At 39.6% G+C, this 118956-nt stretch overlaps 1 protein-coding gene across 1 annotated transcript; it reads left to right on the forward strand.

The window, feature by feature from the left end:
* The first annotated feature begins 1205 nt into the window (after positions 1-1205).
* RGS7BP (regulator of G protein signaling 7 binding protein) lies at positions 1206-118576 on the forward strand. The gene is made up of 6 exons (XM_055124753.1): positions 1206-2072; positions 3193-3359; positions 68796-68926; positions 89526-89673; positions 93577-93647; positions 114432-118576. Exons 1-6 carry the CDS (start codon positions 1908-1910, stop codon positions 114521-114523), a joined length of 774 nt encoding a protein of 257 aa, XP_054980728.1. The 5' UTR covers positions 1206-1907; the 3' UTR covers positions 114524-118576.
* Positions 118577-118956: the final 380 nt, after the last annotated feature.

Below are 118956 nucleotides of genomic sequence, written 5' to 3' on the forward strand. Positions count from 1 at the left end.
TTGTGTTTTCTGGCTTTTCTAAATCATATTGAATGAACTCTGAGATGCGGGTACTGGGTGAACATCTCCACCCCTTTATTTTAATTTTAAAATTGAAGTATTATAGTTTATTATAGTATTGAAATAATTATATTATATTTGCAGTATATTATATTTGCAGTCCCTCCACCAGTGTCTCAAGATCCCTCCACCAATTTCCCATGATCTTTTTCTTCTCCTCCCCACCACCCCAAACCCTCAGTTCTATTGGTATTTACCTGTCTTGTAAAAAGAAAAAAAAAAATCTAGGGACTTTTTTTTTAGATTGTTAGCCTTGCTGGCTAGGTCTGTTTCTCTCTCTCAGCACTCTCTATCCCCTTAAGTGAGTGACCAGGAACCTCTGTTTGTTAATTAGTTTTTTCAGCACCTCATAGGCTTCCCGCGGCAGACCTGGCCATCTGTCCCCTCCAAACAAACCACCCACAGGAACAGCCATTCTCAGAGCCTTGGTGCTGAGCGCCCAGCCTGCCTCTTGGGCTTCCCAGAATCTTCAGGTGTCAGGGGCAAGAGTGGACTTCAGTGGCTCAGGACCTCACTTCCATGCCCCTCCTCTGGGCTTCACCTGCACTTGTGGGTTGCCTCATTAGCTTCTGAGTCACTGATGTCTCTGAGTCATTCCATGGCTGGTAAAGGAGAAGAAGCCATTTTGCTGCTGAGGGAGGCCTGTCCGTTCCCCCATGTTCAATCCCCTACTGGGAAATTCATCGGGTGGGTCTCGGGACCATCCTGATGAGAGCCAGGTAGGATGAGGCTGTGCATTCACTCAGCCACTGGCTCCTCTCACACTCCGTGGACAAGGGCAAAGACACAACCACAACTCCCCAAGAAAGCTTCTCCTCCCTTACTCTTGTTATCCAAACATCTCTCTTTCCAAGCGAAGACCTCCCTCCCTCCCCCCTGGTTTGGCCTTTGATCAGTGGCCCCAGACAGTCACGATGGTGCGGGTCCAATGCCCACGATGGCTGGTTAGAAGTACGTGTTTCGGTCCCAGCATGTGGCAATGTGCTCCGCTCTGATGACACTTTTCATTTCTAATAATAGAGCAGATGAAGTAATATTGCAATTGATGTTCCCGGGAATTTGATTGGATAAGTGCATAAACTGTGGAGGGGGGGGGAAGGGGACTGTGTGGACGGATCACATTAGTATTCCCGTCCTATCAATGTTCTGGGCCGCGAACAACGTCAGCCAGACCTGCTCCCTGCGTCTGCCAGTCCCGCCACGGATTCATTTGGGATCCTCAAACAGACGAGCCCATAGAGACGTCGGATCAAGGCAGCCAATTAGATCCAATTGCCTGCTTCGGGGACCGCCAGCCTTCCAGGCCTGGTGACAGGGGAGGGTGGGGAAAGAGAACCGAGTGCCGCTGCGGGAAGATACTGAAGCTAGCGCGACACCCCTTCACCACCGCCCCCCCCCCCCGAGTCCCCCCCCCCCCGCTCTCACCTCCCCCCCACCCCCCTTGCAGAAACAGGCTTTGAAAACTGCTTCCCCATCTGAATGGAAACTCGGAACCGCCGGGCGCGTTCCATCCGGTCCAGGCTTGCGATCCATGCCGAGGGGACGGCGGTGCGAGCTCCCTCCAGCGCGCGGCTCCCGGGACAGCGCCGGCAATGCTGCTGAGCAGAACTTAATCGAGTCCCTTCCTCGCTGCTAGTGGAAGCGATGCTGTACAGCACAGCCAGCGCGTCCCCGACTCTCCTTCAAGCTGAAGGTTACCCACCCGCGCAGCCAGCCCCAAGCCTGTGAGCGCCGCCGCGCCTCCCGCCCCGGCTCCCGCTGCTCGGCGGCGGCGTGCAGGGCAACCACCGGGCCGCCCGCGCCGGGGCGCACTGCACCAGAGGCTTCGGCTTGGTGGATGTGTATGCATGAGTTCTGCACCGAATGGGCGCAAAAAGCGCCCCGGTCGGTCCACCCGCTCCTCGATCTTCCAGATCAGCAAGCCTCCGCTGCAGGGCGGAGATTGGGAGCGCAGGGGCAGCGGCTCCGAGAGCGCCCACAAAACCCAAAGAACCCTGGACGACTGCAAGATGGTAGGTTTGAAACTGCGCCTCTCTCTCTCTCTCTCTCTCTCTCTCTCTCTCTCTCTCTCTCTCTCTCTCTCTCTCTCTCTCTCTCTCTCTCTCTCTCTCTCTCTCTCTTTCTCCTCTCTCTCTCTCCCTCCCTCTCTCCCTCTCTCCCTCTCTCTCTCTCTCTCTCTCTCTCTCTCTCTCTCTCTCTCTCTCTCTCTCTCTCTCTCTCTCTCTCTCTCTCTCTTTCTCTCTCTCTAAGGGGGTGGGGGAATTGTGTATGTTAATCGTTTGCTTGAGTACCAGCCACTCCCCCGCCCTCAGCGCCTCCATGCCGATCACGTGCACATGCACTATTTTTAAATGTGCAGTTCTCGCCCCCCAGCCAAACAGGCTAACACCGGGTCGTACTGACCCCCACTTGCCCCCCTCCCCGCACTTCAAGAAGTGCCACGGCTTAGGGTCTCCAGGTTTGCAGCTCTAGGTCATGCCCCTAGCCCCTTAGAGGATGGTGGGTGCGAAAGAAGCGGTGGATTGGCTGAATCGCCCCGGGAAGGAGGGGTTGGAGAGGTGAGGGGGGTGCTGGCTTACGGGGAGACTGGAGCAAACAACCCCAAACAGAGCGCCCTGGGCTCTGCGGAGGGGACGCTGGTCCCCGTGCAAAGGTTCTGGCTGGTCTTCCGGTCAGGCTCTGGGACCTGGGACCCGAGCGGTTCTGTCCGGCGGCGGTGATTGGTTTGTCGTTTGCAATCCATCTCTGCTCACTGTCCCCGGGCAGTTTCAAATCCCTCTGGAGGTGTAGTAGAGAAGTGTCCGGTGCCGGAGTTCCCAGGACCGTTCTCTAGGGACCTGGGAGTGGCAATAACGTGTTTTGCTCTTGCACAACTGAGCCCGCAGGGCTGGGGGTGAGGGGGCAAAGAGGTCTGGAAACAGTTCGCAGGACCAAACTTACCCGTGGGAAAGTAAAACTTGCCCCGTACGAAGCACATTTAACATCTTCGTGCCCCGATCTTTGGGTCAGTGACGTCTCCCTCGTGGGAGATTAGAGGTGGCGGCCGAGATCAGTAAAAAAGTTCCCGCTTACCTGTAAGGACAATGCAAAAGACTGCTAAGGGTCTCATGAAAGAAACTCGTTCTTTTCCAGCTTGTTCAAGAGTTCAACACACAAGTGGCCCTGTACCGAGAGTTGGTCATTTCTATTGGGGATGTCTCAGTCAGCTGCCCCTCACTGCGGGCGGAAATGCACAAGACCAGGACCAAAGGCTGTGAAATGGCCCGGCAGGCGCACCAAAAACTTGCTGCAATCTCAGGGTAGGAGAAGCTTTACTTTCTTTGATCGTTTTATATGCGATGATGCACAGAAACTGACATATGTACGGTTGTCAAGACCTCAGAAGTGATCTCTGAAAAATAAGTGTTTCAACCGGTTACCTGAGATCAGGATTCTTTAGAGAGCTATAAACAAACTACAGCAAATCACGATTCAAAAAGTTGTGGGATACTTTTGTAGATGTTTAGACAGCGTAGATAGATTTATGGCTATTTTTGAAAAATTGGGTCGTTACTTTTATTTTCCAAAAAAAATCAACTTTAACTATATGGACCACATAGGGGAATTTGGAGTTAAGGTGTGTTTTTTGTTTTGCAGAATGCTTGGGCATCAAACTGAATAAAAATCACCATGTCTCAAGATTACTTTGTCATCTGCTGATAAACATATACTACAGAAAAGGCCTGTGCAGTAGAGAGAAATTTTTACTAATTCCTAGGTTTACTAAACTATGAGATAAATTTCTGTGATACCAGTTATTAAAGAATGCCATAAACAAGGGTCTAGTATAAATTACTTTTCTTCACTATATGAAAGGGAACGTTTCACACAAGAAAGGTTTTAAACATGATAGAAATTCACAGGTCTAAATAAATAGCATATGTTAATGCCCCTCAACTGTTTTTACTTCTTTCACATTGTGAATTTCCAAGATTATTTTGGATAATAATGCACAGAGTAAAAGTAAAATCTTCTTTTCTGAGACCTATCTACTTTTTCATGAATCATATAAATTATCAGCAGTTCCCATTTCAGATAAGTAAATTGAGATAGGAAACACAGGAATCTTTACATTCATCTAAGTGTTTGCTTCAGTTAGATAAGCCTTTGTTCATTTGTATAAGTATAGATTTATTGTTGTAACAGAGTTTGCCTAATTAATCACACTGAAACCATGTTTAGGTGAAAAAAACAACAACAAGAAGATCTTATTATTAATGCCTAGAAAAACCACAACTTGACAAACTAGTTTGGAGCTATGGCCCAAAATATGTTTTCAAAGTACTTTATAGTAGTTTTTTTTTAGAAACCATAGCAAATGACAAGACAAAGTTAAGAAGGGCATAAGAATGGAGTTTTTGGATTGATTATTTTGCCACAAATCACCTTTTTAAAGGGATTCAAAGAGATTTTCCTTATAGCTAGGAATCTTTGTATTTAGTATATTTTGTTTATTGACATCTATTTATTAATTGTTTCAGTGGCCCCATGTTCCCTCTGACCTAGGTAATAGGTTGGTCCTGATCCTTCTGTGCTTTTCTGAATCAAAACTTATGACTTATGGCCTATTCATCTTTGCTCAGTTCCCAGAATGTGTCACTTAGAGATCCTCTCTCTAAGATCCTGCCGAGAAACCTGTTTATGCCCCTGACTTTCCCACTTCCAGGATGGGGATTTAGATCAATAATGAAACAGGATAAAACATTCCCTGTGCAGAAAATAGCAATATTAAAAGAGCACATGAAGATCAGAAACTGTAATTTTGACTCTTCTCATATCATTATCACAATAGAAACTTAAGTTTTCTCAGATTTGTAGCCCTACTTCTGATAGGGCTACAAATTGATTATATGTAGAAATCACATATAATCATTTGAAAGAATCACTCATTGCTATCTTTAATGAACATCAGTAAATGGATTATGACTATTACTGATATATAACGATTACTAAGACAAATGCTGCCTCTTAATAAAGCGCACACCTGAAATAGAGCATTTTAAATCATTTAAAAAGAAATAGCATGTTAATATAAAAGTGATAAAATGTTACAATTCTATTTTATTTATTAGAAATATGGGATGCTTTATCCTTTTTCTGAGTAATCTGTCTTTTTTGTTTGTTTTGCTTTGGGGACAACCTGGTGGTGCTCAGGGCTTATTTCTGGTGGACTGGGGCAGGGGTTCTTATGAGGTTCCATGGGATAAACCCATGTTGGCTGCATGCAAGGCAAGTGTGCTACCTGCTTACAGTTCCTCCGGCCAGAAAGTTCTATTTTTCTTACAGGAAGTAGACTTGGGAATGATTCTAGGGTCCAGATGGAAATTAAGTACTGGGGAAAGAATTTGATCACAGCTGTGATCAATCCTAGACAGAAAGTGGGGAGAAAAACAGAAAGAAAGAAAAAAACCCAGAAATTTGGAAGGAAATAAATAGTAGTGGAATAAAAACTGTAGAGAGAGCTGGGAGGAGAGCTCAAGATATCAAAGTTATGTAGGAGTCCTATGTTGCGCCCCAGCTCCATATGGTCCCCAAGAGTTGCTGGGAATGGCCTCGAGCACCCTTGGGTGTGGCTCAAAAGAAAAACAAAATGTAGATAAACAATGATTTAGATGGAAAGTAGAAGGCTATAGAGGAATATCTTCGTGAATTTTGTTCCAGGAGTATACTCTGGGGTTATATCCAGGATTCCTTTAAGATGGAACGCAAATGAGTGAGTTCTAATTAGAGAAGGTAGATTGGAGAAATGAACAAGGAAACAAGGAATTGGAAGTATTTTGTTACCACAAAGAATTCAGCTTCTTCTAAAGGTTTAAAGAGAGCAAATCTATCTCTAAAAGCTTAGTGTCAACCTTTTGAGGTAGATTTTTTACATTCTTGGGTGAGGGTAGTTGTAGCCATTTACTACTTGTTCGTATATTGTTTGAGGGTTGACTTTTTTTTTCTTTTTTCTTTATGGGTCACACCCAGCAATGCACAGGGGTTACTCCTGGTTTTGCACTCAGGAATTACTCCTGGTGGTGCTCAGGGGACCATATGGGATGCTGGGAATCGAACTCAGGTCGGCCGAGTGCGAGGCAAACACCCTACCTGCTGTACTATTGCTTCAGCCCCAGAGGGTTGACTTTTAAGAGAGGGCAATTTAGTAAAAATTAATATGTTCTGCACCAGAAATAAAATTTTTATTGTTTTTTTTTAAAAAAGAAAATGCTGATAGGCTCACAGTCTTGAAGTATGGCTCCACAGAGTTTACTCACTGCCCTTCCGGGGAGCTCCTGTGTGACTTCCATAGCAATTAGTGACAGTGTCATACCAGAAGGTATCAGAGAGGGCACCAAACTTGTTTATCTAACAAGGAACAGGAACCAATTTCTGTAGCATAAGTGCTATATTGACTCTAGCTGCATCAGGCTGGTCACCAAGTGGATTCTGGGCTCAGAGGTCCTGAGCACACTTGAAGTACCCTGTAAGAGGATATATCACCTTTGAAACTCAACTCACTGGCTTTCGGCCTTCCCTCCCTGAAGTGCCTAGCACATTTATGGATCTCTCTGTGACCTATGCCCCACAACATCAAAACCAGACACTTAATTTTCTCTTTCCTATATTGTGAACTGCTTGAGAAAAACGAGGACTCTTTACCTCTGTTGGTACCTGTTGTGCAAGCTGATATTTGCGGAGATATATAGATTCATTAGATTTGTTTTAATTGCTGCCTATCATTCCATAATGTGAATATATTACATTTTATTTATCCAATCCCAGTTTATATGCTGTCAGTATTTCATTATTTCAAAAAGTGCTGCATTTTTGTATACTGTTATAATTTTCTAAGCCACTACTTTTCTTTTTCCTTAGAAAAACATATGGAAATTATGAATACTTGCTTCATTATTAAAAGCTTACATTTCTCAAAAAAAAAAAAAGAATTAATATGTTCTGACAGACCAGCAAAAGTATAGTGAACTCTACGGTAGAACTTGAACATTTTCCTCTTTATCTGAAAAAATTAAATACAATGTAATTTTGCTCAAAAGTGACAGCAAAATTATTGTAGGAAATTCCTTTAGCTCCTCAACATCTGGGCTCCATTAATGAAGGATGCAATTACCCTTAGAGGAACTCTGTTCCTGATATTGCTAGTTATGTTGGATTTCATTTCAAACTGGATGGAAGACTGGTTAGGAGACCGTAGGTGTCATCTTAAAATTTGAAGCAGATATAAAAAACACAAAGATTCTTGGGAATACAGAGAGAAAGTAGATTTTTAAGTGCTTGTACTTGATTGTGCAATCTGTTAATTTGTAGCATAAATTCTCTGAGAACGCTCATTTTCCTCATTTTACAAATGAGTCCCCACAAAATTAAAGAATATACCTAAAGTCACATGCCTAAGAAGTGACACAGCCTCAGTTCATTGCCATGTTGGCTTGTTTCTGAAGTTCAGAATCACCTCTGCAGAAAACTGCCATTCAAAAAAGTGTTTAGTAGAAAATAAAGAAGTTCTGAAACATGTTGACATATGGATGCATCTCATTAAGAGTATGATTAATTAAAACTCACAGAATACCACATTCTTATATGTTTCGATTTAATGAAATTATTAGAAAAAGCAAATCAATTAAAAAAACAGTAAGTCAATGAATGCCTAGAGTTGGGGTGACAAATTAGGGTATAAGTAATAGAAGTGTTTAAAAATTGGAAAGTGTGAATAGGCTTGTATATTCACTTAATATCATTGAATTGTACATTTAAAATGAGTAAATTTTATGATATGTAAGATAGATCTCAATAAGTGGTTTTTGAAAAGGCATGATAAGGGGCAAGGAATGTATGTAGCCTAGCAGGAGAACATTTTCTTGCATGTATTCATTCAGTCCTCAGTTTGGAAAATAAAAAGATATGCCTGCCATCACCATGATTAATACTTGGCTTTTTTCTTTCCTACATATGTAGCTTTTTAAAGGGGTCTGTGCTGTTGTGATTAGGGAAAATGTGGCATTCCATGCATTTATCAAGATGCCTGCTGGACTGCTAACATCTAAACAATATTTTGTAATATGTAGAATGCAGATTGGGGAAAGGTAGAACTTGACAGAGTAAACCAATTCACTCATTTATTGCAACACAGATCATTCCTTTCTGGTTCACCACTTGTTTGGAACACATGAATAGGTAAAAAGACGACGAGATGAAGTGAAGAGTGGAAGGTAAAAGTAAATGAGCTGCTAGAGCTACATCTCTTTTATCTGACCTATTGAAACTCTCCAGGCATGGTGACCACAAGAGAAAAATTTAAAAGACTGCACTGCTTTCTACCTGACCTGGGTTAAGATTGTCATCAAAGACAATGGAACACTTTTTCGAATTGAGTTTAGATCACTAGAACTTAGGCACCATCTTTTCTTTCAAAGGCATCACATGTTTTTTTTAGAACAGAAACAGTAAAGTGAATCTGAAGGCTACTCTGAATGACTGAGTTAGGAGAGTTCTTATAACTTTACGACCCTGAATTAAAGAGTGAAGTATTACTGGATAGTAAACTAAGAGGGGTCTTAAAGAGCCCTTAATCATGGTCCCCAAATGAGTTTTAGTAAAAGTAGAATCTTTACTTCAATCAAGCATAACAAGTCAAACTAAAAGGCATGTCAAAGTGGTGTTCTGAATGGCTTGGTGTGTGTTTGTGGCACACTCTCGGATGTGCACACGCACACACACACACACAGAGGCAAACTTACCATAGGTAGGGAGTTATCTGAACCCTTATTTCCTTGAGATTCCTTCTTAAAGTTACTTCTGAAGGAATGTCAGAGAATCCCTCTATTTCCATGTCATAAAAACACCGATTTTGCAAAACTCCTTTTTTCAATATTTGAAAAGTTTGAGATTTAGATTATAAACGTGACTTTAGAGGCAACACTGTCTTGTACATAAAGATCTTGCTGTCAGGAAGAGTTGAGCTGAGTACTGTCTTTGAGACCTCAATAGTATTAATCTCTTCATCTCAGTTCATTTAATATGAGTTGTCCTGCCTTGCAGACTCACAGGAAAACAGGAAGGGTTAATGGAGTTAAGTCTGTGAAACAGGGAACACATGTCCTGCCTGCTGTTGGCATTCTTGCAAGTCCCAGGCTGCTCTAAGAATGGCACTGGGCCTCTTTCTCCCTGACCTAGCGCCTTTTGTACTGTCGCAATATGTCCTTCCAATGAAGAGAGAAGTAGCAAAACATGTAAGCTCAGGGTGACCCAGAGGAGCCCATAGTCCCAACAAACTCACTGAGTTATGCTGTATATGTGGGTTGCTGGTTAGGATTCCCCTCCCTATACTGCTTCTATGTATCCATGTTAGACTGTATGTCTTTCACACACTGGCTTTTTTTATAGTGGCTGTGGAAGAGAAAATGAGGTTCAGAATGAGAGACAAAATAGCGCGAAGGGAAAGAACATTGGCTCTGAATTGGATTAGACCTGGATACAATGCTAACTTTCCCTTGTACTGGGGATATGCATATCTTCTGGTAGGCAAAATGGGTCAGAATGGTAAATGGCAATCTCAAACAGAGGTTGAGTATATGGGCCTGGGAGCCAGAATGCAACTGTTCCAATCTCAGTATTATTATTATTTTTTAAATTTTTTATTGAGTCACCATGTGGAAAGTTACAAAGTTTTCAGGTTTAAATCTCAGTTATACAATGCTCGAATACCCATCCCTTCACCAGTGCACATATTCCACCACCAAGAATCCCAGTGTAGCTCCACCCCGCACCCCCACACCCCTAACCCCCCACGCCCCTAACCCCCCCACCCTTAGCCCCCCCGCCTGTGTAACTAATAAATTTCACTTTACTTTCATTTTGATTGCATACAATATTTCAACAAAACTCACTATTATTGTTTGGAGAGTCTCTCCCCTAAAGTCAGACCTGCTGAAAAGGAAGCATTAGATAATTTGTTTTCCATTGCTGAGGATGAAGAGGTATGAGGTCGAGTGACCACACTTAGCGGCCTCTCGGTTTTGGGTTTCTGTATTTTAGTATTTTAGTAACTAAGTCCAGAGAGATATCTGCCAGAAGTTGCATCGTTGCCAACTTGGTTTTGGGCATAAATAGTACTTCTCTCTCCCTTACTATCCTCATCAGCAGATTGGGATTAATACTGATACCAGGGCAGAGAGATAGTATAGAGTGTAGTGTGCTTGCCTTTCATGCAGCTGACCTGGATTTCATCCCCAGTGCCACATATGTCCCCCAGTATGTGCCAGAGTGATGCCTGTGCATAGAGCCAAGAGTAAACCCTGAGTACTACCAAGTGTGGCTCAAAAACAAGAGATAGAGAGGGGAGAAAGAGAAAGATAGAAAGAGAGAGAAAAACAAATCACATGCTCTTTTGAGGACTGAGAAAATTAACATAAACCGAATATAGGGAAGTTTGTTTAGCATCCAGTAATTACTATTATTAAGTGGGTGTTGGTGATATTGTAATTATTGTTGTTTGTTTGGGAGTCATAGCCAGCTATGCACATGGCTTGCTCCTGGTTCTGCTTAGGGATCACACCTGGTAGTGTTTTCGGAATCTAATGTGGTGCAGGAAATGGAATCTGGATTGGTCACAGGCAAAGCAAATGCCTTATCCACTGACTTGTCTCTCTGACTTCAAGTCTGTTAATTCTTGGTATATCTTCATAAGAGGATAGAATCCAGTGACTTTTATGTCTCTAGCTTCATCTTTTTAGTTTTCTATGTTATTTCATGTAGTATTGCATAGACTTTGTTTATAAAACTGAGCTATGAAAAAGTTTCTGATGGCCAAAACTTAAATAAGTTGTGAGCATACTATGATCACAGGAAGAATCATAATTTCCCAGTGGCTTTCTGGAACAGTAAAATGGGTATGCTAGAAATCCTATACCCCAGAGATTCCAGGTTTTTACCTCCAGCAATTTTACCTCTTATCCGTCATACCTGTGTTACTCTTCTTTCATCTCTTTTCCGGTTTTCTTTTGGGGAGTTGGGGTGGGGAGGAGAAGAATCTGCTTCAGTTTTGTTTGATTTTTACACTTGATTTTATTCAGTCTCACTTCACCCTCGTTTTTTCCGTTCCCTGCTGTTGGAGGGTGGTGTGGAATAGGTGGGAACAAAAACCAACAGCTTATTCCCAGTGCTCTCTTTCAACACCTGGGCTGAGGCAGTAACAATCATGTGTGGTCCTAGAGTCTGCTTGACTTGTGCACGACCTTTTACCACATGGTGACGGCCTTAGGTGTTAAGAAAAGATGCCTGGCTGACAGGTTTGCAAAATCACCCACTCTAGTCTGTATTTTCTCTCCTCACAGGTGTTTTTACTTTAAAATTTTACTTTTAACTTTCACTTGTCAAATAATGAAAGGTGAGTTGAATCACATAAATAGCATATGCTCCCCGGGGCTGGAGTGATAGCACAGCGGGCAGGGTGTTTGCCTTGCACATGGCCAACCCGGATTCAATTCCCAGCATCCCATATGGTCCCCTGAGCACCAAGGAGTAATTCTTGAGTGTAGAGCCAAGAGTAAGCCCTGTGCATTGCCGGGTGTGACCCAAAAAGAAAAATAAAAAAAAAGCATATGCTCCCCATCAAAGAGAAAGGTGGAAGAGCAATTAGGTGTTCGTTTGCTAGGTTACAGTAACAATGAACTTTGCCTTTATTGACTTATATAAAACTGTCTTGTCTCACAGTTTTAAAGATAGAAGTCGAAGATCAAGGTATCAGCCTGGTTAATTTCTGAGGGTTGAAAAGAAGAATCTGTCTTTGTCTTCCTCCTTACTGTTCTCCTTGTGTATATGTTTCTGTGTCCAAATTTCTTTTGTTTTGGGGTTACACCTGGCAGTACTTGGAAGTTCCTCCTGGAAGTGCTCAAGGAACCGCCTGGTGCGTGATAGGCCATGCAGTGCTATGGGAACGGAACCGGGGCCTCAAGTATTGCAAAGCATGTTCTGCAATCCTTTGAGCTATCCCTTAAGAACCATTTTTTTCCCTCTTTTTTTTTTTATAAGACTACAAATCATTTAAGATTAGGGGTCCACACCACTGCACTGTGACCTCATGCCAATTTAACTGTTCCAGCTTCCTATTTCCAAATAAGGAAACATTCTGAGGTGCCATCTCTAACTTAGTAATTAGATATATAGAAATATGCATGGCAAATTTCCTTCATCAATCTTGCAGTAAAGTTCACTTTTGGGTGTTTTTGATAAGTAAAGATGAAGCTTTGCCCAGGGTTATCTACATCCTTCATTACCATTTTCACATAAAGAGGTCTCATAACAGACTTTCAGCATTTGCAAAAGTGTAGCTCCTATTGGGGTGGAGTTTGTAGCCATGGAATGGAATGCTTTCTATAAGAAATGGATATGTTCACTAAAGTGCCAAATCCCCATTATAACCTAATTGATTTAGCTATTGGTATTTGAAAAGGGAACAAAAGTCCAGCTGTAGGGGCTGGAGCGATAGCACAGCGGGTAGGGCTGTTGCCTTGCACGTGGCCAACCCGGGTTTGATTCCCAGCATCCCATATGGACCCCTGAACACTGCCAGGGGTAATTCCTGAGTACAGAGCCAGGAGTAACCCCTGTGCATCACCGGCTGGGACCCAAAAAGAAAAAAAAAGTTCAGCTGTAGAAGAGAGTCCTGGGAGGAGTGGATGAGCCTCTGACAGTGCTCACATGAGCATGTACTTCCTTGGCATGCAGGGGAGAACTGGGCTGGTGCTGTCCCTTGATGGTGCTGTTTAAGGACCATAAGCATACTCTGGAACAGGTGACAAAGTACAGCCTCACTCTAGGATAAAGGAGAATGCTAATACTGGCAACAGAATCAAATGCATTATGGAATTTAGACCAGTGCTCTCCCATTGCCTTTTTTATCTTGTGAACAGATCAAATGGCTTTCCCCTCGTTCTAGTCTTCTTCATAGACATTTTGATTAGAGAGAAAGTTAAATCTAAAGGTGAACTTCAGGGAAATTCCTCATCACTTTATTACTTATACTGTGAAGTACAAGAAAGAAAGGCCGTGTCCCATGCACGCTTTCACTGAACGGCAAAGTCAGTGAGGGTGTCTTGTTTGTTCATTCAGTTATACTTGGTATTTTAAATCCACTCTTAAAGGAATCCATCTTGACACAGATTTTAGTAAGAACTGAGAAACTAGATTAGCTTTCATCTTATGACATTTCAATTATAGCCTCCCCCCTCCCTACTGCCTCCTGGTTTGTAACTGTAAAACATTATGTTGGCTTTTAAATCATAGAGGACTGGAGCATACCTATGATCAATTTCTGGGGCATAGTTTCTTTGTTATTACAATGAAATCAGTTGGCAGTGTATATTTTAGAATTACTCATAAAGTAATTACATTTAATTGAGGTTATTTGATAAAGTATCACATAACATCTTGCATGGTGGCTTTATATTGAATAATTAAATAATCATTTACCTTTGAGATCACCTTTTAAAACCACATTTTAAACTTTTAGCCCTTGAAGGTTTAATTGTGTCTCCTCCAAAAGATAATCTGCAAAAAGTTCAGCTCCAGAGCAGTAACTAATTGCAGGCATTTGATTAGTTTTCTCAGCTCTACAAAACTTGGGTTTTGAAAAAATAAGTAAGTAAGCCCTCATGAAAATCAACTTTTATTTAAAGGACATAAGTATCCAAGTTTATATTCTTATCAATATTTATATATCAATGTAAGATATACTGATATGAAATTTCATATATCAACAAATAAGAAACCCGTGAAGTAGATTATTATGATAACATGTCCAAACCTTTAAATGAATTTGCTATTTTAGCAAATAAATGGCTCTGATCTCCTGAGAAGCCCGAGACAAAATCAGGTTAATGAAAATCTGCTGAAAATCTGCAAGTATAGATACATAGTGAATTAATAACCCACACCAATTACTTCACCAAATTCAAGCAAATTAGAGAAAGCAACCTCTTTTGAGAAAGTCAAGCTCCCTCATCCACCACATCCTGCAATGTATTATTTTTTTTCAGTGCCTCTTGTAGCTCTTTCTTCCCCCCAGTGTCTGTGCCCACCCCCTGACTTCAGAATTGCACCCCCACAGGCCATCAAGGATCCTCGCATTCCCAGTTGTGTTCTTCGCTTTCAGTTTTTCACCTCTTCTTTTTGATTGATACTAGATTCAGATTAATCCTTCTAAATTCTCCTCTGATCTTCTCACTTCTTTGCTTTAAAACTTCCAAAGATTCCCCATGGCCTCAAGCAGTGTTTCGTCAACTGTGATCACAAAGTGCCTGTTTCAGAATTACCCAGAATGCCTTCAGCCCTAAAGAACCAAAATCTCTGGGGAGAGCAGCGTGAAAATTGACATTTTTACAGGCATCACCCTGGTTCCCATGAGGTTTCTGGACATGCTAAGTATGAGATCTGTTGGTCTAAAGCAAAAATTCTCAACCTGAAATGCACACTGCAATCACCTGGGAAGCTTTGGAAAAAATTGCTGATGCTTGAGTTTCATCCCCAGAGTCTCTGGTTGAAACGATCTGGGATGCAGCCTGGGCTTTGGGATATTTTTTAAAGTTCCCTCAAGGACATCTCTATCAAAACAGTTTTATAGCTATTTAAGGACAACACAATTTGAAGCGTAGTGCTTAAAGATGCTAGGGTTTACGCTCATAGAAGAGAAGCCCTAAAATGAGCCCATTCAGAACTGGAATGGTCGCTCTATAAACATATATATGTGTATATATATATATATACATATATATATATAATTTGGCCATCCATTTATAATTCATGACTATTGACCTCAACTTCACTCACGGACACAATACTACTTCAGGAGCTATGGCCATCAGTTTACAGTCTAAACTAGAACCAGACTTTCCAACTGAACCAGTTGTCCTTATTTGCCATAGACAAAACTTGCAGAACCCTAACAACAATGAAGACGGGGAATATATTCTTTTATCATGCTGCCTCAAATTAAAGTAGGGCTTTATTTCAAAGGAAAAAGGGAGAGAATGGATATTGAGAAACGACTAGTGATCTCTGTTACCAACTTATCTTCCTTGACTTTTTTTTGGCCATTTAACTAGTCAAAAGTGGTATGTTTTATATTCCTTAAAAGTACATAACAGGATGGCTTTATCCTATTAGTCTGTATATATGGGTTCTATATCTAAGGGCATACCTGGCTCTTATAGGAAATGATTTACTGTCCCAATGTCAAAGTCATATTTGCACTCTTAGAGTGCTCTATACCTATTACAAGGTCCCATAAGGGATTAAGAAGATTTTTTAGCTTTTAAATAGATCTATGGGATAGATGAGGTTTAGGATCTGAGGAGGGTGGGTATTAGGCAAGGTGCCTTTGAAAAATCTCAGAATATAATTTTCACAAGATAGGACATGAAATGCAATAAGTCCTACAAGGAGTGTATTGCAAAGTCAATTCTAAAAAACAAAATCTAAGGACTGGGAGATAATACAGCAGTTAGGGGGCAGTGAGGCATATGTTCAACCAGGATTCCATTCCTGGTACCACATAGTCCCTGATTATTTCTGGGTGCATCCCTAGAAGCCCCAGCACTACGGAGTGGGGGAGAGGGCTGGGTATCCTTGATAATATGGGTTTCCAGCAACTGTGTATCCTTGGTCCCTTGCACAGGGCCACTTACTAGTGGGTAGAGAATTGCCAGTGGGCCTCCAGATCTTCTGAAGTCTACTTGGGAGCACCTCAAGCCCCCCACAAACTTCCTGAAATTATGTGGAAATTTTAAAAATACTGTTTGATTTGGAGTTACACTCAATGGTATTCAGGGCTTACTCTTGCCTCTGTGCTCAGGGATCATTCCTGGTAGAGTTTGGAGTCAAACCTCTGTCAGCTGCCTATATGTAACACAGGCACCTTACCACTGTACCATCTCTCCACACCACTCCACCAATTAAATTTTTTTAATAAATCAAAGAAATATCATCAAGGAGTTAAAAATCTCACATGCTACTTAGGAATAAAAAGGCACATCTATGGAGATGAACTGCAAGATGATTGAGTCTCAAGATTATAAGGAGTTTATTAAGAAAAATTGAACTTGAAACTCATCTTAAATAAACAGTTATATATAGTAGTTAGGTCATCAATGCAATTTAATATGTAATCCCATAAATTATAGATCCATATGACAGTAGTTCCTACTGTCATATGGATCTATATGACAGTAGGAGATTTGGAAAATTTCCAAATCTGAAAGTCATATTCTTTTCTGAAACTTATTCTTATAGTACCTGTATATGATTATGCCACATGCTTGTCCACATAAAAGGGATACAACAGTTGTGAAAAATATAGAGAAGTTCCTGTATTCATGTTGTGTGTGTGTGTATGTGATGGGTGGGATGAAGTGCTGTGTTCTGAATATTTGTGTGCATGTAAAATTCATGTTGGAAGCTATCTAATGACCTATGTGGTGTTATTGGCTGGGGGGACCTTTGGGAGGTGCTTTCAGCACAGAGGCTGACATACTCATTATAAAATAGAATCCAGAAAGACCCCACATCCCTCACACTACAGTCAGAATGTGACAGCTCTGGGCCAGGATAAGTTGTTCACCGAAGACAACTATGCTGCTACCTTGACCTTAAGCTTCCCAGTGTCCAGAATTGTGAAAGATAAATCTCTGTTGTTTATCACCCATTCAGTCTATAGTATTTTGTTATAGAAACCTGAATAAACTAAGACAAAATGAAACAAACAAAAGAGAACATTTTAGAAAGTGACAAAAGCAGTGAAGAAAATAGAATAGGGTATTATTAAGGTATGATGGATGTGGCATAGAAAAAGGGGTCCCGCCAAAAAGGTGACATTCTCACTTGATATCTGACTTTAAAAAGAGACTGACTCCCTGATGATCTAGACAAAAATTATTTTTTCTTTTTTTTAACTTTTTATTAAATCACCATGTGGAAAGTTACAAAGTTCTCAGGTTTATGTCTCAGTTACACAATATTCAAACACCCATCCCTTCACCAGTGCCCATATTCCACCACCAAAAACCCCAGTATACCCCCCGCCCCCACCCCCTAACCCCTACAGTATAACTAATGAATTTCACTTCATTTTCTCTTTACCTTGATTACATTCCATATTTCAACACACAACTCACTATAGTTGTTGGAGTTTCTACCCAAGACAGACAGACCTACTACCAAGAAAGCATTTGACAATTAGTTTTCCATTGCTGGGAATGAAGAGATATGGAGCCCCACTGCTACAGGTACATAACTCTTCTTTTTCCTTTTCCCTTTTTTTTTTTTTTTTTTTTTTTTACCCTCATCCCCCATCCCGCGCCTCATAGTATGGTGTACGCCATGCCGCAACGGCCGGTGTGGGGCTTTTGCTTAGTTCACAGTCCAGAGAGGTGGCTGCTACATTAATAACCTTCAATATTTCAACAAAAACTTACTGTTATTATTTGGAGTTTCCCCCCCAAGTCAGACCTGTTCAAAAGGAACCTTTTCACATAGCCGACAATTATAGATGTTAAGTCTATAGTTGGATTTCTGTATAAAGTCCAGGGAAAATTCTACCAGTAATTGCATAGACCAGTTTGCAGTCCCAGTGCATTGTTATTAGAAGCTGCACTGGATGCCCGAAAGTGTTAGGTCTCTGGAATCAAAGTCTTTAGGCACAGAGAATCCGCTTCTCACTCAGCAGCTCCGAATTTATCTGGGCTGAGGGCGAAGACAAAAATTTTTGCAGGTGGAGGGAACAGCAAGTGAAAAGCTTCCCTGATGAACTGACCTTGACATGTCTGAAAAAATGAAATATGACGAGATTACCCATTTGGAATTGTTTATGACTGCAAGTAATATAGGGCAGGTTTCAATGACTCAAACACATAAGATTTGTTTTTCTTATGTAACTTAACTCCCAGAACTAGGAGTTAGCAAAGATTTGTTCAAGATTCAAAGATATCAGCACTGAGATCTCTGTGAGATGCTCCAGACTTTGCTTTAAGGTGCTAAGATTGCAACTTCAGCCCCAGAATGTGTTTGTGTTCCAGGCAGAGAAGCTAAAGGCAAGGAAATAAGACCGTTAAATGTGTCCTATATCTATTTATCTGTTTTTAAATCTATTTATTGTTGTTTTGTTTGGAAGAATTAACAAGTAGTGGTCTGTAGATCCCAGGGCTCTTCCCTTATGCACACAGCAATGCTATAGGGATCAGGTGGTGTCAGGGAACCAACCAGACCTCAACTTTGTGCAAAGATTGTGTCTTAACCCCTGTATGGTCTCTCTGAACTCTAAATGTGTCCCTTTTGAAGGAACTTTCTCAAAGCCCCAAACAGCAGTGTTCATGAGTGTCTCCTTGGACAGACCTGGACAGAAGTTTTATGAGCTAATTTACATACCTCGCATCAAACCAGCAGTTGAATGAGGACAAACATTTCCCAAACTATAAATTTAAATGATGACGTCTAAGCCCAGGACAGTATCATTTAGCCTACCAGGGAAACTGTGGAAGGGCAGAGAACTGCGGTGTTGGAAGTGAGAAAGGGGGCACTGATCTGGGGGAGAAAGTGGCAGAAAAAGATCACACCTTATCTACCTGACTTTCTTATTTCTCTCCTGTGTGTTAATTCATTTAACATTAAACACTATGGGTGTTTACTTCTAGGCTCAGGACCCACTAATGTAAATAAAACAGGCCCTACCCTTTGAGGGGCTTATTTTCTAGCACTTATCTAGGACTCTACGCCAGAGACTGTTTCCACTCGGGGTGCCCCAAAGGGGGGGCAGGTGAGAGCTCTCCCCACCCCAAGAGACCCAGCCCCAGTAGCTAACCTGCACTATCCAGCCGCTGCCACGCTCCAGGCTGCTTTCCACATGCTTGGGCTGAGCTCACACATGATAAAACATATTCCTGGACTGTGCAGCCAACACTCCCTACCCATTTTCCATAAAATCATAGAGGGAAATATATATATGCCTCTTGGAGAGCCCAACAAGCTACTGAGAGTATCCCATACCAAGAGTATGCCTTGAAAGCTCCCCATGGCTTATTCAATATGCCAAAAACAGTAACAATAAAAGGTCTCACTCCTCCAACCCTGAAAGAGCCTCTAATCATTGGGAAAGACGAGTAAGGAGAGACTGCTAAAATCTCATGGCTGGGCTGAATGGAGACATTACTGGTGCCCGCTCAACTAATTCAATGAATAACAGGATGACAGTGATAAAGTGATATGGAGACAGACATGTCAGTTGTGATCAGTGCTTTATAGAAAAATGTAGATGAGGTAGTAAAGACATCAAGGAGGTAGCAGTCAGCCTTGCATGAATGAATATATCCAGGAAAGAAGACATCATAGTGGTCATGAGGTCACTGGGACTGAGCTTTGATGAGCAAGTCACAGTGTCCTTTCCCATTGATTTATGGCCCCAGATCTCCTGGGAGTAACCTAAGAAAATACTTTGCATGTGTCACTTCATGATTAAGCTTGTTCATTGAAAGAATACTTAGAGTCAGAGGGAGAGGGCAGACACACACTTATCTCACTTGTATGTAGAATAGAAAAAAACCAACTAGGGGAATAACTAATACCCAAAGGCAATAATAAAAAAGAAGGGTGGGAGAACTTATCCTTAAAAGACAGTTTGCCACTGTGAGGGGAGAGGCCACTATGACCATGGTAGAAGAAAGTGGTCACTCTGGATAAGGACTGGGTGCTGAAAGGTGGTAAAGTGATGTGCAGAAAGGAAGTGATGTGCATAGTACCCTATCTGGAATATTATTATAAATCATGGTGCCTAAAAAGAAAAAAGAGAAAAGTACCTGCTATAGAGGCAAGCTGGGGACATTGGTGGAGGCAAGTGGACACTGGTGAAGGGATTGGTGTTGGAACACTGTATGCCTGAAACTAAACCATGAATAAATTTGTTACTTTTTAAATCATGGTGATTCAATTAATTTTTTAAAAGAATATTAAAACCAATGAGACAATGTTTGCAAAGACCAACATTGGCAAATTACTCACTTTTTGCTGGTAACCAAGTCTAGTCTAGTAGACAAATCATTGAGACAACTTGAAGGCTGAGATTATTTCACCCATTTGAGCATATCAGGATGACAATCCATGTTCTTTGGCTTGTCCCTTAGTGTTCCAAGATGGTAGTTTTAAAGAGAACAAAGGAGTCTCTAGGCTTGTCTCTTGATTTTAGAGGAGGCACAACTGGATGTTTTCTAGAGCAGCATTCTTCAACCTTTTAACACCTGTGAGCCAGGAAAAATAGGAGAAATAATACATAGACTGGCTGACTATGCAGCATCCTGGCATCTTGCTACACATCATGCTTCCCCGCCCACACACACACACAGTGCAGCTCCCGAATCATGCACTACTACCTGACTGGGAGGAAATCTCCACAGACCAGTCACATGCCTGAACAGAGTTCGAGAGCTCACTTCCTAGGCATGCTTTAGATCTTTATTTTTGTAGTTAATTTTGGTTCAGAAAGTTCAGGTATTTGGTGGGACAAACATTTGAACACATGTTTCTGTAGCACTGGATTTTATTTTTGGCTCTACACTAGACCATTTTCCCGAGACAGTCCTCTTTCTTGGAGTGAGCCCAGAGTTGGCCCACCTGCTTTCCTTCCCTTTCACAGTCACACACTGATTTCCTCTCAGTGGCTCTCTCTGCCCTGGATACACTTCAGAACAAGGACCTCTTTAACCAGCACACAGGCCTTTGAGAGTTTTTCAGGTCTAGTTTTCTAGTGAGACTAGGAAAACAGGCAGGAAGGTGGGGGTGGGGGTGGGGTGGTGACTGCAGAGGGGGAGAGAAAGCCACAAAATGGCCTTCCTGAAGCTGCCAGTGGAATGTGAATGGGTTTGGCTCTGACTTCCTTGAGAGCTCAGCACTACTGTAGTCCTGACTTACCCCCACTGTCTCCCTCCTTCTTTAAATCCCCTGGAATTGTTCTGCCGTCTTTCTTGCTTCTTTGCTTAGACAAGTCTTTGGAATGACCATGAGGAATCAGACTTGGACTCAGGTCTGGAGGGGCTGCATCTTGGGTTTCAAGAAGTGATCTGTTTCTTCCTGGTTGAGGATATTAAGGGGGAAACAGGATACCCCATTGCTAGCATGACATTGGTCACTTGATTTCATGCCAAGACCTCAGTGAACATAAGGGTGAAAAGAGAAATGGAGTGAAGGATAAAAACCGGTGCCAAATACTGAATGAAGGATTCAAAGAAGAGAGAGTTTTCTACTAGGGTAATAGACACACTTAAGGAAGTATGCAAAAGAAAAGAAAAATGAATCTGAGTAAAAAGACTGGAGTGAGCTACCTCCATCAAAAATGTTTTTGGCATATTTGATATGCCAAAAACAGTAACAACAAGTTACAATGGAGATATTACCGGTGCCCGCTGGAGCAAATCGATGAACAATGGGACGACAGTGCGACAGTGACAGTTGGTAAAAAGATGAGAAGAAACTATCGGGAATGAGATTAGGAAGAGACTGCAGGAACCATCTCAAAACACCACTTCTTAAACACCCAGATCCTTTCTCAATGAATCCATAAAAATACCTTTTTTCCCAGCAAGTGGAGTTCAAAATCATAGTAGTAAGTATCTATATCGTTCCCCTCATGGGATTTCCAGTTTTTAGCCAGACTGGTGACTTGTTAGAGCTTCGGGCTTTAGCTTTAGATGCTTTTATTCCCCGAGCTGGTCTATTTTTGAGGCATTCCAATTTGACTTGGAATTCTTATTTCCATTTTTGTCATCTACTCACTAAGCTAAAGAAATTTTGTGAAGCTAATGTGTTTTTGGTTTCATCTTTCTTGTTCTTCCTAGCACTTTTATAAAACTTCATTTGTTTGGATTTCATAGTAATCCTCCTCTAGAATCTGTGAAAAACAGTGACTGATAAAGGCTTTACTTATGAGGATCGCAAGAGAGCCAGATGAAGTCAATATCAGGGGTCTTAATCTTTTCCTTTATCTTTTGGGAAAATGTACTTGAGATGAATATGGCAGTCCACTCCACAAGAAAGAAATACCAGATGGAGAAGAGAGTGAAAGGCCTCAATCGAACGAGGAGTCAAAAGTCAGAGCTCTGCAGAATAATATTCAGGCTCTCCAGAAAGACATGTCCAAATTGGCATAACATGCATATATATATTCATATGTGTATAATTATATGTACATAATCATGTGAATAATAACTGACATTATATGTGAATATCTAAATATAATATGTGAGTCTGTATTAAGTATGAATATTTAGAAATGCATAATGAATTAATTTTATTTGCATATATATGTCTATACAGTGAGGAATTTGCTCACAGTTATGGAGAATAAGAAGTCTTATAGATTTGCTCTCTACTAGCTGGAGACAGAAGGTATGGATTAAGTTCCCTTAGTTCAAGTCCCAAAGCTGGTGAACCAGATGTGCCTCTGGTGTAAATTCCCACCAGAGAGCAAAAGGAGAGTAATTTCTCAGGTTAGCAGTCAGGAGCATTTAACCTTCCCTCACTCTTTTATTCTACTCAGGACCTCTGTGGGTTAGATCATGTCTTCCTGCTATGGATTGAGGGGGGGCATGGGGGGCACTGCCCTACTCAGACCATCAACTTCAATATTATTGTTCTCCAGAAATATCCCTCAGACACACCCAGAAATAATGTCTAACTAGACATCTGGGCATCCTGTGGTCTGGAGCTAGCAGACACATAAAATTAACGATCACTGTAGGTCAGTTCCCTTGATCCTAGCAGATGACAATAAGCACCAGAATTTGTCGATATCAGAGAATAGCTTTGACAGATCCCCTTTGGATGTTGGAGACATTTCTATGTGCACAGCAAGTAGGACAAATTGACTCTTATCAGTCAACACACAGGCAGGGATCAGGACTCATTTACCCCATGGCTGAGAGTATCTATACGAGAACAACAGGTATCTGAAAATCACTGTAGCTCCCAAGCTGGGTGACTCTCAAGAACATTTTTCACTCTAAGTCGTGTTTTCTTACTATCTGAAGATTGAGCTCAAATGGCGGCATCTGTTTTGAGTACTGTACCGTCATTGAATAATGAGGAAACTGCTCAGATTATTTTAGGCCACAGCATGCGCCATCATGCAAAATCACTCAGCAAATGTTTCCTCCATGAAATAAGTCTTATCAACTGTTTTTATATTCATAGATTCAATCTTTTCTGTTTTCTGAGAATGAAATATGTTTTAAGCTATCAAGTCTGTTCAGACCCAGAGCAGCTTTAAATTAGTCTCTAACTTTTAGTATTAGGTCGTTGTACAGGCACCACAGTCGAGCTGATGTGAAAATGTGAAGCCAGTTCAGGTATCTATTTAAGTACAATCTCTCCCAAAGAAATGTCATCACAGTTCATTCTGGGATAGTCTTGCTTTGCACTGCAATTTCTTAAAGACATTCTCCAAGTTCTGAGAAGGAAATTCTGTGGGATGTGAGGCGGGGAAGAGGCAAGAAAGGAAAATGATTCAGCTGGAAAAGTGGTGTAGGGGAATGAGGAAGAAGAAAGTAATTACAGTTGACCCCTGAACCACAAGAGGGATGAAGCAAAAACACTGATCCCTGCATATGCAAAAAAAAGACAAAAAAAAAACCCCAAAAAACCAAGTATATCTTTTGACTCCACCCAAACCTTTCTACAGGTAACTCTGCAGGTCTCAGAATCCATGAATGCTCAATTACCTTTCAGTAGGGCCTTATAGTTCATAGCTGCAGATTCTGTTTTCACAGATTCAACCATTTAACATCTACAGTTGGTTAAATCCTTGAATTTTGATGCTGTAAATAAGTTTAAAAACCTGTGTGTAAGTGATCTTCTCAGTTCAAATCAATGTAAGAAAAGGGTCAGCTGTGGTTCTTTGGGAACTATGCTAATCAAGGAAATAGTACTGCAAGGGGGAAAAGGAAAGAAGTTGAAAAGAAAATAAGAGAAAAAATCAGGGGTCCAAAGGATCAATGTGGAAAAGTGAAATGGTTGAGGTAGTGGTGGCTGTGAATAGGAGAGCTGGTGTGAAGAAGCACTCCTCCCAGCCTTCAGTGATTGCTGACCCCATGTGGAAATATGGACCAAAAGTGCTGTATTGGTAGCTTTTTGAATCAGAAAACAATTCCTGGGGCCTGAGGCTGGATCAGTAGTACAGTGGGTGGGACACTTGCTTTGCATTTGCCTGACCTGGGTTTAGTTGAATCTCATAGGATCCCCTAAGCCTGCCAGGAGTGATCCCTGAGCACAGAGCCAGGAGCAAGCCCGGAGCACTGCCAGGTGTGGCCAAACAAATAAACAAACAAATCCACAAATCCGTGTTTCTGTGTAAAACAGCACAACTTGTTTTGGTTAATTTTGGGGACCACAGCTGGCAGTACTCAGGAGTTACTTCTGGCTCTGTGCTCAGAAATTACTCTTGGTAGGACTCGGGGGACCATATGAAGTGCCAGGAATCGAACCCAGGTTGGCCATGTGCAAGGCAAATGGCCTACCTGTTGTGCTATTGCTCTGACCCAATTCAATCTTAAAATGCTGACCCTCTCTCCCAAAAAGGTATACTAATTATTTGTGGTGGTGCTTAGCTGTCATTTTCTACCTCTGTTCATTATCACCTTCATGCTGTTCTTAATAGCTGTAGATCATTGGATGAAAATGCCAGAATGTCATCTTTTTTGTGCTTGTATTAATAACTCACTTGTGTTACCTCTTTAATTTTTTTGTTACTTTCAGATTAGCAATTATGGCTTGTCAAAACCTGTCAATCCTTGTTTCCCCATTTAAAAAAGATTATGGGGCTGGGATAGCACAGGGGCTGGGGACACATTCTGTGCATACACAAAATCCTAAGTAGACACCTAGACATCCAGCAATGCATGTGCATGAACCCACCCCCACCCAGCCCTGAAGTCCTTCCAGTACCTCCAGGTGGTCCCTGATGTTCTACCTGGTGCTGGAGGACTGAGTAGGCTGTATGTCTCCTTGGGTCACTCACTGAACTGTCCACCCCAAGTGGCTGGGACTATCTGGGGATGGCCTAGCTCCCAGCACTATTTTGGGGGGGGGCCTTCCAAATCTATCAAATACAGAAAAACATGTCTATTTGGCCTTGAATTTTTAATTAACATCAAACATTTAATTAGCCCTAGAAATGTGTTAAACATTCCTGAAATTGGGGCTGGGAGATATCTCCAAGGGCTGAAGTGCTTGCCTGGTTTGCAGAGGTCCCTGGTTAGATTGGATTCCTGGTCCTGTACAGCCTCCTGAGCACTGCCAGCTGTAAGCGTCAAAGACCCCAGCAAGTCTGGGGAGACCCTTCCTGCTTAAAAAAAAAACCCACAAGAAAACAAAAGCTTCTAGAATTGAGTTCAGAAAAGAAACTATACTCCATGTGCCTTTGTCATAAAGTCAAATGCTTGAAAGATCTTTTTGCTGTAATAGTGATTTATGTTATCGTATAGCTCACAAATTACTCACTTGTATCAAATAGGAACTATTGATCTTATTGTGGTTAGTATCAAAACATGTAAACTGCCAGATATATAGTAGAGCCTGAGAGTCATATAAATGCTGAATTTTGGACACTATCATTTACTTCATCTAAATGAGGTTCTAAGGTAGAAAATTTTCTCTTGATTTCTTATTCTTTATATGATCCAGTAGCTGGTAAGATCAAACTGAAAGTGAGTATCATATGTGAAAAACTCAATTTTCACTAAGGAACTACAGATTTTTTAAGATAACTATTTCTGAATTCCCAGCAAAGGTTTTAATCTGATTTTTTCTTCTGCTGCTTAGTGTGGAAGCTACATCCAACATTTTCTTTTGAATTCTCATTAAATCTTTATTCTAAGGCTAAAAAGTAAAAGTATATTGGAGTGTCATATGACCGAAACCCAATCATGAACAACTTTGCAACTGTGTATCTCACTGTGATTTAAAAAAAAAAAAGTATCCCAGTGGATCATATTTACCTTCCCCTTCCTGCTGTCTCTATAAAAGATTAAGGGGAAATGAAACTAAATAAAAGGGATTGGAGTTTTGGTCACAGGGCCTAGATAGAAGTGAGAGAGGTGGAATGTAAAGCCAGGTCTCTGGACTTCCAGCCTATGGTCCAGTCTACTGTCCCTCAGGTATCCTTCTTCAATCCATACCACATAATTTGTCTTCAAGGAATTTCTGGATAACCAGAGTCAGACAAAACAGATTCTTTTGTTTCTTATAATGGACAGAAGAATGTCAATTTTTGGGGGCTGGAGCAATAGCACAGCGGGTAGGGCGTTTGCCTTGCACGTGGCTGACCCGGGTTCGATTCCCAGCATCCCATATGGTCCCCTGAGCACCGCCAGGGGTAATTCCTGAGTGCAGAGCCAGGAGTAACCCCTGTGCATCACCGGGTGTGACCCAAAAAAGCAAAAAAAAAAAAAGAAGAATGTCAATTTTTGTAGTTATCCATTTGCTGTATTGTGAGGTCTCCTGTACATCTGAAGAATCCAGAACACAGAGGGGTAGCAGGAAATTCTCAAGAGCAATCCACTATAGGGAAGAAGGAATTTGGTGTATCATCCTAATTTCTAAGAGAATAGCATTCTGGTTATAGCACAGGTTCTGGGATGGAATCTGCGGGTCTGAACTGAAAGCTAAATCACTAACTTGTGAAGGAGCATGCCAGGATATTTAGCTTTGCTTTAGGTTGCTTTTCCAAATAAATGCAAAACACAAATCATCCTTTTCTCATTCTGGTCTCTGACTTGGAGAAATGGTAGGGAGCTTCACATTTACCAGGCTCAGGGTGCAATAGATTACCAACCCTGATACAGCCACAAAAAGGGCAGTGCCATTGGTGGCCAAGCTTTGTTCTAATTGGCACTTCTGCAGGACAGTTGGAGCCTGGAGCAGTAAAGGCTTAAGCCAATTTACTGTGACAGAGGAAGACCAATGGGACTATTTAACCGACTACAGTATTTGACAGAAATACAAATACAAACCTAGGGTTCCTAAAGATGCCTGAAAATATCTGGAGAGGTCGACTGTTCGAAAGCCAGAGGGGACTTTAAACCAAGGAGATCTGAAGAGTCTTGCTAAGTAGTTTTGTGGTTGTGAGCACTCTGATTTCCTGCAGGTTACAGCTCCAGATTTTCCCTCCAGCGCTTCCCCTGTATCAGCTCTGAAGCCAACATTCAAAATTCTCTAAAACCTAAAGCAGTTACAAGAATATACATTAATCTTTGACACACCCCCCCTCAATTAAATGCCACATGAAAACTCAGTCACTAGAGTAACAGTCTTAACTCAAAGAAAATCATTGTAGTTGGCTTAAGTGCTCCCCTTTAATTTGCAGAAGTTACTATAGAGAGAATCCCAGGATCACTCTTTCTCCCCAAGTGGTCTAGATTCTAACAGTCAGTTGGCTAGAGCAAAGCTACTAACCCTGAGGCACCCCCTGAAGAGTTTTTTAAAACACTGATACCTGGATGACACCTAAAATCAATTAAATCAGAATGTCTAAAAGTGAGAATGTGATATTTTTCTATGTGGAATTCTCAGCAGCTAATTTGAGAGACTGCACCAGGAGCTGAGAACCATATAGAATTGAAACCCAGCTTTTGACTAAGTAATTTTTATCAGTTCTCTTAGTCAGCCTGAACTGTTATGTTTCTGTCAGTTTTCACTAAGCTGGAAAAATGTGTATGTACTTTACAACATCGTTTATAACAGCAAGAAAGGAGGAATGATCTAAATAGACAACTGAGGGTTGATTAACTATATATCCAGGTACTTTAGTACTTAGCAAACATTTTATATGGCATTAAGTGGAGGGAAAAGGGAAGCTGCAAAAACAACTTAAGAGTCTGATATTATATTTTAATAAATCATACAAATATATAAAATGACTCTATGTGGTAGATAAAGCAATTATGAAACAATTTTACAGAATGATCTAATTTTTCAAAGAAAATGAAATGTCACATAGATATTGTAAGAGTATACACTAGAAATATTTACAATTCTTTCTTGCACCTTTATTTTTTATGTATCTGCTTTAAAAATATTTGTTATTTTACATATCAAGGGAAAAATATAACTCATGTCAAGAATTTACTTCAATCTTGATACAAATGTAGAAAGCCTCAAAAAAATTCCATTTGTGTACATGTAGAGTTCTACCCCTAATATTAAGCAATTACATGCAAATCTTCAGTGTTTTGCTTATCTTCCAGATTAATTACAAGATTTAGTTAGACTTGTTCATCCTCTGACTGAGAACTAAAGATAAAGAGGCTGAGGGAAAGAAAGAATTTCTCCTGCAGGACTTGTTCTGGTTCCTGGTGGAGCTGCTCCCATTTCATTGAAGAGAATAATTACAGAGGAAGCAGGAGGGGAAAATTTGGAAGGCCATGGATCCAGGAGAGATGGCTTTTGATCTCTTTTTCTTCCCTAGATGACTCTGTCATATTTTTGGCCTGATGTGGTGGTAGTGGTTTTGAAAATAAATGAGAGACATCAGTGAAAGACTTTCACACACAATCAGTCACTAAATTTATGAATGCCTCTGTCAAGAGAATAACCTAGCTGCTAACCAAATGTGTGTGACCTTGCAGTGTTCTCATCCTCTGTAAGTCTGTTTTCAAACCTAAAAATGTGAAGATAATAATAGCACCAACCTCACTGGGATGCTCTGAGAATTAAATGATATAATGTAGGTAAAGCACTAAGGAAATAGACTGAACACATATTAATGGCTCAATATGTGCCACCATTATTATACAACACCTCATTCCAGCACGCCTTAACAAAAACAACGAAAAGCCTTGCATTGAAAAGAGTTTCACTGTAATTCATAAAAATAAAATTGTGCAAGTATATAGCTTTAACCATTTGTAAATGAAAGATTAAAAATAGTTCGGTGTTATACTTTGATTCAAATAAGGGAATTTTTTGGCATTTCAATACTAAAGGAAAGTATTATTTCAAGTGTCAAGTGATACCTCTGTGGTCTGACACCAGGAATAGAATATTTCATTTCAGAAAAGGTTCCTGGGAGAAAGGATGAACCACTGATAAAGGCAGCTACACTGGAAACACTATGGGTTTAAGTATTTCTCTGTTATAAAAATGAGTAGGCTTTGGGAAATGTCTTTGAACAATACAGTGTATTTATGTAATATGATGAGCACATCTTGATTTTTATCGTCAGGCTCAAGGATCTAGGAAGCACCAGAACTTGGTAGAAGAATGGGGGAAAAGAAACTCTGTCCCTGGTGTTTCAATTCACAAGCCTGATTGAAATAATCAGTGAATAAGCCTTGTGGTTCCCAAACTTGAGATGTTCATTGGAATCATCTGGGGAACTTCAGAAGCTATTAATGCCTGGCCCCACCTTCACAGATCTGATTTCTGTAGTCTAGTTCGCATGCCAGAATGTATTCCATCTGTCTTGCTGATTCTGATGAGAATTACTGTCAGGAAAGATTCATGGGGAAGAGTTACGTCACCTGCCCAGAAACAATCTATGTTATATCATGAAGCCCATTAGCCAGATTTCTTCATTGACCTTTGCCAGGCCAGCATGGTCTAGCTATTTCCTTTTCTCTGAATCTCTGCCCCATTTTTTAAAATCACATCCTTTGAACTGTGTCCTTACCATGTGCCCATCAGTATCCATTTTGGTCAATGGATAGGACTTAAAGTCTATTATAAATGTCATAAGTATAGAAAATACTGGGAAATGGGAAAATATGGTTTAGCCACATTAAGTTTCAGGGTGAAGGCAAGTTTGGCTGGTAGCTTCAAAGGATTTGGTGATCAGTAGCCAAAGGACCTGTGGTTTAAACTCTGCCTAAGTACCATGTCTGCAGGAGAATAAGTTGCAAATGCAAACTTAGCTTTTGAATTGGGAATAAATATAAAGATAGATTTTTAAAGTTGTCTGAGTAGATGTCTTTTCAACTCATTTTAAGCTTTACTGCTTACATTAGAAGAAATAAAAATAATATATTAAAAAGTGAGCCATATATATACATATTGGTGGGGGGGGGGGACACACATGGCAGTACTCATGGCTTACTCCTGGTCTGTGCTCAGGGATCACTCCTGGCAGGCCTTGAAAAACCAAAAGGAGTTTTGGGGAACAAACCTGAGTCAGCCATGTACAAGGCAAGCACCAGACCTACTGCACTATATCTCTCCAGTCCCAGAAATAAAGTATATTTTAAAAATAATTTTATACCACAAATATTCACTTCTGAGGCTATGTTCCTACCCCTACATTCTCCAAAACTCATATGTATATGTCTGGTATGAATTATGTGGAAAATAAGGTCATAGAGCAGATTTTGTTGTCTAAGATGATAAAAATATTTTAAAGAATTAAAGTTTTTTTCATGTTAAAAATAATCTCAGATTATCCTTAGACTATACTTACAGGACATTCTTATTCTTGTGCTACAGGTGAAGACATGGTATACTTATAGAGATTAAGTATCTTGCTCAAGGTGACATTGTTAATAACTAGTGGGGTCAATACTTGGATCTCTTGATTCAAGGACTTTCCATTATGCCACAAAAGAAAAAATATATAAATGTCTGAACATGATATGAATTTATTAGATAATTTATAGCCTTCTACTTTTTTCTTTATTACTGTCAGGAATAGACTTAGCTGTTATTGATCCATAATTGAGGTGATTTATCAATTAGAGTTATTGTTGTTTTATTGTAAGCCTGAGACGATTGCTCTAGATATATCAAGATAGTAGGAAGATTTTTTTTTTTGAAGGTTGTATGGGGAGTGATAAAATCTAATGAGGGAATATATCCAGAGACTTTGGAAAATGGATAGAAACCAAGAGGAATGCACAGGCTATGTAGCAGAAATAAACAAGTCAGGACAATTCCCTCACCTATGCCTCTGATGGATGCTGTCACTCCAAATGAGTCCTAACCATCTTTTCTCTTGGGTCATACATTGTACTTTCAGAGCTCTGCTAAGGAGGGCCAGTTGGTCCTGAACAGGATCCTAGCTGCAGAGAGGCGAACTCTTTCTTTTAACGGCCATACTGAGAAAATAGGATTCAAATCCAGAGACTAGAGAATCTCTCATCGGAAAGGACTGAATGTTGGACAGCCAAGAAAAGTATCATTGTCTCTAGCACATCAACTCTGGATTTTAAAACATCTATCTGTGTATTTCTTCTACTTTCCAGCAGTATTAGAAAAATCTCATAATAGACGTTTCTAAGGAAATTACAAGTGTCTAAAAAAAGAATAATACATTCATCCTTTGAATTAAAAAAAATCTGTGGTTAATAACACAAAGTCTTCAGAGACATCAGCCAATTTGCACATTGAGGAGAAAACAAAGCTGTGCTCCTCGGGAGTTTATTTGTCATCTCCCACATTAGGAGGTCTGCGGGATCACACTCCTATTAGCGGTCCTTGTGCATGAAGTCACCCGCTGCAAGAGGGTCACAGCTGCTGGAAGCCCAGTCTGGAAATGCACTCCTCATTAGCACATTCATTCTGCCTACTATTATGCCAGGCACTGAGGTTTCAGTACGTGGCCCGGAGAACACAAACATAAACATTTGTAGATGCTGGAAAAAAGTCTTGTTTGTGTCTGGTGGGTGTGGGTGGGGATGGGGGTGAGAATCTTTGCATGTATGAATTCATGTATTTTGTGATGCAAAAGTACGGGTAATCTAATTTTTCAAACATCATAGGAGATTAAGATTATTTAAAGAGTCCCTTTATAAATAACATTGCAGTAGCAGAAAGAGTAATGATAACATCTGAGTGAGAAAATGTTAACATCATTCATCACTTTTGAAATTTAATCTCCTGCCCTATCCTTTACTATCCTACCTGCTGAGTTTCCCCTCTCCCCACCCTTTTTGCTACATGCACACAAGCACAACTGAAGAATAAAGAATTCCTTATCAGTAAGTGCTTTTTTTTAAGAGAGACTCTTAAGCCTTGAAAGATTTTGTTTTATAAGCCTTTTCCTAAAGTGCTACTGTCTTTCAGAAAACTGAAAAGGAAGGTGTTCACTGGGTTTATTCTTGAAGTCAGGCTAATTTAGGTAATAAGATTGAACTGGATCCTTATATGGGGTGAACTGAACTATGAGTTAATTTTATCATTATTTAAATATTTTTCTAAACAGGTCAAAAAAACCATGATTTGTTGTAGTATCCCTTTTTCCCTGAAGCTGTACCTGTCTTGTATTAGCCCCTTGTCTGTTTTTCAGAAAACCAAATCAGAAAGAGCTTTCTAAAACAATGAGACTTAATCTGCAAAGCTGAGTGAAGCAGACAGGCATTATAAAGTGCATTTACTCTTTGGAGAAATTGTGTAAATACCTTTTGAAGTGTCAAAATAATAACCTTTTGTTTCTGGAAGTTGAGTGTGGAAGCATCTATGTTTGCTTTTCTGGTATTTGGAAGGGCATTTCCATTAAAAAGAATGTTGATCAAATTTCCCAGTTCGAATAGAAAGTGAAAGCATCAGCTGCTCAAAAACCTCTATAAATAATGAAAGGAAATTTCTCTAAGTTCTTTCGTCCCTCAGGGAGCATTCTTACTGTTAGACCCCATCGCAGTCTTTGGTGAGTCCACTGCTCTTCATTGCTTCCCCTCCTTACATTTACTGCTGAGTCTGCCTCTGTAGCCTGAATCATTAATGTTGCCAGAATCTCTTCGCCCCCATTGGTACCGCTCTTGGCTCTTGTGTCTCTAGACCTCTTTTCCTTAGAGCCTCAACCCATACACACACTGATTGAAATTGGACTTGTGCCTTCATTTCCCAAAGCACCACTTCTGACATAAAACTGCAGTTACCTATTAAAGTTCCCCCCTTTAGTGTGAGAACCATCACAATTTGTTGTTGTGATATGCAGTTTGGGGGAGCTGGGAAGGTACTCCTGATTTGGGGCTTGGAGGTGTACCCAAGCCTCAGCTTGAAAATCTTGTGCTTCAGTTCCTTGAATTATCTACCCAGTTGTGTTGTAATGTCCTTTTTGCCCCTAAAGCATCCCTTAGATGCCATTCCTCAAAACTCTTCTATTTATATGGTTCTGGTGACAAATATCTATATGCCTTTCTTCACAGAACCACATATGTGGTCCCTTCATTTTTTTCTCGTTGGCAAGAATGTTGTTCTCCACCTGCATCTAATTTCCTAACTCATTCTGAAATATCATCAGCCTTTTGTTACTTTCCTACTTTAGAAATTAATGTGGTGGTGATACTGAAATTTCTTTTAGACCAACCTTGATTGTATTCATGAATAAGAAGTCATGGCAGCTTCTCATATTAGCATCTGAGGAAATGGCCATATTTTCCATATTTCATTGTATTTGGAAAGCATATTCTACTGAAACAGGAGTTACCAACCATGGCAGCATAGAAGAATCACCTGGAAAGCTTCAGCAACTCCTAACACTAGGCTATGTCTCTTACTGAGCATTTCTGGGGGAAGAACAAAGCTATTCTAGTGATTCCAATGGGCAATCAACATTGAGAACCACTGCCCTGGGAGACAAAAAGATGAGCAAGTAACCATAAAGATTATTGCATGACACTCTTTTCTTCCTTCCATAAATGAACTCGTGCACCTATAAGTCACCACAATGTGTGTGTGTGTGTGTGTGTGTGTGTGTGTGTGTGTGTGTGTGTGAGAGGTAGAAGGGGGCATTGGGCGGGATGTTTGGCCCCACCTAGCAATGCTTATACAAGGCAAATGCCCTAACCACCGTACTTTCTTTCCAGCCCACAAGACATTTCAATTTTAAAAAGCATTTGTATCCATTCAGAGCTCTATGCCTCTTTATATTTGGACAAGTAACACCATGTCATAAGGAAGGATTGACGGTTACTCAATCTTTTTTCCTCCTATTTCTGAGCTACAGTTATTTTTTCCACGAATATCTGAGTACCTACTAAGTACCAGATACTGGGGGTATTTGAGGATATAAAGGAGATGTGATACTTCCTCATAAGAGTTTTAGAAGAAATATAAGATAATACATAATTAAACAAAGCTAGAAGATAATTATAAAAGTGACATGTGTACAAAGATAATAATAAAATGAATAATATGATGGCAAGTATGTTACATCTAGGAGCATGGAAAGGGCAGCTGATATAGGTGGCCAGAGAAGTCCTCTCTGTGGGGCTGACATTTTAGATGGGACTGGAATGGTTAAAGAAACTAGCTGTGTAAAAATCTGGGGCAAAGTATTCTAAGCAGAAGGAGGAATAAGTGCCAAGACCCTGAGGCAGGAATAAGTTGGTAAATTCTGAAAACTGACAGGTTGGCGTGTGGTGAGCGGGTGGAAGTGCAGGATAAGGTCAAGGAGAGAGTTAGAAATTAGCCCTGCACAGCCTAAGAGATTATCTGTTGGTGTCATTGAAAATTCAGTGAAAAACCATTTGAGGTTGAATTTTATGTTTTAAAATGTATAGGGAAAGGAATCAGGAGACATGAGAGAAATAGTATGGTGATAGTGACTCATTTTAGTGGTATTATTCTGGTAGTCAAGGGAGAGGGACTTCCAAAAGTCTTGCCAGTTGGGGAGGGGAGAAGGGGGGCCAAGGAAAGGGAATACTGAAACGTGTCTCCTTCATTTTTGGCCCAAGTCTGAATGAATTTTAGTGCCATGCCATTAAACAGGGAGATTACGGTGAGGTACACACTGGGAAATGAGAGAGAAAACAGTCACGAATGCTGTATAGACATAGTAACTTCAAGATTCCTTTATGCATCCATTAATATCCATTAGAAGTTAATGCCCATTAGGACAAGTCTGGAACGCAGAGAAAAGGTCAGGGCTGTAAATTTAAATTTGGAAGTCATTGACAGAGAGGTGGTATTTAGAACTTTGGACTGGATGAGTTCACTTAGGGAGGTGAAGTAGATAGAGATGGAAGAGAAGAATGAAGGAGAACATTGAGGGACTCTGAAAGTTCAGAAAGAAAACTGAAATCAGTAAAAGAGACTCTGAAGAGGTTGGGAATTTAAGATAATAGGGCACAACAGAAGGGGCAAAAATTGAGACTGGACACTTGAAGAAATAGTGAGAGGTGAAAATCTATTGTTAATGGCTACCGTGTACCAATAAAGTTTGCTGTGCTGTTTTCCAAGCCTGATTTAAATCACTGACTAGGCATTCCAATGTGCACATCCTCTTGTTAAGTCACAAGTGGATATATAATGATCTACCTGATCCCAGTTTCAATGTCATCTATTCTACATGTGGCCTAATTGGCATAATGGCTACAGGAAATTTGAATGACTGGTTGGAGTTCTCACCCCAAACATGAATAACTTCTGGGAAAATGTTTCCTATAGGTCCATCTCTTCAGCTAACTGTCACGTATGGTCAAAGAGCAAAAGATGTGGTCATCTTACAGAGGCTGTGAATGAAAGTTGATGATTAAATGATAGAAGAGGCTGTCGTCTGACATCTTGCTTAATAACATAAAGTAAGACTTCCTCACAGTCCCATTCATTCTGACTTAAAATGAATGCAAAATTTTTATAGCTTTAGCTGAACTACATTGTCTGTCACCTTTTTTTCTGTAACTTATAGGGATATACATCTTTCATTATAAGGATTATAATGGTCTTGACAGCACTTTTAAGTTGTGACCTCAAGAGGTAGTGAATCGGGGCCGGAGCGATAGTACAGTGGGTAGGGAGTTTGCCTTGCAAACGGCTGACCCGGGTTCGACCCCCAGCATCCCATATGGCCGCCCCAACACCGCTAGGAGTAATTTTTGTTTACAGATAGAGTTGAAGGTAGAGTTGCTTAACATTCACCAGTTAAACAGTTTTTGCAGTGCTCTTTTAGTAAATAATTAATGCTCTTTTTACTTCCTTTTGTACTTCCTACCAGATTCTTCTTTCTTTCTTTTTTCTTTTTTTTTTTTTTTGCTTTTTGGGTCACACCCCGTGATGCACAGGGGTTACTCCTGGATCTGCACTCAGGAATTACCCCTGGCGGTGCTCAGGGGACCATATGGGATGCTGGGTATCGAACCTGGGTTGGCCGTGTGCAAGGCAAACGCCCTACCCGCTGTGCTATTGCTCCAGCCCCCAGATTCTTATTTCTTATGAACATAGTGTGTTAACTAAAGAGTTGAAGAATTTTTATAAATGTAATTTTCTTGTCCTTAAGCAGAACTACAAGATGTCAGCCTCTCAGAGGGTATAAATTGTTATTTAGTCCTAGTTTCTATAGAGGTCATCCAACAGACATGAGAATGATTAGCCATAGAATGAAGCTGAGTGTTGGTAGCAGAATGGAAAGATGGTACTAACCTGTACCCCTGAGGTATTTTTTTTTAAATTTTTTAAATTGTGAATCACCATGAGGTACCATTACATACTTAAAAACTTTCATGCTTGCGTTCCAGTCACACAGTGATCGAGTACCCCTCCCTCCACTAGTGCCCATTTTCCACCACCAATGATCCAGTATCCCTCCCATCACCCCCACCCCATCCACCCCAACCCCCCACCCCACCCCACCCCGCCTCTGTGGCAGGGCATTCCCTTTTGTTCTCTCTCTCCTTTTGGGTATTGTATTTTGCAATAGAGGTATTGAGTGGCCATTGTGTTTGGTCCATAGTCTACTTTCGGCACGCATCACCCGTCCCGAACGGGTCCTCCAAACACCCTTTACTTGGTGTTCCCTTTTTTATCTGAGCTGTCTTTTCCCCCAGCATGTGAGGCCAGATTCCAAGCCATGGGGCAAACTTCCTGGTCCTTATCTCTACTATTCTTGGGTGTTAGTCTCCTATTCTATTACTTTATATTCCACAGATGAATATAAACTTTCTATGTCTATCCCTTTCTTTCTGACTTATTTCACTTAACATGATACTTTCCATGCTGATCCACCAAAGTATCTGTACAGTAGGGGAGATTGGGTTGAAAGATTACTAATTTATCATAATAAACAGCTTCCTCTGTGGCATATGAGTTATGTATGGAAATAAATGACACCACCCCCCCAAAAAAGAAATAGTGACCTGAAAATTTACTAAAAAAGAAAGAAAAAAATATGACAAAATCTTGTCCCTGTTTTGCAACTCTTTAAACCAATTTCAACATTTCAACTAGTCAATTAAAATACTTTTCTGAATATCAAACACATGACATACTCAATATATTATTTTATAATAAAATTTCACCGGGCTGGAGCAATAATACAGTGAGTAGGACGTTTGCCTTGCATGCGGCCGACCCAGGTTTGATTCTTCTGTCCCTCTTGGAGAGCCCGGCAAGCTATTGATAATATCTCGCCCGCACGGCAGAGCCTGGCAAGCTACCCGTGGCGTATTCAATATGCCAAAAAACAGTAATAATGAGTCTCACAAGGAAACGTTACTGGTGCCCGCTCGAGCAAATTGATGAGCAACGGGATGACAGTGTTACAGTGAAAATTTCACCGACTTAAAAGCAAGCTCCCGGAGGAGAGCGACTGAGAGAGTCTCTTGCCTGCGCACCTGGCTGTCTTCCCTGGGACCTCCTCGGAGGGGATGGGGTCCAGCTTCCCTCCCCACCCCGAGCAGAGCTCCTGGTGGCCGAAGACCTCGGGAGCCTAGCTACAGCCATGCTCAAGGTCCCTCTTCACACGTTTGGGTGAGCCTCATGCATAAAGGAACTGGCAGAGGAACCCAGGTGTGTGGGACCCAGGGCTGAGACCTCTAAGGCTGCTTGGATCGGGACTGGGCCTGCTCTGTCCAGATTTCCCATTTCCCAGTAGCTGGGCGGTCACACCCAGGGACAGCCCCAAGTGCCCTGTAATTCGGTCAAAGGCCAGCATCCAGAAACTTAAAAGCAAGCTCCTGGAAGCGCTCAGCCACTTTGAGGCCTGGAGATATCTTATAGCCTACTTCTCCCTCTGGGAGAACCTGGCAAACTACTGGGAGTTTCCTGCCCACATGGGAGAGCCTCTCAAGGTCTCCGTGGTGTATTATTATGCCAAAACCAGTAACAGGCTGGGTCTCATTCCCCTGACCCTGTAAGAGCCTCCAGTACGGCATCGTTGGAAGGACAAGTAGAGAGAGGCTTCTAAAATCTCAGGGCTTGGATGAATGGAGATGTTACTGAGACCACTCGAGAAATTCGACAATTAATGGGATGATGATGATGATAATTGAATATCAAACCATTTGGGGGGTTAAAGTTTTACACCTCTATATAAGTTTCACCATATTTATCCTTCATTTATATTTTTCAGCATCATCCCACTATCAAAATGATTTCTCATATCTATTCCTCTTATGTTCCTTCCTCTTTTCCTTTAAAGACCACCTTATTTGTCATAGTCTGAGTTATTTTTAATATGTTTTCCAAATTGTTTGCTTTGGTTCTTTTATTGATGTAAAATAAAACCATACAGTAAATGTAAAAAAAAAAGAGAGAGTTGAATGGTCAAAATACTCTTGAGTATATATGTCCAACTATCCAATACCCAACCATACTAATGATAGTTAGTTAGTTAGATAGATAGATAGTTAGAGTCCAGCCTTCCCTCCAGGAGGAGCCTGAGCCCGACAGAAATTTTTTTCCAAAACGGTCTCTTTCTCCTGCATTAGAATGTGTTTGACTTCTGAACCATTTATGCGAACATACTGCTCCTAAAAAAAATTCCTCCTAAAAGTAATTTGGCTACTTTTATGCTGTTTTAGTTAGACAGGAAATGCTTACATGACTACTTTTCAATCTCCAGCCAGCCATGTCCCATAAATCCATAAACTGCAGGTTATTTACAATACACAGTCTAGACTGACCAGGTCTGTGCTGCCAAAAAGCATTATTTTAGATAGGAACTCTCTGAGATCTTTCCACTAATAAATACCATTAGCATGTTTATAAGGAGCTCTGGTTGAGGTCAGTCATATTCCCCCTGGTTGGGAGGAAGGTTGTGTCAGGCCTGCTGTTAACTCTTTGCTTCCCATATGGGCATCACTTGATTCACCATGCAGAAGAAGCATGCTTTCTTAGGTCACCACATTCACATTTATCCTCTAGGAGTATGAGTTCAGTCATCTTAAGCCTTGACTCTAGAATTCATTAGCATTTTGTAGAACCACATTTCTATCATCAAAAAGATGGAAAAATAAATGCAGTATTTTAAAGTACATGATGGCTTGTCTTTATACATCTTCCATCCCCTTTGACCTGTACAACTCTGTGAAGTCAATGAGAGGAAAGACCCTCTCTATCTCATTCTACAGAGCTTTATCTCCATGCACTGAGTTTACTAAATCTCAGGTCATTTGAATCTTAACAAGAGACTTATCTACATTTTATTGATGGGTACAAAATTAGTATTTTATTATAGAAAATGTTTAGAGGATGAAGGAGCAATGCAAAAAAAATCTATGACTCTTCCAATGGAATATGCCTTCAACATAGAAAACTGGCCTTATTGTGATAAAGGCTCAAAAATCCTTCTAAACACTAAGAAAAATATTCTCCACTCTATTAATTTAGCATAAGAAGCACTAATATACAAGCATTATAATACTTGGGAGAGACTGCGTTTTTCTAAATGCAAAAATGAAAATAAGTATTATTTTAAAGCCATAAATAATAATGACAAGTATTTAATGGAATCTATCTTAAATAGTGACAGAATAATATATATATATATATATATATATGTATGGTTTATACTAGAAAGACCTCTGCCGATAAAACATAACTGTTGTACTGATGATTCTATCTTGCTAACTTAACCAGCCTTGGACATTTGGGGGCCTTTTTTGGTAGTGCCAGCAAAAACCAAACCAGAAATAGAGAATGAGACAAGATTCTTTTAGTCAACTGACAAGATCTAATGCTGAAATAGTTTAGGACAAAAATGACACAGTTACTCTATGAAAGCATTGGAACCAAATGTGAGAAGGATAGGGATTTGGATGATTTTTAGGTAAATCTGAATGTGGAACCTAAATATCACGAGGAGTCTCTGTTTGCCATCCCTGTGAAAATTCATTCCCTCAGTCAAGATCAGACTTTTTCACTTGCAGAGGAAAAAATGGGGAAAAATAGAATTTCTGACTTGAGATTGTGACTCAGTGGCAGAGTGCATGCCTTCAAAGTGTTCAGTCACACACACACACACACACACACATTCCATAGAAGGAATAGATTTGCTTTCATCTCTTAACTAGTGAAGAGATGATGGCGAGGCTGGGTTCTGTGATTGATACAGCTTAAGTCTGGTATTCACTCTAATCACTATGTCAAGGGAATCAAAGTCAGGAAAGAAAATGTTAGATCCATAGAAACTGCATCACTGGAGCAGATAAAGGTGCTGATCCTGGTGGTATTTGTACTCAGTAAAATATAATGGGTGTACAAGGCAGAAGTTGAGGGTGTTCACTCTATCCTTCCTATCAAAAGGGAGAGAAAAAAGTAAAGAAAAATTCTCTTCATGGTTTTCAGTCTATAACGGAGTTATACTTTTTTTTTTGCTTTTTGGGTCACACCCGTTGATGCCCAGGGGTTACTCTTGACTCTGCACTCAGGAATTACTCCTGCCGGTGCTCAGGGGACCATATGGGATGCTGGGATTCGAACCTGAGTAGTGGAGTGCAAGGCAAATGCCCTACCCGCTGTGCTATCACTCCAGCCCCCGGAGTTATAATTTCTTTATAATGATTTTAAATCATTTATAAAATGATTTCTCTAGGATAAATAGACAAGACTTAGAGTTTGAGTATTTGTTTGAGGGCACTCCCTCGCAGTGCTCAGGGGCTACCTCATGCTGATCAGGGACAATATAGAAAAGGAATTTAGCATGGGGTCTTTCACAGACAAAACATGGACTCCAGTTCTTATCTATCTTTCTGGAAACCAGTGGAAAGTTTTAATCAAAGAAATAGCATGATCAGATTTTCATTTTAGAAAGTTAACTGAGTATACTGTACAGAAGGAATTGGAAGAAGTCAAAACTATATAACCAAAATTATACCAATAGAGACTGTTGGTATAATTTACATGGGCAGTGATATTACCTTCCCCAGTTGTCAGAATAGAAAGCAGCAGGGGGAATTAAGGTAATTCAGAAGGTAGAATCAAAGTAGTTAACTAAATCTCAGGATTGAATGAGGGGAATCTATTAAACATAACTCATAAAATTTTGACTTTGTCATCAGAATGAGTAGATACCACTCTTTGTGGTAGGGAATACAAGAACAGAAGATTAAGATGCAAGATTTGGACCCTGTGTTCAAGGTCCCTGCAGGAAATCAAAGTGGAACTGCCTAATGGGCTGTTGAATAAATGGATCTGGACTTCAGTAAAGTGATCTGGGCTAGAAGCAAGCATTATGAGTGTTAATGGAAGTAACGGGAATGGATAAAATGACTCAGGGTGAGTGTGCAATGTGAGATGAAGAGTACCTGGGGAACACCAAGCATAAGTACAGAGATAAAAGAACCAACACAGGAGACAGTAAAGCAACCCCTTGAGAGGAAGGAGCAAAATGAGGAAAGACAGCATCATAGAAAAAAAAGAGAGAAATCAAGAGTGTGAAATGCTTCAGAGAGAACAGAAAATCACTGAAAATTGTCCATTAGATTTGAGAGCAAGAATATTAGAGACTGTGGAAAGGGCTATTACAGGGGAGGGAAGAGGATAGCGAATAAAGAAAAATTAGAAATCTTAAAAGTGAACAAAAACATCTTTGACAGAACTTTGTCTACAAAGGGAAGAAGAGAGGTAGATCATAGCATTAGGGAATTTTTTTAATATGGGAGAAATTTACATATATTTATTCTAACTTCAATAGTTAAAACTATCAACAGTAACTTTTTTCCCATTTGAAGTAAAGCACACATAGTACAGTGAGTGAAACATTAATTTTTAGTGTGCATGCAATGCCTTAATTTCCTACATGTGTATGTGCCTGTGTAACCACTACCTAGATTAAGATGTAAAACAATTTCAGTGCCTCAAAAATTGCCTCAGTATCTTTTCCCATTCAACCCTATACACAACATGGAAATGCCAGTATTTTGATTTTTATCACCAGAAGTTAGTTTTTCTGGCTCTTCATCTTCCTTTAAATAAAATTTCACAGTGTATGTAAGATTTAATATGCTGCATGTAGAACACTTTGTTTGGATTGGTGCCCTTTGGTCTGGGGGTCACACTCAGCAGTGCTTGGGGACTACTCAAAGCTCTGTGCTTGAGAATGGCTTCTGGTGGTGCTCAGGGAAACATGTGGTCCTGGGGATTAAATATGGGCCTTCCACATGCAAAGATTGCACTCACCCCATTAAACTACATCTTCAGCCCTCAATCCAGGTTGTTGTTTTTTTAAAAAAAAATATATAGTACTAATTCTAATCACTGAGTTGATATATGGACATTCTTCTTACTGAAGCTTTGTACTACCTCTTTGATTTTAGCTTTCTGGTAAATAGACACTTTGAAAGTCAGATTCTCTGGGATTATAAACCACAAGTTATCAGTTGCTACTTATATGCATTTCAAGGTTTTCTACCTTAACATTTTCCATCATTGGTTACCATCCTTAGTAAACCAAATCTAATATTAAAAACATGTAAACATAATTCAGGATGTTTCACAAGAAAGAGGTAATTTGATTTTCCTTTAAAGCTAGCTAAATTATAACATAATAATCCGGAAAACCCTGTAAGAAAGAATCTCATTCCCAGTTTTGAATATAAAAATATTGCCATCAGTGTACTAGTAAGAATCTAATGGGTTATATGATGATGGAAATTCTTCATTGATCTATCTATTCCAATTTACATTCTGTGTAATATTGAACTTGGCAATAGTAGCTCTGTTTCCTCTTCTCATTTTCATTTTAATGAATCATATTTGAAATCATCATTCAGTATGATCAGAAATATAGACTCCATTTTTTGAAAAATGCTAGCAAGTCTTTGGAGAAAAATAATGAAACATACTAAATTATTGACATAAAACTGATTACTGATTTTTTGTAATTTGACTCACATCTTTCCTCTCTTTGATACGATTTCTGTTTGCTAATGTGTCTTAAGGCTGACAAAGAAAATGATTACATGACACTCAAATAGCATTGGCATGATTTATTATTTAATTAAATACACATTTATTCACTTTGGTATTATACAAAAAATTGGCTGTCAATAATCTCACCCAAAATATCATGGTAAACCTATTTATAAATCTATTCATGCATTTTACCAAAATGAGATGGCTACATACATTATATGTAAAACTTTAAAATATATAAAGTATTGAAAAAATAGATACTTGTTTAAATAATTGCATTGGAAAGCCTTCCTGAAGATGATACTAAAGTCAGTGACCATATAATGCACTAACTAAATTTTTAACATTTTCTGTATGCAAGTTGAATAATACCACATAGAAACAATAATAGGAAACATTTTATCAGGCAACTGATATGGTCTGTTAGAAATAGCCAATTGAAACTAAATCATGAGCAACTTTGTAATTTTGTATCTCATAATGATTCAATAAATTAAAACAAACAACTAAATCCATGGATGTTGGATGGTGGGAAAGGCAAAGGGGTGTTCTAGTAGAAAAACAGCCTAGAAGAAACTTAGCAACCGTATGTGAGCTTTGATTGGCTTTTGTTTTCATTTAAAAAAAAATAGCTGGGGTCATTGGTAAACTTTGACAACAAATCACATTAAGAAAGTTTCCTGATACTTTTCTTAACCACTGGATCTCCTTGAAATCTTTGTGGAAAAATCAACTGAATAGATGTCTATGCGTTATATGCACATGTATGTTCATATATGTATATATTTAATCCTAATCTGTATTATTAAACTATGTCTACTATCATAAAATGTTGCATTGTCTCAATTACTAGGGTTTTTTGTAAGTCTTAAAATTGAGTCCTGCACATTTAACTGTTCTATATCAAATTTAATATTGGTAAGAAATGGAGTCATGGTTTCAAAAAGATAATTTGCACAACATGTTCACCGTAGCTTTATTCACATTAGCCAAGATAGGGTAACAAACAAAATGCCTATGGATGGATGAGCAAATTTCTAAAATGTGACATATATGCAAATGTGCATGTATGTATATAATATAGTGGAACATGACTAATCATTTTTTTAAAAAGTTAATCCTGCCTTTTTCGGGGGAATATCATGTACTTACAAATTCCAGTGAAGGTACTTGAAATAAGTCTGATCTCTTACTTTCCAAATTAAGCAAAGAAAAAGTCAGAGTGATAAATTGCCCCTTTCCTTCCGTCAGAGGGGTGGTATGGTCAGTGAGTTCTGGGGCTTCTGTACACGTTTTATAGACTCTTGGGAGTTATTTATAAGCACTTATCTGGTAAGCACATAATGCTAACAAAACCAACTGAAATGATTTGCTACTTATTTTTTTTTGCTACTTTTAAGGACTGACTCATAAAACCAGTATGACTATGATGTTTTCTTTGAATATCATCTGAATAAAACCTAAATACTGGAGTCTAGGATATTTAGCTCAAATAATTGGATCTTTTCATTTGTAAGCGGGAGCCTCGGGTTCAGGCCCCAGATGTTGAGGTCCTCCCTATTCTTCTCTGGTCTGTAATCAGAAGCAACCCCTCTCCCCCAAGCACCAAGCCGAGAGTACTATCAGGTGTGGTAAAAAAACAAACAAAAATGAATATATAAATACTTCAGGAGTGGGGTGGTGTTTGTTTTTGTTTCGAGGCCACACTCAAATGTATTCAAGGCTTACTCCTAGCTCTGTGTTCGGGGATCATACCTAGCAGTGCTTGGGGGACCCTACGGGGTGCCAGGGGTCAGACCCGTGAGAGCTATGAGCAAGGCAGGTGCCTGCTACTGTTCTTAAGTAAACTCAAAATTAAGGACAAAAAAGCACTTAGTTTGTATGTGAAAATAACATACACCTTGCACCAATAACAATAATTATAATTTTTATTATTTTATCTGATAATAATTTTAGACTAAAAAGTGGCAGAAATATAAATATTAAGAACATGTCACCTGCATCCTTATTGTAAATGTCATATTCACTTATTAATATTTCTATCTGCTTTACAATTATATAGAGAAATATCACATATATTATTATTTTCAGAATCATTTGAGGGCAAATATCTCCATGTATTTTTCCTAAGAATTAGAAAATTCTATTATATAATCACATTACAGTTATTAAGTTCGTAGTATGATAACCATCTAATCTCCAGAAGTTCATATTTCATTTTTGTCAGTTGATCTAATACCATCCTTGGTAGTGCAAGACTCCCCCTCTCTCACCGCCCCCCCAATCCCATCCACTACTGGCTCCACATAGTTGTGGCACTGCATCTGGTTATGCCTCTTGAGCTTCCATTAATCTGAGATATTTCTGCAGGCTTTTTATTTTTTTCTTGTATGACAGTGGAACTTAAAAAAAAACATGCATGGTTTTTGTTGTTGAACATTGCATTAGAATGTGTCAGATATGCATCACTGAAAGTCAATATGTGTATATATCTTCAATTATATACACATATACTATTAAACACATATATTTGTGTGGTATTTGTATTGCATTATGTTCACCACTAAAATCCAGTTTTAAACTTCACCATATAGTTGTCCCTTTTATCCAGTTTTGCCAACCAACTTATCCTTTTCCTGCTAGTAACCACTAGTCTCATAGTTGAAAAATTTACTTTTGTTTTTATTTTAGTTCATCTGCTTATTTCTATAGACTACATAGAGCAAAATTATGTGGTGTTTGTCTCCCTCCATTTGGCTTAGCTCACTAAGCATGATACCCTCTCATCATATCTCTGTTGCTGCAAATGGCTACTTTTTAATTTTTCTCACTGAATAGAATTTCATCAAATATCTATCCACATATTTATCCATCCCTAAGTTGATAACATGTTTATCCAGCATTTTAAAGAAATATTGTACAGTTCCTATAATTATGTTAAATAATTATTAATGTTGAATTACTTGGTCCCCTGCATGTAAGATATGAATCTTCAAAATTAGCCTATCATGTTTTGTTTTTCTACAACATAATATCTGGTTCACATATAATTTCGTTAATTTCTTTTTAAAATTTGTTGTTCTGGCCATAAGGCCCAAAAGGAGAGGGAGAGTATGGGGGAAATTGTCTGATAAGCAGGCAAGGGGAGGGTTGGAACGGGGGGGGGTACACTGGGGACATTGATGGTGGAGAATGTGCAGTAGTGGACGGATGGGTGTTTGATCATTGTATGATTTAAACTCAAACATGAAAGCTTGTAACTGTATCTCACAGTGATTCAATTAAAAAAAAATGTTGCTCTAAGCATGTGCCTTGTATATATGAGACCCTGGGCTTGGATCCCAAAATACATCTACACATATATTGTGCACACCTATATGCAAATATATATTTTATAAACAGCTTCTAACATCTATTCAGTTTTAGACTATGTGTCACTTCTGGTATTTTCTTCATTATTTAGCCTTTCAAGTAAGATATGTTACTATATTCAAGGTAGTAGGGTTTTTTCCTTTTTTTAGGGAGGACTTCTCTTTGATTCTCAACAAAGCAGAGCATTTCTTGGCTTTTGGAAAACAAGGCCTTAGAATGTAATTGACCTAATATTCGCAACATATCTTCAATTTAAATTTGCCTACATGTGAAACAGTAGATGAAGCAGTAGCATTTGACCTGATTCAGTATAGTTTAGAATCAGAATTTCTTCCCTGCATTTATATCAATCCTAACACCTGGTGTGAATTTAAATCACAGGCTTTCTGGATTTTTTGCTGGATGTTGCTATGTTCTTCATGATACCTATTGACTGTCATGCTTATTTGCAGGCTTTTGACTGTCACACTTATTTGCAGGCTTTGGTTCTGCAGTGAAGTAATAACAGGATCATGGTATATTTGTAAATGTCTGGTTAATCTGAAATTGGAATATCCTTATAGTATTTTCCAAAGAAAAAGATGATCAGGATTTACATTTTATCTCTCCTCCCTTTATAATGTATTCCATAATACAAGAATCACACCTGCAACCTGTAATACTTTATTGCTAGTTTTTATTTTGATAAATCTATGGGGCTCTCGTTTTATTTTTATTTTAAATCTCATTTCTCTTTTCTGTTTGAAATTTTACAGCTAATATGACAAACAACCTGATATTATTTGAATTTGAGGATTTTTTCCCTTCCCTCCTTTATTTTTTCCTTCACTCTCTTCCTCCCTTCCTTCTTTGGTTTACTTACATTTTGCAAAATGGCAGTCACACAACACATTTCCATCAATGTTTAGCATAGCTGAAAAGATCTGGATATTGGGATCAATGTTCCAATCCTAGACTTAATATTTCTGTGACCCCTGAGAAAGTAACCAGCCCCAATTTGTTCATCATTAAAAAGTTAATATTATCCACATCATAGAGTCTTAGGAAGTTGACTAAAGTATCATGTGTCTTCTATTTCTGGCAATAAAATGAGTTAGGTAACTCCATAACATAAAAGACAGCTGACATGTATAAAATATAACAAATACCCTTTAAAAACACAAATTTACACAAAAATGAAGATCTAAGGAAAAGTGGCTGGTACTCAGAATAGACTGACCCTATATGGGGATTCTCTGAAAAAGTTTCCTGTCTCCATTATAAAGGAACTTGCAGACAGAAGGTCAGAAGGGCACAGGAATTTGAAATAAAAACAACCAGGTATCTTTTCCTCCTCTGAATCTGTTATTTGCTGCTCTAGATCTGTTCCTCACCTTTCTTTTGGATTGAACAAGGATTCCTTGATCTCTGAGTCCCTCTTGAGCTAAGTCAAGTTGGAACCCTGGTCTGGAGAGATTTTACAGCTGGTAGCTCTTGCCTTACATGCAACATATCTGGGTTCAACTGCTGACACACAATTGAGTCATTGAGTTTTCAGAACACAGCCACGAGTGAGTCCTAAGCACCGCCAATTATGCGCCCCCCCTCAAAAAACAAGAACAACCAAAAAAAAGGAGAAGGAGAAGGAACCTTGGCAAAATTTGGAGAGTGAGGACGAGGTATTTGTTCCGCTACAGTCCTGCCTAGGAACTGACTCCCATAAACATAGACCTCTGTTCCCCCTAGGGAAACTTGCAGACACAATTCTTTCTCTTCTCATCTCAGGAATCCTCTTTTAATTCCCCAGTGCTTAGGGGTGGTGACAGTACCTGTAACCAGCCTCAAGTTCCTTGTGGCTCCCATTTGCTATCGACCTTTATCATCTATCCTGTGTAAGGAAATTATCTTCAGATAGGTTTTTTTTGTTTGCTTCTACTGGGATTCTGCTAACAAACCAAGATTCTCCAGGGATGCCATGTTTAATTAATGGGTAGTTCAGGAAAGGGCACCAGCAGCATGAGGAGAGAAGTAAGGACTTTGGCAGGATTTGACCTCCTAGAAAATGATAACCATGCTTTCTACTGCAACAGTAGTCCAAAGCATCATCTCTCAGAAACATTAAGTCGCACTCAATATATTACAAATAAAATACTTAAGGAGAGAATCTAGCAAAGGTAAGAGTGAGTGTATAAAGTAAGCAGGATCATTGATCTCTCTAAGAATTTTTAGTTTAGTAGTTTTCAACCACTGGTTCTAGATCTACAGAAATTTCCTGTCAGTCCATGAAAAAAAAAATCACATTGCTTTGCATATGCTACACCTAGGTCATGTAACAGTTTTATTATAAATATTTATATGTAAACATTTACATACAAATATTGTTATCACAGGCACTGTCTAGAAGGTGCAAGGTTATGAATTCAAACCCTGGTGTTGTCACATGTGCTAAGGTGATCAGGAAAGAACCATTGTTGTTATCTCTGGTGAGAAGGGCCTGGAAGATGGCTCAGTGAATTAGAGAGTGTCCAGAGCAAGTGAAAAGTCCTGAGTTTAATCCCAGGTGCTGTGCATGAACTGAGATCATCATGGTCACCCCATGATCTGGGGTCCCTGACAAGGGAAAAATGAAAAAAAATGTAATTTAAATTAAAATGAGTAACAAATATTCTTATTATAAGTGATCTATTTTATCTCTGCCTTAGGTGCCCATAAAATATTTCTCCTTCTGGGCTGGAGAGATAGCACAGCGGGTAGGGCATTTGCCTTGCACGTGGCCAACCCGGGTTCGAATCCCAGCATCCCATATGGTCCCCTGAGCACAGCCAGGGGTAATTCCTGAGTGCAGAGCCAGGAGTAACCCCTGTGCATCGCCAGGTGTGACCCAAAAAGAAAAAAAAAAATTCTCCTTTTATTACCTATCATCGAGTGTAGAAAGGTTGAGAACCATTTCTTTTGTTTATAGCACTCCCTGATTATGACTTAGAATGTGTCTTAACATAAATGATGAATCCAAAACCAAAGACAAAGACCAACCATACTTGGAGAAGAATTCAAAGAAATTCCAAAAATGGAAAACTTATAATCATTAAAGTTAAATCTAATGATGAGATTATGCAGAGCTACATAGGGTAAATTTTAAAATAAATCACGTGAAAAATGCCAAGAATGCAACAGAGAAATACAGTGATCTGGAAAATGTAAAAGAGGGGCCAGGGCAATAATACCAGTGGGTAGGGCATGTATCTTGTACATGGCAGACCCAAGTTTAATCCCTGGCATTTCATATGGTTCCCTGAACACCTCCAAAAGTAATTCCTGAGTGCAGAGCCAGGAGTAAACCCTGAGCACTACTGGGTGTGGCCCAAAATCAAATCAGAACAAAAATAGAAAATAGGGATGAAGAAAACTTGAGTACTAGACTGAGGGATATATTTCTGAAAGGATTTTCAAGAAGAAAAAGCAACACAAGATAAGGCCACAAAATATCAACCAATGAAAAAGGAACATCTTAAAAACAACCAGAGAGAAAAGATAAAACCTCCAGAGAAATTGTAATTACACTGAAAGCAGGCTTCTCCAGACCAGCTTTGAAGCCAAATGACAAAGGAATAAAATGTATATTAGATAACAGGCAACTCGGTAAATGAGCAATAAACCTGGCTACCCTCCTCCATGGACTGTTTCCTTAGGAACTGAAAGAGAGCTTCACATTTTTTGTTAATGTGTTTGTTTTGATAAATGCAATCTGGTGTTTGTATCTCTTTTTTGTACAAAATGTAGTTTTCAACTAGTTGAACCTGTTCTTAACCAAAGTTATTTTAGCCTGCAAACAAAACTCTGAAGTAAAAAATGTAGAAATATTTTAATGCTACTTTAAAATGCAGTGGGGATTTTTGTAGTCAAGTTCTAGGTAATACAAATTAGAAAAAATAAAGGAATATGTAAGATTTGTAGAAACTATGCTCAAGAGAAAAAAATTGTATATGTCAGATTTATAGCAGAGACCAGCTAATAATGGATTAAAAGTATGGACAGATTGGAATAACAAGTATGAGAGAAATAGCCAACTATTATTTTTTTAAAATAACACATGGCAACAACATAGATATCTAGAACTAGAGAATATCACGCTGAATGGAGTCAGTCATAAGAAACTGATCTTTCTCATATATGGAACTCATAGATATACAGTCAGGTAACAACAAAGGTCCAAATTCCTACATTCTTACAGGAGTAATCCCTGAGTACAGAGTCAAGAGTAAACCTATTTTCATGGCCCCAAATTAAAGTAACTTACCAAAAATAAAGTAAAACAATAATAATAATCATATTGTAAGACAATATATGGAACTTCACACATTGTATTAGTAAAATCACAAAACCCATCAATTCTGGTAATTCTGTGGTAAACTTGATATGCTTGTATATCGTGAGAATCAAAGACTAAATTTTAATTGGGGAGCTAAAGAGATAGCACAGGAGTTAAAACACTTGACTTGCACGTGGTCATCCCCATTTTGGATTTTCAGCACCACATAGTCCTCTGAACTTTGCCAGGAGTCACTCCTAAGCACTGAACATCAAATGGTGTGTCCCCAAAAGCAACAACAACAAAAAGGAAATTTATATCATTAAAAAAATAAAGATTCGGATCTTCAGTCACATAAGCCTATTTCGTTTTCTAAATAGGCATGTGAAGCTAATGCTACCGAGAAGTCTGTTTCCACCATGCAGGAAGTCTGCTGAATGGTACAGCTCTGGCAGAAGCTTATGGGGGTAGCGTTGATGGTGATGAAGGTGCAAGACTTCCACTGCACTTGGTATATTTAGTGCTTGTATCAGTTGATTGTCATTAGAAAAATGTGGCAGCTCTCTTAAATCTTGGTATTTTAGACATTTAGTTTTCTAATTTAATGAATATGGAATTATATTTCTCAATGATTTACATTTCAATATCTTTGATTAACTAATGAGGTTGTATATTTTCCATGTATTTATTAGACTTTCCTATCATGTCTCTGTGCATTTTCTTTGTATCCCCTGCAGGACCACGTTGAAATCATTTTATATTTTGTTTGCAGGGGTGGGATCTGAGGCAGGATTTAAACCACATCTGTCATTACTCAAAATGGACTACTAGTTCTGTCCTCAGGGAATACTCCTGGCAGTGCTCAGGAGACCATATGCAGTTCTGGGGATCAAATAAGGGTCAGCCACGTACTAGACAAGCTCTGCATCCCTTGTACTGTCTCCCTGGCCCCATAAAATTATTTCAAGTGGAAAAGTGTTTATGATAAAGCAGTAAGTTAAACAAAAAGAAATTGGCTTAAAATTATTTTAATGCAATAAAAATAAATATCCAGATAGTCAAACTTGAAAAAATATTGTCCCAAAAGTAAACTTAAATACAATAAGAAAGTACAATTTGGTGGTAATTCAATCTTTATCTAAAAATGATTTTAGTGTTGCCATAATACTGTTTTCTCATTTTCAAAGAGCATATAAATATAATCTTCCTTGATGTCTGGGGAAATGGAGCCATAACTTCTTACTCTGTTTTCTAATTCTTCCTCTGGCTCCATGTAGACTATGATTATTTTTCTTTATTTCTGCTATTACTTTTATTTAAAAATATCCCCTTTCTGCTAGAACACTGTGTACTTGACCTAGAAAAAATGTGTGTGTGTGTGTGTGTGTGTGTGTGTGTGTGTGTAAATCAGGTAAAGGGGTGAGAGGACAAAATTTCAAGATTTGTATCTTTAATTACGTAACATGTTTAAATTGCAAAGAAAACCACCTTTCATAATTCATAGAAGGGGAAAATTAATTTGTGTATAACTCTTGAATATTTCATACATTTATGTTTAGTTTAACACTGATCCAAGTAGTGAATTTACTTTTGGCAGTGCTGGATTGGGAGTTGGGTGGTTGGGCCACACCCAGCCGTGCCCAACTCCTGGCAGTGCTCAGGAGACCAAGGTCAGTCACAAACAGGGGAAGGTCTTATTCGTATACCATCTCTCCAACCTTTTCTTTTATTCTTAAATTAATTTTGCTGTCGTTGTTAAAGTTAAAATGACATGCTTACAAGAGTGTGCTAACATTTATTTTCATGGTAAAAAAAAATGATATTCTTCTTAAAAGTGGATATGCACATGTAGAAAAAAAAACAACAGCAATCAAGTAGTGATATAAAAGTTACTAGAGATTAATTCCTGCCCACTTACTACCTCCAGAAAATGAGCTATATTCCCATCTGTTTTAGTTTAGCTTCAACAGTCAGCCTGGGAAAACTTCCATAGTGAAATGGTATTAGATTCTGACAGGTACCCACAAATATTATTGGCCAAGCTTCTTTCTATTATTCTCTCATTTCCTGCCTGAATTAACTTTTCCAAATTTCCCCTGATGTACTTTACTGACTGATGTTTCGCGACCCCAGGACAAATACTCTGCAGCACGTTTTCAGAGAAAAATCCAGGATTTTACTAAAATAAAGACAGACTAGGAGGGCTGGAGTGATAGCACAGTGGGTAGGGCATTTGCCTTGCACGTGGCTGACCCAGGTTCGATTCCCATATGGTCCCCTGAGCACCGCCAGGAGTAATTCCTGAGTGCAAAGCGAGGAGTAACCCCTGAGCATTGCCGGGTGTGACACCCCAAAAAAAAGACAGACTAGGGATGGCCCTGTTCTCTTTTCTGAGACTGCAGGCCCTGGATGATACTGCTGCTTTGCATCTTTCCAGCGAGGTTTCATCTGCTGTATGCATGCATAGCTCGGTGTTTGCTATGATCTCTGGAATTTCAGGGTGAAAACTCTCTGTTTGGAGAAGAATGCGTCTGTGCTTTCTCTCCCTTTCCCACGTGCATCCAGAGGAGCGCTCTGATTATTCAGCCCAGGAGTGATTTGCTCAGAGAGAGCCGTTTGTTCATCATCCTTGTCCTTGCTCTTGCCTGGAACAAGGCCATTTCCCAGTCATCTTACCATTTGGACCTCTTTGTTAACTCCTTAATTTGTAAAGTGGCTGTTGCTGCATTTCCTTTGATTCTCAGTCATATATCAGTTCATATTAAGAGTGTGGCGTCATGAGTTCAAAGACAGGAAATGGAAGAAAATCAAAACAAAGCAAAACTTGTAAAACAGAGCATTTTAAGAGTCAGGATAAAATTCTGTCCGGTGAAACCTGGAGTGTAAACCAAATAGGATTGGCACATTGGTTGAATGCTCTCCCTCTAGGAGGCCTCTCAAAGAATCTGCCAAGCCATGCTTGGCTTCCTGGGGCTGCTTGTACTGCAGGGTGCTGCATCGCTATCATCTCGATGCTTCCCATGGCTTCCCATCTGCTTAAATTTGAACGAAGGAGTGGGTTTGGATCTACTCACTGAGATTTCCCTAATGTGTAACCTGAATGTCATCTAATAACATTTTTCTCTCCATGTGCCTGGAATGATCCCAGAAGTTTAGTGAATCTTACTCCTTTGCTTAATGAACGAGGCTCTACTGTGGACCCATGTTATGGTATGAGGGCACTGTGTTTAAGAATCAGCCTAACTTCCCACCAGCCTGCCAACATAATTCTTCCTTCTTTGTGAAGTAGGTGCCTTCCTATCTTCAGTTGCTGGTAAGATTATAACAGATTCACTCTCTAGTGTTCAAATATGGATACTGGATCAGCTAAGGAACTTAATGGGAATTAAGTGATTAGCACTCTGAAGGGGAAACTCTAAGGATAGAACCCAGCATTTATTATTTCAAGACTTTCATGTGATTCTAATGCATATTACAATTCAGGAAACTTCGATCTAAATTTGTGGGTATTCAGTGTGATATGTGCAATCAAAGTGATATGTGCAAGATCACTTGAAAAAAATTTATGACTTTATGTTTGACATTCTTTTCCAGTTTATATTTTAAGGTACTTTTAACACACCCAATAGAGCAGTTTCATTGTATATGTGTGATTTATCAATAAAAACGTGCTATAGGTTATGAGCTCATACTTAATTTTTTATTGCTAGAGATGCATGATGTGCAAAGTATAAAGAGTATTTATCTAATAATAATATTTTTAAACTCATGTTCTAGATGCAATGGATCATTAGATACTGGCAATGCCATAAACTTACATCAATGTATTTATCTTAAACCTTGCTTCTTCTAAAATGCTTTGCAAATAATATTCACTTTTTTTATGCAGATAATTCTCACAATTCTCAGTGAGGTGTAAAAAGAGGCCTTTTCCATTATATCATGGACTATTTCCTTGGGCAAAGAGAGAATAGTGATGTCCTACAAATAGTCCCACAAACAATATCTGTGGCACTTTTCAGCTTCCCCCTCAGTGCATTTGTTTTGGGTATGTAGAAAAGGAAACAAAGAACTGGAAAGAGAACTTTTCTGTATCTACCCCGTACTGTTCTCTGTCCCATTATCAATGTTCTGCATACATGGAGGGTTTCCTGGGGACTCAGAGGGCACCCTGTGCTCTGTGGCAGTTTCCCACTCCCCCACATATACCAGTCTGTACTGGCCTGCTGTTCTCTCTTTGTTATGCATTACCCTGAACTATGCAGAAAACACCATTGTAGACCAATTATAATGAAAAAAATGCAAGGAATAAGTATGGGATTAACCTGTAAACTGCGATAATTTAGGAACCCAATAGTGAACTAAGTGGGAAAAATGGTTATTTTAATTATTGCAACATTTTATGTAAGTATGTTTTTAATAACTGTTCCTGGGATGAATGAACATGTAAATATAGTGCAGTTCCTAACCACTCAGTCTGGGTGATATTTCATAGAATTTAAAAACATAAATATCGGTTTGAGTTTTATTACTGTATTATTTGTGTGTCCTTGAACAAGTTCCATAACTTCTATTTTGCCTTATTACTTCAATCTGTCAATCAAAGATATGGTTAGTATCTACTTCATAAATTCAATGGGAGAATTAAAGAGAAGTAGGTGCTTAATGATAGCATCTCATACATAGTAATTCCCAGTTAATGTTCACTATATTATATTTTGGAAACACAAAATCAGATGCCAAGAAATAATAGTGTGTGCCTACTCTCAACTTTGTCACTGAAGTTCACCAACCTTTTCTCCCCAAGACAAGGCCTAATGATCTTAAATGATTATTATTGATCTTAAGTGATGATTATATGTGATTTAAAAAAGTAAAAAATAATGCCTCAATTTTTGCCTCAAAGACTGCCATATTCTCTCATCCCCTCCATATGTCTGTCTGCTGGAAGAGCTGTTTCTATTCCTGAGATAACTATTGGCAGAGGTGCAGACTCCTTTCATTCTGCTTCACCTAATGGCACAATATACTTCATCATTAAGAAAAGAAATAAAATGGTATATGGATCTCCAGGGTGGTTCCATTTAGTTGAAAACCTGATGGCAGTAAAACATACCACATCAAGGAAAAAAATGAAAGATTGCAAATCTTTAGCACCACTCAGAATAATTTGTCTTAGAGAAGACTTTGTAACATTTTACCATCAAATAAAACCATATAGGTTAGTAATGGGAATTTCCATGAATTCTTTAAAAAGTAAAACTCCAGGGGCTGGACCAATAGCACAGCAGTAGGGCATTTGCTTTGCATGTGGCCAACCCGGGTTCGATTCCCAGCATCCCATATGGTCCCCTGAGCACTGCCAGGGGTAATTCCTGAGTGCAGAGCCAGGAGTAACCCCTGTGCATTTTTGGGTGTGACCCAAAAATAAAAAAAAATGTAAAACTCCAGATGAATAATATTTTCCATCCCCCCTCAATTTTACCCTCTTTTTTGAATAGTATAGATCAATAAGTATTCTTCAAATTAATAACTAACAGGAAGAAAGTCTAGGGACAATGTGAAAAACCACTTCCCTGAGTTACTTCTCAACATATTTGTGCTATTATGCTATATAGTTCTCATATAATATTTCACTTAAATATTTTCAACCAGGGTATGGAGTAGGTGTTAATGATCCAAATTCAATATGTAAGACACTGAGATGTTATGAAATGTCCCCAAATCTCACAGTTGCAAGGAGTAGAACCAAGGTGTAAATCTAGAGCTGTTTGACTCCAAACCACTCATGCTTAATGAGAGGGCTGGAAGGTAGCCTTTATGTGAATATTTTTTCCTTCATTTGAGAAAATGTGAAATACTGCAGAAAAGTGGGTGACCTCTTCTACGCCTGATTGCCATTGCTTTCCTTCATCAACTTGAAGGTTCTAAAGTTACTAGCTTTGTCCCTTTGAAAATATTACTTGTTCCATCCACATAGATCTTCCCAATGATGACATATGGCTGAGGGTAAACAGGACAAGTCACTTTCCACAATGTTAGCCTTGAACACTCTGTATAATCCTTTTCAAAAAACATGGTTTAAGAGCCTTTAATGAGCCCAGCACTGTGCTAGGTATAAGGAGAGTAGAAATAATGGGGTAAACCTCCTGGTTCTGTAGATATTAATCTGGGAGAAAATTTACTAATATGTCTCTGATATTAGTATATCGCCTTTTTCACTTGTTACTTATCTACATAAAATGTCTTTTGTATGTGTTACCTGTTTGTTTGGGGGACCCACCTAACAATGCTCAGCTCCTGGCTCTGGGCTCCCAGATCTCTCCTGCTAGGGCTCAGGGGACCCTCGGGAGTGCTAAGCATTGAACTCGAGTTGGCCCTACTCACCTTACTAACTCTTCCTTTGGCCCTTGTATATGTTACTTGAATAAATTAAATAATTTATAAAATCAAGAAGAAGGAAAACAGGGCTGTAAGAAAGAAACTCCTGAGAAATGAATCCCAGGATCCAGAAGTTGGCTGAATTCATATCCCCAGTATTAAAGAAAAAAACCTCTTATCAATTGTCAAGACATAGAAGTCATCGTGTGCAGCCATTAACCCCTTTTTCTTTACTACTCTGAGAAATGTCCAGAAAGCCCCCGCAGAAGTCACTGTATATCCCCTAACACTCTGCTCAGAAATTCCTTAAGCAGCAATTTTGAAGGTAAAATAAGAGATGATTTATAATTCAATACTTTTAGTCTTATAAGTATTATCTCATTACATCAAATGTCATACCAGTAAATAGTAATTATTGAATTCTTATGTGATTATATAAATATACACATAATATACACATAATATGAGATCATACTCAGCAGTTTTAAAAGGACCCAGGACCCAGGGATATGCCCAGTGATCTCAGGGGCCATGCAGTGCCATGGTCAAACTCAGGACCTCAAACATGCTAGGTATGTGCTCTACTACTTGAGCTAGCTCAGTGATCTTATATATACATATATATATGCATATATATGTACATATATATTATATATATATATATGGGCTGGAGCGATAGCACAGTGGCAGGGCATTTGCCTTGCATACAACAGACCCAGGTTCGATTCCTCCACCCCTCTCGGAGAGCCCGGCAAGATACTAAGAGTATATCGTTCACACGGCAAAACCTGGCAAGCTACCCTTGGTGTATTCGATATGCCAAAAACAGTAATTACAAATCTCAAAATGGAGACGTTACTGGTGCCCACTCGAGCAAATTGATGAGCAACGGGATGACAGTGACAGTGACACATATATACATATATATACAGAGAGAGTGATCTCAAATATATATATAGATGATCATAAATGTATATATTTATTCTTTATATGGATAAAGAAATAAATGTGGTGCTTGGTCATTCTGACCATTATTAGTCAATTCAACTGGATCATGAAGAAATGTCAAAAAATGGAGACCAGAACATGGCCCAAAAGCATAAAAGGTACTGGCCCTCTGAGCCACAGTGCTTTGCGTGAGATACCCAAAGTCACCACCAAAGATAATTGACTTGCTCTTCAGGTTTCACTTTGCTGTTAAAAGTTGTTTAATTTCTAACTGAACCCAAATAGCTCCAGGGCAGAGTTTGATCCCAACTCCTGTTCCGTGGCAAGAAGTCACTGGAGCCATATGTTCCCATAAAATGATATGCTGTGGAATGATGAGAATTGCTGCAATTACTTCTTTAAAGACACCTGAGGGAACCAAACCACTATGACTTGTTGTGAAGAAAATACAAGAGGTCTCAACCTAAAACACAGACTTCATAAGAACTCACTGAAGAAAATGGTAAGAAAAAATATATATAGCAGGGTAGTCAGCTATTATAAATAGAGATACCTTGGAAAGTGGCTTGTTTCTTTTCTTTTGATTGGGGTTAGACAGACAGACAGACAGACAGACAGACAGATAGATAGATAGATAGATAGATAGATAGATAGATAGATAGATAGATAGATAGGTGTAGGTAGGTAGACAGACATACTACAGTGCTCATCCAGGTGTGAAATGTTACTGTCACTTAGTAGGTGTCTGGATCTGTGGCTCTCTGCTGTTTATGGATAGTCCTGAAATCACCGTGAAACTGAAAATAATGACTATGTCAGAGACATAGAGAGTTCTGCTATCCATGAATTATGAAAATAATTTGAGAAGTTTCCTTCACAGAAACAATGTGAAGATGATCTCTGAAACAATGACAGCATTTGGCACAGCATTAGGAAATGTGATTCCTGGTAAATTGAGTCCATCTGAGAAGAAACCACTGTGGGTATTTGAAGTGATACCTTAGGATCACTATCCTGGGGAAAGTCGTTAAATCACATTCTAGATCAAAGCTATTTCTGAGCTCTCTATTTCCTCTGAAATAAATAAAGCAAAGGACAGCATCCTTCTTCTTCCCAAATCTTCCCTTGCCTTTTGGCTGAATAGTCATCAGGATTGATTCTGGAAAAGGGGAGTGGGAGCTTCTAGCTGGCAGGCGTCTGGTTCTTCTGGTGTTCATCTCTGCTATTTGACTGTCCCCAACTGTCATCACCAGTCTTTCAATGGAGTCACTCCTTTGTTCTATGCCCACTGGCATGTTCATTTAACCACAAACAATATTTAGGAGCTATAGTTATGTAAACAGTTTTAAAGAATAGCAACCAAGAAAAGCATTCACACAAGCAAAAGGCTAAGTAGATGCAACTTTGATATGTTAAGATGGATTGTAATGAACTTCCAGCAGTCATTCACAGTTTTCACTTGTTTTCCCACACATGAGTTCATTTGGTCTGTGCAACAACCTTGAAATACTTCGACCATAAATAGTTGTTCTCCCTATTTCACAGTTGAAGAGACTGAGTCTCAGAGAAATGGAAATGCTTTTCCTAGGATCACAATTCTAAGTGGTGTAGTCTATATTTAGAGCCAAGTTCTCTGACTCCAGACCCATTTTCCTTTTCTTACATCTTGCTTCCTTCAACTAAATATATAAACCATTATATTAGAGACAGACTTTCAACACAGCAAACATTTTTTTGGTTTTTAAAAAGCTGTTAGCAGCTGCACATAACTTCAGAATCTGACAACCTTGGCAGAAGAGCAGACATGTGCAAATCATAAGCATTTCAAAACTGGATTCTGCAATGTCTGTTAGTGTTTGAATTTGACCATGTCAGTAAAAGTTTCTCAATTGCTGTAGTCATTTGATGCCTTGTCAATTTTGCCATGTATTTGAGGAAATGTAAAGATGTAGATATTAAATAAATGCGCCTCACCTAGATTAGAAAATTGCTAATTAATTATGCTTGCTTTACCACATACACTTACTTTACCACTTTATTCTGTTTATTCTTCCACCTAACTGTTCATTCACATTATTTTCTAAAGTTGCAAGTATCAGTAAATATTAATTGTTTAACAGAGTTTAGTAATTCTGGAGTAATCTCTAGATGAGATTTTGTCCTTGAGTTAATCTCCTGGAGGAGTGGTTTTACCCCTCTTTGTTGATTTGTTAATGTTCAACCCACCTTTGTATCACCACCCTATGTGATTGCTATATAAACTAAGGCTGTAAGACTGGAGGGGGTCAGAGTCAGAAGCGAGAGTGAGCGAGAATCAGGTCAGAGTCAGAAGTAGGGGTCAGAGTGAGAAGTAGGGTCAGAGTCAGAAGTAAGAGTCAGAGTCAGATGTGAAAGTGAGAACGGCTCCAGAAAGAGAAGCAGAAGGGCTCTGTAGAGAGAGATCGGAAAAAGAGAGATGGGAAGAGACCAGAGGAGAGACTGCAGAGACAGAGTCAAAGAGAGAGAGAGACAGACAGACAGAAAAGAGCACAGCGGCACACACAGAAGCAGAACACAAAGGAGGAGCCATCTGGTTCCGGTTCATACACAGCGGCTCAAGAGCACCGAACACGAGCAGAGAGAGAGAGAAAGAGAGAGAGAGAGAGAGAGAGAGAGAGAGAGAGAGCCACCCTGAGAGCCCGTCAACACACACATCATCCCTTCCGCATGCACGTTTATATTTTTTACAAAGGACCCCAAGTGTTTTAATATTCTATCTGTGTCTGCTTTACATTCTGACTCTCATAAACTGCTCTCCAGTCACCTAGATTTGGATCCTAGCCCTGACACTTACTTGGCCAAATGATTTCATCATTATCATCAGCCCTGAAACGGGGAGTATAAGAAGGTCCTTCTTCTATACGGTAGTTATGAGGGATAATGAGTCCATGTAAACTTCAGCCAATTACTCATGAGACATGGTGGAAGGTTAAGAAAGAACTTTGTTGGTAACAAAGCAGTTGGAAGATGGGTGACTCCTGAAATCCTATCCGCCCTGCACAGTCACAAGAAGTGGTTCTGTTTTGTTCCTTGGGCCGTAGCCAACAGTGCTCAGGGCTGACTCCTGACTCTGTGCTCAGAGCTCACTCTGGCGAGACTCGGGGGACATATACGGGGACAGGGATTGATCCTGGGTTAGCCACCTTCAATGCAAGTATCTTGACCACTGGGTTATCTCTCCAGCCCCAAGAATTGGTCTTTTTAGAGAAAACACCATGTTAAAGAGGCTGGAGTGATAGCACAGCGGGTAGGGTGTTTGCCTTGCACGCAGCCACCGCCCCAGGTTCAATTCCTCCGCCCCTCTCGGAGAGCCCTGCAAACTACCAAGAGTATTTTGCCCGCACGGCAGAGCCTGGCAAGCTACCCGTGCCGTATTTGATATGCCAAAAACAGTAATAACAAGTCTCACAATGGAGCCATTACTGGTGCCTGCTTGAGCAAATCGATGAACAACACGATGACAGTGACAGTAATTTGGGCGTATGGTTTGTAGCAAATTTTGCATATAATGAAACACATGTATCTTGGGAAAAGGGGTGGAGTGTTGAAGTTAAAACCCAGAGCCTCACACATGCAAGGCAAATGCCTTATTGCTGAGCTATACCTCCAGTCCTCAAGTAAACAAATCTTAAGTTACCCATTCATTAAGTTTTACCAGACATGAAATGTTACCCTTACACATTAAGTTCTCTCCTCATATACCAGTCAATTCACTCTCAAGCATTAGTCTAATATTTTCTCCTTAGTCTGTTCTAGATCGTCATATGAATGAAATCTTACAGTATCTATTCTTTTGTGTAAGACTTCTTTTAGGCAATATATGATATTTTGTGTGTGCGATTTACATTGAATATTTTGTGTCTCCAAAATTTTCTCTTTTTAAATGTTGTGTATTGTAGGATAATATTGGTTTGTCCTTTTTCCCTTGCCACAAGGAGCTTAGGTTTATCGGGTTATACCCATCACAGTGCTCCTGAGTCACTCCCATTCCTTTGTGTTTAAACTCTTCTCTGTGCTCTCTTCCCCAACCAGTTAATCAACTTTTCCCCCTTAATCAGACTCGGTTAACTTGTAAGGTAAGATCCTAAATTAATATTGCCTTTCTCCTCTCCTTATATCTTTTAAATAGTTTACTCTAAAGCAATGTCCTTTTGGTATAGACAAAGGAAGACAGTTAATATTATGCTTTTGTAACTAAGGAGTAAATTGTCTCTGAACAATATGCACTTTGTGACATCTGCTTCCTCAACTTAAGCCTCAGTTGTCCTTAGTCCCTAGCACCCCAAAAGCAGGGTACCAACAAGGGACCGAATGGACCCCCAGGGCAAGCTGTGAGCTACCATGGCATCGAAATGGGCCAGGCCAAAGCGTCACAATACTCAACTATAAGTTGAGAGCATGGTCATGGATGAATGATGTCATGATGCAAAAGTAATGACAAGATTAGGACCCTGCTAGGGAGAGGAAAGGCTAATCTGGACTGAGCACTGTAGTCTGAGATCAAGATGACCCCAGGTGAGCAATTCTATAAGCTTAATGTATATCTTACTGTGTACATACAAAATGATTAGTATTATGAATGTTTATGTTTTTTGGACAAAAAGAAGAGAAACACACCCATGGGATTCCATTTTTGGGTGGGTCATCTTACTGAATGACTAGAAGCAGCTTCCCCCGAGGGAAAGACTTTACCTCTGTTGATTGTATGACTACACCTATGTGTAATTATTACCCCAACCCCTCATGATTTGGAATTTAACTAGGCAGTAAGACTGGGCTGGGGGAGCCAGAAGGAGAATGAAGGGGGATCCATAAAGAGAATGAAGTAGCATGGGGGAGAAGAAGCAGGAGGAGAATCAGAGGAGAATGGACATGGAAATGGAATAAACTGCAACTGACACCAACCAGCCTGGCCCTCATTCGCTCCTTCATCTGCCCATCACCATCTACCTCCCCAGGGGTGGGGGAAGCGGCCCAAGACTACCAAACACAGGCAGTGGAGAGAGAGAGCTGCCAAGCCGGGACCTGTTTATAATTTATTTTTAGTATATACACAGTGTATTATTCTACCGTTGAAATATACTGGCTTCTTTATCACCTCCCTCTTTACATTCACCTAGATTGTTCCCAGTTATTTTTTCTATTCTAAATAAAACCCTTATATGTACTCCTAAAGTGATCTTTTTATAGATATGTTTTTCTTTCTTTTGGATAAATACCTACAAATAGATATGCTAAGTCATAGGGTCAGTATAGGTTTAGTTTCATAGGAAACTTTCAGAACATTTTCTAAGGGGGTTGTACCATTTTAACTCCCATCAAGAATATATGTGCATTTCTGTTACTAACTATCATCATCCACAATTGGTCTTATCAGTTTTTTTTTAGTTTTAGTCATTTTGTCATTTTGGCTGGAGAGATAGCTCAGTGTGCTGAGCACACCATAATCATGTTGTCAGACCCTGTGCCAGGCTATTTCACTCGGGGCACCCCAGAGGGGCCAGGTGAGAGCCCTCCCTGCCCCAAGGGACCCAGACCTGGCGGCCAAAAACCTCCAGAACTCAACCACGGCCATGCTCACAGCCATTTTCCACAAGCTTGGGCCAAGCCTCACCCATGAGTGAACCTATTCCTGGACCAAGTGGCCATATTCATGGCTGTACAACACTTCAAAGGACACACTCTACCCATACTCCACGAGTACTGCACCACATTTGATGGGGTTCAAAGTAGGAGGCAACCAATTTTAGAGGGAAACATTTGTTTTACAGATATATCTATAAAAGCACACAAAGCTCAACCTTTAACAACAAGTTGGTGATCTCTTACAGAAAGGCTCAATGGCCCCTGGGTGAAATACAGCAATCTCCACACTTTTCCCTGTAAGGATACTCTTTAGTAGCATTTTAAGCCGTTTTTCATAACAAATAATACAAAATATATTATTTCAGTTCTGTTTGGGGGCAATAATTGGGGTTCAGGGTGGAAACATCCAAAATATGGTGGTGGGAAGGTGTAATGGTAGTGGGATTGGTGTCTGAATATTAAAGGTAATCAAATACTGTGAACTACTTGATAAAATTTTAAAAAATTTAATGTACTGAGCACATGCTTTATGTACAAGAAGCCCAGGTTTGATCCGTGGCACTTCATGGTCTCCTGAGCACCGCTGGGAGTGACAGAGAACTAGCTAGGGTATTGCCAGGAATGGTAATAATAATAGTAATAATAATAATAATAATAATAATAATAATAATAATAATTTTACTCACTTGGATGGGTGTTTATTGTTCTACTAAAAAATTTCATTTGAAGCACCATGATTTACAATACTGTTAATGTAGAGCTTCAGGCATATAATTTTCTTTCTTTCTTTTCTTTTTTTTTTTCTTTTTGGGTCACACCCCGCAACGCACAGGGGTTACTCCTGGCTCTGCACTCAGGAATTACTCCTGGCGGTGCTCGGGGGACCATATGGGATGCTGGGAATCGAACCCAGGTCAGCTGCATACAAGGCAAATGCCCTACCAGCTGTGCTATTGCTCCAGCCCCCAGGCATATAATTTTCAATACCACACTCTCTACCAGAATGCTGCCACTTCCCACCACCATTGTCCCAGTGTCCACTGTTTTGATTTACAAAATGAGAATACTTTCATTTTGATTACCAAGTAGTAAATGGGGCAGTATCTATATTTACATCTTCCATTACTATATGGGTGCAGGTGTCTTAAGCCATATGGTTCTCATCCTTAAGGAGATGATTGAAAGATTCATCATTTAGTGGTTATTTTTAATGGATTCAACTTGAGTTTCAAAGTGCAGTGATCTCTTTATGTTAATGGAAGGGGGGATAAAAATGTAATAGAAAATATAATTTTTCTATTTATACTAAGACTTTACAATTAACCAAGATGATCAATTAGTCATTGATTAATGCACTATAGAAAAAAAGAAATAAGCACTACCTAGTCATAACACTGTAACATTTCTTTGGCTGAATTAAATTAGAATCACCTCATAGATATAAACTTGATTAATAAAAGTGAATCATTTTAGACTAAGCTTGTAATTTGTGGAAAATTTGCCTTTGAATTAAGTGACTTCTCTTTCCTGAGGGAAATCCATAGGTATAATTTTCTTTCATGTAAATATTTCTTCTTTTTCCCTTAAAATTTATCCTTATAACATTTTAGACATTTGAATTGCTGTTTCCTTGACTATTCCTTAATGTCCAAACTCTCATTTCCTATGAAAATAATTAAAATGGTCTTACTGTTTTTCAAGTATATATTTTAATATACAGTTTGACATTAGATATGTTATAATTCATTTCATTTGCTATTTTCTCTCTTAATAAACTTTTAATAATCAATAGTAGTAATAGAGCTTAGGGTTCAAAAGGGGGGGAGAAAATGGTATAAGTCCTGAGGTTAATGTAATTTGGATAAGGTATCATAAAACAATATAAAAAACGTTTCCATTGCTTCTTAACAAGCATCCTTTTTCCCTATACATCAGTTTTCCAAGATGTTTACATATGTGAGCATATGTGTGAATTTTTAATCTAGAAATTTGTTATGAAACTTTAACACCAATTAATTTTTGTTAGGTCAATAGTATTTTTGGTGACATTTAGTAAGTCCTTTCTATAATATTTATATTAGGTTTATTGGTTCCACAGTTTCAAGAGTCTCAGGAGATTCTAGAGCCATTTGGGAGATGGTACTCAAAGAAATGTTATGAATCAGGCATTTTAATTCTAGTACTGACTTGTCTCTTTTATTTGTTGAGTTTTCATTTCTTTTGTTTTCAGTTTTGTGAGGCCAATAATTGAACCAAGGGACTCCGGGGGGCGGGGGACGGGAAGGCAGGGGGAGGGAGGTGGAAGGGATACTGGGAACATTGGTGGTGGAGAATGGGCACTGGTGGAGAGATGGGTACTCGATCATTGTACAACTGAAACATAAGCATGAAAGTTTGTAAGTCTGTAACTGTGTCTTATGGCGATTCGTTAAAAAATTAAAAAATTTTAAAAAATTTAAAAAATAAAAGACAGGCACGGCAGGCCTCAATAGCTCCACTCTAAGTTGCCTTTTTTGAAGCATTTAATTCTTTCGTTTTCTCTCTTTCTCAAACTGTAAACATAAACACACTAGCTCTTAAGATATGTTAATACATAGTCATTTGTTTAAATTATATTATATATGAAGTTTGCATATTTCTGGAACAAAGCAACCAGACACATATTTTATATCTGAAAGTGAGAATACTTTATGGTTTGGAATGCTATTAGTCAATTGTCCCACTCATCAAATGTCCATACAAAAAAAGTTCATACAGAAAAATTATTTTAATTATTTTTTACTCAAATATATTTATTTATTTATTTTGCTTTTTGGGGGGTCACACCCAGCAATGCACAGGGGTTACTCCTCGCTCTGCACTCAGGAATTACCCCTGGCGGTGCTCAGGGGACCTTATGGGATGCTGGGAATTGAACCCGGTTGGCCTCGTGCAAGGCAAATGCCCTACCCACAATGCTATCGCTACAGCCCCTACTCAAATATATTTAAATGTATTTGAGCCACTAGGGCCAGTGTAATGCATAGGTGAAAGTGGACAGTTATGATTGGAATAATGAGGCACCACAAAAAACACCTGCCTGGCTTGAAATATTTCCTCTCTGGCTGCCTTTCGAATAAGACACTGTCTTTAAAATTATCTATTAAAATCAATGTATTTGCTGGTAATAGACAAGATCACTTTTTATTAGCACTGTAGTCCCATTGTTCATCAACTTGCTCAAGCGGGCACCAGTAACATCTCCATTGTGAGACTTGTTACGGTTTTGAGCATATCGAACATATGATATTCTCAGTAGCTTGCTAGGCTCTCCGAGAGGGACAGAGGAATTGAACCCGGTTTGGCTGCGTGCAAGGCAAATGCCCTACTCGATGTACTATTGTTCCAGCCCATCATTCATGTCTATTAATTTTTCAGCATTCAGGAGGATCGTGAGGAGAATGTGATGTAGAGACATTTTTCAAAGACTGATGATGATATGAAATAATGAGAGGTTGTGTGTGTGTTGGAGGGGGTGTGAGGGAACACCACGTAGCAGGAGGACAGCCAGAGGGTGGAAGGCACCTGTGGGAGGAAGCGCTGAAAGTGCTTTTGGGGCTTTTGCCAAAGATACACTTGCTTTCAGTGCTAGCCTAAGGCTGGACGCAAAAGCCACAAATGAGAAAGTAAGATTGTCTTTTATTTTTCAGATTAAGTCACATTTTGCATATAAGCTCTCTTGAGGCATTTTATTCTCTGACAAAAGAAAGACATGAAATGACTATGCAGGTACACTAGTATGAAGGCAAATAATTCTGCACTTCTCTGTTATATAAGCCATACAGTTAGAACAACTCTAGCTCATCTACCAAATACATATTAAAATGATCAATAATAAATATGGTTTTAATTATAATCACAAAGTTCTGTATAAAATGCAAATTCTTTTTACCCTGATTCCAGGTTTTCAATAAAAATGAAGACTTTTCTTTCTTTTAACTACCCCTGATATTTGCCACTGACCCACTTTACACAGGAATCAAAATCCAAATATTGCATTATTTAATCAGATTTCATTGCAATTGAAATGAATGCAGATGAAGTAAAATAATGCATTAGGTTATTTGACAGAATTTTATTTTAGTCTTTTTCCATTTCTAACCCATCTCTAAACTTTACTCCTTTTATTTAACTTTCTTTATTCAGCACATGCTATTTTAGTTACATATAAAATGATTTTGACAACTTTAAAAAAAATAAAAATCATCAATGCTTGTTTTCATAATTACATTTACATATTTATCAACCAATGTGAATAGAGAAAAGCTCAAGGGTTTTAGAAAAAAATATTTGCAGTATAAATTCAGTTTTTATTTAACTTTACATCATTAGACATATTTCATAGAATTTTGTTTCTTTTCTTTTTTATAAAATTAATTTTTCTTTAATGATATTTGACTTTTCATAACTAACCACTAAAAATAAAGAAATACTCTTTAAACTAAAACAAAACAAAGAGACAATTTGTATACTGGCTTTTTTAATTATGTTATACTAGAGTTTTAATTTAAAGTGCTATCTTAGAGCTGGTAGTTGAATAGCTCTTAGCTAATTTCTCTAAAACTAAGAGTTCTTAATTTTTTTGTCAGGATAGGATGTTTTAAAAAAATTTTTTGAGACACCATGAGAATAGAATATTTTATCATATAAAGATACTTTGGGATTTGTTCTAACTGTTTAAATTGTCTGGCATCTTCAATTACTTAAAACAATTTTGGCTTTTTGATCTAAGCAGAAATATTATGCTGACAGGGGGGAAAATGAGCTGTTAGTCAGAAGGACACTTATGTAAGAACTGCAATATTGGTCATTGGTTTGAAAGCTGGAAGTCCTACATTTTAGACTCAAGGCTTTAAAGAATCTTTATTGAGCATTTCCCCTCCACAGACCTGAGACAAATGGCTGATGAGTAAAATCTTGAGAATGCTTACAGCTTTTCTCCTTCATCCTGTTGCAGCCCAGAAGATGGTGAGATTCATCCAGAAATCTGTCGGCTTTATATACAGTTGCAGTGCTGCTTAGAAATGTACACGACAGAGATGCTAAAATCCATATGTCTGCTGGGGTCTCTTCAGTTTCATCGAAAAGGTAACTACATTTAATATAGTGCCACAAACACTGGAGAATGTTAAACAGAAGCTCATCTGTTGCAACGTGTCTGTATGCACTATAAGTCTATCTGCACATAATTATAGTGAATGAAAATGTTCTGGAAATGTTTGATAAAAAGTAATGCAGATGTCTTTACAATTCTAAGTACATAAAAACACCGACCCTCTTAAGAAGAAATTGTAGTTGCCTCGGCTCTCAACTTGATTATTTTACCACTTTCGAACATAATTTTGCTTAGAAGCAATGTAAGTAGCAAAAATATGTAATGACCTTAAGCAGCAAATACTATCCCTAATTGCTACTATTTCCCTAGAGGAATTAGGTGGCAAAAAATACATATTTATTCCAAATAATTAAAAATGAGGGTAACTCAACAAACATGAAGGAGTTATACTGATAATATAAGATCTTATTCTGTTATTTAAACTTAAAAGTGGCTATTTTTGGTCAAATGGCTGAAGCTTGCAGAAATAGGAATGACTTTAGCATTGTTTGATTAGACTTCTGACATACTCCAAGTGAGACTTTGTCTTCTCCTCTGGGTTGACTTTACCCTCAAGCTTCCTTCCCTCAAATTAGAAAACTGATTCTAGCAATTCCTCTTATTATATCTGCATGTTACAGGTCCCATAAAGAGGAAGAATTCTTGGGCAGAGACATAATTCAAAGGGTATGGCACGCCTTGAATGTGGCTGACCCCAGTCCAATTCTTGGCACCACATATGGTTCCCCAACCAACCCCTAAACATGGAGCCTGGAGTAATCCCTGAGCACCACTGGGTGTGGCCCAATCCCTTCTCCCCAAAACAGGGAGGAAAAAAAGTTCCCCTTTATAGATTTCTAAGTTTTCTGAGCTTTATAATGATTGGCCAAATAAGAACATGGATCTACATTTGAACCAGCATCTGTAGATAGGTGTGCAATTATACTGTTTGGTTTTGGTAATCCAAGTCCATACTGGAGCTAGAGGAGAGATCAATTCCACATAACCAGTGGTTTATTATGGAAAGGAAATGGTGAATAGAATGGATGCTATAAAGAAAACTAAATTTTTTTTACTATGTCTTCTTTACTAACAGATTGAACATTAGCTTATTAGGAATGTATGTAGTATATGTATTAACTATAAACATACATGTGAATATTTTGTTCTTGACTCAGATTGGGAGAATGAATAAACTGTAATGAAGGCCTGTGTTTTATTTTTTTTTTTAAATTTTAATGAAACACCGTGCCGTACAATTACAAACTTACACACTTTCATGATTACGTTTCAGACATACAATGGTTGAGTACCCATCCCTCCACCAGTGCCCATTCTCTACCACCAATGTTCCCAGTATCTCTCCTGCCACTCCCACCCATTCTCCCCTCCCCGCCTCTGTGAATACTTGTGTTTTAAATTCAGAGATAAAAATGGTAAATTCTATCTAAAGAAATGTAGTACTCAAGAAAAAAATATTATAGAAAAGGTATGACTTGAGCTGGGTTGGAAAGACAAGGTTCAGATAAGACCTTTGAGAGAAAGAAGCAGTTAAAGTAGGGATTTGAACTGAAATGAACTGCAATTTGGGGAATTTATGACATAAATGACATCATAAATACAAATTTTGTATAAACACTTATACATGCACACAAAATTTAAAAATAAAACTGCTACATTGTTCCAGAGAACATTTTCTCAGTATATACCATTTATAATGACCATTCAACTGTCTCTATCTTTACTCTTGTAATTAAAACAACTGAATATGGTTGAAGAAATTAGTTCTCTTAATGCTAGATGAGAAAATTGAATATTCAGACACACTAATGACATCAAAATAGATTTTCTTGTTCTCTTTCCCCCACTTTACACACACACACACACACACACACACATACACACACACACACACACACACACAAGCACAGATTTACTCTTGGTTGAATAAATTGAGTCTGAGAGTATTTCACAGGTCTACAATGGCTACAATTGCATGTTGCCACTGACATCTACTTTGTTGCTGATGTGTCTTTACCACTAGCAAATTTCACTCCCATCATTTCTGCTTCAACTCCTCAGTTCTTTACCTGGTCTAACGTTATCTACTTCTACTTTTTTTTTCACAACTGACATTTGTGGGGGATGTGGGTGGGGGTGGGACCTTCAGGGTTATGTCCCTGTGGTGTTTAGGGAACCATGCAGTGCCTATTGAACAGACTCCTGACACCTGTCCTATCTCCAAACTTTCTGTTTAAAATAAAGCTCTTATCTGCAGTTGTTTAAAAAGACAAGAGATTCCCTCATCCAGATTTTTTTCCTTATTATCTTTGGGGCTGGAGCAATAGCACAGCATGTAGAGTGTTTGCCTTGTTCTCAGTCGATCCGGGTTCGATTCCTCCTCCCCTCTCAGAGAGCCCGGCAAGCTTCTGGGAGTATCCCGCCCTCATGGCTACCCGTGGCATATTCAATATGCCAAAAACAGTAACAACAATTCTCTCAATGAAGACATTACTGGTGCCTACTCGAGCAACGGGATGACAGTGGTACAATGACACAGTGCCTCTAAATTTATCTGCTCATTTGTTCTTCACAGCCATTGTCTTTATTGACAGTCTCTAATCTGCTTCCTTCCCTGCCTCTGCCTCTTCTATTTTGAAATAGACCCTATTCTGAGGCCAGAGTGATAGTACAGTGGCTAGGGCACTTGCTTTGCTTGCAGTTGACCCAGGTTCAATACCTGGCACCTCACATGGTCACACCCACCAGGGGTGATCTCTGAGCACAAAGCCAGGTGTAAATTCAGAAAACTGCCAGGTGTGGCCCAAAATTAATCAATCAATAAATAAATCAGGTCACCATATTCTTTACACCTAACCTTCTATGTGCAACTCTCAACAGTATGTACTTAGTAGCGTAGATGAGAAATCTCCCTTTAATAAAAGTCTTTATTAAAACACAATCCTTAGGAAATCTGCTACAAAGTTATGCAGGATTCTGGGTTTAAAGGCAGACTCCTGAACCCTGTTCCAGAACCCCTGATTCTGAGTCTGAGTGCACTTCAGGTGATTCAGAAATAGAATGAAGATTAGGAAAGGTTGCTCTATCCTTTCAAACAAGAGCTAATCACTACACTGTATGAATAACAATTCACCTTTTAAGCCCTGGATTTGCCATTTGCTTTCCACTTCATTGTTCGCTTGTTTCTTTATCCACCAAGCTGATGAATGCAAATACAAATGTGGTAGAAACAGCTAACAAGTATGATCTGTGCTATGGTTCACATAGGGTGATTTTTCTAACAACCTTTGATATGACTGTTGCAATAATACAACTATTCTTATAATATAGTCTCTAAACTAGCAGTATGAGTCTCATTGGTTAGATACATGCATTTTTAGGACTCATCCTAGAAATCAGAAGCAGCTGAATCAGAAATAGCTCTTAGAGCTAATGATTCTTTTTCTTCTGGAAAAAATTAAAATAACAATTTATTAGAACATTTCCTCAATTGAATATATTAGTAATCTTGTAATCATCATCTCAATTGATATTTCCTTAAGAATCCTAAGTGGATTCTTAGCAAATTTCTTGTATTTCCAGAATGCACATGCAAAAGCTAATTTTTGTATATTTCTACCAGTAGGTTTAAGGCATTGTAAGGGGACTTTCTTATTGATGAGAAATGTTTAAATTCACCAGGAAAATAGTAATGTTGGGTTTTAAAAAAGCAAACTACTATGAAATCAGAAATGAGTTACTAGTAATCATCATCAAAGAAAATGGCATTAAACCAGATAAAATTAACACTAGAGGCTGAAAAGATGCCATAGTGGTAAAGGCACTTGTCTTGCACTTGGCCCGTCGTGGTTCCCTCTCTGGCCCACATATAGTTCCCAGGAGTGATCCCTGAACACTGCACGGTGTGGCTCCAAACCGCCCCTCCCCAAATTTAAAAATTAGGTACTGTAAAGTAGACACCAAAATACACATTTGACAGACTTTCTTAAAATTCCTGCAGTAACAAATAAAATACTATTAGAAAAGAATGGGTTCACAAAGAAGTCATTTAAAATTTCTTTAGCCTCTATGCTTTTACTACATCTCATTTTAGATTCTTTTCTTCTTTTTATTAATTTCTCTGACTTACTCTCAATTCTTTGTTAATCCTAAAACTATTGATTTGGATTCAGTTTGTTCAACTATTTGCTAATTTACATTTGTACTGTAAGACTAATGAAGAATATCATAAATATTATCTAATGTCATATTGTCATTTCTTTATTTTATATCATTGGAAACTGATATATATGTATGTGTGTATACTGATATATATATATATATATACACATATATGTGCGAGCAGAGAGTCTCTTGCCTGAATGCCTGGCTGTCTTCCCCAGGGCCCCTCGGAGGGGATGGGCTCCTGCTTCCCTCCCCGCCCCGAGCAGAGATCCCAGTGGCCAAAGACCACCGGAACCTAGCCACAGCCATGCTCAAGGCCCCTCTCCACATGTTTGACAAGCCTTACACATGCAGGTACCGGCAGAGGAACTCGGGTGTGTGTAATCCCATCAACGGCCAACATCCAGAGACTTAAAAGCAAGCTCCCAGAAGTGCGCGGCCGCAAAGCTTATAACGTACTTTTCCCTCTGGGAGAAACTACCAAGCTACTGAGAGCTTCCTGCCACATGGGACAGCCTCGCCAGCTTCCCATGGTGTATCTATATGCCAAAGCCAGTAACCAGCTAAATATCATTCCCCTGACCCTGTGGATAGGACGAATGTAGAGGTTACTGAGACCACTCGAGCAGCTCGACAATCAACGGGATTTCATGATCGTGATCGTGATACATATATGAACATATACATTCCAGTCCATAAAGTATAAAATATGTTGCTAATTATCTGATTGAAAAGAATATATTCACTTGCCTCCAATGACTGTCAACTGTCAGAAATGAGTCAAGGAAAAAATATGTCTATAGATCATAGCACAAGAGTGTTAAACTTTAAGGAAAAAGTTAGGGGAAATTAGTAGCTGTAATGTCTGTCTTGCTCTTGAAGTATAGAATCCTTACTCATAAAAGTAAACAAAGAGGACTCAGCAAGCCTGAGCAAACTTACTACAATATTGAAATGGAAGACAAACAATGCTTAGTCTTCAGGAATGAAAAATGGACAAGGGGTGAGGAGGAGGACCCTACTAATGTGACTTACTATGAGATTTAGTCAATATGCATGATTAAGGAAAGACAAATAGACTCTAAATGGACAGTGGAGTAGACACTAAAGTATAGGTGATTCTAAATTTCAGACAAGGTGGGGAGGTTGGTATCAGGGATAAGTATGGGTCAAGAAATCAGTTTTCTTGGAGGCTGGAGAGATAGCACAGTAAGGCACTTGTCTTACACATGCCTGACACAGGTTCAATCCCCAGCACCTCATGATTCTTCAAGCCAAACCAGGAGTGATCCCTGAGCATAGCTGAGCATGGCCACAAAACAAACAAACAAAAGAAATCAGTTCTCTCTTCCCAGGAGTTAGAGAAGTACATAGAGATCTACGTAACTGTTAATATGAATGCCAGTATACATGTATTTATACATTTAAAATAATGTCTAAGCAAAATGAAGAAAAATTTATCTTCTGGGGGAAAAAGTCTAATAATTTACAATTTATGTTGATTATTAGCTTCTAAACATCTGTAAACTTCCTCCCATACTACTCAGTCCACACCATAAGACCCTATCTTCCACCTTCCTTTTTAAAAGGGGGAAAAGAAGGGCTAGAGTGCTAGTATGCTAGTAATGGAGTGGTCATTTTCATTCTAGTCATGCAGCACCTGAAATCTTTCTGTTTGAAATCTACTTTTGTTATGTTTCTTATAATGTTATGATAAAAACTGACACTTTGTTAACCTTCAAACTAGCTCATTTCTTCTCTGTTTGTGAGTGGCCAGTCCCATCTTCTTTGCTATTTTTTCCATCAAAGAGAGGAAACGAATTATAATTTATTAATAGCACAGCGGGTAGGGCGTTTGCCTTGCAGGTGGCTGGCCCAGGTTCGACTCCTCCATTCCTCTCAAAGAGCCTGCCAAGCTACTGAGAGTATCCTGCCTGCACGGCAGAGCCTGGCAAGCTACTCATGGAGTATTTGATATGCCAAAAACAGTAACAAGTCTCACAATGGAGACGTTACTGGTGCCTGCTTGAGCAAATCGATAAACAATGGGACAACAGTGCTACAGTGCATAAAACTCTCTGGTTAATATTTTGTTGAGATTAAAGTATAGAGTTAAATTGTTTTACAGTTATCTGTAATTTTAATTAATTAATTTTATTTATTTATTTATTTATTTAGGCTTCTTGGGTCACACCCGGTGATGCACAGGGGTTACTCCTGGCTCTGCACTCAGAAATTACTCCTGGCAGTGCTCAGGAGACCATATGGAATGCTGGGAATCAAACCCTGGTCGGCTGTATGCAAGGCAAATGCCTTACCTGCTGTGTATCGCTCCAGCCCTTAATTTTTATTTTTAATAAGCCCCCCATGATGACACCAGAAGTTCACCAAATGCTGTATGTTAAATTTAATTTAATATTTTATTGAGTAGATAGGCTTTTAGTTTGGAGAAGAGGGCACACAAGGTCACCACAGAGGCGACAAGTACGGTTTCTTTCTGGAAAACATAAGCCTCAAGTCATTTTAAGCCTCCTGCAGTGAGCTTGAATTTAGTAATGAAAATTGTCTTTCTCCCCCAATTAAGTAAATTAGAAGTATCCTTAGTCCTTAGCTATATCTTCGGTGACACTTCATGCTTTTTCCATGTACCATACTTCTGAATTTTTGCTGTCTCATAAGTTGGACTGGTACAATCTACTTGGAAATCTTTTATCATTATAAAATCATGCAACTGCCAAAGAAATAAAGAAAAACATACTAAAATGATTTTATCTTTTTAATGTCCCAACAAAATTAAAGTAAATTACTGTGGTGTGAGATTAAATTCACATTTGATAAAGGCTATTGGGTTATACCACCTAGAGAGTGGTTCTGAAAAATTATGTTTTAAAAAGATAGTATATTAGTAGGGATAATTTTAGTCATTTTGTAGCTTCATATTCTAACACTTAAGTTGTATATTGGACCTTACTTGACAAACTCTAATTTCTTGTTGATAGTGAAAAATAGCTGTTTTCACTTTTTTACAGTTAGGTGGGTAGGAAATCCTTCCCATTACTGAGCCATATATCACAGACTAATAATGCCTGTCTCCTGCCACCAGAAGACATGAGAATGCAGGTTTCATTTACTCCTTTGGCAGAATGTCGAATCAGGTTTCTAAGGAAACTGAATGATACAACCACGAATTTTCTCTTTTGCATTCACTGTCCACTCAAACAATTTTGGCAACATTCCTGTTCTGAAAGAAGAGACGTGCTTTAATGCAGTTCTCCTTCACATAGGAACCTGCTCTTTCCTTATTTATTTATTTTTGTCTCACTCTGCTCAATGAGTGGCTTCCCAGCTCCTTTCTACCTCTCTGCAATAGTTTACCACAATACCGTCCCCAGGTTCTTTGAAAGAGTACCATCTTCCCTCCCCCTCAGATAAATTCTTTTCTTAAAATGTACCACCTTGACATAAACAGAGATAAACATTTTGGGGAGAAATATAATGACAAAGAGGAAGTAATGAAGAAATCTTACAAGTTGAAAAATCTTAATTCAAAATCTTCTGGGAGCTGAGAGCTCAAGATGCTCTAATGAGGAATTAATGAACCACTATCCACTAATGTACAGGATGAACACAAAACAAATAATGGAATATGAGCAGAAAAGACTCCACTGTATTCAACATCTTATAAAGGGACTTAAAGGGAATGACCCACACCAATAAAACAAGCAAAATAAAAACAGAAATAGAATATGGCCACAAAACCTTATTTTCCAATGTAATGAGGCAATTGATACTAAAATAGAAGAGTAGGTTAGAAGAAATGAAGCAGGATAGATCTTAAAATAGACTATGATTCAAATTCTGGGGAAAACATGCATTTATTCTTTGAACAAATATTTAGTGAGCACTCATCTTATATAAGTACTGGGAGATATAGGTGCTGGGAGACTGCAGTGACCAGGATTTCCCAGATCCCTGTTCTTGAAGTCAGTGATATAGTATAGGGACTAAGGCTCTTGCCTTGCATGCAGCCATTCCAGTTCAAATTCCCAGGCCTATATTTGGTCCCCTGAACACTGCCAGCACAAATCTTTGAATTGGAGGTACTTATGCCTGCCTGTATACTCAAGGATCATTCTAGGCAATACTTGGGGGACCAGATATAGCATAACCAAGTTTGTCTCCAAAATAAAACAGACAAAAAGAGATATTCCTCTTCTTGTAGAATATATAAAAACAGCAAAAGGGGGCTGGAGCAATAGCACAGTGGGGAGGGCGTTTGCCTTGCACGTGGCCGACCCGGGTTCGAATCCCAGCATCCCATATGGTCCCCTGAGCACCGCCAGGAGTAATTCCTGAGTGTAGAACCAGGAGTAATCCCTGTGCATTGCCAGGTGTGACCCAAAAAGCAAAAAAAAAGCAAAAAATAATAATAAAAATAAAATTTTAAGGAGTGTCAAGGTCGAGGAGATTGTACAGCACATAGTGTGCTTGCCTTGCATAAGACTGACTCAGTTTCTATCCTAGACATCCCCAGTGCCACACCAGGAGTGATCCCTGAGTACAGAGTCAGAAGTAAACCCTGAGCACTGCCAAAAAACCAAAACCAAAATCCCAAAAGAAGTGCTCTAAAAATTCTAAGTACTATTAAATGCAAAGCAGGTAATTAAAGCAGAATGGATGAGGTAATGCAAGTGATAAGGACAGCTACTTTAGAACATCAAGGTCTAGGAGGAGAAGATAGCATTTTATCTGAGAGATGACAGACAAGAAATAAGCAACCTCATAAACATTGATATCTAATGAAAAGATCCCAAGGCCCAAACATTGTGGTACTGTTTCAAAGACTATAAACATAGTCAGGGTTTGGAATCCAATGATGATCCAGAATTCTGTGTTACTCAGTCTCTGTCTTCATACACCAAACAGTGAGTAAAATATCGTAACAGTCACCTATTGTTCAAAGGGGATGTCAAATGAAGAATAGGATAATAGCACCCATTTATTTTGTACCTTCGACTTGCTGGGTGATGTGTGTGAGATATATCTATATACAGATATTTACATCATCATCATCACCATCCCATTGATCGTCGAATTTCTCGAGCAGTCTCAGTAACGTCTCCATTTGTCCTAGCCCTGAGATTTTAGAAGCCTCTCTTTACTTCCCAATGATGCCGAATTGGAGTCTCTTTCAGGGTCAGGGGAATGAGACCCAGCATTGTTACTGGCTTTGGCATATGAATGCACCATGGGGAGTTTGTGAGGCTCTCCCATGTGGGCAGGAAACTCAGTAGCTTGCCAGGTTCGCTCAGAGGGAGAAGTAGGCTATAAGACGTCTTCCAGGAGCTTGGTTTTATAGTCTCTGGATGCTGGCCATTGGTGGGATTACACGGCACCAGGGGGCAGTCCCTGGGTGTGACCGCCTAGCTACTGGAAAATGGGAAATCTGGGTGAAAGAGGCCCAGTCCCAATTTGAGCAGGCTTGGAGGTCTCAGCCCTGGGTCCCACACACCTGGGTTCCTCTGCCGGTACCTTCATGCCTGAGGCTCATCTGAACTTGTGGATAGCGGCCTTGAGCATGATTGTGACTAGGCTCTGGAGGTCTTCAGCCATGGGAGCTCTGCTCTGGGCGGGGAGGGAAGCTGGAGCCCACCCCCTCTGAGGGGCCCTGGGGAAGATAGCCGGTTCTTGGGCAAGAGATTCTCTGCATTGCTCTCTTCCCGGAGCTTGGTATTAAGTCTCTGGATGTTGACCATTGGTAAGATTACACAGTGCCGGGGGCAATCTCTTTACATACAAGTAGATATATATGATTTCTTTTTACCCTCTCCTATATTATTCCCCATATTTTACAAAAGAAAGCAATCAAAAGAAGTAATCTGCCCACAGTCACACGGTCACATAGTACATTCATTTCACTGCAAAGTTTCTGATTGGTGTAGGCATTAGAGTATTTCCCAAGAAACTACACAGGAGAATGACAGAACAAAAACAAATGGGGAACCGGATGATGGTAGCATACACACACACACACACACACACACACACACACACACACACACACACACACACTGACTGGATTTTATCTACAGATGCATATTATAGAATACTCAGTGTGCATATTTCTATAATCCATTGTGTACTTGATTTACCAAAATAGTTACCAAAATTGTTTGGTAATAGCATTACCAAAATAATGCTATTTGGTGCTGGAGAGTTAGTACCAGGGGTCAGATACTGGCCTTGCATGTGGTTGACATTGCTATAATCCCCCAACACAGCCAAAACCAGGAGTAGCCTCTTCACTCTGCTAGGTGTGGCCCCAAATCCTTCAAAAACAGCTGAGTCTGGAGATGGAAGAGAAAAATCAACCCCTTAGTTCTTTTAGCAATTTCTGAAATATTTCTCTTTGGTTGAAGAAATTTAATTCTTGCTAAGAAAAGTTAGTATTTAGGAAAAATAAAATAAAATACAACATTTATGCTATGGTAGTTATAATCTAGGGATGATATTCATTGTAGAAAAGTTGGAAATACTTACAGAGCAGAAGCATCTTGTACATTATTCTACTATAGAGACTAGAAACGGAACTATAAGAGCCCCATAGGGATACCTTCAAATAGTGTTCTTTCCATTGTCTGCTCTTCTCTCCTGCTTCTGCTTTATCACTTAGCCTCCTGGGGTCACCAAGACAACTGTTCCTCTGGAGGCAGTGATGGGGCTTTGGTGCCAGAAGAAGCACAAAGAAAGATGTAGGACAGTGGGGGAAGGAGAGTAGTTGTATATCTCATCTGAATTGGGAAATGTTTATTTATTTCCCGTTTTGGGGGCAAAGAATGGAGCTCTGTGTGTGGTATAATTACTATTTTCCACTCTGTGTTTTATGGTACAGTGAATATCTTCTTACCATAGTATAAAAAAGCCTTTGAAACTATTTTTAATATAGGTAAACAACTAACTGAATTAATATAACTACTTTTATTTAAATTACATGCTTTTGAGAAGCATGAGAGAATAAAAGTGGATTACTTAACAGTCTACATTTCCCTAGTTCTTTTCACAGTGCATGGACTTGAAAAGCACCTACCAGTTATGAATTTGAATAAGTTTCCATGCATCCCATGTAAGTTATGTTCATTTTGTTATTCATTCACTATGAAAATGATCCCAAAAGATTTCTTATGCATAATATCATAGCAAATGTGTTTGGAGTTTAAAAGGATGTAGGTAGAGATTTGCCCATAACATCAAGGAAATAATGGAATGGAGATGTATTAGCTTACAGAAGAAACACTCTATTTTTATTTGATTTCTAGGAAAATTTATGTAAATGGATGAAACTGGCTATGAAGCACACTTACGGTCAAAATAATGGCCTCCTGCAAGTGAGACTTCCTATTGTTACTGGTAGACCTAAGACAGATGGTAAAGCAAGAAAGAATGAAAGGGAAAAAGAAATAGTGCTAAACAGGAACAAAGAATGAAGGAGATGGAGAAATGAGAGACTGGGAGAAGGAAAGAAACTCCTAGAGTGGAACTATAAAAAGACCCCTGCTGCAGGGTCAGAGAGATAGTACAATGGGTAGGGTGCTTGCCTTGCATATAGCCAACCCTGGTTGATCTCCAGCACCACATATGGTCCACCAAGATCTGCCAGGAGTGACCCCTAAGAACAGAGCCAGGAGTAAGCCCCAAGGTTCCACCAAGCATGGCCCCAAATCAAACAAATATAAAAGGACCCTCTTCCCAACTCTAACAAAAGGCCCCAATCCAATATTCTGAATTCAGTGATTGGACTCTAGTTCTCTAGAAGCTGTCCCATGATCAGATCTGTTGTTTTCTTCCAAAACTGACCATTTCTCACGAATATAAGAATAATCCACTTTCCAATCTGGTATGTGCTTCATGGGTGGTTTCCCTTAACTTTTTCTCAAACATGCCTATTGCATTATCCATAAACTGGCTAAAAATACACTCAAATTCCCAAAAGACCTGAGGGCAAAAGCTCTGCAAGGCCCTAAGGAAAGTGACCAACCTTTTGGTGTCCTAGTTCTAAACAGTGATGAGGTCAGCCAAGTATGATTTCAAGGTACTATAAAGACTTTCCCTCTTCCCCACCTCCATCCCCTCCTCAAGCAAATATTTGTTCACTGAGGCCTGAAATTGATTTTTCAGGGGACTGAGTTTTTCATTTCATAATAAGAAATGATTTTAAATGCACATTCACTCTTAGGCAAAATAAAACATTGACTTGACGTTGTCATTTGGAAGCAGGTTGACCCTGTTTTGATGTATCTGATATTAGAGAACATCCTGAGAGTTCCATTCTAAGGACAACTGATCAAGGTGAGGAAGCTAGAATTAAGATTGGCTGCACTAGATTTATAAGAGACTCTTTTGCTGAAACCTTGTGACTAACAAGAATATCTATGGACTAATCTTGCTAAATCTGTTTCATCTTTCACCACCTGTATATACCATACATGCCCATACCCTATCCCATCCCCACATCCTGTTTTCTTATAATCAAAATAGCTTCAAGTATTTCAAGGAATCTGAGTTTGTATATTCTTTCCAGTTGTTCCCTCTTTGTCCCATCCTACACCCATCCCTTTCACTGGCCTACCTTATACCTTCTTTGGATCATAACTGTAGCACTGTAGCACTGTCATCCCCTTGTTCATCGATTTGCTCAAGCGGGTACCAGTAACGTCTCCATTGTAAGACTTGTTACTATTTTTGACATATCAAATATGCCACTTGTAGCTTGCCAGGCTCTGCCATGCATGCAGGATACTCTCAGTAGCTTGCCAGCCTCTCCAAGAGGGATGGAAGAATCAAACCTGTGCCGGCTACCTGCAAGGCAAACTCCTTACCTGCTATGCTATCTCTCATAACACATATGGAAATTCAGCAGATGATTTTCCTGGATCACCGAGGCTGGAACAATACACACCCATTGTGCTTCCTGAGTCTATCAGGGCATTGACTATGGCATTTTCTACCCTGAGCAACTTACAAGGCCTGATTTCTTATCTTTTCATCTCTGAAAAGTTGATTACCTGAGTGTATTTATCACTGTATACCCAGATTTTATCATAGATCCTAGCACATAGTTAAGGTCCAACTAATAATATTCAATAAATGAATGAATCACTTCCAATATCCCTCTATTATAGAGAGAGTATAATTGCACAAAAAGCATGTCTGGAGGTATTGGAATAAATTTATGCAACTATTTCCTTCCCTCTGAAAATTCACTAAGATAATAACAATAACTATAAAAGGTTATAATAAAAGGAATAGATGCACATTAGTTGTCATATTACTGCTACATGAAGCCACATCAAATTTCAATGGATTAAAAAAATAAGAATTCATTATTTACAAATGTTATAATCACAGCAAATTTGGAATGGGGTGTGTGGCTCTTTTCTATTCTCAGTATCCATATACTGTGGATACAATAGAGAGAAAACATTGCTGAATCATACAGGAAAATTTCGGGATGTCAATCTAAAGGAGACATCCATCATTCCTGTTTAGAATCTATTGGTTATAAATTTATCACTTGGCCTCTCTTAGTTACAAGAGAAAAAGAAGATAGAGGTTGGAAAACAGGACCCTGAAAAACAAGGAAGTGATTTATAAAACACAGAAAATTTGAAGAATTTCTCAAAGCTAGAAAGCAATTGTGATTGAATTAATGGTTTAAAATGAAGAGAGAACATTTTGGAGATAGCACAAAGAAATGAAGGGCATGTTTTGTATGTTTGAGGCCCGAGTTTAATCCCCAGCACTGCATACCTCCCTTAAGCATGGACAGGTGATCTGGAGACCTCCATACATCACTGGGTATGACCCTTTTATTCCTTAGAGTTTTCTAACCCAAGCAACAAAGAATTGCTGGGTCCAAATATCGAACTCAGGCCTACTTCACCAAAGTCAAGCATTATCAAGTGTAGCCCCTACCAGGAGAATTTCCCCATAGCTGGAAGCCTGCTTCATGAGTGGAGGGGAGAAGGCAAATTAAATAGAGAAGGGATCACTAAGAAAATGGTGGCTGGAGTAATCAGTTGGGATGGGAGATGTGTGCCGAAAGTGGATAATGGACCAAACATGATGACCTCTCAGTATCTGTGTTGCAAGCCATAATGCCCAAAAGTAGAGAGAGAGTATGGGGAATATTGTCTGCCATGGAGGCAGGGGAAGGGTGCGAAAGGAGGGTGTAGTGGGGATATTGGTGGTGGGGAATGTGCACTGGTGGAGGGATGGGTGTTTGATCATTGTGTGATTGTAACCCAAACATGAAAGCTTGTAACTATCTTACGGTGATCCAGTAAAATTTTAAAAAAAAAGTGGACCCTAGTCCCACAAGCATCACTGAGATGATCCCTATTTTTAAATAACGAATGCAGAAAACTGAAACTAATAAACTCAAGAAGGGGCAGGGGATTTGGCTCAGTTGTAGAGCACCTGTGTTACATGCACAGGCCAGAGTTTGAGCACTGCCCATATCACTAAGTAAAACCCCTGGTGTCACAAAAGTGTGCAACCCCTGGCACAATTAAGCCAAGTGGACAAGTACCACATCTAATTGTGCAACCCTGGCTAGCACTACAAATAGTATATAAGTTACCCCCAGAAATCACTATATCAGTGAGTAAAGATGCAAAGGGTAGAGAAGAGAGAATAAAGAAAAGAAGCTCAAGAAGAAATAAAAGAACTCCGCACAGGAGGAAATTACTGCAGAAATGAAATCAATTCCAGAGATATTTCTAACTTAGAGTCAACAAATAGAAATCACAGGAACGATTTCAGGAACTATTGTCAGGAGAATTAATGTCTGAAAATGCATCCAGGAAAAGCTCAACTATTCCACACTGAGCAAAAGAGATCATCACTGCTTGTCCCAGCGGGACCCCTGGTGTGAGTGTCAGGACTGGCTCTCAGAGAATAACTGAATGTGAAAGAACTCTGCTTTTCCATAAGGACAGTTACAGAGACAAAGGAGTAAGCGCATGACTCCACTGTGTTTTCCCAGGCTAAATTGCTAAGTATATGTCTTTGGAATAGGAGTTATAAACAGGAAACTCAGCACAGACATGTGGTCCCCGAAACAGGCAGAGAGTATCTGAGGAATTTAGCAGTGAAGAAGGGAAGTGCACAGAAGGCAAGCTCTAAAGCCATCCTAGGCACACATCCCACATCATCCACCATCACCAGGAGAGGATCACTGCCCTCGAATAATAGGCAAACAGATCCTCAAACATAGGGGCTGGAGCAACAGTATAGCAGGTAGGGCGTTTGCCTTGCAGGCAACTGACCCAGGTTCGATTCCCATCATCCCATATGGTCCTCTGAGCACCGCCAGGGGTGATTCCTGAGTGCAGAGCCAGGAGGAACCCCTGTGCATTGCCAGGTGTGACCCATAAAGAAAAAAAAAGATAAACTTGAGTATACACCCAAGAATGACCAGATTTTTAAGAAAAGCTAACATCTAGAAAGGGAGATTCTGGATGCAACATGCAAGTAATATTTGACATATTAAGTGGAAACAGGTGAAGAATTTAAAAACTACCATGATCAATAGTCTCAGATTTATGAATCAGGCATACCTGAAAAACAATCATTGTCTGCAACAAAAAAAAAAGAAGCAGTCAATAAAAAAGGAACCAACAAATCAATTATGTTTTTGTTGGAAATAAAAATGGAATCAATAGAATACACGTGCAATGGATAGGTTGATTAATGTTGGGAGATAATTCCCATTACTGACTTGTATTGCTATACAGCTTACAATGTGAGACACTAAAAAAAAATTTTAAAAACCCCAAAAAACAAAGTGAGGCATTAATTACCCTTTTGCTTTATATTATATTTTCAAGACTACTTAACAAATGGTAGTAAGAAAAATGCCTTGGAAATAGATATGGTGTCGTTCTCTAGAGCAAGGCATGCTTATGAATCAGTATAATGAGAGTCTTCTTTAGGAGCAAAGGGCATACATGCTTATAAAACCTCAGGATTCCTATCCTGGGGATTTCTCTCCTATCTATCATGCAAGGCTCTATCTATGTTGATCTGCTCAGTCTCCTTTTCTGTCTCCCCGTGAGAATTAGGACTCAGGAAACCAACACAAATGCTGAAACTCTGGCTATTGCTGTTCTGAGCAATAAACTGCTTGTTTCCGACCAATATTTTCCTATCTTCTTCCAGTATCGTATTTGTCCCATAATCATGACAGACTAAATTGTAGGTCAGGTTCTGAAAGTCTGCAATAGTGAACTGGATATCACTTTGCTGTTCTGTATTGAAAAAGAATAAAGAAACGCGTTAGCTAAACATGATGCACAATCTTAAACTGAATTTCTTAATAATTAAAGAGAAAAACATTATAGAGGACATAATTGGAACAATTGGAGAAATTTGAGTATAAATTATACATTAATAATAGTATTTTATTAAGTTATATTATATTATAAAATTATATTTAATATATGCTATTTAGTCTTAAATGATTTACCAAACTTACATAATACACACATGAAACATGCAAACATACATATGAAAGAAAATGAGATTTTATATATATGTATATATATATATAAAACTAGCTATCTACAATTGGTAAAAAGTAGGATACTTTAGTATACATTACATAATCTTTTAAGTTTGCAAATTTCAAAATAATAAACTGGAGAAAGTAGCTTGCAAATGTCAATCAAATGCAAAAAAATTTTCTATAAAAAGAACCTTTATTTGGATATACTTAGGAGCCAATTTCTAAATCAGAAGTCTAAATATGGTGGGTGGGGAGATAGATGGCTGGAGCACAAACTATGCACGTAGGAGCCCCAGGCTTAGCCTCCAGCCTTACATGGGTCTCTGAGCAACAAAAAGCAACCCTCAAGCACCCACGGTGAGTAATTCCCCCAGCACCACAGAGTGAGGTCTGAAAACAAACCAAAAAAGGAATCTAAATATAGTATCCTTAAATTTTTTCAGATACCCAAAAGAGGCTACATGCAAAGCATCCCTGGCTATAAATAGAAGATAAGGCAACAGCATCACTCAAGTTTTGATAGAAACTTAGTATGCACAATGATTTCTATTTTCTTTCAGCTGGAATTTAAATGTGACCACAGAGAAAAGAAAAGGTATTTTCAATCAAGAAATTTCATATTCCACAGACCTTCTAGAAATAGTAAAGAAGTCAATCAAACAAAATGAGAACAGAATTCGAGAAAGAGGAAGACAGAATCTAAAAAACAGTGCTAAATGAAGAAATTAGAATATGATATTCTAAGAATATAATATTCAATGAATATAATAATAATATAATAATATTATATATAGCACTAAGAATATAATATTATAGAAGCCAGAAAGGTAAGGTTTAAGGTTTGTGCCTTGCATGGGCCAACCCGGGCTCAATCTTCAATATCACTTTATCTTATGAGCATCAGCATCACCTGGTGTGGACTTGGAGGCCCCCAGGCACTTCTGGGCTGACCTCAGGCACCTCAAGGCCAAGAAGCTTTGCAGTCTTAGGCCCTTACATTGAATCACAGTCCAGTTGATGAGAATTTCCAGGAGTGGAGCACAGCCCTCTGAGTACCACTTAGGAACTCCTTCCCCCACAAAAAAAAATATGAAAGTTACAAGAGAAAACCGTATTCAACTTTATATTATTAAAAATGTATTTAGTGGAAGGTTTTCTAGGACAAGAGAATTATCAAAATTAACTCAGCAGGGACAAATCTCAAGTAAATCATTAAACTTAGAGAATACTGACAGAGTAATCAATGACTCATTCTTCATGAAAGACCCAAATCCCAGATGGTAGTAACTTATAGTTTCATTTGCAGTAAATTCAAACATTTTTTTATAAAAGAACAATAATGAAGAACTTTTGCTAGTGGGTATCAAAACCATAATAATTAAAATCTCATGGAATTGGCACTGAGATAAGCAAATAATAGGAAATCACTTAGTGTATCCAGAAACCTAACCACATTTATATTGGAACTCAACATATTAGAAAAACCAGTACGATCAATACAAAAATCAACAAATGGAGTTAGGGCAGTTGACTCTTTATTTGAGCTAGAAATTTCAATCCTTACATCACAGCATCCATTAAAATAAATTACAGATGACTTAAAGAACTGAACAGTTGGATGGGGGTGGTGGCACACCCTGTAAGCTCATGGCTTACTTCTGTCTCTATGCTCAGGGATTATTCCTGGTGGTGCTCAGGGGACTATAGGATTGACCTGGGGTCACATGTGGGAGCAAGACAAGCAAGCACTTAACCCCTTCAATATCTCTCCCAATCTAAGAACTAAACATTTTTAAACTACCAAGTGTCCTTCTGGTTCCTGCTGGAATGCAAACATTGACCTCTAGAGTCCTATCAACATCCCTGCAGGCAGGCAAATCCCATAACAAGTAGAGTCCATCTGTGTAGGGGGAACTTTGTTCTTAATCCTTTTTTGGCCGTACTCCCTACTCTAGTCTTTAAAGTTTTAGCTTGACCCTGTAGGAGTAAAACAGGAGTCTGTGTGGTTTCAGATGGCCTTGTTCTTCAGATATTTAAAAAGCTGAAAGCTGTATTGGTGGGAGGGAGGTTCCTTTTTTGCCCCTTCTTTGGATCTCTTGCCACCCTTGCTCAGACTTGCCAAGGCAATCCCAAGCTAATTCTTCTTAGTGGCGAATGGAAAATGGATTGCATTTGCTATGTGATGATGTGATATGAATATTTGTAAAAGACCTGTGCCCTCCAACTATGAGATGGAATATGCTAAAATGTGTGCCTAATTAATTTCCACTCAACAATGGAAATGTTATACCATAAAATTGGAAAAAGTAATTCCATTACCTAGAATCCATTTACATAAAGTACATACAAAGAGAGCGAGTTCTCATCTGTAGGCTTGTGTTTGTGCTTCAGATGAATGTTCAGAGATTCATTCCAGTTCTAGGTTGATATCATTTATTTTCTCTTTGTTTTCCTTCTATATAGATTATAAATTATCAGGATGAGGGCTAGGAAAGTGGCTCAACCAGGAGAGCACATAACTTTCGTGTCAAAGACCCTGAGTTCAATTTCTGGCACCACATAGTCCCACAGAACCTACCAGGTGTGGTCCCAGTGGTTTGTGGGCCCAGCAGACATGACCTCCACAAAAATAAAGCTTAAAAAAGCTTAAAGACAAACAATGCTTAGTCTTCAGGAATGAAAAATGGACAAGGGGTGAGGAGGAGGACCCTACTAATGTGACTTACTAAGCTTAAAAAGATATTTTTAAATATCTCAAATCTTAGTAGATGGCAGTGCATTGTTCTGAATGTTTCCTCAGTAGATGGCACTTCACTGTAGAAACACAAAAAGCTGGGTTTTTGTGTAATAGAATGCACTGAAGGATATTGGAGAGCTAAAGAAGTGGAAGGCAGGCCCAGCATTTCTATGCCTCTTACAAAGTAAAAGCCAGAATCAGAGAGAATTTCCCGGATTTCTCATTCATTCTTCTTCTGGTATGTTATCTGCTTCTGCCCCTCTTATCATCCCCTACATCTAAGAACCAAAATATAACATTCAGATATTGAATTCTTTATCTTGATCTTCAGGTTACATTGACCTAAGTTATTTTCTTCAGGGTATTGTGAAAACATGCTACACACACACACACACACACACACACACACCAGGCACACAGACACACACACACATGAACTGACACCTGTGTGCACACACTGACATTTTATAATTATTTTATCCATGATATTGTGTATCATTCCTTCAAATATGAATGAGTGTCTGGATAATGAAAGTATTCTCAGTGAAGCATTCATTTCAGTAAGTTTTATTTTACTACATCCCACTTCTCTCTTCAAGCTCAGAGGGGTTCATTGGGTAAATCTGCTGTAAATCTTAAGAACACTCCATTGTATATAATTTCTTCCTTTGATCTTGCTGCCTTCAGTATTCTATCTCTATTTATGGTTTTTGTCATTCTGATTAGGATGTGTCATGGTGTATTTTTATTTGGATTTCTTTCAGCTTCAGCCTCCTGGATCTGGGTGCTTGCACTCTCCAGCTCTGGAAACTTCTCAGCAGTGATGTCTTTGTTGCTTCTTCTTCAGGGTTGCCTTTCCGGTCCTCTGAGACCCCAATGATTCTTATATTGTTCCTCTTAAATTTATCCTAAAATTCTCTTGTCAACTATTCATTTATTTTGAGGCTTTTAAAAATATGTAATTATTTTAGTACCTAGAAATTCATTAGATTAATAGGGCACTTGGCTCAAAGCATAGCCAACCTTTGCAAGTACATCTTCGGTATAGAATTTGCTTTTGTGATTTTTATCTCTGTCTTTTCACCAACACCCCTTTCTCCCTTAGGAAAGGAGTCTGGCGGGGGAACCAAGAACATGGATTGTAAAATTGAGGAGAGCGCTGAAACACCTGCTGTAGAGGATTCGGCAGCGTCCCCCGTAGATACTCAGCAACAATCCTGGCAAGTTTCCACAGACATTGAGAACACTGAAAGGTAAGTGGGAAGTTACCCTAAATAGACTGTCAGTCCTCCTCCAGTTAGGGGCTACAGAAAGGTAAGATATTTTCCCTTTAGAATCAAAAACAGAGCTTCTCAGAAAACTGAGATGAGAGAGGTAAGAGTCTAAATTCTGCGTTGGAACCAGAACAGAACCTCTACAAAATGCAGGCTCCCGAGCCTTGGTCTAGCCCACTCCATTTCACTGTATCTCCATGGAAATGAAGACCGCGTGCTTCCCTGGGCACAGACAAAAGTTGGATCTCATTCCAGCACAGTCCTCCCACTGGGCTGGTCCCTAAAATATCTACTTGGTGAAGGGAGAAGAATTCAAAAATGAAGGGAAGATGCCTCCATGAGATTCCGAAATTTCAGGTGTATCACATGGCTCCCTGAGCTGTCTGTGGGGGGCTGAGCATTCTGTCCTGTTCCCAAGCAACTGTTCTCAGGCACCATTCTCCTTCTTCCAACGTGTCACTGACAGCCCCTTAGTGGACAAAGTGAGTTAATGCATTTGTCTTGACAAGCAAAGCTCACCCAAGAGAGTTTGATCCTAGGGAAGAGATATTTTTTCCTTATTTTTGTTTTAAATAGTAAAACAACTTTATTGTTGCAATAAAAGGAAGGAAGGAGAAAGGTAGATTAAGATAGGTGCTTAAGAGAGAACACAGGCTTCTCCAGAATAGAAGGAGCGAAGTACACAACCCAAGCAGGATATGAAAAATGAAATATGAAAGTACACATCTCAAGAGGCGAGATGTGGGTGACATGTGCACTTCGTGCTCTGCCAAGTGAGTTTATATACAGTTTTCCCAAACTGCCCCCATCCTCAGTCTGTTGTTAGGGTGGTTGCCAAGGAGGAGAGCTTAGTACAGTTAAAGGTTCTTTTGATATTCTTCACATTGCCTTTGTTCCTGAGGTAAATCGTCTTCTTCCAGGGGTCCAGGCACCTCTGCTCTCTGGAAGCAACCTTGAACCAGGCCAGAATTTTGCATGTCAAGATTTTCTGGGCTTCTGAGAAGGTTCTTGTGCCTCAAAGTACTTCATGCCTCTGGGGTGGTATAGGTTGAGAAAGATTCTACTTTGATTCTATTTCCTCTGAGAAAAGAGGTCAGCAACAATAGTTAGCATAAGGATCTGTTTGAGAGGCTTAGAAATGCCTCTCAGTAAAGATGTCCTTATCTATTGAGACCTTCTCTTGTGCTCCTCATGTTCTCATGTCTCTGGTGCCAGGCTCAAAGCAACTGAGTGAATACTGGGTGAGTCCACTGAATGCTCTGGGTGTGTGGAGTTGAGTCATTGACAAGATAATGAGCATTTTATTTTTTTATTTTTAGAAATGTAACACACAATGGCATTTATAGCCATTATGGTTCTACTTTCAGATTGTAATATAATTCTAAAGCTAATTACCAAATTTCTGTGTTTATAGCAAATTGAAGAATGTGGTAATTATGTGCTATTAATAAAACTTGGATTTTTGCATAAGCTCTGAAGCCCAGCAATCCAAACAATAAAGCTGTTTGGCCCAGATTGATAGAACTATAGACAAGTGATGATAGTCATTTATCTTTATTTATGAAATAGAAAATACTTTGCCCTATTCCCAGGAAAAAAATCTCTGCCAGGACACCATGGTTAGAGCATAATCCACCAGCAAAATCATTTTCCTTTTCAGAAACCTTGCACAGCAGCTATTGCCAAGCCTCGAAGACTTGTAAGAAAGCAGGATGTGGCTGGCAACAAGAACTGGAGAGTATAGCTCACGGTGTTGGCAGTGTTTTGTTTCAGGCTAAAATCCTAGATCAAGGTCAGAGGCAATGGGAAGGAAGGATAGTATCAGGCATCCTAGGTCTGGGAGGGCGACTTCCATGGTCCTCCCTCTCTCTCTGCCCCAAGATCATGGGTTTCAAAATGGATTGCAAATTGAAATCACCAGGCAGGCTTTGTAGAAACATTGATGCTGGGCCCTACCGCAAAACAACAAAATTGTGCTGTCCTGGGTGGGTCATGGGGATAAGGTGAATCGTCCGTGCAGCAGCCAAGAGTGAGAAGGGTCGGTTTCTGAGATTTGCTTTAATCACAGGTATTGCATTCCTGTCTCTCTCCCCATCTTATACCTGCCCACTGTCCCTCACCCCATCTGTCTTAGAGAATTTTGCATGAAAACAAATGTGCCCCTTGCCCAGTTCTCCTCTCTCCCTCTCCCTCCCACACCCCCCATCATGTAACTAGAAATACCCCTCTCTCTTGAAATATCTTTTGGCATATAACACACAAAGGTTCCACAGACACACCCTCACCTCTCTGGATGAGTGTTGTGTATGTGTTTACAGGTGATTTCTAGAGATCCACTGTCTGCCATCTTCTTTCCTACTTCTTTTCTACTATTTATTTCTGAGATAGAGTTCTTTCTTACTTGTTACTCAGTATTTGAGGAGGAAACCCCATGAAGAAGTTTACAGTCTCCACTAACACCAGGGTCTTCACAACATACCCAACTGAAGAGTTGTGTTTTGTTCATTAAATGCTGCTTAATACCTCAATTAAATGGTGTGTCTCTTTCCTCAAATGGTAGATAAAATTTTTTTAAGTTAAAGTGTATATGCCTCCCAACCTGAAGCTAAAAAGTATATTGGATTTTTGCCTTTCAAACTGAAATCTACTGGGGCAGGAGATATAGAGGAGTTAAGGCAGTCGCTTTGCACGTGACTGACCCATGTTTGAATCTTAGCATTGCATATGGTCCCCCAAGCATCTTTAGGAGTCATCCTTAAGCACTGCCAGATGTGGCCCAACCACCCTTGCCCCTAAAAAATGAAATCTACCTCTATGTCCTGGGATTTCAAAAGCACTGATTCTAGAGGATGACCATTTGGTGTGTGGAGAATCAGTGTTCCAGAAATTTGAAAAGTCTGGTACTGCTTGGCCCCTCACCCTAGTCTAGAAGCCCCCTGAGTCAGCCTCCTATTCTGCATGCAGTTCTATAGCTTTCCAATCATATGTTCTTTGAGAGAAGGGAAGATGTTGGAGGGATGCAGTGGTGTGCATTCATGCTAGAGCTACAGAAAGATCATGATCCCAAGCATCTCTCTGTCTGTTAATCAGATCTGTTGTCAGAAGCTCTTCGGTGAAGATTTTAGAATTTGTCAGACTTTCTTATCAATCCAAGTCAACTCAATTGGTGTTAGCCTTGTGAATACTTAGCAACATATTACACTGAATTTTAATCATGAGCATTAAAAAAAACTTTAAAAACCAAGTAGACAAGGGGCTGGAGTGATAGCACAGCAGGTAGAGAGAGTGTTTGCCTTGCATGCGGCCGAGCCGGGTTCGATTCCAGCATCCCATATGGTCCCCTGAGCACCGCCAGGAGTAATTTCTGAGTGCATGAGTCAGGAGTAACCCCTGTGCATCTCCAGATGTGACCCAAAAAGAAAAAATAAACAAGTAAACAATAGTGCATAGATCTACATAACCACAGCAGCCATCTGACCAGAATGCTTTGTGAGCACCACTACTGAGCATCCACTTTACCAAGAGTATCCGATACTGGAATTCTACAGCTTTTATCTCCCCTGGAAAGGCTGAAGTACTGTGCTCCTTACAAAAGGCTCTTCTGTGATTTCAGTCAGGTCCAACTAGATGAAGAGAAAAAATTTCTGCAACAAAATGCTCGGGGAAAATGTTTGCCAGAGTAGTTCCCATTCCTTCCACCACTAGCCCATCTCAGGTTTTCCCCTTGCAAAAGCAGAATTAATTTAATGTTTGCCTGCTGGAAGCTAGAGCTGGTACAATTAGCCATAGACTCTCGTCCTTCAGTCGTCTCAGAACAGGTTGTTGAGATTTCATTTCAAAAACTTACAGCTAATTGTTTCCTCTTTTTTATCAATCTTTCAGAGACATGCGAGAAATGAAAAACCTTTTAAGTAAACTCAGGGAAACTATGCCTTTACCATTGAAAAATCAAGGTAAGTCTTGTCATTTCCTTTTGAGGCAGGGGATGTACTAACCTTGGGACTTGTCTCTTGAGAAATTAAAGCAAAATGGTTTGAGGTGTAGTTTTTTTGTTTTGTTTTGTTTTATGAACAGTAGAAGGCATTGAGCATACATCTTGCTGTCCTCTAGAAAATATGGTAATGCCAACGAATATGGTAATGATTGGGTGAATAGTTTTGCTTGGGGAACTGAGATGCACTCTGACCTCTAAGCAGATGCCTCCTCCGCGGGTGCTGTCAGTGAAGAGCATTTATTCTTTGCCCACACTCTAAAAAGTGTGATACCAGTATAGCAAACACAAAAGAACAAAAGACTCTGTTCTACTACTTAACAAGTTTACTTCCTAGTGCTGGAGATTTGAATGCTTTCAAAGAAAGCACATTCTTGCCATGTGGATTTGAATATCTAAAAGAACTAATAGTAATAGTTAACATATAGTAAATATTTACAGTGACACCCAAATCTCAGACGTTAGGGGAGGAGAGCGAGAGGATGCTGGGAGCAAATTGCACACCACCAAACAATTCTGAAACACCAACTGGTATCCCATAATTCAATTAAATTCTGGAGATAGCACCAGATCCCACAAGTTAGGGACACATTCTTACTCAATTGCTTGACCCCCTTCATATGCCAATCGCAGATCCAGGTTTTCACCTGTGCTTCCGAGCACCTTCAGATTAGACATACTTAGGGAAAGGGCTTGGGGCTTTCATCTCTCTCTGAAATCTCCACGTGCTCACCACAGGAAGCTCTCTGAGCAAGTCTTTGGGTGGGGGGGTAAGGGGAGCTTATGGAGGCTATAATTATGTAGGTATAGTTGATTAAGTCATTAGCCATTGGCCATTGTGCTCAATCTTTAGCGTCTCTTCCCTCCCTGGAGGTCGGGGGTGGGACTGAAATTTCCAACCCTCTAATCAAATTGGTTCCCCTGGCAACCAGCCCCCACCTCAGGTAATTTTCATAAGTTGTCTCATTAACATAACAAAGGCACCTTTCTCTCTCTCATCGCTGAGAAAGTTCCCAGGGTTTTGGGAGCCCTGTGCCAGGAATAGGTCAAAGATCAACTATACGTATATAATAAATATGGATCTTACAATAAATCACAATTGTCATAGTCACTGTCCTAAATATTATACATGGGTTGGTATTAACTTATTTACATGACACAATAAAAATCTTACTAACATTTTCCAGTGTATAGGAAAGTGAGACACGGGTGAAAACTAACTGGGCTGAAGTCACAAGGACTACAAGAAGCTAAACTGGACCCCAGGCCCAGTGTTTCCAGAGTTACACTATGGGAGTATACACCTAACAGAGAAAGGAAGAGAACATTCTGCCTCAGAGTTAGATTCCAGGAGAAAAAGACCTCAGGATGAATTTTTTTAACTTTAGTATCTTTAGTAACTAGTGTAGCACTGTAGCACTGTTGTCCCATTGTTCACCGATTTGCTCCAGTGGGCACCAGTAATGTCTCCATTGTAAGACTTGTTGTTACTGTTTTTGGCATATCGAATATGCCATGGGTAGCATGCCAGGCTCTGCCATGTGGGCAGGAAATTCTCTGTAGCTTGCCGGGCTCTCCGAGAGAGACGGAGGAATCAAACCCAGGTCGGCCACGTGCAAGACAAATGCCCTGCCCGCTGCGCTATCGCTCCAGTCTGGAATATAAGAGAATAAGAGAATGACTCAGCAAACACAATAGGTATTGGTTCAGCTTGTGCCCAACTTTGCAGTCTTGGGGTCTGTAGATATGTTCAGAGGATTAATACTAAACATATTTGTTATGCAGAAGTGGTCAGGGCAGCCATAAGAAAAGAAACAACCCGGCCCAGATGGGAGGAGCACAGGGTACTGTTTGCTTCTGAGCAAGGAGGGAGATGTGACAGCAGAGCTGAAGGGCCCCTTGGCTCAGGGAGTAGTGGGACAGAAGGTGGAGAGGTGGGAGTGAGAACACCAGGCGAAGAGGTTGAGAACTAATATGGCCTGAGCTTTATGAGAAGGGGGCGGGGTGTCAGAAAATATGGGGTATCAGATAACTCCAAGCACCCCTGTAGGGCCTGGTGACCAAGACTACCACATTCAAGCCAAAGAGTCAAATACAGTGTCTTAGACGCCTTATTTTGTTTCTCATCACTCTGTACCAGGAACAGGTGCCAGAGTACAACAGAAACTAGTTTCTAATAAGAACATGGACACGTGGTGAGGAGAGAGGCCACTGACCTCCGCGTGGGAGATGGACTAGAGGGACTCCCAGCATAGCTCAGTAGTAGAGCACCTGCCTGCTGTCTGTGTGACTCTGGGTACAATCCCTGAGCCTGCTAAATAAAAACTTAGGATAAGAAAGGTCAGAAAAGCCTTGTGGGCTGGGGATATGAATCACTGCAAACACATTCTTTTCATGCATGGTACTTAGGTTTCGTCCCTGGCACAAAACATAAAAGATTGATGTTAGGTATCAACAGGAATAGGATTTTGGTTGGACCTGCCATTTATCAGCTTTTTGTCCTGGAATAAGTTGTTTAACTTCTGGAATGGCTGGAGCGATAGCACAGTGGGTAGTGCATTCACCTTGCATGCAATGGACCCGGGTTTGATTCCTCTGCCCCTCTCCGAGACCCAGCAAGCCAGAGCCTGGCAAGCTATCCGTGGCATATTCGATATGCCAAAAACAGTAACAAGTCTCACAACTGGAGACGTTGCTGGTGCCCGCTCGAGCAAATCGATCAGCAACGGGATGACAGTGACAGTGAACGTCTGGAAATTTTTATTTCCTTCTTCTTAAAAAGGAGATAGCCAAGTGTTTCAGATAGGATTGTTGAAAGGATTCAGTGAACACACGCGGTATACCTGCTTACCAGCCTTACACAAAGCAAACACTCCCCACGTGCTTTATCAATGTTGCTGTTGTGGTTAGTAACCTCCTGACCCACACATTCAAATAGAACAATTCCTGCTATCACTTACTGTAAGGGGGTAAGGCAATGTACAGACAAGTGATCTACTACTGAGCTATGCCACAGTCCCTCTAGTCCATCTCCTATCCTGTGCTCAGAGGACTCTCTCCTTGCCACATGTCCACTTTCTTATTAGAAACCACAGTGTTTGTCATACTCTGGCACCTGTTCCTGGCACAGAGTGACTAGAAACAAAACAAGGTTTCCAAGACACTGTATTCAACTCTATGGCTCAAACCTGGTAGTTTCAGTCACCAGGCCCTTCAGGGGTGCTTGCAGTTACATATAATGCCCATGGCTTCCAAATAGCACAGGAACAACTGAATAGAAAAGAAAGACATTGGGGCCAGAACAATAGTCTAGCGGGGATGGTGTTTGCTTTGCACACAGCCAAACTGAATTCCACCCCTGGCATCCCATATGGTCCCCTGAGCACCACCAAGAGTAACCCTTGAGCATAGGCAGGTATGACCTAAAAAGAAAAAAAAAAAAAGAGGGAGTGGGGGCATCACTGGCAAAAAAAACAAAAATTGGGAAGCAACATGGGTAACAGCACAGACTATAGAGCAAGCCTCGAAGAAAGAGATTAGGGTCTGATTTTATGCGCAGCAGAGCTAGGACGATGAAACAGACTGTACAGGGACCTGAGAGATAGCACAGCAGGTAAGGTGCTTGCCTTGCTCACAGCAGACCAGAATTTGATCCCTGGCATCCCATGTGATCGCCCAAATACTGCCAGGAATAATCCCTGAGGATAGCCAGGTGTCACCTTAAATACCGAAAGAGAAAAAAGAAACAGTATTTCTCAGGAAACTCATGCATATATCATGAGCGGGAAGGTGAGCATGCGCAGTAGATCAAAATTTAATAGATGTGCCTTACCCTTGTGCTGGAGCGATAGCACAGCAGATAGGGTGTTTGCCCTGTACGCACCGACCCAGATTCGATTCCTCCACCCCTCTCGAAGAGCCCAGCAAGCTCCCGAGAGTATCTCACCCAAACAGCAGAGCCTGGCAAGCTACCCATGGCGTATTTGATATGCCAGAAACAGTAACAACTAGTCTCACAATGGAGACGTTACTGGTGCCCGCTCGAGCAAATCGATGAGCAACGGGATGACAGTAACAGTGACCTTACCCCTATATGTACAGAAAATGGCAGAAAAGCATCATGGAATGTGTTTTATAAAATGCTGATAAAAATGAAGAGGACTGGAGGTTCAAGTGGGCCCTACTGAGCAGTCTCCCTGGACTGGCATTGTTCTGGCCAGTGATGGGGCCCTCATCCATATCATAGTGTTCTTAATGTTTTGTCGTGGCCCAATCAGAGTCAAAAGAATGAAAGGAGGTGAGGTCACAGATTGTCACACCCCCCAAACTACACGTGTCAGCTCAGTCCGTTTGAGCTTTCATAATCCCAGAAACTTCTAAGTTTTCAGGGAGGTTAAGGAGGAAAGGAGCATTGCCAATAGCTTCAATTATTTTATTACACCATGAGAGGTTGATATTGGACCTGCCCTTTGGAGAGAACTTTTCCCAAGTGTGAAAAACTAAAACTTGCCGAGGGGCGCGTGCACTCTCGGGCTCCCCGGGAGGCTCTGTCTCACTGCCCACATTCGGTGCTCTGGAACCGCTGTGTATGGGCTGGATCGGGACGGCCATTGGCCAAGGACCAGTAAGGGAAGAACGAGGACCAAGCTGGTTGCTGATTAGTTACCGTTTATTCAATCTTCCATCTTTCTCATCTCCCGCACTCCCAGCTCCGTCCTCTCTCTCAATCTACTCCAGCCTCTCTGGTTTCTCTAGTCTCTCCTCCTACACTCTCCCACCTTGCCCTCTAGGCTACACCCAGCCAGGTAGCAAAATCAACATAAGAAAGCCCTTCCTGAGGGCAGGGCATTCCAAAGCCCTTCCTCACTCTTAAGGTTTTTTTTTTTTCTTTCCTTAGTCCAAACACTTATTAACATCTTAATACTAGTTATTTTTGTATGGACATAGCAAGAGATACATTGAGGCTTGCAAGGCAGCTCTCCTGGCAACATCTTGCCACAGGCTCAGACCACAGCACTCAGGCCAGATTAATCACTCCTAACCTAGTAGGGTCCAAATCTAGTTATCACTGTTTGGATCATGACATTTGTCCATGATCAAGCTCTTAACTTATAGCTAAGCATTAGGCACTTTGGCCAGGCCCATCTCGATGCCAGGGTAGCACACAACTCACCGCTTGCCCTGGGTCCGTCTCGTTCTCGTTGGGACCCTGCTTTGTGGGGTGCTAGGAAGTAAGGGCAGCTGAGGCTTAGGTTGAGAGAACAGATGCCCAGGAGGAAAATATCATGTAGAGTCAAATGACTCCCAGGTTACAAAACCATAGCATTTGCTAAGTCTTCCTGTGTCCATACAAAAAGGACATTGCTCTGAATAAACTATGCAAAGGACTCAAGGAGAAGAGAAAAACAATATTTACAAGTCAGCAGAACACTAAGAAAGAAGCTACAAATAAACAAAGAGGAATGGGAGCACCATAATGGGAGTAACCCAATAAACCTAAACTACCTGAGGCTACATTATCCTACACCCAAGATTTTGGATTTGGAGCTTATGTGTGACTCTCTTCAGCGTCTCAACATTTGGCAAGTCTCCCCACATCAACGCCACGTGGGTCTCGGACTGTAACTCACAGCCCACAGCTCAGGAGCATGATGGCCCAGGAGTCCAGTCTTAATTCCAGGCATGCTGTGGCTTGTATTTTAAATCTAACACATGCCCTCTACATTTCATGAAAATTCATCTAGCAGATATTGAACCTTGCAATTATGGGGGAGAAAACCCACTAAGATATTTTTTAGAATTTTAAAGGTACACAACAGTTTCTTTAAATTTGCATTACTTTTATAAACAAGAAAATTTCAATCTTAAATACACTTGAAAAATATAATTATAGTAACTCAATATTGATAATGCGTGAAACCATGAATAGAGAGGGCATGATACCTAGGATATAAACTGTGAATCCCCCTGGGGAATAAAAAAGGAGGAATTTTGGTATTAGTATAAAATTGAAGTAAAACCTTAAGGGAAATTGGGACTTCTTCATTTGGGGGAGCAAAGGGAGCATTTAAACATATGAAGATTCCTGATTCTTCCCTACAAATTTGATGGGTTCTCATATAATGATGTCACCATGAGCTGAAGGGAGTAGTAAGTCTCATCTGGAGGATCTGGGAAGGTCAAAAGAAAGAGAGCTGGCCACTTGCTGACCCTCTGGGAACATTTTGGGGGCTGTGGATAGGCTTGGGAATCACACCCTGCTGTGTTCAAGGGCTTCTTCCAGGTCTGTGCCTAGGGGTTGCTCATTCAGTGCTCTGGGGACCATGTGGTCGGTACCAGGCATGGAACCCAATTATCTTGCACATAACACATGTGTTCAGCCCTCAGAGATCTCTCCTGGCCCTGGAAACAACTTTTAACAGATGCATCCCTGTGTAGCGATCAAACCCTCTCTCGGTATATACCAAGATAAATCACAGGACTTTCCATGGCCTGCCTAGAATTCTTTTCAAGTGATTTGTTTATTGTTCAGGTGTAGGTTCACATAGACAGAAATAGGGGATGGGATAAAATGTAGATAAATTTATTCCAGTTCTTTTCTGGAAGACCTTATTGTCAAAACACAATTCTAACTGGATACAAACTATTATAGAAAGCCATCTGTTTTCCTTCTGGCTCCTTATTTCCTTTCTCTTTTTTTTTAAATTTCAATTAAATGTGTGTTTGAAGCAAAGGGGTGAGGGTAAGGGGGAAATGAATATTCCCGGGACCCCTTTTATTCTCTACCTGAAACTCTGAACATGTGAATATTTTGCCAGGCCAAGTACTAGGGGGACCTTCCCTGGAAGAGTTCAGATTCCCTTGTCCAGAAACTGTTCCCTGTTGATTTCAGCATTTAAAGATCTAATCTTATCTTCCATGTTCTCACCACATAACTGGACTCAAAAACAGTTTGCTTTAAAATGATTTTCTGTGGCAGTGAAAGGAATGTGGTCAAGAGCAGGAAACCTCAGGGTTTGTGATTGTGCCTTTATTGTAGCAAGAGCCATTTCTCTCCCATTCTCCTAACAGAGACTGGAGTTAAGGGGGTGCACAAAGCATGCCCGCCCTTGTTCTGTTGCAGCTCCAGGCAGCCTCCCCACAATGTCCCAGGCTGCTGGCTCTCAGCCCACTGTTTTTTCCACTCAGCGCCTCTCCTGTCCTACATTCTGGGTCACTGGCAGTGCTGTTGGAAGCTTCATTAATTATGAGAGTCTTGCTGTGTCAAATGGATTACAAATGGTACCACCTGTAGAGAGCCTACAAGGTTACTGACAAAGGCTAAAAGGAGATTGGAAAGTGAAGCACAAGCATCTTCTAAATGCAAATGATAATCAAACCAAGCAACCCTACTGAAATAAATTAAGGCTAAACAGCAGTTTCACCTTTTCCAAAATTCTGACTTAATAAATGTTGTGGAGTGTGTTGGTGCATTTACATTGGCCTAGAATTTGGTTGTTGATACCATCCATTAGCATCAGCCTGAAGTGGCATCGTCAGGAATTAGAGCTCTTTTAGAATTTGTCCTTGACTACAGACAGATTAAACTGGGTCTGGAAACTGTTCCCCTAGACCCATAACCCCATGTTATCCACTCCAATCTGGAGCAGAACCAGAACCAAACTGCCATGCCAAGGCAAAGAGTTAGCTAATTTCTGCCTGAAGAACATGAGTAGTTATACCTCTTTCTAAACTAGACATGACCTTTAGTATTTTCCCCCTGAACTTTATATACTTTGTATAATTTAAGCTCTGTCTGGGTAAGGTGGGTGGTTTTATTGGCAGCTTATATTCTTTGTTGTCTCTACAACCTTTTTCCTAGAATTCAGTATGAAATACACAATCCCTTCTCAATAGAGTCCACTAATTACTGTTAATACACCAAACTCAGTGAAATCCTTGGTATTCAGCCCAATTCACAAATGTTTAGTATTTATAAAATGTTTACAAAAGGAAAAACCAATTTTTCTTGCTTCAATTTGTTGTTCCCACCATTACCCAACATGTGCTTGTCACCTATGATGTTCTTTTGTCAACTTCTGTGCAAGGTGACAGGAATGTCTTTCCCTGTAGAGTCTCCGCCTATCAAAAAGACAGAACTAGATCACCTAGAAATCAACTAGAATCACCTAGAAATATATATTTTTTCAAATGACATATGGCTTGCTTCAAAGAAAGTGATGGAATTCTTGGAGGCAGTGCATGTCAGTTCTGGAAACAACTATCTCACATATGTATGCAACACATACTATATGAAAGAAAAATAAATTAGCACTTAGGATATAACAATGTCATAATAGTTAGATGCAGATTGGTACAAGAGTATATTAGAATGGAGTTCAGTCAGCTTAATCAGTTGCTGAATAAATAGCAGTACTCCTAAATTTTTTTAAAAAAAGAGTATATTGGATTCTCCCCTAGCCATATTTGAGTTGTGAAAGGGAGGGTCGGAAGAGAATTGAGACATTTTGGAAAAGATCTGTGCTGAGAATTTTCTTTAGGATGAATCAGAATTAGACAAAGAAAAAAATGGGAAAACCTCCAGCAGAAGATTCTGTACATATGAAGGGATATGACAAACTCTAAGTGAGGCATATGATAAATGGTGGCAAGCACTTTGTTTGGGGAAAGTGGTCAGAAAGAGGCTTAAGAAGGAAACTAGAGATCAACAGATTCATATCACTTTATTTGGGAAAGTGATCAGAAAAGAAATTTAAGAGAAGCTAGAGATCAATAGGCCAATATAAGCAAGGCTTTGTCCCAACTAAGTTTGGACTTTATCCTATATATTTAGGGGATTCATTTAGGAGTAGGTGCACAGTCATGCTGAGAAATGCCTATGATGTGACCTAAAGCTTAAAGGTTGGAGAAGAAACTGTGACCAATTGGATGGGGTGCATAGGGAAAACTATGAATCAAAGAAAAGGCCAAGGTTCAGACTTAGGAAACAGAGTAAATGATGGTTTCATTAAATAAATTTCAAAGAACAGAAGATGTGCAGTAGCAGTAGAAGACTACAGTTTTAAATATGGGAAACACCAAGATCAGTATTTGGTTGTAATGGTTAATAGTTCATAGCAGAAACACTATAAGCACTCCTATATTCATTGCAGCACTAGTCACAATAGTCAGAATCTGGAAACAACCTGAGTGCATGAGAACAGACAATGGATAAAGAACCTATCGCTCATTTACACAATGGAATATTATGCAGCTATTAGAAAAAAATGAAGTCATGAAATTTTCCTATAAATGGATGGACATGGAGAGTATCATGCTGAAATGAGTCAGAAGGAGAAGGACAGATATAGAATGACTGCATTCACTTGTGGTATATAAAAATATATGTAGTAGAAGACTAATATCCATGGCCATGGAAAACAGGGGCTGGGGGACTGGTCAAGGTTAGAATCAACCACACAAGTGTATGTGGGGCAGAGGGTAGGTAAGATAGAGAAAAAACCGGTTGACTATAATAGCTGGGAATGATCACGCTGCACAAGAACTTAGTAGGTAAAAGGATATTCTTGGTAACCTTTCAGTATCAATATTACGAACCATAATGCCCAAAAGGGGAGAGAGAGAGAAGAGAGAGAGAGAGAGAGAGAGAGAGAGAGAGAGAGAGAGAGAGAGAGAGAGAGAGAGAGAGAAGAAAAGCAACTGCCACAGCGGTGGGCTGGGGGATAAAGGGTGGAGGATAATGGGAGGGAACCTGGGGAGACTTGTGCTGGGAAATGTATACTGGTGGAGGGATGGGTGTTGGAACACTGTACAACTGAAACCTAATCATGAGCAGCTTTCTTGCTGTTTATCTCACAGTGATTCAATTAAAAAAAAAAAAACAGTTCACAGTGGTTAGAGTTATGTCTTTTGGTGGCATGCTATGTGAGCTGGGAGAGCTGCAACATAGATTTCAATATCATCAGGATAGTGGTCATTAAAGTTCAAAGAGAGGTTGAGATCTCCTAAGAAGAGTAAATAAAAAATTTAAAGTTTGAGGGAAAAGAAGAATTTACAAAGAGGGCTGAAAAGAGAACTGGAACTACCTATGAACTACCTACAAGAAAGTTTCAGGGAAGGAATGGCTAATGTGCAAGGCTGTTAATCTCCAGGATAACCAAAAAAATCCATAGCATCTAGCAACAAGGCAGTTACTGGTGAGGTTGACAAAAGCAATTTATTTAGAATTTGGGGATTGAAGTCTGGCTAAGGAAAGCTGAAGAATGGAAGACAAAAGCTGGGTCATTAAGGGTAAATTTATTAAGATTTGTATAAAGAGTTGCCTATAAGGGTGATGGACAGGCAGTGTTGGAAGCAGATAATGAATGTCAAGAGTTATTGCAATGACAAGGAAGGGATGGAAGCCTGAAGGAAAGCAGAAGCGTGGAGCAATGAGAACGTATTTAGCAGAGGTTTTTGCAGAGCGTTTATGCTAATCTTGAAGGAGAGATTGGCATATCTAGGAGATCTCTCTGGAAGAAAGAAATGGTCTGTGGGAAGGTAGGGAGGAAAGAGAATAAAAGGTAGAAAATGCAAGTTGTCTGATCACACCCAGACCTACAGATTCAGAAATTCTAGAGGTGGGGATAGATGTGTCTCGCTGAGTTTTTATATGCTGATTAATATGCCTAATATTCGAGAACCACTGGGTTAGTTGAAGGCCTTTCTCTCCTCCCCTCCCCCTACAGTAATTTGTAACTGCAGTTCCAGTCTATAAAAATTCTTTCCTTAGATTCATCTGATTACATAGCTGATACTAAAATACTCCCTTTCCTGAGTTTAAAAAACTCCCCATTTTCATGTCCATCCACAATATCATCTATGTGCGTCGAGTCTGGAACATGGTCCGTTAGTTCCAAGCCACCTGCCTAGCTGACGAAGTAACTGGAAAAGCGAGATGTCTCAGGCTGTTAATCTTATAGTTTCCTGCCCTGTTCAGCTTGGTTCCTTAAGAAATGACTCCTTGGAAGCTCAGCTTCATGAGTATGTCAAATAAGGGAACTATGTAAAAGTGAAGAAGATTCTCAAGAAAGTCATGGAACTCGGGATCTGACACGCAAAGCAGATTCTCTACCGTTGAACCACGTCCCTGATCTTGGCAACTTCAATTTTTTGTGGTTTATTTTTTTGCTGGAGCAATATCATAGTGGGTAGGGAGCTTGCCTTGTGCTCAACCGACCTGGGTTCGATTCCTCTGGCCCTCTTGGAGAGCCTGGCAAGCTACCCAGAGTATCTAGCCCGCATGGCAGAGCCTGGCAAGCTACCCACGGCGTATTCCATATGCCAAAACCAGTAACAACAAGTCTCACAATGGAGACGTTACCGATGCCTGCTCGAGCAAATTGATGAGCAACGTGATGACAGTGACAGAAGAAAATGTTTATTATTAGGCAAAGAAATTTGAGCAGGGGCTAAAGAGACAGTACAGGCAGGGTGTTTGCTTTGCGTGTGGTTGGTTGACCAGGTTTCTGTTCTCATCACCACATATGGTCCTCTGAGCCCAGCGTTAGCAATCCCTGAGCATACAGTCAGGTGTAAACCTTGAGCACTGCTGGATGTGACCCCCAAATAACAAAAACAAGCAATAAAATTGGCAATACAAATGGCATTATTATGCCGTGTGGGGTTAATAGAGTGTCAGACTTAAGCAGCATCCAAGAAGTAAACACTGAATGACTGAACTTTGAACTTTTGTTGGCTGGATTGCCTGCTCTCTCTTTGCTTTGACTTCCTCCTGTTCTCCTATACTTTGCGTCTCACTTCATTTTACTTTTATTTCACATTTTTTAAAAATTTCACATTTCACATTCATCTCACATGCATCCATTCCCTTTCTCACTTCATTTTCACATTTTTAATTGTCCTGGCATAAAAATCTCTTAGACTAAGCTTTTTGGAGCAAAGTTATAAACATCGTGATAAGCCACATCCAGGTCCGAGGAAATAGCTCAAAGTGCTGGAGCCCCAGAACTGCATAATCTTCATGCTTAGGAGCACTGCTAAAGATAGACTCCTTAAGGACTAGTCTGGGAATAGTTTATGAACACTTCTGGGTGTGGTCCAAAAAATAATGATGATGATGAAGATAATAATATGATAAATCCAATCCAAACAAATATTTTCAATTAAAAATTGCTACAAAAAAAGAAATCCAGGGGATTAACCCCGAAAGTTTCAAGTGGGAAAATACATTGATTTAACATTCTTTCAACAGTCTGTTATTTCAGAGATATATTCCAATCAGTGTGTAAAGACTAAATTTTCTCAGAGTTGAACCCACTTCAAATCATTGCAGCCTTATGTCCTGCTTTGTGAATTTCAACATTTTAATACAGGCATCACCTTTCTTTGGTGTCAAAAGCAGCCATGAAATTCTGCCAAAAATTTGAAAATTTTGTGTCAACTTGTTTTGACCTGGTTGGTCACATGGCATAGCATTACTTTCTGTATTATCTCTCCAGACCCTATAAAGAAGTCTCTTTTTTGTTGTTGTTTTGGGGGTCATACCTGATAGTGCTCAGGACTTGCTCAGGGACCTCATCGGGTGGGGGCCAGGGATCAAACCAGGGCTGGATTGCATGCAAGGTAGGTGCTCCACTGCTGAACTTTTGTGCCTACCCCTTAAAAGTGGCCTTTAAATACCTAATCATAGGCGAGGATATGCACATAGGGCTGGTGTGCATGCTGTATGTGTTGGAGCCCAGGTTCCAGTTCTAGCCCCTATTCACATGGTGCCTCACACCCCACCCAGAGCAAGCTCTATCACCCAGCTTCCTATTGGAAGTAGACCTGTGCACTGCTGGGTATGGGGGAAAAAAAAATCCAGAGAGATAATTCAGCAATTACTTGACTTTCACATGGCCACTGACCCAGGCTCAATCTACAGTTAATTTTGGCCCCCCAAAAATAACTCTCTATGTAATAGCTATTGTTGGTAACAAACAACAACAAAAATATGCATATACATACATGTGTGTGTGTATATATCGTTTGCCTTCCACCTGGCTGACCCGGGTTTGATTCCTCCGCCCCTGTCAGAGAGCCCAGCAAGCTACCGAGAGTATCCCGTCCACACGGCAGAGCCTGGCAAGCTACCTGTGGCTTCGATATGCCAAAAACAGTAACAACAAGTCTCACAATGGAGATGTTACTGGTGCCCACTTGAGTAAATCGATGAACAATGGAACCACAGTGTTACAGTGTTACAGTGTCACCTTGGCAACGGGTGATGGTTGAACACCTCTGACCTTGGTACATGTGTCAAAAATGTTCAACAAAGATGCCTCTAACGAGTAGCATTCTTTTTTTTTTTTAATTTAAATTTTATTGAATCACCATGTGGAGGGTTACAAAGTTCTCAGGATTATGTCAGTTATACAGTACTCAAACACCCTTCCCTTCACCCGTGCCTATATTCCATCACCAACCACCCCATTATACCTCCCGCCCCCTCCCGCCCCCCCAGTCCCCACCCTTGTAAGTGATAAGTTTCACTTCGTTTACGCTTTATCTTGGTTACAGTCCATGTTTCAACACATAATTCACTATTGTTGCTAGGGTTTCCCCTCAAAAAAGAGAAGACAGTCCCACTGTCAAGGAAGCATTTGATGGCTCTCTATTGCTGAGAATGTAGAGATATTAAGTCCCGCTGTTTGTTACATAACTTTTCTATTTTTTTCCCCCCTCGTCCCGCGCCACCGAGATCACGCCTGTTTAGTAATCACCACGCTGCCTGACAAAGGGAAAACAAACCAAAAGAGATGGTTATTTCTCGTCATCAGCCGGCGTGGGGCTCTGGCTTAGTTAATAGTCTGGTAGAATGTCTGCAAGCAGTTTCTGGAACCAAACGTAATACGCTGGTATCGGCCCCGGCTCAAGATTCCACCAGCGTCCCGCTGTTCCAAGTACATAATAATTTATTCCCTTGTATCCAATTCCCACGCCACCAGGTCCGTGTCAGCTTAATGGACATCATACTATGGTTAACGCCACGCCGCATTTCTTCCCGAGAAAGAAGGATATTTCTTCTCAGCCGGCGTGGGGATATGGCTTAGTTCAGTCTATAGAGATGGCTACCACTTTGGTGGCCTTCAATATTTCAGCAAAAGACTTACTATTCTTGTTAGGATTTCCCACCAAAGTCCGACCCGTTAAAAGGGAACCGTTTCATATTGGTGATGATTAAATGACAATAGGTTGCGCGGCCATGGCAGCAGCCTCGCGGCTTTGAATTTCTGTATAAAGTCCAGGGAAAGTACAGCCAGAAATTACACATCGCTACAAACTTTAATCCTATTATGGTCCCCCCAAAGTCCAACCCATTACAAAGGAACCATTTCATATTGCTGATGATTAGATGACATTAGGCTGCCGCGGCCGCACGGTTTTGGGTTTCTATATAAAGTCCAGGGAAAATTCTGCCTAAAATTCTATCGCTACAATCTTTTACCCTTTAACAAAAAACTTAGTACTATTGTTTGGAGTTTCCCCCCACGTTAAGCCCTGCCAAAAAGGAACATATACACGTTGCTGACAATCAAGAGATATTAGGTCGTGCGGCTGCGATAGCAGCCATGTGGTTTTGGATTTCTATATGAAGTCCAAGGAAAATTCTTTTGGTAATTGCATCACTCGCTGGCAGCGCCTGGGCCAGAAGCTCCCAGCACACAGTTTGGAGGCATTTTGGGGGCGCCACTCGTGTCCAAAGTGGTTCAGTTGCCTCCAGGGTCGATCTCACGCGGGGCCGCAAAGGAGCGTCCCCACATGGCTCTGTGCTTAAATGTCGGCCGGCCACGAGTAGCATTCTTACTTTAATAAGATTTATTAAGATTTATAAATCTTTAATAAATTTTATATGAATCTTTAATAAGATTCATCTGAACACTCATCAATCTTAATCAATCCTTGTATGTATGGAGTTGGATACAACATTTGCAAGTGAAGATGTGTGTGAAAGAAGTCATAAGAAAGAGTAAGGAGAATTTCAATAACTTGAAATCATTTATTCATATGTTAACTATGTAGATAAAAAGATCAGTCTCTAAAAACTTATATATATATATATATATATGCCAGGGTGCTTTTTAATTTATTTAAGAGAATGAGAGGTTAAAAAACACAACTACAACATATATATCAATTTCTTTTCTAAATGCATTTTCTCATGTAGTAGGGACAATACACATCAAAATTCCATATAACGATTAATTGATTAACTTGATATGCTCAAATGTACACAGATATATATACACATACATACACAGAAACTTGTCCTCTCCAAGTAACTTGAATTCATTGATTAGTTGGCAGTTAAAAAGTAACAGTCCAAATCATCACCATCATCATCATCATCATCATCATCCACTGATCCACTGATCGTTGAATTTCTCGAGTGGTCTCAGTAACGTCTCCATTCGTCCTAGCCCTGAGATTTTAGAAGTCTCTCCTTACTCATTGTTCCCAATAATGCCACACTGGAGGCTCTTTCAGGGTCAGGGGAATGAGACCCAGCTGGGTCTCAACAATCCAAATATGATGGATAAATGAGTTATCTTTTATTTTCTGTTATATATTGATATACATATATACACACATATTAGTTTAATCAATTTCTGAATCTCTTAAGTATTTATGTAAAATATGCATAGTTGAGAGAACAATTAAGGCATTTCAGGTCTTAAGAAAATAGATAAGTGAATTTTTTCCCCCTATGAACAGCTTCACAGTTTTTGTGACTCTATTCCAAGAAAGCGCTGAAATCCAGATGAAATCCTTCCCTAAATTTCAGGAAGGATAGTGGGTATTCCCACTGAAAGATGAAACTCTGCCCTTCACAGTCAGTTCTATTTTTGCCCTATCCAAGTTGCTTGAATTTATTGATTAGTTGGTAGTTAAGAACTAACAGTTAGCTCAAAAAATGTTGCATAAATGAGTTATCTTTTATTTTATGTTAAAAATAGATCATGATTCATCTCAGAGTTTCTCCTGAAAATCAGGCTCCTATAAAGTGCCTCTTACTGCTTTCCGTGTCTTAACTATTTGGGGCAAGCTTAAGTACAAAAGAGAACTGTCCTATTTTTACCTTTAAAACACAGACATTCAAAAATTGTAGTAAATTTTTCATTATGAAAAGGACAGAAATAGTTCTGTTTTTCTCCATGTTTGCAGAATGAGTTTTGAGAGGATGTCTGCGGAGACTGGAGTGGACTGTGGTTGATTAATTTGATATGCTCAGCTGGGCGCCTGCTTTCTTTCTTGGCTCTGCCTTGCTGCTCTAGTTCCATCTAAATGTATAACTTAGTGCACCATTTCAAAGAACACTGTCAACTTGGTGCGAGATGCTAATTTACAAATAAGTATGACGCATGTGAGCCTTTGGGGAAGGGGTGGAAATATCCAGGCACTTGGACAAGTTATGTAAGAAGACGAGAAAACTAGGACTCATTTATGTTCCTGACAATTTCCTGAGGTCTAGGCTCAAGAAACAACAGCCTTCCTTACAGATTACAGATAAACCAGTTTTATTGAGGTGGGACACTATCTTCACTATACTGTCCATTTCTTCATTTACTTCATGTTTCTAGACCCTTGGCCATATTCTTGGGTACTATCTCCTTAATATTAGGATAGGGCAAAGAGGGACTCCCTTAGCTCTGCTCCAGGAGAGGTATGTTTCCAGTCCTGGCAGAGCTTAGGTTCCTAATAGCTGTCAAAGGCAACCAGTCACATGACTGGCTCTGGCTCTACTCTGACTGTATCCTGGCGCTATCCAAGTTTCGCCAGTTACTTGGAAACTTAGTTTCCAAGTTCTTTCTTTCATGTTTTTTTTTTCCTTTTTGGGTCACACCCAGCGATCCTCAAGGGTTACTCCTGGCTCTTCGCTCAGGAATTACTTCTGGCAGTACTCAGAGAACCATATGGGATGCTGGGAATCGAACCCGGGTTGGCCGCATGCAAGGCACATGCCCTACCCACTGTGCTATTGCTCTAGCCCCTCCTTCATGTTTTATAAAGATATTTTAATATGTTTATTTACTATTGTGATTTATAAAGCTGTTGAAGACAGTTTAAGGCATCCAATGTTCTAACTCCATACCATCACCGGTATCAGCAATCCCTCCACCAATGACCCACAGTTCCCTCCACCTCACCACCACCTTTAAAAAAAATGGATTGTCGGGGGAGCCGTCCAAGCGGTGCTCAGGAGGCCCCAGGACCCCTTATGTGGTTTATGGCAGACTTGCAGGTCAATGTGAGCACCTGAGGATAAGGTGTTCCTCAAACCCAACCCCTGGGTACACAGAGACCTCCGTGGTGGCACCAGAGATATCCAGGGACCCATGTGGTATCAGGGATCAAACTGGAGTTGGACGCATACAAGGCATATGTCTTAACCCCTATACTATCTATCTAGCCCTATTCCAGGTTATTTCTTTGGTCCTGGAAGTCCGTTCTGTCCCTGAAGGTTATGTCCGCCTACCTTCTCTATTGGGTTGAACAATTTCTTTAAAACTTTGCTCACGAGGGGCTGGAGCAATAGCAGTGTGGGGAGGGCATTTGCCCCACATGTGGCTGACCCAGGTTTTATTCCCAGCATCCCATATGATCCCCCAAGCACCACCAGGAGTAATTTCTGAGTGCAAGAGCCAAGTGTAACCCTTGTGCATTGCCCAGTGTGATCCCCCCTGCCAAAAATTAAAAAAAAACACCTTTGCTCATGAAACCAGATTAGTTTACTGATGTGTTTAATTCCCCCCTCTATCATTATAAAATTTCAACCCAAAACATAGGTTCAATGGTTGGCCATCTTCTCTGTCAATGCCCTGGTATATAAAAATCTAAAGAAAGTGCTAGGGAAATACTGAACAAGGGACAATGAAACCTTTTTGTTGGTTTTGGCTTGTTAGGTCAAATACAGCAATGCTAAGGGGTTACTCCTGGCTCTGTACTCAGGAATTACTGCTGGTGGTGCTCAGGGGGGACCATATGAGGTTCTGGGGATCAAACCTGGGTCGGCCACTTGCAAGGCCAGCATCCTACCCGCTGTACTGTCTGTCACTCTGGCGCCAACATTGAAACTTTTCTGAGACATGAAGTAGGTGAATGGAGGCAAGATTTAATGATAGTTCTGTATAGAGAGAAACTGTTAAAAAATATATTGATATTGGGACCAGTGGGGCTAGCATAACGGTAGGGTGCTTACATGCCTTACACATGGCTAACACAGGTTCAATTGTTTGTACCCCTTAGAATCCCGCAAGTCCTGCCAGGAGTAAGTCCTTAGCACCACTAGGTATAGTTAAGGCCCCCCAAATAAATACATATATAAATAATATTTACTGAGTGCTTCCCTTCATTAGATATCTAAGTATTCAGGCAGAATAAATGGATGGGTACTCAAAAAGTTTTGTTTAATTCTCAAAAGAAATAAAATCAAATTCTCTTTTGAAGGTGAGACTAAAGCTTCAAGTACTTCATTTACATGTTCAAAGTCACAGAACTAATAAATAACAAGGACAAGTTTAGAAAAGAAGTAAACTTTATCCCAAAGTATGGGCTCTTGCTAACAAACTATATTTTGTTCAACCTCAGTGTAATCTAATCTTAACAATATAGAGTTTACTCCTGGCAGTCCTCAATATAGAGTTTACTCCTGGCAGTCCTCAAATATAGGCTACATACCCTTCCCTCCAGGAAACATTGATTTTTCTTTTTGCTGAATGAAATTTTATTGAAAAGATGTGAGAAAAAAGAAAGAGAGGAAATATGAGAACATGGGCTTCTCCAGAGTCGAAAAAGCAAGCAGAGAGGCATAGAGACAAGCAGGAAAGATGCACGTTCAGGGGAGAGCACAGGCCTTGAAGAGCAGGTCTCCAGGGAACAGTTCACTGTATCTGGGAACATTTTTTATTGTCACAGCTGGTGGGGAGTGCATGTCGCATTTAGTGAGTCAAGTCACAGATGTTGGAAAGCATCCACCAGCGCTCAGGATAGTCCCTAAACTAGAGTTATCTAGTGAGAGCAGTGGATATGGCTCAATGGTCAAGTGCAGGCTTTGCATGCATAAGAAATGTGTTCAATCCATGGCAATACACACACACATACACACACACACACACACACATACCCCATAAAACTACGGAGGGAGTTCAATGGGCTGCGGTACATGTTTGGCAGATTTGATCTCTGACACTGGATGGTTTTCTGAGCATGGCTGAGAGTGTGACACCACTAAACATCTGACAGGAGTGACCCTCTGCCATGTGTGCACCCAAGCTAAATAACAAACTAAGAAGTTGTCTGCAGCAAAATGTTAAGAGGGCTTTGGTTAAGAAGCATTAATTCAAAAGATGGTGAGTGGTTGGAAACCTACCTCAAATGCTGGGGGAGAAGACAGTTGGGATAGAGAAGGGACCACTATGACAATGACAATTGGAAATGATCATTCTGGGTAAGAACTGTGTGCTGAAAGTAGGTAAAGGAACAAACATGATAACGTCTCAGTACCTGTATTGCAAACCACAGGGCTTAAAAGGAGAGAGAGAAAGACAAAGAGAGACAGAGACAGAGAGAGAAAGAAAGAAGGAAGGAAAGAAAGAAAGAAAGAAAGAAAGAAAGAAAGAAAGAAAGAAAGAAAGAAAGAAAGAAAGAAAGAAGGAAGGAAGGAAGGAAGGAAGGAAGGAAGGAAGGAAGGAAGGAAGGAAGGAAGGAAAGAAAGAAAGAAAGAAAGAAAGAAAGAAAGAAAGAAAGAAAGAAAGAAAGGAAAGAAAGAAAGAAAGAAAGAAAGAAAGAGTGGAAAATGTACACTGGTGGAGGGACAGGTGACGTCTCAGTACCTGTATTGCAAACCACAGGGCTTAAAAGGAGAGAGAGAAAGACAAAGAGAGACAGAGACAGAGAGAGAAAGAAAGAAGGAAGGAAAGAAAGAAAGAAAGAAAGAAAGAAAGAAAGAAAGAAAGAAAGAAAGAAAGAAAGAAAGAAAGAAAGAAAGAAGGAAGGAAGGAAGGAAGGAAGGAAGGAAGGAAGGAAGGAAGGAAGGAAGGAAGGAAGGAAGGAAGGAAGGAAGAAAGAAAGAAAGAAAGAAAGAAAGAAAGAAAGAAAGAAAGAAAGAAAGAAAGAAAGAAAGAAAGAAAGAAAGAAAGAAAGAAAGAAAGAAAGAAAGAAAGAGTGGAAAATGTACACTGGTGGAGGGACAGGTGTTGGAACATTGTTTGAGTGAAACCCAACCATGAACAACTTTGTAACCATGTATCTCACAGTGATTCAATAAAAAATAAATAAATTAAAAAATTTAAAAAGATGGTGGTGGGTGGCTTGGAACTGGAGAGAGTACAAGGAGTAAGGCACATGCCTTGCACGAGCCCAACCTAGGTTGCATCCCATATGGTTCCCCTGAGCACTACCAGGAGTAATTCCTAAGTGCAGAGCCAGGTGTGATCCCTAAGCATCACCAGGTGTGATCCAAAATAACTAAAAAAAAAAAAAAAAATGGTGGGTGGCCTGCGGCAGGGGGGGGGGGTGTGTGTGTAGAGTCCAGTGGCAAAGTATGTATGAGCCTGGCAAACCTGAGGCTCAATTGGGTTCCATCTCTGTACCACAAAAGGAAATAGAAAAGAGAACAAAGAAAGTGTTCTTTTTTAAGTCAATTCATTACTTGCAAATTATTTTGTCAGCACCTCACTCATATGTACATTCTGTCCCATCGCAGATGACAGCAGTCTTCTAAATCTAACTCCCTACCCCCTGGTTAGAAGGCGGAAGAGAAGATTCTTTGGGCTGTGTTGTCTCGTCTCAAGCTAGGGGATTCCTCTTCGAGACCCACCATTGGGAAGACCTGAAGACATCGCCAGACCTGAGGACCACCAGATAGCTGAATCACAGTTATTGGGTTTTAACTATGTTTTCTATACTTCCTTATTACTTTGATCTCCCTCCCCCTGCCCTTTTAAATGATTTTACATTTGAAAGCAGCTGCTGTCAAGAGGAAGAAAAAAGATTCAAAAAGCAGGCCGTTTTTAAAAGGATTTTTAAAGCTGACATTGTGTATGTCTGCTCCAAACCATACAATGGCAGATGCAAGAATTATGATTTTTTTAATTATTTAAGGGTTTTTTAAATGTATTATACAGAGAAAAACTTATTTCATGTATAGTAATATATCTATGGCTCTTGCTGATCTTATGTTAATAACTGATCAACATAAAAGGAGTCTTTAAACATAGAAATCTATTTAAAACTGTGTTAAAAAATTCACTCTATCTATCAATATCATTAGAGACAATGTGATAATCAAACATAGAACACATCTATTGCTTTCTCTGCATTCATTTATGTTTAGTCTTCCATTCTGTCTGAATCTAAGAGCTTCAATATAAAACTATTTTAATTTATAATGCAACAAAAACCATATATGAAAAGTATTCAAATTTTGTAAATACACAATAATTCTAACGCCTTCATACAATGCATATGGGCAACTAATCCCCTCTTGATTCAATGGTGTCTTTTCAGCTTCTTGGAGAATGAAGTAATCCAGTTAGGAAATGGTGTAGTAACATAGACAATTACCCTCAATTGTAAAATTAAATATTATCACATTTTGTTCTAATTGAAATCTGAAGCATGATGTCTGCACATCAGCGTAGTGGTAAATCTTATAGGGCATGCTAAAATTAGCTCAGATCGTAAAAATATTTAATGTTTTACATTGTTAATAAAATCTTTTTTAGTTAAGCTAAGCTTGTCTCATTTTAGATGACTATGCAGATATGACTTTTCCCATGTGTACTTGGTGTCTTGTCTTATGCTTAGAAACTTGAAAGCAGGACACATTAAGCAATACTATAATTTAGAAAGGAGGAAACTGCGTGCTTTGTTATTTTTCAGCTCACAATTTTGTTGTGATTTTCCTCCACTAAACTTATAACATGGTACAAATTTTGTTATTTCTCCCCTTTTCTTCCTTTGGCTTGTTTCCCAGACAGAATTTCCCACAGGTTGAGAGATTTGGGTCTTTTCACTTCCTTTCTTATTTTTCCAGTCTGAAAAACTAAAATTCTAAAGTCAGGCAAGAGGCAACAGTGTCTAGTTCTATCAAAGGATGAGGTAGGGGCCAGAGCGATAACACAGCAGGTAGGGCGTTTGCCTTGCATGCGGCTGACCCAGATTAGATTCCCAGCATCCCATATAGTCCCCTGAGCACCACCAGGAGTAATTTCTGAGTGCAGAGCCAGGAGTAACCCCTGTGCATTGCCGGGTGTGAGCCCCCCCCCCCAAAAAAAAAGAATGACGTAGATGCCTGTAAGTGGTTTGTCCAAGAGGTATCTTTCGTCCCAACCCTAAACTCAGCACTTACTGGCATAGACATTTCTATGTTTACTGAGTTTTAACTCAAAAATTACATATAGTCAAGCTTTTAGCTTTAGCTTTAGTAAAGGTAAAAAGAAGTACAGATGAACAACTTGAAACATTATGTTTTAGGTTGTATTGTATGAAAGTGCTAATTTAGACTGCTTTGACTTACAAAATGGCAATTTCATATAGTTCAAACAAATAGCTGGAAACTGTCTTTGTTTTTGTTTTTCTAGATCTTTTAATTAAAAGTGAAAGAATAAAAAGTTTAGAAGATATTTTAAAAGTCTATTCAGGTCTCTATTTAGGTTATGTTAGCTGGTTATTGGCTTTATCAGAGTTCCATTAATTAGTAACTAATACATGGTAACGAATATACCTGACTTTAGAAAGACATATCCTTAAAGTAATATGAGAAAAATCACAATATTCTAAATCAAACACTTGGAAAAAAAGGTTGTAGAAATATGCTATTTTAAAATTCTAAGGGTAAGTAGTCCCTTGCAAAGTAAGTAACCACTCCAAATTTACCTAATCTGTAAGCCCCAACTTTTGTAAATCAGATTTAACTAAACCTGAAGTTTCATATCCTCTCTTAAGCTTGGTTCATTTTCTTCCCTTAAAGTAAATTCACTTATGGTCTGTTGTTTTTAAAACTATGAAGTTACCCAATTTAGCATGCTCTCAGCTCCCATATTTACCTTTTTTTTTCAACCTTTCTATTATATTGAACTCTGACCTTCAGTCGACTTTCTATGAATCCATGCAAAGTTGTTAACTGCTCAGTCTAGCCTTGGTGTTTAGCACGTTCTTCCAAATGCCTGACGTAAATAACTTCTGCTTGGTTAATCTGTGCTCACTCTCGCCTTAGCCTCAGTATGACAGTAACACTTACCTTCCGTGCACTTGTCCTTCGTACAACTGATGACTGTTAATAAATTCAGGTCTCACCTCCGTGTATGGGAGGGTTATCGTAGCTATTATGGAGATGGGGATTTGTCTAATTCCCATGCTAAGCTTTCCATATCTACAGCAAATATATTCAATCACATTAACTTTTTTCATCATGCCTGTTTCCCAGGCTTTGATTAGTTTATAGTTCCCATGGACACACTCCAAGATTTTTAGATGTTCTTTCACTAGCAGGTCCTAAAATTGAAAACAGTGCTCAGTCTTGGTAACCGAAACAGACTTGTAATTGATAAAGATAATTTACCACTCCACCTCCCCCCATTAGGAAGGTCAAAATGCATCTCTGAAAGCTCACTTCCCCATGCATCTGACAGACCAAAGGACTTTCTCAGGTGTCGCCCATGAGATAGAGTTCTACTGTCTCAGCTGGTCATTCGATTTCAGATTAGCAATAATATTGAACTGATCTCTAGGAATAGGAAGAGAATATTGAACCCGTTTTGTTGCATGTGTCATTTGTCTGAAACAGAAAATCGTGTAAACCTTTTCTGGTGCACACTCACCTCTTTTACCACCATATTTTTAATATCCTAGTATAGCTTTACTTTTTTTCTTTCAGATGACAGAGGCAATACATATTCTTTGTTGGAAATATAAAAAAAAAACACTTATTATAAGGAACAAAGAGATCACATGAACCCTACACAGTCATATTTGAAACTTTCATTTTGAGTAGGGTTTGTGAATAAATGGCCACAAAGCTGAGATACGATTTTTTAAAATCTGTCCACTAAAGTTTTATATGCATTTAAGAACTGATGTCCAAGAAACTTTGGGTTGAATTATTCCTCAAAGATACAAAAAGGAAGAAACAATCCTGATCCTTTCTAACAAGTTAAAGATTTTAGGAAAATTCTAAATTCCTGCCAAATTATTTTTTTTTTCTAGCTGCCCTTGTATCAGTTACAATCTTCACTTATTATTTGACAATACTGCCACCTATTGAAAGTTGACCCTTTGAATGACAGAAGAAAATCAACAATGTAAAACAGTGTTTCATTAATTTGAGACAGCAGAAATAATAGTGGCCCTACATGAACTTTCAGACTCTAAAACTCTCAAAGTTAAAAAAGTTAGGATAATATACACCAGACTTCCCACCCCACGTGCCATACCTAAGTAACATCTGTGCTTTCTGTGTGTTCTAGATCATCACAAAATGCAAATGTTTAACTTTCAGGTAATTAAGTAGATGGAGAAAGAGCCAGCATAAATCAGAACTAAATATGCATTGTATATAATAAATAAACTCAAAAACATGGAGAAATTGAGTACATTAGAAATCAAACATTTTAAATCTGTAAGAAAAGGTTGAATTATTAAGTTATATTGGATGGCTGTTTTGTCAATTTGTTGGGGAAATGTCAAATAAACCAATAATTCTCATTAAAATAAGTTCTAGGAATTGTGAAGATATGAATTTTTGTGTGTGGATAAAGAGCCTTTTAAAGCATAACACCAAAGGAAGCAACCACAAGGAAAATATATACTTGACCAACTAAAAATGCAATGCTTCTTTATAGTGAAAAATGACAAATCAAAGAGAAGAAAATTTAAAATATATGCAACAAAGAGTCTAGAGCTCTAATATCTATCAGGAGCTTAGACTTTACAACCCTTGGGAGTCTTCCATGATCCGTAATCTCCTTCCCAGCCATGTTTTTCCCAATTTGTTTCTTTACCTTCCTTATGGTACTTTTGCATGATTGCCTTTTTAATTGTCTATTTATCCCCACTAAACTGAAAGTTCAACAAGGTAACAACAGTATCTATTTTGCTTATTTTGTACCCCCAACACCTAGCAGAGTGCTAGATATTAAGCAGATACTGAAATATATATTTATTGATTTAAATGAATTAAAAATGCATGAATAAATGAAATCTTATGACTCAAAAAGAATCAAACTTTC

Source organism: Sorex araneus, chromosome 1 (genome assembly GCF_027595985.1).
Source record: "Sorex araneus isolate mSorAra2 chromosome 1, mSorAra2.pri, whole genome shotgun sequence".
Taxonomy (NCBI): Eukaryota; Metazoa; Chordata; class Mammalia; order Eulipotyphla; family Soricidae; genus Sorex; species Sorex araneus.

Excerpts from the sequence above, each read along its gene's own strand:
- RGS7BP (XM_055124753.1), top strand. The coding sequence starts at position 1,908 with ATGAGTTCTGCACCGAATGGGCGCAAAAAGCGCCCCGGTCGGTCCACC. Across the intron at positions 2,073-3,192 it reads CCCTGGACGACTGCAAGATG|CTTGTTCAAGAGTTCAACAC; the intron begins GTAGGTTTGAAA and ends GTTCTTTTCCAG. Across the intron at positions 3,360-68,795 it reads AAACTTGCTGCAATCTCAGG|CCCAGAAGATGGTGAGATTC; the intron begins GTAGGAGAAGCT and ends ATCCTGTTGCAG.